The sequence below is a fragment of the Caloenas nicobarica genome, chromosome 2 (assembly GCF_036013445.1).
Source record: "Caloenas nicobarica isolate bCalNic1 chromosome 2, bCalNic1.hap1, whole genome shotgun sequence".
NCBI lineage: Eukaryota > Metazoa > Chordata > Aves > Columbiformes > Columbidae > Caloenas > Caloenas nicobarica.
This window is the reverse complement of record NC_088246.1, coordinates 47,799,925-47,904,806: the sequence shown is the minus strand read 5'-3', so window position 1 is coordinate 47,904,806 and position 104,882 is coordinate 47,799,925. Positions and strand designations below refer to the sequence as shown.

The 104,882-nt window shown below is 44.5% G+C and overlaps 4 protein-coding genes across 9 annotated transcripts; 3 read left to right on the top strand and 1 right to left on the bottom strand.

Moving 5' to 3' along the window:
* The first annotated feature begins 3,258 nt into the window (after nucleotides 1-3,258).
* Nucleotides 3,259-18,570, top strand: TGM4 (transglutaminase 4). Its single transcript, XM_065629497.1, has 14 exons — nucleotides 3,259-3,279; nucleotides 8,238-8,426; nucleotides 8,569-8,675; nucleotides 8,970-9,099; nucleotides 9,734-9,852; nucleotides 11,267-11,374; nucleotides 12,505-12,679; nucleotides 13,188-13,326; nucleotides 13,592-13,695; nucleotides 14,539-14,790; nucleotides 15,425-15,766; nucleotides 17,116-17,285; nucleotides 17,772-17,908; nucleotides 18,429-18,570. The coding sequence occupies exons 1-14, from the start codon at nucleotides 3,264-3,266 to the stop codon at nucleotides 18,568-18,570; spliced, it is 2,130 nt and encodes a 709-aa protein (XP_065485569.1). The 5' UTR covers nucleotides 3,259-3,263.
* A 1,218-nt stretch (nucleotides 18,571-19,788) lies between these two features.
* ZDHHC3 (zinc finger DHHC-type palmitoyltransferase 3) lies at nucleotides 19,789-53,757 on the bottom strand. 5 transcript variants are annotated; one of them, XM_065628586.1, is made up of 7 exons: nucleotides 53,621-53,757; nucleotides 41,713-42,042; nucleotides 38,965-39,089; nucleotides 35,568-35,664; nucleotides 33,734-33,815; nucleotides 31,859-31,989; nucleotides 19,789-23,461 (listed from the first exon to the last, which is right to left on the bottom strand). In XM_065628586.1, the coding sequence occupies exons 2-7, from the start codon at nucleotides 42,016-42,018 to the stop codon at nucleotides 23,219-23,221; spliced, it is 984 nt and encodes a 327-aa protein (XP_065484658.1). In that variant the 5' UTR covers nucleotides 42,019-42,042; nucleotides 53,621-53,757; the 3' UTR covers nucleotides 19,789-23,218. The 5 variants fall into 5 exon arrangements, with proteins under 5 accessions (XP_065484658.1, XP_065484660.1, XP_065484661.1 ...); XM_065628588.1 differs by lacking the exon at nucleotides 53,621-53,757 and adding an exon at nucleotides 53,401-53,448; XM_065628589.1 differs by lacking the exon at nucleotides 53,621-53,757 and adding an exon at nucleotides 52,709-53,061.
* A 258-nt stretch (nucleotides 53,758-54,015) lies between these two features.
* Nucleotides 54,016-77,505, top strand: EXOSC7 (exosome component 7). 2 transcript variants are annotated; one of them, XM_065629535.1, is made up of 9 exons: nucleotides 54,016-54,146; nucleotides 55,566-55,672; nucleotides 57,225-57,326; nucleotides 57,687-57,781; nucleotides 63,507-63,672; nucleotides 67,899-67,969; nucleotides 72,632-72,755; nucleotides 73,660-73,815; nucleotides 76,930-77,505. In XM_065629535.1, the coding sequence occupies exons 2-9, from the start codon at nucleotides 55,640-55,642 to the stop codon at nucleotides 77,032-77,034; spliced, it is 852 nt and encodes a 283-aa protein (XP_065485607.1). In that variant the 5' UTR covers nucleotides 54,016-54,146; nucleotides 55,566-55,639; the 3' UTR covers nucleotides 77,035-77,505. The 2 variants fall into 2 exon arrangements, with proteins under 2 accessions (XP_065485607.1, XP_065485606.1); XM_065629534.1 differs by lacking the exons at nucleotides 54,016-54,146; nucleotides 55,566-55,672 and adding an exon at nucleotides 56,171-56,248 and having other exon boundaries at nucleotides 76,930-77,504.
* Nucleotides 77,506-88,255: 10,750 nt separating this feature from the next.
* CLEC3B (C-type lectin domain family 3 member B) lies at nucleotides 88,256-95,950 on the top strand. Its single transcript, XM_065629011.1, has 3 exons — nucleotides 88,256-88,460; nucleotides 93,174-93,272; nucleotides 94,551-95,950. Exons 1-3 carry the CDS (start codon nucleotides 88,355-88,357, stop codon nucleotides 94,949-94,951), a joined length of 606 nt encoding a protein of 201 aa, XP_065485083.1. The 5' UTR covers nucleotides 88,256-88,354; the 3' UTR covers nucleotides 94,952-95,950.
* The last annotated feature ends 8,932 nt before the right edge of the window (nucleotides 95,951-104,882 follow it).

Here is a 104,882-nt window from a genome sequence, read left to right as displayed (position 1 = left end):
GCACCTCATCACTGTGGTGCCTCTCAGGACCCAGACATGGGCTGTACGTGTGTGTACCTCAGTGGATGCACCGCTCACCCCTTGGCACCTCTGAGCAACATTGCAGGGCAACTGGAAGGAGTAGTTCACATTTCCAGAGCATCAAAAAGGAAACCTGTGGTGCTTTTGATCTGTGTTTTACTTTGGGTGTTACTCCGACTGGAAATACTGAAGAAATAAAAAAAAGTCTAAACGGAAGCAACCTGAAGTCTTAGATGGCCATGAAAAATGTAGGTCACCACATTACTATTATAAAAGGCAACTTTTCCATAACTAGACATGGGGCCACAAGTGAATAAAACTATAAAGCTAAGAACTGGTTTGCACTTCATGTCCCTCCTACTTGACATCAATATCTATGGTCATGCTCTGGAGCTTGACTTGTTCTTGTCATTTTTGATACACAGACTAAACAAAACCTGAGACAGAGGGCAAGCTTGTAAATAGGGGAGCAGCCCGCTGATGAATTCTGATTTTATTTGTGTTTTACTACCTTCTTATGCCAGCTAATAAGGTGACTTACCATGCAGCAGATAGATGCAGATATGGCTGATAGCCTCTGGTGCCTGATTTTGCAAGCTGGGAAGTGAGTTGCTGCAGTTATTGGTAACGGGCTGGAGATATTGCCTGCAAGAAATATTAATATATCATCTGCTGCTTCTGTTAATTAGAAGAGTATACTATTAAGAGGCAGATTGAAGTAATTAACTGTTGTAAATGTTTGGGAAAAAAAATTCAAAAGAGCTGGTAGTTTTCATAGCTTCACCAAGGAAGAAGAAAAAAAGCCACACTGCTGAACCACAGCCAGCCACTCTGGCCACTGTGGCCAGCAAAGACAAAAAGAGATTTGCCTGTAGGACAGACAGAAATCACCTACTGACCACATGAAACAAGCTGAAACCATGTCTTTGAGAAAACGTTCCTGCAGTTTAAGTTGAAATCCCCTTTCTCAGTCCATGCCAACAGCTGTCTCGCAGGGTATTACAGCTCAATGGCCCTTCCTAGAAGAGAAAGCTCGTGCGAGCGAGGGGAGAACGCTCATGCAGGAGCGTTGTACCATATGCCAAGATTGCTGCCCTTGAATTGAGATACTACCAGTGCACAGAGGAAGATAATGGGAGCAGGCAAGACCAGCAGCTGCACAAAGTAAAAGGAGAACTGAAAGCTAGATGCTGTCCACTGGCATAAACCAGAAGTTCCTGTAGACAGTGAAAATGTCAGCCACCTTCAAGACGAAGTAAGTTCATGGCAGGGCAGAACCCACACCCATCTAACTTGCACGCTCTTTCCTAGAACTCTGAGGTTCCAAATGAGGGCCAGGACACATATGCTGTTGAAATCAGCCTTTTGCAAAACCCTATAGAACTGGAAATGTGACCGCCACTGATGAGTACGTGCTCTGCCTCCATCACCGACCCTCTAGCACGGACCTACATAAAATTTTTTCAGAAGCAAAGCGTTATCAACATCAATCTGTTCCCATTTTCAAAAATCTGTAGTTTTTGCTGTAGGACTCCTGTGTCGACACAATTTAGGCTGCCTCCAGCCAAGCATGGAATGATGTGTATATAACAGGGTGAGACTCGATTAGAAAGCTACTCTAAGTGCCATCAGATGAAGTGGGTTGCTCTGTTGTTGCAGTTAAGTGGAAATCAGTAGTATACATTGTAAATGTTCGGATTACATGTATTATCGGTTATTTTATTGTATTGGCATTCCACATATACTTCATCCTATGCTGGTTTTAAGCAACGTCTTTCACCTTCTAGAAGGAAAGAAACGCAGAGTAAAAGCAACACTGGAAGGTGAAATGGGGTTATAGTGTTGTTTTCAGTAGTGAAATATGTACTTGCCAGCACATTGTCTGGTACTGAATGGTGAGTGATACTCCATCTACTAAGAACGTTAGCAGTTCAGATGTTCATACAGATGTCCGGCGAGGTTATAGATGTGTACTGAACCCTCGGTGCCCTGGGATGCAGTAGTCATGCTCTCAACTAAGGACACCCAACATACTCCAGCCAGCAGGCAGTGACATGCCCGAAGGGTGGGATGTGCTAACTCAGCGCCTAGCTTGCACCAGCATTTCCAAATGAAATAGTCCTCCTAAAGTAAATACCTAGCTACCTGAATTGATGGAGAAAAGTCGGTACCTTTGAAGGCTTCCACAGGAAGATCTTGTTCAGAGAAATCCTACGTGTAGATGCACCAGCCTTGCAGATTGAGTCCTGCCTTGCTGGAGCCTGGCCTGCTGCCATGAAGGGAAGCATCGGGGGCTGAGGCTGCTCCTGCGGCTAAGCCGCCTCTTTACTTTTGTGTATTTGGGGACATGTTTGTATCTCTTTCTGACCACCGTGCCCGTGTCACTGTTGACCTGTGCCACCAGCTCTCCCCTCTGTGGGGTAGACTCATGTCTCCATCTTTGGCCACCCTGAGGACCAGGGTGGCAGTGAGATATGTGGGCTCCAGCCACCTCCTGAGCTGAGGCCTTTGGTAAAGCTGTCAGCAAAGAGGAGCCAGTGAACAGCTCCTGATCTTTCTCCTCCTGGGCATGACCTGTTTCTCATCTTTCTCACACGATGCTCCCACTGGGCTATCTCCTTTGGCATCCACCTCACCCCACGGAGAGGGGGTCAGCACCAGGATCCTTGGACTTTCCAACCCATATGTGTAAATGCTGGGGTTTAGCCCACAGCTTCAAGTGTTTCTGTCCCAAACATGATGATAAAAATCTTATTAGCTTCAAAGAAAGTCACACTGGTCCTGATGGGGAACTCTGTTTTTCTAAGAATTAGATGTTTATTGGCTGCCTTGTAAAGTTTGCCCTTCGAGTTGCAATCCCGGTAACCTGGATATTAGGGCATAGGTGCATTCCTGTTACTCATCCAGCCCATGATTTTACTGTTTGTCAGTGAAGGGTCTGTCCACTTGTCATCTGATTGTGCAAATCCACCTGCCATGTGAGTCGGGATTTAAGTTTCGCTGATTTTCAGGGTCTGACTATGTGCAGAGGGAGTTGTAGTCATTTTTTTTTCCCCAGGAACTTCCTTTCTCTAAACACCACCCCCTTGGCAGTGGCCCTGCTGACACCTCAGAGCAAGAGGCTGATAAAAAGGGCAGCCAGCCTTCCTTCTCCACGCTCAGAAGCCAGTGGCAGAGGCTACTCAGGAGCTTGGAAGCTGCTGGCATCGCAGGCGCCTCACGTCGAAACACCGACAAGAACCATGAGCTTTAACATTGGTGAGTTTTTAATGTTTCATATGATAGCTTGTGTTAGATGTGCAGGGAGGGTTTCTCACCCTCTGCCATGGGTGATACTTTGGGAAAAGGTGTTTCAGTGGCTCACGGGAGGTAGATTTGCTCTGACTGCGAAAATGCTGGTTTTGATGGATTGGTAAACCAACTGAAAAATGCAATCCACCTTTCATCAACCTGTAGACATCTGGCTCTATCTGTGATAGTAGGAAAGAAACGCAGCTTTTCTAAACTTGTTCTGTGTCAAGGCAAAAAGAATTTCTTTCAAACTACTTATTAATCCTTTAGATTATTGCTCTTTAGTGATGGCTGATCCCATCTGCCAGAAGTTCCAAAATAGCTGAATAGTTGGGATTTACTGGTACTTGAGCTACATCCCAGGTCAGAAGATCCTGCAGCTACCGGGAAAGGTGCCTGAGTCACTCCTGTGGCAGCTGCTGAACGACCACTGCTGGCTGCACTCCTGGGGCCAGGCTAACCCCAGGATGCCCAAAATCCCTGGGGTTTGGGGTGTACCGGAGCAGCTCTGCACATGGATGGGTTGGTGCCTGCAGCGGAGCTGGGAGAAGGTCTCCACAGCCATCAGGAGGGTAGAGATATCCTGACAGTGTTCTGAGACCCACCATTTCACACCTCCGTACTTTGGGTGTGGATGAGCTGAAATTTTCCAGAAAGTCTCAGACAGCAGAACCTTTGGCATGTGATCTCACATCTCTGGGATATGAGAGAGTATTTGCCGGAGGTTGGACAAGGGTGAGCAATGAATGCATATGTCCAAATTTTGCTCTATCTTGCAAAACTACAACTCCCATCCCACTTACCTTCTGAGCAGTCCTTATTCCCACTGAAGGCAGGCATGCTGGAAACATTCTGCTCTGTATTAATATTTTTTAAAACCCCATCACCTCATCCTTTTGGAAAAAACGCCTCAGATTCTTACCAGTGCAAAGGCCTCATGTCCCCAGTTTTGTTCTGGGTGATCGCTGTGCTCTTGAAGCTCTGGACGTCTTTCCAGGGAGGTCGCATGCGATGGGGCCAGTGCGTTAGTTTAGGAAGAAGCTCTAGAAGGGATAAAGCATGGAACTAGGAAATAAAAAGAAATATACTGTCTTGAAATTTCTTCGGGAAAAAAAAAATAAAAAGAAAGTTATCTGGCAGGATTTGGGTTTGCTCCTGGCCTGCCCCAGGAGCAAGCGCGGCCAGGGCTGCCTCTTGTAGCTCGAGCCTCCGTCCCGTGAGTGGTCGCGTTCTCGGCATGCTCAGCTCTGCTGTAAATCATTAATTCCCGTGCTGGTGAACCGGGGTGCCTGCAGGCAGCCGGGCACAGGGTGTGTGGGTGCCTGGCCCTGTGCCCCAGGCAGGAGGCAGAGCAGGAAGCCAAAATCAGCAGACGGGGCTGCCTGGGCAGGGCAGGCAGTGGCCACATCCCCTTGGACACAGCGATGGGCGCGCCACTGGCTCGCTCCACAACATTTCTTGTTGCGGGACACTGTGCCAGCTGCATCACAGGGTATCACGGGTGTGTTTGCACAGAAATAAGTGCAGCACCATTGATGGGGACAGGTCTTTGGCACCGCGCTCTGCTTTGTCACGGCATATTGCAAGGCAGCTGTTCTCTGCAGTTTTTACTCTCCGCATCCTCAACACTGGTGATTTCCAGAAACAAGGGATAAAAATGCGATCCCTACATTAGGAAATGCTGGAAGAATGGATTCCTCGGGGCCCTTTCCCACAGCCATCCTATGCATCCAGCTCCCACATGCCTCCAAAGCCCTCGCCCATTGCCAGGACTGGTTTCTGGTAGCTCCACAGCCCGGCACCAGGGTTTCTGTAAGGAACAAGGGTCAAGCAGCTTTGGTGGCTGGAGATTTGCTACTGCTGAGGAAGATGCACTTTGCTTTCATGCTTTTCAAGAGAGTTAAGCAATTTCAGCTGAAATTTTTTGACATACACACCCCTGCCCCATTGTGCAAATCAACCTGAAGTTGGCATCTGACGGGCAGCAAGCAAATGAAAAGCGCTCAAAAATTAAATCAGTTAGCAAAAGTTGATGGTCAATTTTAAGTCTATTTGCTGTACTGCTGATAAGTGCTATGTAATTAAGATAAATATGGTTTATATGCTTACTAAGAAGAAATACATGGAGGTAGTAATCTGGTGTGGATCCATGGGCAGTCAGTTCGGTTTACTCAAGGCTGCAGTCGCTACCTGGTGCAGGTCACAGTGCCACCGATATCAGCCTGCCCTGGATCCAGCCCTGCCTTTGGCGTCCTTCATGCCAGAGCAGCTATCAACAGATTTCAGCCTCTTCAGTATAAGGGATGGCTCTTGTTAATACTCAAGATAGCATGGTTGCGTGGTGTCGTGCATGTGAATCTGTCAAGACATTTTGTGAACTAATCCCTTCAACCATTATTCCTTTGACTGGCTAATTTCAAAGTTACCATAAGTGGTTTTAACTTTCCTGACTCTCCCATATCTTCTAAATCAGTCATGAGCCAAGTGCTTTTGAAGTATTGTTACTCCCTACTGTTTACACAGAATTTATGCTTTAAGAATATTTAATGGGCAGGTACGAGACAGGTAAGACACTTCCAAAGATATATAGCTCAGTTCTGGCATGCTCTGGCTTTCCCTGCCACACCTGGTCAGCCTGACAAAACCTGATGCAGTAACCCCCAAATTCCCATCTTTGTTTAAAAGCTGAGTGCTTTCTCTTTGCTCAGGCTTTGCTCTTTGCTTGAGCACAGTGCCAGGTTGCGCCTCGCGGAGCCTCTCTCCTTCACTGCAGCCCTGAGCCCTTTTCCCAGCCCCGGTCCCATATGGAGTCGCAGGAGGGGAGAGCAGCCTGGGAGACGGTGATTTTAAATGCCGGGTGCTATGAAATCAGGTGCTGTGTTGGGAATGAATGGGAACAAAGCACCGGACAGATAATCTCGATGAAGTCCAAAACTGTGCTGAAGTCGAACAGCAAAAGCACCACTTGGCGTGAAGGGGGCAAGAGCACTGTCCCCCATGTTTAGCGTCCCCCCAGACAGGCAGCATTTCTGCAGCACAGCTGGCTCCTGGCCCCAAACCTTTCTTTGTTACTTGGTTAGTAGGAGAAACCAAGTCCTTGGGAAAAACAAAAACCACAAATCTTGCAAAGATTCACATATGCAGATTTCCATAAGAGGTTGATTAATGGCACTTGTGGTATTACTCGGGACTAATTTTTGAGGGGAAAATACAAAGAATCAGCTTCAGAGTCCTGAAGAGTCACATTTTCCAGGCTCATGGCATCCCAAACACATCAAGGATTTCAGCAGTTGGTGGGAGAGAAATTTCAGCACATTCAGTTCACTTCCAGCTTGACTGTGCTATGTTTTGTAAGGAGCAATTAAAGCTGCTGTTAATTATTATTTTATAAAATGAAGGATGTGTTCAACAATAATGTAAGGCTAGTCTTTGAGCAGAGAGTAATATCCTGAGATAAAATCACAATAGTGAGGTTTAATTTTTAAGCTGCCCTGTGCTAGCTGGGGGGCGCCTGGGAGCATCACCTCTGAATGTGCCTTGGCAAGAATCGCTTTCTTCACCTGTCTGTACTACTGCGACTGTAACTACTACTACTATTACTACTACTACTACTACTGTTGTTTAATACTTGCAATAATGAAGAAACATCTGTAATACTCAAGGAGGTGTGCACCATGTCAAGGCACAGGCATGCAGCGAACATGAGTTGCTGTCACAGCCTTGGCTTTGACAAGCTGCCCCAAACAGAGCAGCTGAGCAGATGGGAGCAAGGAAGGTATGGCTCAGAGACATGGCGGGACCATGGGCACTGCCCACAGGGATGCTGCGGTGGTCAGGACCTTTGGTGGGCTCCTGTACAAGACACTCAGGGGAGCAGAGCTGCCCCACAGCAGCTGTGGGGATGGGATGCGGGTGTGCTGTTGCTGCTCCACTTTCAAGGGAGAAGCAAGACTCTCAGAGAAGCAAGGCTTTCAGTATTGCAACAAAACTTGCAGTCGTGCCATCTTCCTGGCCCATGGCAGGCTGTGGAGCTGGCTCACGGCTGCTGGCCCCCCGGCCAACTGGCAGCGTGCAAGGGTGGGCAGTGGGCCAGCAGACGTGGCTTTCCAAACCAGGGAGATCCCGTTCGCAGCCTTTTGGCCATCGAGGAAGCAGCCCCAAGGACGTGCAGTGGGCAGCTGTCCCTGCACAGAGGTGATGGGGTGCTGGCTGGACGCCTGGCTGCCAGCAGGGACAGAAATCCTCAGGCTACGTTTCCTACTGCTGCTGCCTCCCTCAAGCTGCTCATTCCCCACTCAACCAGGGCCGCCTCAAAGGTCAAACATCCCTCAGACTCCTTGGGCAGTGAGGGAGGGAGGCAAAGGCACGTCCCAGCAACCCAGGGCCAAATAGTCAGAGAGTGAGGCAGGTGCTCATCCCTGCTTTGGGTGGATTGCAGCAGCACACACCACCAACAGCCTCCGTAACCCATCCCAGCAATAGGAGTCTCTTGATATCTCTGTATACATATGCTAAGTATTTACATTGTATCTATTCTATTCTATTCTATTCTATTCTATTCTATTCTATTCTATTCTATTCTATTCTATTCTATTCTATTCCTATGCTATGCTATGCTATGCTGTTCTGTGCTGTTGTGTTCATCCTATCCTATCCTATCCTATCCTATCCTATCCTATCCTATCCTATCCTATCCTATCCTATCCTATCCTTATAAGTATATTTTACATTATCAAAATTATTGCACCATGCATTAGCTCTGGCAACCCTTGGTGTGATTTCTTGTGCTAAACCACTGGACAGTTAGATATTTTGATGACCTACAGGGCTCCATTAAGAAGAAAAAAACTATCTTTACTGAGCAATTTACCATCAACACCCCCCACCCCCTTTTTTTTTCTTTTCTTTCTCCCTCTCTGCTAAAGGCTTTCCAGGGACCGATCTGAAAGTCACTGGGATTGACTTTCTCAAGAGCCAGAACTGTCGCCTGCACCACACGGATGCGTACAACATCAAGAACCTGGTGGTGCGGCGTGGGCAGCCCTTTCAGCTCCAGCTCAACTGCAGCAGGGAGCTGAGGCCCACCGACAAGCTGGCTCTGCGTTTTGGCATCGGTAAGTGTGTCTGCCATCCGTGGCCATCGGGCAAAACGGGAGAGCCCCAGCCGCCTCCAGCTGCCTGTCCCTGCACCCGGCATTTCATGGTCATTGCAGACCCATGAGACCCTCCTACATCTCTTGTTGGGTTTGCTTCCAGGTGAAAACCCAATGAAAATCAGGGGAACCCTGATGTCTCTGAACCCGATGCGTCAGCCAGACTTCAGCGGGTGGAAAGTCTCCATCGTCAAGAACAGCGGCCAACAGGTAGAACCCACGGGCCGTGCTCCCACCCGAGGCAATAGTGGAGGGCACCAAGCCCATTGGGAGCAATAGAGCAAATCCTCATACCCCATCCTGCCTTCCCTTAGCCCTGTAATTTTAGGTGGGCAGCAGCTTTGCCCTGTTTAATTCATTGGTCCTCCACTGCACACGCAGGATGCACCCCATCCCTCTTCCACGCATGCATCCACCACCATCAGTGCTCATGCTGTGCTTGTGCCATGTCTGTGGCTGTGGTGGAGGGTCCATCATGCCATTTCTCCTTTGTCACCTTCCCAGTGCCTGCTGTCTGTCATCAGCTCACCCTGGGCTCCAGTGGGAAAATACACCCTGAATGTGAAGACCGGGTCTGACACTTACAAGCCCGAAATGGGTGATATCTACCTTTTGTTCAATCCTTGGTGCGAAGGTAAGGAGGGTGGTCCAGCAACCAGCGGGTTGATAATTACTGCTGCCAGGGATTGTCCCTGAGAGAGCTTTTCCTCACATTTTTCCTCCTCTCTTTCCCACGTACATTGCTTTTTCTCTCTAAAGCACTGGAAGTAGCATCCTCATGGAGCCAGCGGGAAGCTGGGAAATAGCAATGAGCCAGCTCCTCCCTGGGGCATCTCTCTGTCACCTCTGTTTGCACCTCTGTGTCACCCCTTGCTGTTTCCCTGAGCCACTGCAGAGGTTAACTGAGATGACTGGGTTTGCTTAAAATCCAGATTAAAAAAAAACCTGAAAAAAATGTGTGTTGCTGGTTGGCATCTGTCCCACAGTTCTCTCTGCTGTCTACCTAGTCCACTGAAGTATTTGTTCAGAAAGAAGCTTTTCACTAAGATAAAACGATGGTCATATAGCAACAGACCTACAGAAGTAAAATAAAGCTTAGTCTTATAGGAAATTCTTCCACAATAGGAAAAAAAAAAAAGTGAGTGCTATGTGGTCATAATTTGGTGTGGATGTTATAGACCACCAGCTCCCCTAGTTTAGCTTTCCAAGGAAAACTTCATAGAGCCTGTGTGCAAACCACCTGATATCTGAGGGGTTTTTTGTTCCAGATGATGTCGTCTTCATGGCTGATGAGGCACGGAGAAACGAGTACGTGCTCAATGATACAGGTTACATCTATGTTGGGTCTGCATACAACATATACAATAAACCCTGGAATTTTGGGCAGGTAAAATACAGCTGTCTCGCTGGTGTTATTACCTTAATTTGATCTTTCTCCTTTAGGCATTAGTTTCAATGAATCAGACCTAAAAGCAGTTTAAGGCTGTGAGTAACTCAATGTGCTTGAATAATCCTGCCAGCTTCACTGGGAAGGCTCACCCGCTTAGAGTAATCTGCATGTTTAAGTGTTTTCCTCAGACACAGCTTCAGAACGGGATTTAATGACATGTTTATAATCAGATCACAAGACCCCTGGCAGAGGATGGGGAAATGGGGGAACGGAGCATTTCTAGTTAAAAAGATCCCCGTAAGGAGCCCTCCCTGCTCTCAGGCAGCACAGCAGTTGTTGGTAACCAGCTCCTGAGCCACAGAGAGGGCTGATGGGGGAAGAAAAACCCCATCTGATTATTTAGCTGTTGCATCATGATTGGGAAAATACAAGGGAAAAGCACTGGCAGAGGTCGTCATGGTTCAAGTGGTGCCTTCCCCGACTGCGAGGTGAAGTGTTGGCTGCAGGACACAATCAGCCCCCGCTCCCAGGAAGGGTGTTCCTCCGTGCTGCCTCCCAGATAACTCCATCTAGAGATACGAGGTGGATGCCAGAGCAGGTTTATTTGCACCCCACAGAAAGCACACAGACACCCAAACAGAGCATCCTGCACCCTGCCCAGGCAGACTTCCCCGCCAAAAAATGTTGGAATCTGTTTTGGTTTGTTTTCTCTTTTTGTTTTTTTGTTTTATAAGTCTGTGATTTCAAGCTGCAGGATACAGAGACCCCAGCAAAAGTGCTCACGCTGATGCATTTTCCATGAAGGGGCCAAAGGGCATTGTCCATAGGGCTGTTCTTATCCTAATATTTATTCTGCCTGTAAGCAATGAGAATCGATATTGATATTCTTCCAAGCTTTGTTGGATCAGATATTTGACATTTCCGTGAGTTGGACCTCAGGGAGTTTTATCAGCAATTGCTAATTAGGAAACTTTTGCTGTAATAATCTGCATTTATATACCTATTTTTTTTCCCAGAGTTCATTTTGTACCTATGTCAGTAGGCTGAATATCTGTAGTGCTCTTAAATTTTCATTACTCTAGTGAGTAATTTGCAGGGCTGCAGGGAGATGGCGTAGGTGACTTAGGACTACTCACAGGAGTAAATATTGCTGCGTCAGGTTCCAACTGCGTTTGCAAGACACGTGAGACAGGCTTTTGTCTTCCAAGGTGGGGCTCTGTTTAAGCCCTTCTTTAGGGAGAACAGCTTTGGCAAGTCCCATAGGCTTGAAAATTCAGTATCGTAAAGGAAGTTTGAAATTTAAGACTAGTCAGACAGTTTCCTCCAAGCACTTAAATAGACTTCGTAGTGATTGAGCTAATTTTGTTTTAAAGCGGTGTGTAAAAATGTCTCCACTTTCTCTCCAAAACAGTTTGAGGAATACATCTTGGATGCCTGCATGTATTTGATGGACAAAAGTGGACTCAAGCTGAGCAGTAGAAGGGATCCTGTACTTGTGTCCAGAGCCATGTCTGCTTTGGTATGCCTCTCCCAGAGAAGTGCTTTGCCACTTCAGCTTTCCCTCCTCTTGTTACTTGCTCTTCTTCCCCTGGGGCCTTGAACACCAATTCAGGATGCAGCTGAAATGGGTTCCTTTGGGTAACTGCAAGCAAAAAGACAGAGGTATTTTGGGTGGAGGGAAGAGGCGAGCATGGCCTAGTGTGGCCAGCAGGACTAGGGAAGTGATCATCCCCCTGTACTTGGCACTGGTGAGGCTGCACCTCAAATACTGTGTTCAGTTTTGGGCCCCTCACTACAAGAAAGACATTGAGGTTCTGGAAAGAGTTCAGAGAAGGGCAACACAGCTGGTGAAGGGTCTGGAGCACCAGTCTGATGAGGAGCAGCTGAGGGAACTGGGGCTGTTCAGCCTGGAGAAAAGGAGGCTGAGGGGAGACCTGATCGCTGTCTACAGCTACCTGAAAGGAGGTTGTAGCATGGAGGGTGTTGGTCTCTTCTTCCAAGTAGCAAGTGATAGGACAAGAGGAAATGGCCTCAGGTTGTTCCAGGGGAGGTTTAGATTGGATATTAGGAAAAATTTCTTCATGGAAAGGGTTGTGTGGCATTGGAACAGGCTGCCCAGGGAAGTGGTGGAGTCACCATCCCTGGAGGTGTTTAAAAGATGTGCAGATGAGGTTCTTAGGGACATGGTTTAGTGCTAGAGGTAGATTATGGTTGGACTCGATCTTAAGGGTCTCTTCCAACCAAAATGATTCTATGAAATACGGCATCTCCCTGTCTCCAAAGCTTGCAGCTGCCCTGGTGGTTGTCCTTCTCCAGCAGCTGCATTGGCAGAGCCAGCTCAAGGGTTGTGTTTCAGGGGACAGCTGCTCTCTTGCAGTGGGACCCTTCTGGGACCTCTGGGCTTTAGGATACAAGACGTAGAGTGCATTATGTCCACCCCAAGCGGCAGTGCCCCCTCCTTCTAGACATCCAGGTGGCAAGTTTCTAACCAGGGTAGCCCCCAGATGGCACCAGCAGCCTTGCTGGGTGCCATAGAGCTGTGGAGCACCTGGGGAGACACAGGGTGGGCAGAGACCTCAGGGTTTAAGCCTCATTCAGCCTCATCCCTGTATTTTTCTCCTTTGCATGTGTGTGTGTGTGTGGCCACAGGTTAATGCCAATGATGACAACGGTGTCGTGATGGGAAACTGGGCAGGGGATTACAGCAACGGGACCTCCCCTATGGATTGGATCGGGAGTGTTGCAATTTTGCAGCAGTATTACAAAACTCAGAAGCCAGTCTGTTTTGGTCAATGCTGGGTCTTTGCAGGAGTCCTCACTACAGGTAAGCAGTGAACTGTCTCCCTTGTCCGATATCCTAATTACTGTGCTAGTAAGCCAAATTACCATGCCTCTGAGTAGCAGAGATGTCAGGGTCTGTTGTGTAAGGAGAGGCTGAAGGAGCTGGGACTGCTCAGCCTGGAGAAGAGAAGGTTCAGGGGGTCTTCTCCATGTGTATAAATACCTGATAGCCGGGAGTGGGGCAAATAGAGCCAGTGGTGCCCAGTGACAGCACCAGAGGTGATGGACACAAAGTGAAACATGGGAGGTTCTGTCTGAACATGGGAAAAAAGGCTTTTTCACTGTGATGGTGACGAAGCACTGGCACAGGTTGCCTAAAGAGGTTGTGGAGTCTCTGTCCTTGGAGATATTCAAAAGCCATCTGGACATGGTCCTGGGCACCTGCTGTAGAGGACCCTGCGTGGGCAGAGGGGTCAGATGAGACGATCCTCAGACACACCCACCAACCTGAGCGGTTTTGTGACCCTGTGTTTTGTCTGTCTGTGCTGCAGTTATGCGCTGCTTGGGGATCCCATGCCGCTGCGTGAGTAACTTCAACTCGGCACACGATACGGACGAGAACCTGAGAGTTGACATTTACCTGAATGAATATGGAGAAAAACTGACCTCGATGTCCCTCGACTCTGTCTGGTACTGCCAAAGGGGGCTAACGCTTCCTACATCCCCCTGCAACCACCCTGCAGCACTGTGTTTCTCAGCCCCAGTAGCCTTTGCTTTGAGAATTTCCCTCCCACTTCGGGTTTGCTGCCCCAGAGAGAGGGAAAGCCTGGGGTTTCACAGGGTTACATGCAAATCCCCATTAAATCATGCCCTTACTTAAGGATTAAGAAAGGAGATCATGACTCTTCCGGCTGTAACAGCGCACTCCTTTTCTTTCTAAACCAAATGCACGCAGGAACTTCCACGTGTGGAACGATGTCTGGATGAGGCGGCTAGACCTGCCAGCAGGGTTTAGCGGCTGGCAGGCAATTGATGCAACCCCTCAGGAGCAAAGTCAAGGTAGGATTTGCCTAGAAAGGCTCTTCTATAACTCCCAGTGGAGGCAGGGACATTTTGTATGAAAACCGTGGTCTCCAGTCAGCAAAGCACATACTGCCCATGCACATCTTCACACACTTGGGCAGTGACATCCTAAACCAGAGGTCTCAATCCTGTTGTCTCAGCCTGGGATGAGAGGAACAGCGTTTCTCAGCAGGCAGAAAGCCAGCCTTGTGAGATGCTATGGGGACATGTATGTAATTTCAGAGGTTAGAGCTCACACCTGGAAGTCAGAGCTAATTTCTCTTTCCATCATCCTCTGATTTCGTTGGTGAAGCTGAAGACTCAAAGCAGTCTGTAGTAAGAGGTGCCACAGCTTTCCCCAGTAAAGATGCTTTCTGTAGAGCTTTCCTGAGGAAGTCATGATCCCTTCATTGGCAAATGAGAGGACTGACTGCCAAAATTGGTGACTACCCTCCCTGCACAGATGCAGGGAATTTGAGGCAGGAAATAAGACATTAATCCTCAAGGCTGTGCAGAAAGTGGGGTATTGCCAGAAAATCAAACACAGGTGGCTGGACTTGGTTGACTCCATCACCGAGCCATGACTTTCAAACCTTAAAATTACTCAGGTGAGCAGAAACACATAAAAGCTTTTACCAGACCTTGGTCATCTCTAAAAAAGCCCAAATAGCTATGGGATACATGGGAGCTTTTGGAGTTCATCGTTGACTTGGAGGAATATTTTCTAAGAGTCAACTACCATGGCCACAGGTTCCTGCTTGGGTGGGTCTGAGGGTGGAACAAAAATTGGAGGCTCTGCTGATATTTGGAAAAGCAAATGGTGTTGAATGTACTTTCTAGGTATGTTCCAGTGTGGTCCATGCTCGGTGAAGGCCGTCAAAGAGGGGGATGTGTATTTGCCCTTTGACGGCAAGTTTGTGTATGCGGAAGTGAATGCTGACAAAGTCTACTGGCTTGTCAAGAAGGTGAATGGCAAGGATAAGTTCACCAGGATCAGCACGGAGACCGAAGGCATCGGCGTGAAAATAAGCACAAAAGCCGTGGGGGAAGACAGGCGGGAAGACATCACTTCACAGTACAAGTTCCCTGAAGGTGACTGCCCCCATCCTCTAACGTAGTGACAAAGAGACCCCCTGGCCCTGCAGGTCACCCCACAACACATTTTCTCCAGGAGATAGCCACAAGGGCAGCTGCAGTGGCAAACCCTGTGTAAGGCCTGGAGACCTGGGGGAGCAGTGCTGCTCCTGGGCATCTTCATGCCTCCAGTGACACCCATAGGTGATCTTTTGGGATCAGTGAAAGAAATGGGCTGAGTGACCAATGTAGTGATTGGACTTTTACTGTTGCTTCATTTCTTCATTCTTCCTGTCTTTTCATTCCTCAGACCATATTGGAAACAAAAATCCCTGCTTTCCCTCCCCACGGTTCTCAGATCCAGCCGTGTTGTGCTAGACAGTTAAACCTGTCCCAGTGAGGAGCAGGAAAACCTTAGACTGAAAAAATTAAGAGCGTCCATCCTTTAGAAGTGCCTCCTTCAGGAAATTCTTCCAATCCAAAATGCCACAGTTAGTTCTGGTGGTAGCGTAAGCCAAGAGGGTCTCCTGGGCAGAGGCTGGGAGTGCCCTGACATCCTCTTTGCTCAGCAGCAGAAGCATAAATAAAACGAAGATGGTTCTCAGTGAGGAGACCGAGGTACAGCTATCACCCATCTTTTTTCTTCATCCAGGCTCCGAAGAAGAAAGGGAGTCTATGGAGAAAGCTTGCTCCTTCATACGCTCTTCAAGAATGGCAACTCATGCACGCTTCGCTGCAGCTGTGCCCAGGTTGTTGAGCCTTGACATCCACCCACCTGAGCCACTCCCCAAGACTGGGCTCCATCTTGAGATAACCAACAAAGCAGCTTTGCATCCTGGCAATCCCCTCGAACTGGCCATTACAGTGAAGACCTCTACTCCTGGGAAACAGGTCATCAATCTCGTCGGCTCCTGCCAGCTGCAGTCCTATACTGGGAAAGTTGAGGCCAGTCTTGGATATGTCAAGGAGACTGTCGAGCTCAAAGGCGGATCTGGTAGGCACAGAAAGCTCGCTGTGTTCTGTGGGCTATTTACTGTGTCTGTCTGGGGTTTCACTCGAGATGTTTCATAATAGCTCCGCTGTAGGTGAGTGCATGGCTCTGTACAGTAGGAAGAGCAGAAATCACCTGCCTGCTACCTGCCTCTCTTGTTATTGCATTTGGGAGTCTCGGTTATGGACTGGGATCCCAGCGTAGTGGGGGCCAAAACACAAAGGCCCTGTCCCTGCTGCAGCTTCAATGAGATGGTTAGAAATACATCAGTGTGGGCAGACAGACGCTTTTGCTGTGTGAGCATGTGTGCTGGGGCATTTCCCTCCTGTCTTCACTGGGTAAGCATCAAAGATGCCACTGCAGGCTTCAGGTGTGTCCATATGGGTCAGATCCCACAAAGGATTTAGGTGGCTGGAAATTTCAGCCTTTTTTTTTTTTTTCTCTTATGCTTGCTGCTCTAATGTTGAACAGCTGGCGGTGATGCTGCTCAGTGTTATTTTCTGAATTCTCCGCCCAAGCAAATTTCAACCTTATGGCTGCCTGGCTGATCCCAAGAGCTGTTTGCCGTTTGTTGCATATCTTTGAGCAACCTGGTTTGCATTTCTGATCCCCAGCAATGTGACTGAAATTTGCTAAACAAGAGACTAACAAGTGATGAATAATTGACAGCACTTGCTTATTCCAAGCATGAGTCACTCGCACAAAAAAAATCTTCCCTGCTGGTTATTGCTGAGTGTTTTCACGCATATACTGTGGCTGTCAAAATGCAGCAGGGTAGGACACAAGGGTAGCAACATACTTTTAGAGATAAAGACAGGCATATTTTTTTTTTAATTCCCAGAAGCCAGGAAGCTTTGCAGCTAAAGCAACATGCAGGCTCCGGCCCTGCTGACTCTGGGGCTCTTCCGAGTCACTGGAAATTTGTCCAGGCAATTAAAAATAAAATCTGAAGTGAAAGGGAAACAGCTAATTTTATAGCTAGTAGTGCCTCAGAGGAACCCCAGGGGACATGGGCTTAAATGTACCCAACCTCATGCTCCCTTGCCCCCTCCTGAGTGCCAGGGCAGCCACAGACAAGCACTGCTGAGATGCTGGACGTGAGCCCGAGCCGGCACTCAGCTTGGCAGGGAGACGGTGTGTGCTCAGCCACCCTTCCCATGGGCTGTGTGTGCCAGGTACCACTCACCAAGCTGGGGCTTCCCCCCACGGGGCCTCCAGGTCTGGCCAAAAGCAGGATGGTCTCGGCAAATACGCCTCATTCTGCACCCTGAGGCACCAGCCACCAGAGCCAAATTTGCCATCCAGTTTGCGGGTGTGTGATGAAGCCCTGAGCTGTGTTTTTCCTCCTACAGAGACACAGATCCCTCTGATAATCGGAGCTGACACATACATGAAGACACTGGCCTCCGTGGAAGATGAAGTGCTCGTCCACGTCACTGCCATTGCCGAGGTCCAGGGGACGGATGACAAACTCACCAAAGAGATAACAATGCCCTTCGAGTATCCCCCCATCACCGTCCAGGTGCCAGCTCCTTGGGGACAAGGGTTAAAGCCCTGCTCACTGTAACGCCATGGTGGTGTTAGCGTTCCCAGGGGGATCTCCCAAACAGCTGCCTCCTGGGGTGCTCAGTCCTCAGCGTATTTGGCTACTCAACCTTTATTTGAAGGTTGAAAGCACACACGAAGTGCAGATTTTATTGCCCCATCTAAAATGGGCAGGCAGGGGCTGCTGGAGGGAAGGGGATGGAAAAGAACAGTTTGTGTGGGGCACATCTCCAACACTGCAGCTCTAACCCCTGAAGGAAAAACCAGTTGAGAAACCAGAGAGAAGAGCTGGGAAAACAAGTGGTGGGGCAAAGCACACGGTGTCACAGGAGGGCGGAAAAGATAGGGGGATTGTTCCCCACCACACTGGGGGTAAGGAGCAAACTGGCAGCAGCTCCAACATCTTTATTACCTCTCTGATCCTTGGCCTTTGGGTTTGTTTCTCTCTTTCCTCCTCTGCCAGATGCCAGAAACAGCCAAACTGAACGAGGAGTTCACCTGTGCCTTCATCTTCAAGAACAAGCTGAATATGCCCCTGGACAACTGCAAGCTGCTGGTGGAGGGCTTGGGCATATTTAAGATGACAACCTTTGATCAGGGGTAAGGCAATGAGCCCAGTATGAAACGAAGATTCTGCTTTGTTTCTCTTTTTTTTAAATTTGTATTTAACTTCCCTTGAAGAAGCAGTTAGGAGATTTGTAGTAATGCGGCCCTTCGAAAACCACGTTAGAGACCCTGCCGCATTTGGGCTCAATCCCAGCAGCGGAAAGACCCACGCAGAGGTTGGCCTGCTCAGGGCATTTGGGCATGATGGGGACTCTCCCCAGGTTCCTGCTGTGATGCCGGCCACAGCCCAGCCAGCGTGAACACAGCTGCTTCCCTCAGATCCCAATTTAGTGTTTGAGCAGTATGGGACAGTCTGGGAGGGTTCCCAGGGAGCACCGGGGCCACCAGCCAGCACCGCTGTGCCGAGCCCCGCTTACTGCATGTTGGGCATCAGAGAAGGGAAACACTCACCCTAAACACAAGCAGCAGCTATTTCTTTAAGCAAAATTATTCAAATGTGGCAAATAAGAATGATAACTCACGCTGGGGCTATTTGTTTTTTCTTTCTCCTTAGGGACATACAGCCTGGCAGGATCATTAAGTCTGAAGTAATCTGCACTCCGACGAGACTAGGAGAGAAGAAAATGGTGGCCAAGCTGACCTCGGCCCAGCTCAAAGGGATCTCTGCAGAGAAGAAGATCACCATCACCAACTAGGATCGGCGCCTCAGCAGGGTGTAAATGGTGGCCCAGCTAAACACGTCGCACTGTTGCATGCCAAGGGCACTTCTGGCCTCCTTGATTGCTGGATTAGTAATCTCGAAGTAAAGAGCAAAAAAATCTCATTAAACTAAGGGAATTAAACTGACTTAAAGGGCACAGTTGTGTTGATTGCAGTTAATTGTGATTCAATAAAAGCTGTTAAAATCGACTGTGTGGTTGGGGTTGTATGGTATTGCTGAGTTGGGATGGCTCTGAGCCCATGGGGGGACATTCCTACCTCTGGCCAGGGACTGGAGCTCACAAAGGTGTTGATCGGTTGGTGATGGGCGTCAGCCCAGAGGGGTTTTGCAGCTGCTTGGCTGCCCTGGGCCGTGGTCCTACATGGGAGGCTGCCCAGGGACCCCACCGCACCACAGGCTGCCGCACAGATCAAGAAACCTTCTAAGCAAATCCCTCCTGGGTGATTCCCTCTCCCGCCTAGCTCGCCAGCTGGGGAATGTACCGGCACGCGCCTTTTTTTGTCTTTAGACAACAAAAAGAGCAAACCTAGCAGTCTCTCCAAACACCATTTTTCATACATCTTCCTTTCCTCCCACCCAACTTCTTTTGGGGGTTTTCGGGCGTTTTTCACAGAAGTACCATCCCCAGCACCATTACCCGTGCTTCCCAGGAAACATAAAACCTCTGTCCTTCCCCTTCCACCCTGAACTCTGCTGGGTTACATGTGGGACCTTGATGGCGATGTACATCTGGAGTTCTTCCAGCCAAAGTCATGTTGAAGGAGGCAACAGCTGTGCACATCTGGAGCCTGCCCAGCCCTGCCACTGAACCCAAGCCCACCCCAGCACCTCCCAAACCCACCGGTGGCAAGGGACAGCTCTGCTCCACAGCATTGCCACAACGTGGCCAGCGGCAGTCAGGCACTGGGGTTTCCAGCATTTCCATGCGGAAAGAGGAAATGAAGCCACACATTAGCATAGGGATTTTTTTTGTTGTTGTTTTTGTTTATTTAAAAGGCAAATGCTGAAGCATTAGGCCTGCAGAGTGGAAAAAAAAAAACCCAAAACCCAAAAAAACCCAAAAAACCAGCAACTATACCTGGTTACATGCCAGCCCATAAAATGGGAGGGAGAAAAAAAGGGAGAGGGGAAAATGGAAGGGGGGAAAAAAGGGAAGAGGCAAAAAAAGGGAAGGGGGTAAAAAAGGGAGGAGGAAAAAAAGGGAGGAGGAAAAAAAGGGAGGAGGAAAAAAAGGGAGGAGGAAAAAAAGGGAGGAGGAAAAAAAGGGAGGAGGAAAAAAAAAAGGGTTTGACCACTGCTTTGCATTTCAAACATTTGGGGAACCCTTGGAGGAGCACCCAAGGGTGGCGGATGGGCCACAAAATGCGGTCAGACTCCCCGGGCCCCACCACCCCTCTGCCCAGGGTGTCTCGGCGCCCCGTGGTAACGCTGGGTCCCTGCAAGGCCAGCTCGGCGGTGGCAGGGCTGGGAGCAGGGGACCCTCTCCCCAGACAGGGTGGGCACAGGGTCTACACAGCGACCACAGGGAAGGAAGGAGTAGGTGGTCCTTGGTAGATAGAGCATTAATCCTTTAATAGTACAATAGTGACCAGAGGCATAAAAAGGAGTTACAAACAGCAAACAAACAAACAAACAAAAATATATATCTTTTTTTTTGAGAGATGTAAATTCTTGCATAGAAAACCTGCTGTAGAAGACACCAGATAAGAAGTACAAGACCGTTTTCCATGTCTGCCATGACCTTGTCCATCGCGTATCAACACCTTGCACCGAAGCAGCGATGGGACCTCCAGCAGTTTGCAGCACTGCAAATGCTCTCAAGGAACACGTTCCCCAGGTGTCCGGCGAGCCAGCCGGGACCACAGCAACATGGCCCGCAGACGAAGGCACGATTTAACAAGGGGCAAGGAGGGCATGGAGGGAAGGGAAGGAAAACGGTGCATTTGGTTTCAATTTCATGAAAATCACATTTGGTTTCAAGCTACCAGGTAGTCATTAAAGAAGGAGGTTTATGCCACAGCTGTGGATAAAACAGATTTTTCCAACTTGTGAAGATTTTTGCATATTCTGACAGTTGCCACACTATATCAAGATGGAGGAGATACACTGAGGGGTACTGGGACTTTGTGGGGGAGGAAAAAGAGGAGGACAAGGGAGTCTGACAGCCAAGAGACACCAGGAAAACCAATTTGCTGGACATAGGAAGTCACCCTACTAGGTCTTTGGGGGCACCAGAACCAGAGCTGGTGTCCCTTTCCTGTGGGATGCTGACAAAGGAGCACAAGTCTTATGAGGAGCGGTTGAGGGAGCTGGGGCTGTTTAGCCCTGAGAAAAGGAGGCTGAGGGGAGACCTGATCGCTGTCTGCAACTACCTGAAAGGAGGTTGTAGCATGGAGGGGGTTGGTGTCTTCTCCTAAGTAGCAGGTGACAGGACAAGAGGAAATGGCCTCAAGTTGCACCAGGGGAGGTTCAGATTGCATTTTAGGAAAAAATTCTTCACAGGAAGGGTTGTCAGGCATTGGGACAGGCTGCCCAGGGAAGTGGTGGAGTCACCATCCCTGGAGGTGTTTAAAAGGCATTTAGACGAGGTTCTTGGGGGCACGGTTTAGTGTTAGGTTACGGCTGGACTCAATGATCTTGAGGGTCTCTTCCAACTGAGATGATTCTATGATTCTACGAATGCAGGCTGGTGCGGGAGCAGGAGAGCTTAGCTTCTTTCCTCGCTATCACGCTGTTGCACAGAGCAATGATGTTCAAAGAGCTCATGTCTAAATTACATGAGAGTACACCTCAATCGCCCACAAATGCAGGGTGTTTTGCTTCACCAAAAAGGCTTTTATAAATCCATTTTTTTCTAAATCTAATTTCAATTGAAAAAGAGAAGACATCCAGAGGGGATGGGCTGTAGCCAAGCTGTGCTTCTAACAGTCATGGCACTCGGTTTGTTCCCAGTCCCTTTGCCAGAAAAAGGGACTGCTGCGGCAGAGGACAAGAGCAGGAGAGAATCTTATCCCTCCACAGTATCCCTGAATGTCACACCATTAATACATATTAAGATGCCTTTTTGGGAGGGAAAAAAAAAATGTCTTGCACAAATTGCACTTGGTATTGCTTCTATAAATAATAAAAACTTAATCTAGGTCTTGCACAATATTATACCTTCATCCCCAAAACTCCTTTCTCTTAATTTTGGGAGGAAACAGTTATCTTTGGTCCATGTTATAGAGGAGGGGGAGATGAAAGCAAGCATGTCCTGTGGGGGGAAAACCAGGAGCACGTCTCTAATATCCTGCAAAATTTACTGACAATTGAACTAAGGGACCTGAGAAGAAGAAAAACAAACCAACCAACCTGAAAACCAGTCTGAATTGAAACCACACTACCTGACGCCTGGAGCACGCCAAGTGTTTGTAGCGTGTTCGAACGCAGCAGCTAGCGTCACCTCCGCGTGACGTTGCTGCAACTACTGCCACCTGCAGTGACGCCTTCCTTGGGCGATGCGCGCCCCTGCCACGCGCTCACCGATGCTCGCCACGAGCTGGCTGCAAAATTAGCGTAAGGAAACGCTGCACAACAGCAAGTAGTAACAGCACCATGTTAAACCCTAGTATGGTTAAGAAGCAATATTCACCCTCAGCTAACTCTGGCCATCAAGGAAAAACAAACAAAAGACAGACAGACATCTAAATTAGACAAGACAAATGGAGAGAGCCAGTACCTCCATCAGCAGGGTGCTCACGCCCCCCCCTCTTCTTTACGGCAGAAATATCCCTGGTGCCCAACCTAGACCAGCTGCCTGTGTTCTGGGCTGCAGAGCCAGGCAGCTCCCACTCCACACACCCTACGTGCTCTGGAACCGCAGACCCTGGGCGAAAGATCTTCCCCACCAGCAGCTTGAAAACTTGGCCAGTACTTGCCCGCTCTCGGTTGTGCTGGCCGCGGACGAAGGGTCCCGCTGGCCCGGCACCACCACCAGCTCGCTGTCCCCTCAGCCAAAGTCTTGGGCAGCCCCACGAGCACAGAGGGTCAAAATGTACCCCCGGAGATGTTTTGGAGCCCAAAGAAATAACACCCAGGGTGAGCTCACCCATCTGCTGTGCCTGTAGTCTGGTATCCCACCTTTGCCAAGACCTGAGCACCAGCGGTTTTCATAATCCAGAAGCAGCATCCATAGAATGAGCTAAAAAGGACACGTTTTCCAAGAAAACCTTTGGATCTGGGCTAATCTGGCCATTGTGCAAGGTTTATCATTTAGCCCTCCAAAAGGCTGTAAGAACAAAAGATTAACCAGTCTCCTTAGGACCGCACATTTCCGGGAGCTGGGGCCAACCTATCCAACAATTATAAACTTCCCTTAAAGGCCAAGTAAGAAAAGCTCAATGAAGCACTTGTCACAGGTCCAAGAAGGAGCTTATGAATCTTATCGCTTACAAAGCTTTCTCTGGAGATTTGCATTGCTTCTGCTAGTGCTGTATCTGGCTTCCAGATAAATACTTCCGAATTTTTTAATGCACCCAAAGTACGTTAAAAACCAACCCTTTAAATCTCCAGCAAAAGCAGTTATTAAAAACAAACAAAAAAAAACCTGAAAGCTGCTCTTGGCACCTGGGAGAATGCTTTGCTTATTCATGTAACACTGGGACAGCAACATCTCGAGCGAGAAACTGCTCGATTTCTTCTTGGGTCATTATTGCAGACGCAGGAGCTGCTGCCACCACTTCAGCTGGCACTGGGCTCCTGCAGTTCAGGTTCGAAAAGGGATTGAACCAGCCCAAGGAGAAGGCACCACCGAATGCCAGCTTCATTCCTTCCCAGCCGCTGATCTTCTCCCAGGTTGGCTTCTGGTTTTTAAGACGCTCGATACCCTGCAAGAAGAGAAGAGTTGTGGGTCGTCTCGCATTTGCAGCAGGTACAACCGCTGGAGCACGTGCAAAACGGCTCATCTACAGCCAGGTTGCTGCTCAGGTTTTAGTGAACAACGAAGACAGATGTCTCGTGCTACTGAGAGTTTCACAACAAGAGCCTAAAACAAGACAAAATCCACGGATAACATGAATCTCGGTGACATATTTCGGTACAAGTTGCTATTGATTTGTATGGTAGAGATGGCTTTTAAAAAGCCATCCCTTTTGGAAACACGGATCTTTTCTCCTGATGCTTTTTTAATCCCTCCAGGAGTAACAAAATACAATTAAAATTTAAAATTTCACCTTATTTGGCCATTTTACAGTAGTCCAGAGACAAGAAAAATACTACAACTTTTTCCAGCCATATCTAGGATTGTCACTAGAAGCTGACATAAGAACACTAGTGAAGAGCAAATATTTAAGAACAAAATTTCCATTTAACAAATTGCCTAAGACAAATCACACCACAAGCTGGATACTCGCTGGGACATGAGGACATCCATACGGGTGGAAGAGGAGGTCTCAAAGCAGGACACCGGAGCCTTGGTCACTCACTATTCTGATTTCATCCTCCCTCCGACAGCATCACTTTTAGTAAAGCAAACATTTTGATGGCATTTAAATAACACATCCTTCAAATTTAGGCTGTGACATTTTTTTCTGGTAGTCTTTCCAAGTAGAAATAAAGAACTAAGAATAATATTTTTTTTGGAAGGCTACCACTATGTGAAACAGAGCACCTTTTTTATGCCCATCTTCTTTACCATGTAAGAAGATCTACAGCTGCGTATGATATGCTCATGACAATATAAAAGTGGCCACATAGAAATGCTGTTCTTAGAGAAGCAAGAATTCTGGTTCCAAGTTTTTAGACGCTCAAGGAAAGGACGAAATCAGCAAATTCAGTTAAAACCATTTAGAAGAGCAGCTTTAGAGGAGCTGGAATGAAAAATACACTTGTCATGTTCTAATTCTGCAGAATTTCCCTAGTGACCCAGAAAACATCTCAAAGCTTTGCAGCAGGGGGAAATCAATACACGCAAGAGCTCAGTGGCACCACAGCTGGACTTGCAGTAAGCCTTGTAACTAACACAACATTTTAATACAGCAGCAGCTTGGTTTTGCAATAGCATTGAGTCAGCACGAGCAGGTTCGGAAGAAAACACACCATAAACTGAAGAATTACACGCAAAGCTTTTGGGAGCTTCATTTACGCCACATTTCTCATGCTGACTTTGGAGAACTCCAACAGCAAACGTGCAGAAAGAAATGATGCAATACGGAACCTTAAGTCTTCAGGGTTGCAATTTTGGGAAAAATTCAAGCCCTGAGGCACAAACATGCATCTTGCAACGCTAAGCACAGACACTGTGTCCCTTTGCTCTGCTCCCAAGCTTGCAAACGCACAGTTTCGACTGTTCCAGGGAAAATCCCTTGCAGCCTCTGGCCCCTTGGGGCCGCAGCGTTTATTGCGTGAGTATCTGGACAGAAGGAAAACAAGCAGCGCGGGGGAAACCGACACCAAACATTGAAACCTTTCCCAGCAGCACAAACTTTAATCCTGCCTTCAGTCAGGTCCGTAATCTGGTTCATTCCACACTGCCCTCTAGATGGGGAATAAGGATCTTGAGCGCTTTTGGGCAGTGAGCCCTCCCTTTGCTCCCCAAGACGACATCCCTCACCTGCTCCAAACAGAATCTGCTAACCGGGGTGATAAGCAAGGTCAGGCTGAGGTTGCACTAAAACCAGATTAGGGAGCAGTTAATCAGCGCAGGCAGGGGCATACTTTCCCTCACCCAGCCTGACCTCGCTAATCCCTGCAGGGCACGTATTCAAAACGAGCAGAAGTTTTAAAAATCGTATCCTGGTCTGATTTTGGCTGCCTGCCCCACAGTCAGTAGGGCCTGAGGTTTTGCCTTAAAAAAAATTTAAGCAGGAAGGAAGGAAGGCACAACTGTTGAAGATGTTTCACTACTGTTTAATGAAACTTTTTTTTTTTTTAAAATATATCTACCTCAAATCTCTCACCGTTATTATAGAAAGTGAGAATTTTGTATTTCAAATTAAACTATCAGCTGTTTCTCTTTCCCATCACACAACTATTTCACTTAAAAAAAAAAAAGTGCTCAGGAAGCATCACCTGTCGCTCTTTCAAATTACATGATTTTGAACAAAGAGTGAAAAAAGCATACATACACAGAGAAATATTTAAACTCTGGACACTCCCATTTCAGTAAGCAGTGCAGTGTTGCAAATGCAGGGACAGTAAGACGAGGGCGACCTGTTACCACTGCGACGCTGCAGGACAGACCCCATTCGTCCCACTGTTGCCCTCGGTATCTGCTCCTGCACAGCACCAGAGGAGGATGCTGCGCTGCGTGGCCTGAACCAGAAGCGATCTGTAGGACAGCGCTTGCATGTTAGAAGAAATGCACATTAACGTTGTTTTTTTTTTAATACACTTTTAAAATCCAAAGGGAAAGAGAGAACAGAAGGGGCAAGCATTGTAACAATTCAAAGGGGAAGACAGAGGAAGTGTTGCTATCAGAAATCATGATTAAGGCAGCCTTTCCCTACAGCAGTTCTTTGCACTCATTGCTGCTTGGAGCACCTTAGATTTGAAAAAAAAAAAAAAAAAAAAAAAAAAAATCTCCTGCCTCTGATCAAGTTTATCCTTCAGTTTCTCTCAGCCACACTAAAACAGAGTGAGCACCTTCGATCGGGTAGCTCTGAGAAAATACTCTACATGAGCAAACTAGTAAGTCTGCCTTTCTGGTATTAATACTGACCCACATTTAGTATCATTCCAATAGCCCCACCAAGCCGTACAGTTCAAGTAACACCAAGGAGCCCCAGCTACTGAGACACAAACGTAACAGGTACCGATAGGCATTTCTGCAAGCTGGGATGATGTCTCATTTAAAACAAAACCGTTTGACTAAATATACCAATACTACATAATGCTGTTTAACAATTTGCATGTTTGAAACAAACAAAAACACTCAGAGTAATTACACATTTTCTCACAATGGTCAAAATAACCAATCTTCTTCCAAAATGCATAGTGAATAAGGGTAATTAAAAACAAATGAAAACTGGAATGTGCACCAGTGGAATTTATAATCAAAACATTTTTTAAAGCAATGAAGCGTACAAAGAGATGCATTCATTCATTGATTGCCTAGGTGACTAAAGCCTGTCCCTGCAACACATGTTTAAAAGGTGTACAGGCAAGGATCTTAGGGACATGGTTTAGTGCTAGATTTAGGTTATAGTTGGACTCGATGATCTTGATGGTCTCCTCCAACCAGAATGATTCTGTGATTCTATCCTATGATTTTGCATCAAGACAGTTTTAGGGCCAGATTCTCCACCAGATCAAGTTATCACCTGCACATCCCTCGCTGACTGAACTGACCGCGGCCGAAGATCCAGCCCTTAACCATTAAGCTGGGACCATTCTCTGAAAACCAGCATTGCATACCAGAGCTACATGTTTATTTACGGTAGCTTTCCACTATCAGCAGTATCAGCACTATAAAAACCAAAACCTCAGCTTTTCTTCACCATGGAAACGCGTCTGCACAGGCCACGTTTCCTTCAGAGGGCTTTCCCGTCGAGGCACAAGCGCAGCCCGTGGCTCCCTCCGGGCAGTCACGCTGCAGAGATCTCACGCTGATCCACCCCGGAGCCAGGAGGGCTGCAGAAACAGCCTGTTCGCACAGCAGCGCACTCACTGACAGCCTCCTCCGAGCCGGGAAATAAAACCACCGATTAACCCATCAGTGTATACTACTGGTTAACTCATTTTTAAACTTAAAAGTTGTACCATCAATTAATCTTTATGTGCTCCTGCCTGACTGCGTACGGAAGCGAAAGTTCAGAAAACCACTACAGATTTTTCCCAACGTTTGAAGAAAGAAAGTAAGAACAGCAAACAAGTTTTTGGAAAAGTTTTATTGCATTTGTTTTCCATATGGAAGCATTGACAGATTGAAAAGATGCAGCATTCACATTACTTCCAAAACGAGACATCCATTAAATTTCTCCTTCCCTGATTTCCCTCCCTTCCCTCATGGCTTTGAAGCAGTCTAAACAGGTCATTTTCCAAAAAAAAAAAAAAAAAACAAAACATTTTATTTTAAACCAAGGAAAGAAAAGATTCCTTGGAAGTCATAGACACATCTGATTTGTATTTTTCCTTTGTTTGCAATTCATTTGATGAACCCATGGGAGTCACGATCCAAAAATATAATAAAATTCCTGCCTGAACACAAGAATGTCAGCTGTAAATATGAATGGTTTAGCTCTACCCGTTTCTGGAATGCCTTCTGTCCCTCCCACTTCCATCACCACACAGCTCATAACAACATGCATGCGCCTTACCATCAATATTTCCCACTTGCAAACACTTACACATATACGTGTGTATGTTTACACACATACACATGTATGCATAGATATGAGAAAAGATTTACAAAGCTCTAAATCAGGGCAATGCTAAGAATAAGGAATCAATCGCCCTGGTACACCTACACATCCCGTCAACATTAGTCTTTATAGTAGTCTGGGCATTCATGTCAGTTTTTCACATTAACACTGTTTAGCAGGCATTGCTCTAACAACTCATTTACCAAGACAAATATATACAAACAAGATGATTCTGCTATTCTAAACACTTGAAAATTAGATTTGTTTCTTTCCTGCAAATGTAAGGCATTTAATAATCCAACGAGTCTTCTAAAATCTGCCACGGTTATCCTAAGAGGGCAACAATTTCCTGCACACAAGGGAGGGAACAGACAAAATAATGCCAGAAAGATGGAATCAGTTCTGTGGCTGGAAGGAAAAAGGAGGGTGGGGTGGGAATTGCTGTTGGCAACGTTTGTTTTAAGTAGTTTTAACTGTATATAATCACCAGGTCAACTGGCTCTTTGCTGTGTCACGTTCTTGTCTTGCACCTTTTGGCAAGTGAAGTGTCTGCTTCCCAGTTCAAGTTCGCTTATGAAAGAGCAACGTGCCCCTTCGGGAGGTCCAAAGGTGTCTGTGTAGGGCTGTTGGCACTCACATGTCTTCCACAGAGCTCATCACAGTCAGGAGACAGCATGAGAATCTACTCAGAAGAGGTGGATCACAACAGAGAAAGAGGATCCCCTTCACATTAGTTATGCAGAAAGAGTTATGCTTCACAGAAAGCAGAGAGAAACAAAGGCCAGTAAAGTTAACAAGATTAAAAAAAAAAAAAAAAGAAAAAAAAAAGAAAAAAGAAAGAAAAGCAGCAGCGGTTTCAGCCAGAGATATAGAATTATCTGAAATTGTGGAATACAGGGCTTTTTTTTCTCTGCAATTATCAGCCATTGAATAGACATAAAAAAAGTTTGTTTTGCTTTTTGTTTTCAACATTCATGGAAAATTTATAACAGTAGTGCTGTAATATGTTTCTATTTTAGTGGAAATGCTGGTCAAGAGTTCCTCAGACCACATACTGGTATGGGTCTGCTTTTCCTTGATCTGGTGTTGCGAATGGGCTAAGCCATGCTATAGAGAACGGATGGCCAAATACTGCTTTCATGTTCATCCATTTTGTTTTTTTAGCCCATCTTCTCTCTTCCTTTTTCAACTGTTCTATTCCCTGAAAACAGAAATATCACATTTTCAGTCAAACACTCAAATTTTGTAGTTTTGGGTTTGGGGAAAGGTCTATTCTCACTTATCCCTTCTCTAAAGGATGGAGTAATAAAATATAAACATGTCTATACTGCCTTTCCTTTTCATTGTTTTCTACTAAAAAAATACTAAGGATAGAAAATATTCCTTGTAAATAAAATTACTTCCATTTTATTCAGCCCTAGATATTTCATAAACCTTTTAAGACCTGCCCTTCAATTGCCTCTGATGTCAATTAAAAAAAGCCCACCGCCTAAAACCTAACATGAAGTATGTGCTTTAATGGCTGAAAGCATTATGTGCTAACCAGATGGAAAAGTTTTAGAGGAAACCATTATAAGCTTGCAGACGAAAAAAAAAAACAACCCACAAACCCAAAGACAATCTCGATAATGCTCCCAGATTCACCAAGCAAGTTCAGGAAGTGCCCATGGCTCAGTGTAGCTGAGTCTACCTGGTGCCTCTTCATGTTTCATTAGAATCATGCACGGGCTGACAGCACGGAGAAAGGGTTAAATAAGACACCGATTTGAGAGAAATCATTGGCATTGTTTAGTAAAGGTTAGAGGGAGAACAAAAACAAGCCGTCAAGCAATAAGCTAAAACATTCGCTAGTCAATCATTGAAAAAAAAATTTAAAAATAACTGTATCGTGCCTAAAACCCACAAAGTGAATTTGGTCTTTCAGAAGAGCTGTGCCTGGCTGCCACAGAAGCAAAATGAATGGGTGCAGTCACTGGAGAGCATTAGTCTCGGCCAGGCTGCAGCAGCAGACTGATCACTCTGTTCTTTAACTTCGCATCTTTTGCAAGGTAAGCTTCTCCCAACCTACATGTGTCTCCTGTGCTCCAGATTAATGCACTGTAATGCATCTGTGTGTCTCAAATTACCGATTCTGGGAGCTCTGCAGAACACATGGGTCAACTGCGACAGTTGTGCTGATCCCTGGTAAATGTCACCTCTAGAGACAACAGCAAAATACTAGGGCTCTGGGTCCCTTCAGGCAGAAAGCAACCATCCTGGTGGGACAATGTATGCAAGATGTGGAGTTAGGTCTCCCAGCAGCTGGAAGAAGAAAGGGAGAAAGGGCAAGACACAGCCCTGTCTCTAAAATATGAAATAAAACACTGCAAGAGACCGTGCCTGGAAGAATTTCACCTGGAAAATTCCTCTGTTCAAAAAAGATTGCTTGCCAGACACAGTTAGCTCAATGCTAGCAAATCAATAATGAGACGTTCCACAGAGCAAAACCCTTAATGGTACATATTAAAAAGAAAACAACAATGAAAACCCACAACCCAACAGGGGGAGGCCATGTTTCTGTTCTTATTTTAGATTGTGACATTGTTCTTTTAACATCTATGAGTTCCCAGAATTTAAGGGGAAGGGAAAATTGGGGGGCTTATTTGGGTGCCCAGCTGTAGGAAGCAGCTTCTAAAAACTCTTGAAAGGCTTCAAAGATTGAGAAATCCACATGATGATTTCACAGGCAGCATTGCTACTTCACGCATTTATTGGCAAACTCAAGCTCGGCAGGATCTCGTTGTTCTGAATGACACTGTACTTCTTCCCAGGACTCTCCCCAGCAGAAACAACACCTGATGTCTTACTCTGAACACACAAGAGCCACAATGTGAACATCAGCCTCTTGCAGAAGTTGAGCATTAAAAAAACTGCTGCAAAAAAGACTCAGTAGCAATGGGCTCTTACCATCTATAATGCCAGTCATAGCTCTCAAACGGCAGCAAAAATACCTATTCTAGCTTCAACTGGCCATGGGCAAACAAATGAAGTTGAAAGAAAACTAAAGGAGGTAGGGGAAGAAGAAAGAGTTGTTGCTCTTTTAAGACTATCACTTCAACCGCTCCAGTTAATTAAGGTATCTGAGCATGCTTGGTGAAGGCCAGCAGTATTCACAGTGTGGGAACATCCCCAAGAGTCACCAGCTCCATCTTTACAGAAGTGGGCAAACGGGATAGATAACGGACTGCAACACTACTATGTAACCTCTGCTATGCCATCTTTGTTTGGGGACAGCATGGTGGCTTTGCACCAGACAGTACCCAGCAGGTTTCCATGGGCCTACGCCACTCTTTTTCCCCCTCTGGCAAGAGTTTTTGAACTGTTTAACAAGCAGATAAAACTGAAAACCTTATGGACTAGAATACGCTTGTCAAACTCATTTTCACCGGGGGCCACATCAGCCTCACGGTTGCTTTCAAAAAGCCAAATGTCATTTTAGGACTAGAAGAAGTGCATGTGTGTCTGTATGTGTATCTCCCTCCTACACCTGCTCATCCTGGTTTTCCAGCACATAAAGCTGTAGTGACACCAGGGGACACCCCGCTAAATTTCAGACAATATCAATGTAAACCTGCTTCATTAAATGGAAAAGGTTCTTGAATCCACAGGGACAGATGGTCCACAGAGTAATCTCAGTTACCAACGCCCAACTTATCAGAAGTACTGTCAACACAGCATCCCAGCCAATATGTAGGTGTACACTACTCACAGTAACCTTCAGAGAGCACAATCCAGCACTGCGCTAGCTCAGTTTATGACATTGGATCTTTCCTCAAAGGCTACACATACACAAACTCCCTGTGCAACGAGGGAAAACCCTGTAGCTTTATACAGGGTTTATACAAATGGTGAGAGAGAGTAAAGGAGAGTCTGTGAGACACCCACCGTTTCATCAGTGCAGATGGAGTGTACTTGGGTCCCAAACATAACCGAGGTAAAGATGAGAAACAGGAGAGCCTCGAAACACAAGAGGATGAGAAGAATCACTGTAGTTGGTGGAGAGAAGGAACTGCACTCTGTGAAGACAAAACAACGGAGTTGGAAGGGGAGAGATTCAGGTAATGCAGCAGCTGCTCAACACCTGCTAAGCCACGAGTTTTCCATACTCAAACTATCAAAATAAATTACATGATCACCATTCTCAAAAAGGTGCACAGGGAAGTTCTGACATTCCTGAGGGTATTCAACAATGACAATGATCCCGCAAGTTTAAGTAAAAGCAAAACTAAAAAAACCCCACCTTGCAATACTTCAAGAATACAACTTTCTTTTCCACTTAGGTGTTTCCCCAGCACACTGACTAGGACTCCATTTCACCTGTAGCTTCTCTCCTAAACTTTCACATTAACAGATTTTCCAAAATGATCAAGTCCCATTAGAAATCGCAAGCTGGACACAAGGATAATTAGGGTACGCTTCCTTTCATAACTGCTCTAAGTCATAACCTAAAGAAGGGCAGATCAAGCCAAATTCTTATTTTTCCTCATACTCTATAGTGCAAACTCTGGCAAGCACTGAAAAAAATATGAGAAGGTAACTATAAGAGAGGAGCAGAAGAAAGGAAGAGCAGGAAAAATGTTGTAGGGCAAAAAATCATAGTGTTGAGAGTTGTACGTGTCTGAACATCTCCATATTTTTCTGAAATGCAAGAATGAGAATCACCAAAAACCCCTATTTTTCTCATGAGATGTTAAGCTTTAATAGAAACACCATAATCATAGGCTAACACAATTAGCACATATCCAAGGCAGCTGGAACTACAGATCCATCTATCATAACTGCTCTGTTCTGCCACCAAACCTGGGACAGGTGGGAAAGTGCTTCCCTCACAGATACAGGCTCCAAAAAAGTGACCAAAGGAAACTCTGCCTTTTGATGTATCCTTCCCCTTTGGCCCTGGCCACTGTAGTCAAATCCAGATGTTCTCAGTGACAGCTCGTGGCTACTTGAAAAAGTTTTGAACTGCAGAACAACCCTGTCAAATTCAGTTCAAATGTGTAAATGTGTCCACCGTCTGCAGTATTAAAAACTAAAACAGGTCATTATATTGAATGACACAACTGAAACTTCAAGAAAAATGAAGCTAATGCTCTTCCAGAAAAATCCACAAGCAGCAGATATATCTGCACACACGTTCTTTGACAGCTTGCTGTTTGACTCAGCACTACCTAGAGGATTTCCTATATCTATTTGTGTTTTTAAAAACACATCTCAACCGGCTTTGTGAAAATTTACTCACTGGCTGCTCCAGAGTCAGGGCTGGGATTTTTTTGTTTGGTTTGTTGGTTGTTTTTTTTGTGTGGAAAGGAATCGTTTGTTATTGTGAGGGTGGATTTTTGGATTTGAGTTAGTATGTTTTCCTGGCAGTCTTGCAAGAATGATTCACACTACCCTTTTAAAAAATTACACACATTCTTCTTATCTCGTGTTGGCATTCAGGAAATCAGTGCCGAGTTCACATCAGCAGTACATTATTGCACACATACTATCTAGGTGTCTTCACATCTCGGCTTCTCCCTAGGCAGTGTTAGGCTTAAGTTGAAACAGGACTTTTCAGGACAGAGATCCCAGCAAGTCAGAAACAATGAGGAAGTTCCAGGATTAAAAAACCCCAAAAAACAACAGAGGTAGCACAGCAGAGCCCTGATAGCATTCTCTTGAAACCAGCATTAAATGGGTTGCCTTACAAGCATACTACATTATAAGGTCTTATGCGTAGGCTAATCTGGTATTTTAATGAAATATTTTGTTAGTACTCACTTGTCCAGTCTTCTTCAAAGCAATACAAGAAGTGAAATCCCACCATGATTAGAGCATGCAGGGAAATCAGTGCTATATACATCTGAAAAATAAAGGATGTAATATGGATATCAGGTAAGTTTAAAGACCAAAATGCCAAATCTTCCAAACACTTTAAATAACGTCTTAAGACTTCAAAAAAACCCAAACCAAAAACCACTCCAAAAGCCACCAGGCCCTCCCCCATCCCTCCTAAATGAGGACCCTGAAGTTGGCAAATGCCAAGACTACACAGACTCATTCTGGCTTTACTAACAGCTCCGAGTGCACAGGAGGGTGCCTGTTAAATTCAAAGCCAGGAGGACACAAATCCCAGACTTCTGCACCCCAGCACGGCCTTCCACACAGCTCACCGTCCTGATCTCGGCTGAGTACAGCGCAGCTTTCAGAGAACAGCAACACTCTGACATCAAGGTATCATCTTGTCAAAGCTTACGTCCTTGCTCTTCAGAGCACTACAGTTTCCCAGAGAACAGCTAATTTTGTTTTAACCGCAAAATGCACTTTATCCATTTTCCAGCATGAGTTTCAGAAAAATGAATTTTTTTTAAAAAATAAGTATTTTTTCCCTGAGGCAGACACTGCATGGAAAGTTTCTCTCAAGCTTCAATAATTTGTACTTAATCCTTTTTTTTTTAAACTATATGCAATGCTACACACACACACGCGCACACTACAATTTACCAAGACAGTGCTAAAAAGATTACTCTCCTGAACCTACACACTCTGACAGAGGTTGGCAGATACTGGAAGTGAGAGGGGTTATGTTACAAGAAACCCCTGTGTAAAAGGTGACAGGAGAATATTTTGGTTTTCCTTGCAAGTTGAGCGTGCTGTTGTTCTTCCAGCTCCTCAGATCTCAAAAAGAATAACCAAGAACAAAACCAGCAACCCTTTTTGTTTCTCTCTCCACTACATTAAGTGTTTAATACAGCCTGCTTGAAAGTAGATGTCAGTTGTAACAGAAAAAGAAATCTTTTTGACAGGATTAAAACACCTAGCTCACTCCTCATGGTGAAGAAAACTTTGCTCAAGGCAAAGAAATTGGATTCATTTTGTTTTGTAACCCACAGCCTAACAAACCACACCACAGAACAGTAAGCCTTTCCACTTAACTGAAAATCTCTCCCTTTTTATTTGGTAATACGAGAACATTCTTCCTCTAACCTACAGATGTCTCAAAAGATTTATTAATAAAACAGCATCACTGAAACTCAGCCTTGTAATGTTCACGCTACTCCCACAGGATATTTGCAGTTTGCTTTGATGAAGCAGATTTCAACCCTTCCATGAATATGTAGTATTCAAGTTTGCATTCCTGTTTTCTTCCTCATGATGCCACAGATATAGTAGAAGTCAAACACCTCCTTGGTTTTCAAGTACAAAAATAAACCACTTGCAAGTATAAGGTGGATAATCCTTGCCAAAGGGGATGCAGACTTCCCACTCCTCGCTTCAGATGTGGCAACAGCTCTTATTACATGATCCCACTCAGGTACTCGTACAACCATAACATTTAGGAACCTACACATGGCCTGGGATGCTGCCTCAACGCCACAACAAACTGCTCACATTACGAAAACCCTGGCAAATAGTTCCCCTGACACCTTATCCCCTGTTGCTGTGTTGTGTGTGTTTCCTAATTAGCAAAATAAAGTCAGCGACAGTTCCCTGTAAAGTTCTTCTGAAACAAGGGAAAAAAAAAAAAAGGCAGCCAGCCTTTGCATCTGCTTCACACACGGCTTTTCAGCGCTGCCCACTGGACAACCTCAAACAACACTTGCAAAATACTTACTGTAAACAGTACGAAGTACTTCTGGTTATTCTCTCCTACACAGTTATTGACCCACGGGCAGTGATGGTCCATTTTCCGAATACACCTCTTGCAAACACTGAAAGAATACAGGTCTTTAGCACATTTCATTCCAGGAATACAAGATTTCACAGGGGCTTGGGGGACAAAGAAATTAAAGAAAAGAATCGGAGATGAAATTGGAACCTAAATAAATTTACTGGTGACCACATTTGTATTCGTAGTTTGTTCACTTGACTATGTCTGCTCAAAATGAACCATACAATACCAAATCACCATTGTAAAAAAATAATGCCAAGCAAGACGCCTTAGCAAAATATTCACATCAGTGGTTCTGCCATAATATAGTTTGAGCAATACATTCAGGCAGATGGAAAAAACCCTGTGATTTAGTTTAGTTTTAACCTATCTGGTCTGTGAAAATGTCCACAGATGAAAAACAAACAAAAAAAACCAACCCAGGAAGTTATGAAAAGCGGTAATGAATAAAGATATTTTTCAGAGTTGCTAATAACGGACTAAGGTTTATCTACTAACATTAGCTGGTAGCAGGAACTTGCAAAAAAAAAAAAAAAAGCATTAGAACAGGTTCTTAACATCAAGGTAAGCCACATACCAGCACACAACAGCTGTGGCAGTCAGTCAGGAAAACAGTACCACAATACACAATTCAAGGTAAAATTACATGTTAAAACACTTCACAAAACCAGGCTAATAAAATCAAGATGCAAATTCTTGCCAGCTTGCACATTGTGGCTAGAAGTCAAATAATTAAAAGATTATTACTCTGTCTGAACATCATTCTCTTTCTTAGTCAGTAACTGCTCTAACTCACATAATAAAGGAAGTCTTTTTCTCTGCCGCTTTCTCATATGATAGGAGAGGAACGGCAGTCTCCTGATACCACATTGCACAAACAAGCACAGGAATCAAATATGAAAAAAAAAAAAAAAAACACAAAACCCCAAAAGAAACAAACAATAGGAAAAAAGGAAACAGGCATTCCAGAGCAATTCTGGCAGCATCTAAACAGAAAGGACTGAGGGCTCTGCTAATTTTATTTTTCTTCTTATAACAAAAAAAAATATTTTGACCTTAATATAAACAATAAACTTTAACGCCCAAATGCTTAAGGGAAGTTCAAACAAAAACACAAACACGTTCTTATGAGCACGTATGAATAAATAATAGAAAACCTGTCTGTCAGAACAGCCTTGCGCTCACTCTCCATGGCGGGAAGGGGTAATCCCCAGGGATCCACACCTGCCATGCCTGAAAAACAAATGCGTTGCTACATCCCTGATCCTAAATGAAAGGTTGGCCAGGCAGACCCCAGCCTCCCAGCATGGGGCCAGATCAGGAGCCGCTTCTCCTCAGAATCCCTGTTACCTGCTGGCCCCAGGTGCAGTGGACAACAGCCCACAAATCCTTCTTTTGCTAGAACTGACAGCTTGAAATGATTCTTGAGCTACATGGGGACTCAAATCAGCTGGCACAGTAAAAGCAAGTTATCTGCCAGATAATGGTACTTCACATGAAAACTATCAATTACTGTTGTTGAAAAAAAACGCTGCGGGGGGAAGGAGGCAGGGCAGGTGGTGTACAGCAGGAGGATGCTCCCTCTAGTCTCATTTACCTTGTGCAGATGCACATACCTGTTTCAGAGCCCAAGGGAGATGTAAGTACCCAAGCAACCTCTTCAACTGCTCCTAGGTCCTAGTTCCTCAAGAGGGACAACCTGAGGCAGCCAAGCCAAAGACGACCTCCATGAAGGAGGTAGCAAAGGCTGAGAGTTTGTCATCTATGCTAGAGCATCCATTCCATACCAAAAGCAGCTGAATGAGAGGCAGAACATGAAACCAGCTGGTGGAAAAGGAAACTCAGAAACTAAAACTGAAAACTACAGGCAATGGGGATTGCCTATACTCAGACACTCTCCCCTGCTCAATCACCCAGCTTCCAAATGCTGGCAAGAGTAGTTTGCTCAGGGTGAGGACTCACAAAATAGCATATGAATCAAAAAGCATTCTGGTCCCTCAGGCATACAGCTAGCAGTACCTCTTGCTTATTTGCATGTACAACCTCGATGTGTGAAAGTCAAATACATCCCCCTAGTCCACCAAAAAAAAAAAAAGTTTGACCTAAGATTCTCAACAGCATCAGTGCTCAGTGGATCAATTTCTCAAATCTTAATGTCTATGAAGTTATCTTAAAGCATAGAAATCAGGACCATGGAGACGAGGTTTTGTGTTTAGCCAAAGAGTCTTTTTCATTTACCTACACTGTGAGTCATCAGCAAGACAGCATTTTATATGCGAAGTTTCATTCATAATTGAAGAAGTGTCAGAGGGGATTTTACAGTAGCATTAATAAGTGATAGGCACGATCACATTGCTCCTGCTGAATTACCAACTCCTGATTTTGATTAAAATTAAAAAAACACAAACAACAAAAAAAGAAAAACATTTACAAACTAAGGGTCTGAAAATAAATATGAAAAATTCAAACAGCAGAACAAGTTTGTTCAGCTCAGTACTACATATTCTCCTCCTCACAAGATCCCTGCATGAATCAGCAGTAACCACGATACGAGCTCTCTCAGCATGTATAGGGTTTTGAGTAGGTAAGGAAGGGACACCAGTGTAAACTCATTAACTCCTTACTGAAAAGCAGGTTCACTTGTTTTAAAAGCAGAAGAGAATTTTAGGAAGTAGTTATATTTTGCTTACTGCCAGCGGGCAAAAACTAAAAAGCTCAGTAGCAGTTACTCTCTTCAAGGATGTTTATCCCATCAGAAGAAGAAAGGACATGACAGATCAGTAAGTATACTGATCTATGACAAAGTACAAAACAAACTCACAATACTCAATGAAAATGTGGAAGTTGGAACTCTTAAAAAATATATACAGTTACCTGAACTTCAGCTTTAATTTAAATACCACTTCTAAATAGAATCTACAGTTAAGACAAAGGGGTTTGCAAATGAAAACAAGAATAGAAAGGAGACTGACCTTTGGAGAGACATTACATTTAATGAATTTCTATGCATTCTGGTATATAGTGTCTCTTTCTAAGTCACGCCTACATGAAAATATATGGAAAATCAATTAAAGGTCTAGAGCCAAGGCAGCATTCATTTCAAGTGTTTCTCACTTCGCAAGAAGTGGCCCCAGCATGCTATAGATGAAAACTTGTCAGAAAAGGTCTGAGATTTTTTCAGGGAAGCTTGAACATGTCTGGCACTACTGGCAACAGAATTCAGATGCCAGTCTCTCAATTTAACCATTTCAGCCTCAGACTCCAATAACAATTTAGATCAAGGCACACTGGAGAAGTGTTGAGGTCTAGATAAAAGAGCAATCCTCAGAAAAGACTTTACCTGCAGTGATGTGCTCTGTCAGGTTTGATGCTACAACACTTTGGGCACTTGTAAACCACCTGTCCTGGCTTTAGCTGTAAACTCTCGATGAACTCCTTTGTGGCATTACCTTTGGGTACAGCACCCTGACGAAAACAAGCCAAAACAGAACAAACCAGAAGATTAACCTGTGGACATTATGAGTGCTAAGAACAATAGGATGACTTAGAACTATGGGAGGGGAGGGAAGGGAAGATCGACAGAGTTTCAGGAAAAGCAAGAAAACAAATTAAAAGGAGGTCCTAATATATGAAAGCACATCTTGAACATAATTTTGGTGATTTTTGGTTTTTTTCAAACATAAGTAAATCCTCACTTAAGCAATTAGTCTTTTGTAATCCTATAGTAACCTTAAATACCTTAAGAATCCTCACTGCTCTTTTCACATCTATCAACAAATCTATCATGCCAGTGTTTCATATCACAAACTGGAAACTGTAGATATTCTATTCCAGTAGAAGCAGCTACTTCTGACATACCATTGTGGACACTTAAGAGTTGCTGGTAAACACCTCATGTACTTATAGGTATGCTTCCATTGCATATTTGTTATTTAAAACACAGTTTAACATTCAGTGAACACTAATAATCCTCCCACCTGAATAAGACTAAGTAAAACATTCTTAGCTGCACAATTTCCACTAAGATATGTGTCTTTAAACAGGTAACATACTGCTGCTGCAGGAGACCAGGTTCAAGCGTTTCCAGCCTTTCTAGGGCCATAAATTTGCTCAAAAAAAAAAAAAAGTCATGAAACATGCTGTATGAATCCATGCTGGTGTACTGGCACAAATGCACCTCTGTGGATGAAAGGCTTTTATACTGAAATAAAAACAAGGATGTAACATTTTAACAGATTTCTGATGAAACAGTCTCTTTTTAACACATCTATACAGCCTCTCAACAGCAATAAATAGGAATAATACACATCAATGAGAGAACTGCATGTGGAACCAGTGCCATCTTTCTTGAGCAGTCTTTCAGATTTTCCACAGAAACCTCCTGACTAATTTAAAAATTACCAAGGTCAGTTTCCACAAAATGCTACAACTTATGTTCGCACTCTTGTACACTGCGAAGCTCAAAACCTTAAGAATGTTTTTAGCAAGAATCCACAGCAGGCAGTTTCTGAAAAGCACGACGCACTATCAATTCTGAAGAATTCACGTTTTCATTTATTTGTAATAAGAATTCCTATTTGTTTGCATCGGCGGTGCTTTCTGTTTCATTCTGATCCCAGACATGCCTCTGGTTCTCCATGTTCCAGCTGCTTCCTCTATCCCTGACTCAAACTGTCTGCCAGATGTTGCTGCATCCCCTCACTTTATCTTCCCTCCACTGTTTCGTTTATCTGATTACCACAAAAAAAGCTCTACAAAGAATAAAACAAAATCCCACAGGCTCTCGCCGTCTGCACACAAAATCCCACCACAGAGTAGGAATTAACTTATCTTTTCCCAATTACTCTGCATAGAGATTGTATCTGTTTCTCCCACACTGCTCGCCCAGTCTGCTTCAGAAAACAGCTTTTGTTTCAAAAGAGTTCTTGCTAACTCTGCAAAATAGTTCCAGTGACCTGAAGGTCCCTAGGCATTAAAGCCACACAACATACAATAATTAACAACAACAAGAACTCCTAGGATATAAACTACATAACAAATTGCTGCAACCCTGTATTCCCGAGGCCAATGACCAGAAGTTTCAGAGGCTCAGCTACTGCTCATAGTTCTGCCCAGCAGCAGGAGCATGCAATGCATCAGTCTCTACCATAAACTGTGAAATTAACCCAAATCAAGCCATTTCTGCAGTGCTGTGGCTTCTGGGAGAGCTGGAAACTAAGACACAAAGATTACACTCAAGTTTTAATGGCACCTAACAAGGTTTCAAGTAGGCAATGACATTTGGAAGGAATAATCAGAATATCAGAGGCACACTGCCATTTCCAACAGTAACAAGAATACTCAGGAGGAAGGGGCCAAGAGGAGTCTGAGCTTGTATTTCCTTCCACTGACCAGTGGAGATGGGGTTTTGAACTGAATCTACTGTCCAGAGATTATTAAGCAAAATAAACCATCACAGGCCACTCAGAGTAAGCATCACGGTACTAAACTGCATCTTTTCACTGGCTGAAAGACAAGCAGCAAACCAGATCTCTCATAAAGCAATGTCCTACGGAGACATACATACAAGGGGCTCCTACAACTCTGTCGCTTCCCACCTGCCTAAGAACTGCCAGCTCTTAGCATGCTCACATAGTATTTACTTCAGCATGACTCAGTAAACTCAACTCAATCACTAGTACGAGAGATGGTAACATGGCTTTTCAAAACAACGCATGTTCTGCTGCACTCTGCTGAAGCAATACTTGCCAAGGCAGACAACCAAAACCAGCTTTTCCAGCTCTCCTGTTTGTCAAGACACGACAAGCCACAAACACGAGACCTACCACTGGGGAGAAAAGAGCATCAGAGAGAAATGCTCTCCTTCCCAGTGCAAAAAGAGGAGCTGCTCACACAATGGGAATCTAAAACTGGGTCCTTGACTTTGCATCTGACTTGAGTGGGATGAGAAATTAGCATACCACACCAGCAGCCTCACACACAAAAGTTATTTAAATCTGCCACTCAACAACTAAGTTACCCAACACGTAGCACACAAGACAAACACTGACTGTTTCTTTCCAAGACATACAGAGAGAGATATACTTACTGGGTCTGTCAGCATAGCACGAAAATGTGACGCCAAAGCGAGGAAAGCCAAGGTGTTGAACAGCGTGCCATTGATGATGCTATAAACATAATCTCTTGATGGAACTAGCATGACAAGAAGGACTACGAAGTCGGCATAGAACACCAGCATCCAGGTAACGACAGCACATGCAATACCACAGCCATCTCGAATAAACCACATTGTTCCCAGGGAAGCGTGGCTCGGAGGTGGAACACACTTTTCTGGCTGGAGGTATTCAGGTTTCCTTTCAATATCTCTGAAGTGGTGGACTGGAGTAATCATCATAGGCTATTATGTCCATACTTGCATCTGAAAGAGAGACAGAAACAGTGTTCACTGCTTTGCAAGACGCAGAGAGGCCCATTCGCATACTGGCATGGCGATCATGTCAGATATTCCAAATTACAGAAAGTGAGCTAAAAAAGATAAATCAAACACAAAATAAGAGAGTTGGAAAACAGACTCTTGCGCTTATCAAAACACTTCTTACTCAGAAGACTCTTTAAGTGCTTTTAAGACTTGCTTAATTACACATTAAATCCACAGGTGTGCCACCTCCACTGCCTTAGAGGAAAGGCAACAAGTGTCTCAATGAAGAGAACAGCGATCAGGCAGGCACCAACACGAGCAGCCACAGCACTGACTGAAGAACTGGACTCTGTCATCTGGGAAAAAAGACCTGGCACAGCTGGCAGGGTCCCGTTTTGCTGCATCAGACCTGGGGAAGGGAAAGGTCTCTTCTACAGAAACCAGGAAGCTTGCAAGACTAAGAGGCTTCCTTTCTGCTTATCCATGGACTCACAGTTTCAGGCTAAAACTGCAAAAACACACCACCGAGAAGTTACAGTGGTGGGAACTGCTGAAGCAGCAGGCAAAGATCTTGATAGGAATTTCTAGTCTTGCCTGGGGGATGCTCTTCCCGAACAACAGCTGTCTCCCACTCTTACCTCCTCAAGTCTTCTGCTTTGCCATCCTCCTCCCACCACCCTTCCTCCATCCCTTCACCACATTCAATTTACCTTCCCTTTAGCATTCCTAGCCATAATACATCACTTTACCACAATAACGGCACTAGAAAGACACTTGCTGCCATTGCCCTGTCCTTTCCACCTCTGCAGGCACCTTGTCTATCCAGAGGGTGAGGTCCATTTTGGAGCTAGAACCTGTACTACTCCAGGTATGCACAGTACTACTTTCAACGTAACTCTCACTGAACATAAGCATTTGAGAAAACAAAAAAAGGTCCTCATAAGACTTTGGCAGGAGATCAATCAATCCGCGTTGTGAACGTACACCACTCAATGTCAGAGCACACCCAGAATGCTATACTTTGAAATGGCTCTTCACACACCCAGCAACTTCTTCCAAAGACACTTCTTTACAGAGTATTTGCACAATGCTCTAAATGCTCAAAACCACTACAAGCTACACATAAAGACACACCTTCTACAAAAATGGATACAATAATTTTGCTACTAAATACCCTGAATTGCATATACCTAAACAGAAGGGTTCAGCCTTCTCCTATTTCGACATGTAAGGATTATTCTCACTTCTTTGCAGAAATGAGCGCATTTTTTTCCATTTTAATTCAGAGAAAGGGAGAAAATGTTCACCACTAATTATGTTTTCTGCCAAAAAAAGTTCATGCCGGAGCTATTTTTGTGTTTAACTGTTAAAAAAGCAATATTGTTGCCTAGACAAAATGGTAAATTTCATAGAAAACATAATGAGAAGGTCACAAAAGTATCTAGGACCTTAAACCTCTCTCAAAGATTTTATTGCTAAGTTCTGCCAAGTACAAGGGGAAAGCTTTATTTTGCATAATGCTGATCTAAAGGGAGACGCTATTGCTCCTATCTAGACAGGAAAGGAGATGGTAGGTTGCTTTGTAATTGTTATTTTGAGAGGACCAAATCCGTAAGAAGACAATTAGTCACTCACAGCCAAAGGTTAAGGTTATTAACGAGCAGGACGGTTAATTAAATCCAAGCACAGAAGTGACGAGCTTGTGCGTGTTAGTGCGAGTGACGTGGAACTGAGGTGACAGGAACTGCTGCTGCCACATCCAGAGGCAAAAGCCAGAAGCACAGAGCTTTTAGCGCACAGAAGCTGATGAACCAGACCATTCATGGTACCTGTTTTCTAATATAACTGGTACAAATAACCCAGGAGAATTAGGTATTGTCTTAAATTTCTGCTTTTAGCATTCAGTATGCTGCCAACTGAGAGCGTTTAAGATGTTTTATGAATCTGAAGAAAGTTGCATGGATTAATGTTAAAGTATATCAGTCATATTTATATATACGTCAGATAGAACGGACAAATCAAGATAAAACTGCATGTGCAGATCTCATACACTTTGGTGAGAAAAACAAACACGCACTTCTCCTCCTCATTCACAAACTTCTTACACCACATTGTAATTATTTTGTATTTTAACCACAGCTATAATTTAGCCTCATGACTCCTGATAATTAGAGAGACAAGCCATATAATTTTCAGAAACAGTGATTACCCAAACAATCTGGTGGTCTAAGTTCAGATAAATCTATACCTGCTAGTAAATCCATACCTTTTCAGCAGTTCTTCACAATTTATGTAGGGATGCTTATGTATTCATACATTTGCACAGACTTAACAAGTATTTTAAAGACTCAATCCCTCCCCTCTCCAAGGAAACAGGTTAACCTTCATTGCATTATTTAATCATCTTATTAAAATTGTTATGCTGGTTTGCCAGCTCAAAACAAAGCTGACAGAATTAAAGACTCATGCCCAACAACATTTAGATTAGAGTAACATCACATTGCATTAAAAAATAGGAAAGAAAACGGTTAATTTAGGTCTTCAGATTTCAAAACAAAGTTTTAGACTTGACATACTAAGTGCAATAACAAGTTGGGATAGTCCTGAACACAGACTTTCAGGATTTTTTGCCTAAACTCTGAGCCTTCCCGCCCCGCCCCCGCCAAGGTTTTGTTTTCCAAAGCAGAGGAATGAAATGGTCCCGGGAAAAGCAAACTCCTCTGTTTAATAGAGGAATTAGTTTGACAAGTCACCTTGAGGTCAGTAGTTATAGAGACTGACTGAAAGCCAGACAAATACACAGTGATTATAAAACTGTGGGTTTAGTCCCAAACAGCACACTCCAGCAGTCAAATAAATCTCTCTTGCAAATACAGGGAGTGGTTTCACTCCAATAAGAGTTCTACAGCTCTCGCACAAATATTACTGAGCTAAATTGGAAAAGGAAAAAAAAAAAGCTATTGCTGTGGAACTGAATACGTAGAAACTGGAAGTGGCCTTGAGGCACCTCAGTCTGAAAGCCTGGGGACTCATTTTTGCAGTGCAGCAAGGAAGCGGTTAAGAGGGGACAGCCCAGGCCTCCAATCCTGACTTCTGGCTGGAGGACAAATTTGTTATTCAACGCACTTTGTTATTTAACGCTTGCTTTAGAGGCATCATCAGGCGACAAAATGAAAAAGTCAGTAATCAGTACATAAACACCACTCATTATGTGAGAGATACATACATGTTCTAGTGTACATTATCTTAGAGTCAAGTGACAGGAGCTCGCAGTCTGAGCTTCTCTTCTACATGACCAATGGCGTTTTTTGTTTTGTTTTGGTTTGTGGTTTGTGTGTTTGGGTTTTAATTCCTTGTTCTTACATTCACAAACACCTGCTTTTGTTTATGTTGTCCAACCTGGTATTTGCATATAAACAATACCTCCAAACAAAGACTCTAGCAGGGAGGAAGCAGTAACTTGCCCTAACTGGTCTGTCCTTGAATCATGCTGCATATGAACTTAATTTATAACACACAGATGGAATATGTCAGTCCCGCCTACTACAGAGCAAACAATATGTACACAATGAAGGCAAAGGGCTTAAGGACTTAATCACGGTGTCAGGCTACAAGAGAGGCCACTAGGTAAATGTGAGACACAATGACAGCACACACATAAATTTAGCTTAAGGACATGTCAGAGCAAAGACCTTTTCTTCTTTTTTATCTGGAAGGCATTTGGCACTACAGGAATAACCAAAAAGCATGTAATATACATGTTAGAAATGTAAATAAATTAAAATCCGCTTCCTGCTACAATGAACACTTAAAATATGCTACGACGCTGTACCTAAATTAAGTAACTGTCTTTTGACCTGCCATAAGCCATGTCAAAAACCTATTTTTTCAATGGCCTGTGACCACCAAAGAATGCACTACAAATGAACTAATGATGTAGGCCTTCACCCGATGCGTACCTGAAAGCTACCTGAGGTTTTGACGTTATAAAACTTACACCAAGCTTATCGTCACCATCATCACCCCACTGGTTTTCATGTAATCACTCACGCTAGTGAAGCCAAGCATGTGGGTATGACTTGCAAAACTCCAGTATTACTATGTTCATTGCAACCATTTCCTCTATTAGAAGGCCATTAACATTAAACTTTGGAAAGAGGTTACATTTTGTCATATGAACCAACTGAATTTCAAGTTCTGCCAATTCCATTAAAACAATTTGGGGGTGAGGGTGGGGAAACAGACTAGGGGGAGATCACATGCATTTTCTTAGGTTTTCAGTTTGGGTTTTTATGTATTTAAAGAGATACTTTGGAACACCTTTTATGACACACACAGAACCAGAGTTCATTGACAGTATTTTGAAAGCTGATAAACAACAAAGTTAACTTTTTATTGCCATCGAAATGAAGCAAACATACATAACCACTCATCTTACATTCATGACAGCTAAACTAGGCAATCTCGACCCACAGGACAGGATGTCCCTTTAAATAAAACCTACAAACCCCAGATAGACAGATAGATTTAAACTGCAAGAGAGTGCATTTCCAAGTTTATTTCATTTTTCTGTACATAAAACTGCATTGATTAAAACACTGCATATTTAATCTTCCTTTGCAACAGAAATGAAAGTGTGTTTTCTACCTAACAGGATATTTACCTATGTTTCTCCTGCCACATTTTCATACGGCTCAAATCTAAGAACAAGCCTGTTGAAACTTGCCAAAACAAGTTCTACCAGGGATAATAAGGAAATATTAGTATTCATATATTTTCCCTAATGGCTTCTGCAGGGCCTAAAAAGCTTTATCTGACCAACGGGACTGGAACAAAACAGCCCAGCTACACTGAGAATTTTTGGCAGTCTCCTGCAGATTCATCCAGATATCCGTCAGCTTGGCAGTTCCCAACCCCTCGTTTACAAAACCCTGGAGGGTCAACGGGACATTTCTAACAGGTCTGTGAAAGGCTGCTAAAAAAAGCAAGCCTATTATTAGCAGGTTTAAATTTGCCATAGAGAGCCGTATGTCCCTTGGAATTTTTTTTTTTTTTTTAACTACATGTGGAGCCCCGAAAAACAAACCAAAACCCAACTGTGATCCAAAACCCCAAACAGGTCAAAAACTACTCCTCTCAGGTTTAAACGGCAAAAGCAACAGGGAAGGATCAGGCATGGAGGTTAACGCTGTGCTGACCGGACACCAAATGACTCAGATCAAAATGTCAAAGGGCAAAGTCAGTGCTGCCAGCCCTACACCAGCCGCCCCAGGAGCAGGTAACAGGATTATGGCTGGCACAGATAATTTTTCATTTTTCTTCTGGAAACTCAGGCTACATTCACGAGTACAGTTTCAGCCAAAGTACTACATTACCAGCTATGTGTTTGCTTTTAGCAAGATGCTCACAGACATCTCAGATTCCCCTGAGCCCTTTGGCTACTGAAGTCAGGCAATTTCAACGGTTTCAGTTCCCATACTGATGAAAAATGCATTAAGAAATCAGAATGAAAATGATAGTAAATCCCTTAAAAATAATCTTTAAAAACTTACAAGGCTTAAAACAAACTTGTGTTTTCTGAAGCTAAATGCAGATGCTGGATTACCTGCCTTGGAAATGGAGAAAGAGAACACAAAAAACCCCCGATGGTAACCCAGTTATAACATCTTATACATGAAGGCAGTAAGTGGCTATATTACAATGCTGTGGTACAATCACAGTTTAGAAAACTGCTTACATCATTATTTAATTATTTTGACAAATAATATTTCATTATATTTTATTTTTAATGTACTTCTTATTTTGAAGGGGCTACGCATGAACAGGAGCTTAGTAAATATCGATCACATTAAACTCACACTTAAAAGCCTATTTTTATTGGAAGCATCCTATTAGAGAGGAATATTTAATTGAAGTCGTGCATTTCTGAAGAACACATTTGAACGGGAATACGATATGTAGCGGGAACTTCTCCCTGTGGAGAGCTTGGGAAGGCAGAAATTACCTCAAAGACGACTGCCTGTCAGATCTAGAAACTTCATCCTGAGGGCTTGGATCAGGCTGAGACTGGTGGACTCAAGAGACACAGCCACATAAGGCGCAAACCCCACAGTTACCTCATTTACATCAGTGCAAACAAAAAGCAACTTCAACAGTGCCAGAGGAATTCCATCAGGAGAACTGTGAGGAAAATAAGGCCATGTTTTCGCAATTAAAACCATGTTTTTTTCCTATCCTAATGTTTGTGGTACGCAATCTCTCAGGACAGATGGTAACAGCTTCCTGGTTAATATCTGTATCATTTATGTTTAACTAATGGATATATATTGTATAAATAAATTATAATGCAATGAAGACTGACCTAAGAGTCTGAGTTATCTGAGGATTCACCCCCACCTACAAGGCCTGTCAGCTGCTGGCCTGAGCGAAAGAGAGGAGACCAAGACAACATAGTTACTGCCCCAGGTACATCAACACTGGACCACTACGAATGAGTGACAAAATTGGGGTGACATGTAGGAACAGGACACAAGTCACAGGGACAGGAGAGACAAAGGTCAGACCTGGATCTGACTTGGTCTGATCAGAAAGTCAGTGATCTTAATAAGCCATCAGAGCTGCAAGGGCAACAGAGAAGTTGTCACTTCAGTCTCACAGTTTCCTGGCAGGCTAAAGACACACGAGCTACTTAACCTATGTAAAAAGAGAAATATTAATCCAGAACATATAAATACAAACCAGCTTTGTAGCATGGCCACCTATCTGGAAGGAGCATTAGAATGAAAGATCAATCTTGCAGAAGGGACTGCACTGGGAAGCAGAAAACAACAAATGGCAGTGCCACGCTTTCCCACAGCATTGCAGTTATCCTGAATACACAGCTTTATGAGAGACAAAACAGGAGGAGTTGTCTTGGTCTTCTAGGCAGCTTTGCAATTTTGATGCTGACTCAGGACTTAAAAAAGCAAAGCACTGGATTAAGAGAATTTAAATTCTCAATTTGCCCTGTATCAACTTTTTTTTTTTTAAAGATAAGACAAAAATTAAAGGGGGAAGGTTTGTCTATACAACTGGTATTATTTTTAGCATCCATTTTAAAAACTATACTGGTTTCACAGCTTAAGGAATATATTTTCCAGAGAAGCAGAAAAGAACTGCAGCTTTAAAGTTTTAATCATAATAAGAAGCTGGCAGAACCATCCTAGTCTAAAGAAATATTCTGAATAATATCTTTCAAGGCAGAAAGAGCACCTTACCTATCAGACATACCTTTTCACTCAGGTGGTCTAACCCAGGATTTGGCTCTCACCTGCTTCTTCTACAGCCCTCCCTTCACAAACATGAACAAGTCACTCAGTCCCTCTGTATTTTATTCCCCAGCTTGCAGTCCACACTTCTTCCCTATCATATAGCAGTAGGGAAGATACAGGTATGAAGGCTGTAAGGCACTAAGATTTTAAATCTAAATACTACACCCAAGCAGGTATCTAAACTAAATACAGAAAGACACGATGCATAAATTAAAATAGTGCATTAATAAAACAGAGACCAAAAAATTTATCACCTCTACCCTGAAAAGGCCTGAAATGAGTGTGACAATTGCCACAATCCACTTCTGTGGTGTTAAGAGCTAGCCTAGAAGAAAGCTATGCTGCTACTTCAGAGAACTGGAAAACCCTGCAGGTTCAACGTTTCTGAAGCTTTTGAAATGTACTGAAGGACATCTGAGCTGGCAAACTAAGCATTTCTTGTTTTGCTCACGGTTGCATTAGCCAGCACAAGTGATCACTGTCTCCCACAACAAAAAGAAAAAAAAAATTCTGTGTGTAAACATTAATTTTGTTATCCCTCAAAATACTGGGAGATGAAGACCAGACTAACTGTAAGACATAGTATATTGCTTATGTATTCTACGCTATATTGGACATCAGCGATTCAAGTAGTCATTGCAAGGAACAAAGATGTGTATGACATTACTATCTCCCTTTATCTCCTGCTATAGCCCTCTGATTTCTGTATCTATGGTATGGTACAACTGCCTTCCCACTAGGACTGTAAATGTTTCATTGTCTTTTTTTTTTTTTTTAAAATAGTACAGTACATCACACTACCTTTATTCACTCTGTTTCAACTTGAGCCCATCTGTTTTAACTTCTGCATGCTGCACCACATCTAAGATTGGTTGCCCCTGTCAGTTCCACATTATTGCAAAACTCACAGCTGAACTTGACAAACATGCCATCCACCACCCGGCTGGCAGCAAAAACATCAACAAGGGCCTTGCATTTCCTCCCATTCAACATTCCTCCCTTGTCCAATGGTATTAACACTGAGTTTTCTGTGTCCTTTTACTTGCTATAACAGCAGTTCCCCACGTTTTTCTAGCTGAACTCTGCTGCTGCAGCCTTCCTTCTCATTTCCTTACTTTCCTATCCCTGTCCTCTGCCTCTTTTTATTTTTTTTGAACTCCTTGCACTCCAACACCTTCTCCTGTAACAGCACCAGTTCTGTATGGTCACCTTGTAACCTGGTTGTGTGATGAGACATGGGGCTACAAACCTAGATAAATTTCTCTCCAGTCTCCAGAATCACTCCCAAGCACCCCAAACCCTGGCGGCACAGCCAGAAGCAGGCGAAAGGAGTTAACTTGCCAGTGCTCCTCTGGAGGGAGAGCCAACACCCAGCTGCACCTTGCCTGCAACACCTTGCACCTCTCCAGCTGGGAATCACTGCTGTATGAGGAGGCCTTTGGCACCCACAGCCTGCAGAAAAGCTGGCTCGCTCTTTTGGACTCCCTCTGAAAAGGAAAATATGTAAAGTGCTCCTGGCAGAGCTGCTGCACGGCAGTTCCAGTCAAGTTACGGGCTATCTTTTTTTCTTATCGTCTGCACAACCCAGGAAATATGCAGTTCTAATTAGGAAAGCTTTAACTTCTCATTTTCTCTAATGCAACCTTAAGTTTCAGATTAGCGACACACACAAGTCACATATGATGTTCCAGGAACCATTGTTCCTATCTCTTTTGCTTCAACCAGCTAAGCACAGGACAGGGAAAATAAACACTGACAATAAGCTTTTCTATCTCGTCATATTTTAAATCACCTGCTGTCTTCTCTCAGGAAGGTAGAAAAACTGTACTCTAGAATACTGCCCTAAGAGAAAGGTCATGTCTACACCGCAGAGGGACCAGAGAACACCTTAAGCTCAGTCAATCAACATCTGCAGAGACTGGCTGAGCTAGAGTCAAGCCATTTTCAGACTGACACCCCAGTGGGTGTCCATCACCCACCCTGTAGTCTCCACTACAGGAGAGATATCCCATTACAAATGTATGGGAAATGTCTGCACGAGCAAGCTTAATGGCTGCATGAGAAAGTTGCCCTGAAATAATGCAACACATGGGTTTAAACTACACTGACTATATGACACTGCTAGATCCTATTCTGTTCGAGATGCACAGCAACTTGCCTATCAAGAAAACTAAATTCATGTTAGATAAGAAAAAGAGATTTATCAAAGCCGAGTTAGCATTGCCCAGGCTACATGCACACTATCAGGCTATCAGTTGTTCCCCTCTGCTGACACAAAAGAAACTGCCCAGAAAACACACAACTACTTGGGCACAGCAGATCTGCATCTGCTGAGGAATTAAGCATTCATCTTCTTGCAACCAGCTCCAAATAGCTGCATTAAATTACATTTTGACATTTTTGTCTACTACCAAACAAGCAATTTCAAACAGAAACACACATCCTGTCTGTAATTACAATACTTTAAATGAAAACTAGAAAGGAAGCAGAAACATGCAAAAACACCCAGGTGTTAAACTTTGCAACAAGTATTTTAGCTTTTAGGCAGACTTTACCTTTGTCCTTTTATAAACCTTTAACCACACAGAGCTTCTGGTCGCATCTTCTAAACTTCAGTGAGCATTCATTTCTACACAACTTCTTACCACAAACAGGTCCCATTGGTATGACAAACACTATTGCATCAGTGAGACAGCACGAAGAGCTACGCTGACAGAGTCGTAGTGTCTGAAGAACTGGATCTTTATTGCACATGGGGCTGCATTTTTAAAGACATGAATTAACGCTCCCTTTATAATGACTGTTATCACTGAAATGTTTGTAAGACTATAAAAGACTTATCTGTTGCTCTCACTAAGCAAAGGAAAACACGGTACTCACTAAAGCCTTGCTATCTACACCACCAGGCATCGGAGCCTGTCACTCACTGTGCCCTGCCAGCCGCTTCTCTGTGATTCTACTGTACCAGAACGACCATCGGAATTTGGGCTCATTTCCTACAGATCTGACACTGCACACCTTTGCTGTGTCAGGAGTCTGGCACGCAATCTCTCTCCTGCACACCGAAAAATATAGTTTATCTTTTCTGAATCAGGATCAAATGAAAGAAATCTAGACAAGCTCTGGCGTCCACCCGGCATCCCTCACTAGTACACAGGCAGCAGTACAGTGCTTCAGAAACCAGACTGCTGCTGCCTCCTCCCCGTGCCTGTGTTTTCCTGAAGCTTGTTTTCCAATGAGCCATTGTGAGCTCCCGCTTATTCTTAAAGAAATCACTTTTCAGAAGTGCTCCAGTAACACTTGGAAGCTGCTGTTTTAAACCAGTCCAGATTACTTCCTATCAACACGTAACTCACCATCCATTTCAACCAAACCCGCCAGAGTACAGCTCCCCGGCTTCAACACGGATGGCTCCCGATGCCGAAGTCCGCGCTGCCCCGCCGGACAGCCGCAGCCCAGCGCCGGGTGAGAGGACCGCGGCCCCCGCTGCAGCCAGAGGCCCCGCTCCGCTGCTCCGGCCGCTCGCCGAGGGGCCCGTCCCATCACTGCGGCGCGCTAACGGCTTACAGGACGCCGAAGAAATTGCTGGAGGCTCCGAGTTTAAATTTGCTGCCGAGAGGACGTTACGCCGCTCCGGACGGCCCCGCAGCAGAACCTAAACCGCGGATTTAGTCCGGTGTTATTTAACATCCTCAGCCCGGCGGTATTTAGAGCCCAGGGCTGGAAGCCGGCAGCTCAGCGGAGGCGACCGGGAGCCCACCTCCCCTCTTCCGACCGGCGCCACTCCGGGCCGCGACCCGCCGCCGAGGGAAGGGGGTCACCGAGCGGCCCTCGGCCGGCCGCGCCACCCGCCACCGGGCCGCGCGGGGAGCGGCGCCGGGCGCACCGCGGGGACGGGGCTGGGTGCGCGGCGCAGGCAGCGGGCACGGCCCCGGGACAGCCGCGCCGCCCCCTCCGGCGGCCCGCTCCCGCTCCCGCCCCCCTCCGCCAGCGCACACCTGCCCGCTCCCGCTCCCGCCCCCGCGCCGCTGTCAGCCGCGACACCCACCTCACAGGCCGCCGCCGGTCCGGCGCGCGCCCCGCCGCCCCCGCGCCGCGCGCGCGAGCGCACGCCGCCAACGCCGCCACGCAGCGCCGCGCCGCGCCCCGCCGGCCGAGGCTGCCCCGCGCCGCGCCCCATCCGCCCCGCCGCACCGGGGAGCCCGCGCGCGCCACCGGCGCCGCTTCCACCCCCGCGTCCCCTCCCTCCCGCCCCCGCCGTCCCTTACGCTGAGCTCTGCGAGGAGGTGGGGCGGCCGCCGGGAGGAACCAGGAAGTGAGCGGCGGCGGCGGGAGGCAGCACGCACCGCTGCCCTTCCTCTCCCGGCCCGTCCCCGCCCCGCCGCCGGGCGCGGCGCGGGGGGCTCCCCGGCCCACGGGCGGGTAGCGGCGCCGCGCCCGGCGGGACTCGGCCCAGCCGCCGGGGTGCCGCAGGGCCCCGTGTGGCCGGGGCGCGCCTGTGCCCGGTGCGCCGTTACGTCGCGGGCGTGCGGGGGCGGGGAGAATGCGGGTTTCGCGAGGGAAAAATAACCTTTTTTTTTTTTTTTTTTTTGGCATGGGGAACAGCTCGGCCTCGCTGCGCGCCTCCGAGCCCCTGCCAAGTTCGGGTATTTTTGGCTTGCAGGTACCCGAAATCCTGCGGCATCCGTGAGGACGGGGCGTATCGCTGCAGGTGTCTGCACGTCCAGGCACCTGCTCGCTCGCAGCAGTGAAGCTCGCTGGGCTCTCGCCGATCCCAGACACCGCTGCCAGCAGGTACAGCCTCGCCGGGCCTTCATCATGGGGGGCGAGCTTCTGCATTCCCGGCAGCTCCCTCCGGCTGGCTTTATTTCAGCCAACCCTACCATCACGAGGTTGGAGGAAAAGACGCTGCTTTGCCCTTGTTAAAAACCAAAACACACACACTCAAAAACCCCACCACCAAAACACCAACAACTGGCATCCTTTTTGTCCAATAACCTTCACCCTTGCCTTGGAGACAGGAATCTAAATGTGCTAGGAAGCGTGCTTCAGAGCAAGGAGATGCCTTCTGCCATCCCTGAGGAGAAATGAGCCAGACCTGGGCTTCTCCAGCCTTTAGAAAACTGCTTTGTTTGCATATAAACAAGACTTGCTAGCTGACCTCTGGACTACTTAAAAATTTGACTCACATTAAGTAGACTACGGGGGGGGGAATTAAAATATAGTCACTTTTTCATTGCAATTGGAACTGTTTGCTGTGGGCTAAGCTGTGAGACAGGCAGGACTGGGAGCCAGAATATCATTTCCCTGCACTCTCTCAGTGGGAATCATAGGGTGCACCTGCATTAACACTTTATTTCAGATCACTTTTACAAGGAAGTTTCCAATTTTTCCTTACCGTAGGCTGGCTCACACTGTGGAATGAGTGGACGCAAGAATCGCACTATGGAGTCAGACAAAGGGTCCATCCGTGCTGGACAGCAGCATTGGCAGATGCTATTTAGGGAGAATGTACAAGCCAGGCCCCTTTTCTGCAGGGGCATCCCCTTTGCCTGGCACCCCCCTGGCCCAGGAAGGAGGCCCAGCCCCACACACCCCCTCAGGGTCAGCGGGGAGGGTGAGCTACCCAAGCCTCAGCCCCCAGCTTGGTCAGGCTCTGCTGCTGGCTGTCCCAGCCGAGCAGCAGCCAGCGATCCCCATGCAACAATCCTGGCATGCAGAAACTCGACTCCTTTTGGATGCGAGTAAGCCACGGGATGCATCCCAGAAACGTGTCTGCTCTGATGGGTGCACGGCTCTCTAATGGGACCAGAAGTTAAAACCTCCAAAACGTCTTTCGCTCTCTGGGTTTGCTCCCACTGCATTGCATCTGCTCAAGCAGGCACAGCCAGCAACGCTCTGTACATTTGATTGAGCAAGGAGTCTCGGAGAGGAGAGCTAGAAGCACCTAGAGATGCTCCAGCAGCATGGCACATTATCCTTGTACGCCGTGGGTCATTCTCACCAAGTTAGCATCAGCATGAAGCCAGACAGCAACTTTTAAAATAATTTCAAAGTATTACACAAGAGCTGTGCGAAGGAGTGTTGAGCTTCCAACATTAACCGCTCATGGTTGTGAAACTTTTAATTAAGGCTGTCAAAAAACACCCCTCGACTATTGTTTTAATATATAGTACGAGCTTTTGATTACATTTCCCGTGTCTGCTTTCCCAGGGACACTTGGCACAGGACCAACAGCACTCTCCTAAGTGAGGGCACTTTGTTTCTTCCCTGCTCAAACCTGCCCCATGTGCTGCACCTGGCTCGGACCTTTCTCTGAGGTAAAACCTCGGCATTTCCTCATTTTTCTTGCGGGGATCATCACTACGCGAGGCCTTCCCGAGCAGTCGAGCATTTCCACAGCCTCCTTCAGGACCGTTTACCCGGGCACGGGGCGGGGACAGCCCCTTTGGTTTACCAGGAGTTTCGGCTTCTCTGAGGGGGCGTTTTTCGGGACGCCGGGGTGCGCAGCGGGCGCCACGCCCAGAGCGCTGCACCTGCTCCCCTCGACAGCCTTCTGTGGGGAAGCTTAGCGGCCGCACAGCCCCCTGGCCCTGGGGAAGCGAGAGCCCCCGAGGCGAGACCCTCGCTCGGTGGGCGCAACAGCATTTGGGGCGACCCGGTCGCTTTCCCGCCTCAGGCGCGCGGGAGGGGAGCAGTTGCGCAGGCGCAGGGCCCGCCCCCCCCTCGCTGGGCGTAGCGGCGGCCGTTGCCAGTAGCGGCAGCGGCGCCGGAAGCGGGCTCCGGAAGCGGAAGGGCGCCAAGAGCCGGAAGCGGAAGGGCGTGAGCTTGGAGGCGGCATGGCGTCCGTGGTGCTGAGCGAGGCGGAGAAGCTGTACATCGTGCATGGCGTCCAGGTAGCGGCAGTGGAGGATAGTGCGGAAGGCATCGTTCGGGAGGTCCCGCTAGCCCAGGGTAGGCGGCAGCGTGGGCGGCCATGCCTGTGGCCGGTCGTAGCTTTGTCCTGTGAGGTGTGGGGCAGGGCCCTTTCCCGCCTCCCGGGCTTGCTCTCTGTGAGCAGGCGTGGGGCGGGAAGGGGTTACTGGGCGGGAGGAGGGAGGGAGCTGTCCATTAGGTTATGTCTGCAGGGGAAATCTCGGGGTGAGCATCCAAGCACAGTGAGAACAGGACGTGAGTTTGTTTTTTCAATTTCTTGTCCATCTCTTTCCCCTTTTTCCCTTGTTCTTTCTCAAGTTTTTGCCGTTGTATAGAGTTTTAGCCTGTCACTGAGCCAAGGAACAGTGAGTTGACCAAGGAGGAAAAGTGAAGGACATGTGGGGAGAAATGCCAAAGATAAAAGGACTGTACTTTGCAAAGTACAGAAACTGTATTTCACACCAAAGAAAAGTACTTTTATGGGAATGAGCTGCATAGGGCACATAATATCTGGTTCTGAAATATAAACAGATGGAAGCACTTGCAAGGCTGGTGGGCTATTTTTCTCTTCTGGGTCCTAATTGCCTATATAAAAGTACAGAACTTGAGTATCCCAAGAAAGACTAGTGTTGTGTCAGGTAAAGTACCTTTTAAAGCCAAGACCTTTACACTTTTTTGGTCTGAAGCTTTCGGTTGAAGCAGGATGGAAGTACTGCAGGAGTTCAGGTCTGTCTGCAGGAAGTTGTTGCAAGCTGTAGATAAATGAAAGGTGAATGGAAAAGAACAGTTGGTTCTGTTGTACTCTTAAGTGAAAGTTAGTGATGAAACTGGGAGCTGTTGCTTTTATGTTAATTTTACTGCTGTGTTTGGCATAGGAAAAGGAAATTTTAAAGTCAAAGTTTCTTTTTTTACTTTTCCTGATTCCTTTAAGCACAATATCTTGATTGGTGTTCTTAGGAGGACCTTCGTGTAGATGGTCGTGGCTGTGAAGACTACAGATGTGCAGAAGTAGAAACAGATGTTGTATCAAACACAAGTGGATCTGCAAGAGTAAAGCTGGTTGGTAATTTTCTTCGAGGTCATGTACCTTGCTGATGAGATTTCTGGGTTTATGAGCCTAGTTTTATGATAAGCTGAGGTTATTTGTAGATGGGGTTGTGTGTGTAATAAAACGTGTATATATACAGCATTAACTGAAACTATTGGTTAAGGAAATAATGACAGAATATATCATTCATTCAGGCTGGCTTAATCTAATTGAGCTAGATTTACTGTCAAGTACCTGGAAAGCCTTCAGCCTGAACTACTCTACCATTTAATCTTTAAAAAATGAAATTACTCTTGTGCCTAATCACTGGAAAAATAATTCTGTTCCTTTAGAGTAAAGCAAAACTGTGTGATATATTTCTGTTTTAACAGGGACACACTGATATCTTGGTAGGTGTAAAAGCTGAAATGGGGACACCAAAGTTGGAGAAACCAGATGAAGGTTACCTGGAATTCTTTGTTGACTGGTTAGTATAACAGAAGAGAAGGAAATAGATCTAATAGTTGTAATAAACGACTAATCAGATCTTGCCATTCTTCTGAAGTTTATACCTTCGTTCCACTAACCTCCCGTCAGGGTCTGAGTACTAGAAACTAATTATTTTACTGTTTCAATAATGGTGAACGTTCAGAAACTTTCTGCTGGTTCTGCAGACCCAAAATAAGCAAAACAAGAGGAGTTAAAGAATGAAATCAGGTTAAAAAAAATCCCAAATTGCATAGCATCAATGCAGTTGGAAAAGAGTAATGGTTCAGTTACACATGATTTCTTGACTACGATGTCATTTGTCTTTTTTACAATGATAGAATAGAAAAAATCTCTTTCAAAAATGAAGTATTCCAGAAGAAAAGAATTGACCGATACAGATTGTACTTTAACTGTACTTAAAGGATTTTGCTTTCTTTGTCTTTGAAAGCAGTGGAAAAAGTTCAAAGTGTGTTTTGTATAAAACTGTTTAAAAAAAGAAAATTCTCACTGTAAACTTCAGCTGCAGAAGTTAATTAGAAAATGTAGTTATCATATTTATCAGTGAATCAGTATTTCATTTATTAACTATCTGGTATTTATTTTTAATCTTATTCCTGGCTTTGTGCTGCAAATGGATTATTGCTTATCCTTACAGTCTTCATAGTGCTTGAATATTGAAGGAATCAAGAAGAAAACTGAGAGCTCTTGTTTTCATGTTGCTCTGAGGTAGCACAGAGGCATCTCAGTGTTACTCCAGATTCTGCTGTCTGAAACTACAGTACCTGTATCTTGCAAACTTCCTAGAACTGTTCTTTTTGAAATAATGTGCTTTGGGAAACTCTTATAAAAGCCTGTCAAGTTAGCTGGTTTGCATGTGACCCTTATTAAAAACAATAAATGTTGCTTCTCTGATACTAAACCAATATACCATTAGTAAAGCTAAGGTACGAGAGCTACTGTGTATCTGATAATCTGTCTGACTTGACTTGCTATATCTGTCTTAACATTTCTATCTCTCTCATATTATGCAGGCTTTTCTAAGACTGTCTCTATACATCACAATGTACTACTTAACTCAGGAAACTTAGGTTTTGTAGGAGGAAGGACTCACCTATGAATTAATGGTTTGTTTATGATTACTGTTCAAAAAATATCGGACAGGAAGATGATGTTCTCAAATGTGGTCATGCTGTTAGAGGGGATCTGAGCTTGACTGCTTTATAAAACTCATGTATGAAATATCCTAAATAGTACCCGCTTTGTTCTGGTGGTTTTTACATGAAGAAAGTCCACTGGGGGCAGGGACGTTTCCTTGCTAAAACAAATGGTCTGTGGGGATGTTGTGATTCTGTGACACTTCTTTCATACGTAAATAAATTTTAGAAAAACTTCAGCTCATTAGATGAATGTTACGTTGCATTTCCTAACTGTTAATCTCTGCTTCTTTAGAAGTTGGGAGGGAGATGTGCAGCAATATTGTGCAAGATGGATTTTGTCAGTTCTAGAAATAGGTAATATTTATGTGACAACACAGACCAAAAGCCTAAATTTTGGAGAAGGGTAGTCACTTCTCCCATGCTTGTACCATCTAGCCTCCAGAAAGATCCAAAAGACAAAATGCAAAGTGGAGGCAGCTTGTTCTCTGTAGAGGAATATGAAATGCTGTCAGTACTCTGATGCTTTTCCAGGCTGCCACTGGGTGGTAGTAAGGGAGCATAGTTTGATACGCTGCACCTCCTGTATGTTCTGCTTGGCTTTTATATTGTTGAAACTGATGATAGCAAACACTGCAGTCTTGAGTTTTTATCTTAAAATGCTTATTTCCTGAAACTTTCAAGGTTTCTTGTACTGCTGAAAATAACAACTTGCTCAGTCATGTATGTAATTCGCTGCCCCAAGGTTCTATTTCTTTTCATTCTGCTCAGAGTCCTGAACCTAAAATCTGAGAAGCACATTTAGTCCCATTTTGAGACAGACTTTAATGCAAGTCTCTGGAAGAGATTATTTTTGGGGCACTAATTCGTGATACTAGAAATTAGTAAACATAGAACAAGTCCACATCCTAGGTGATGTCATTACTGCCCAGTAGCACGCAGAAGACAGTCATCCTGGCCATTGATGTTGAAAGGCTGCTGTGTCTGCTTTAATCATGTTTGGGTTTTGGGGCTGTTCTAATACTGACTTTTTAGGGATTCTTTTGGCTTTTGACTGAAGCAAAGATTTAGCATTTTCGAAGTGTGAGAAATAACAAGGAAAAAAGAAAAGGCAGACTTCTGAATTCCTTGAATGCATTAGATTTTGTTTGTGGAACTAGGGAGGCAAGGGATATATTCGTCCAAGTCTGGCCATCTGTTTCTCCACTTTGAAGGCCAGACATGCTTTTGTTCCAGCTGAGAGACTGGGCCTATTTGTGATGTCTGCATGCAAGTCTGGATCAGTTAGGATCTTAAATATTATAGACGGAAAGTGGTACTCCAAATCATAAGAGTTGACAGTATTGCAGAACAGCCACACCAGCATGCTCTTAGGTGATCCTCAGTGTGTTTTGTGGGGAAAATGCTAACTTGAATTTCAGTGCAGTCACTGAAGGTATCACTTGAATGGTGGCTGCAAGAAAGGAACCCTTCCTCCTATCCTCCCCTCTCCTCTCTCCTACTGTAAATCCATTATCATGGCACCTGTTCTATGCAGAGGCAAGAGGCAAACTAATGAGTTTTGAAAGAATGAAACGTCTTTACATTTTTAGGGTGCTTCCTCCATTAAAGATGTGTTGTCTCTGCTGGATGGGATTGAGCTCAATTTTGAGAGAAAAACACCATCTGATGCTTGAGTAAAAACTATTTCAAACTCTATAAGCAGATGTTCTTTTCAGATGTGAAGTGCAGTGACAGTCCCTGACCAGGCAAAGATTTGAATTGGTAAATCCATGTTGGCAGAGTTACCAGTTTGACTGGACTAAATCCAAACCCATGTTAGCCCAGTTCTTTGTAGGATCATGAGCTTGAATATCATCATCATCATTGTCATCTTAATAGTTAGACACCATCTGGACCTGAATTCAGGTCTGTCTATTTCTGGGACTGCCTTGGCAGTTCAGATATATCGCAAAAGTGGTATCTTCTGACTGCTATTTGGAATATTAGTGAGGTAGTTAACTTACTGCTGGTTCTAAAACAGTGAATTTGGCTTCTTGTTTTAAATGGTTGTATGCTTCTTTTGGTGTAAGAATAGAAATCTGGTATTGGTTGCTTGAAGTAAATATGACTTCACGTGAAGAGTATCCTCAGTATAATTAAGCTCTGGTAAAGCATGACAATAGTTGTGAGCTTTTGTTTAATTAACTGTTTTATCTCTGTTACAATTACTTACATTGTAGGTTATAATATATTAATGGTCTGAGAAACAGATGGGAAGTACTTAACTACTGTGAGGGAAAGGCTTTGACTGGTAACAGCAAGGGTTTTGAAAGAAGAGATCTGTGACAGAAACATCATTATGCTTTAGGAGTCTTGATTGTTATGCAATGTGACACTGAAATGGTTTTCAAAGTCTTTAGAATTACATTCTGTTCCGGACTAGAAACTGTGCTCTACTTGGCTGCTAAGAAGTCCTTTCTGTGTTCCATAAAACAAGCTTTTTGGCATTTTCTTTTATTAGTGTGCTAGACAATGCTTTTTTAAATTTTAAATTGCTCCAATAATCTGAGCGTTGGATGGCAGTTTTTACCAAATAGTTGTTATAATAGTATCCTGCTAACATTACTTCTTTATTTCACTTTGTTTGCAAGGAATTGAATAACAGTGGAATTAAGATGCAGGGAAACTTGCAATAATACTCTGAGTGTGACATTCTTCTTACTCTCTGTCAAAGAAAGAGGCCATTTATAATTAAAAATTAAAACATTTGATAAAACTTCGTGTTTAGATATAATAATGAGGCATAGACTGAGACTTGTATAATTGTTTTCAACTTATCATAGGAATCATAATGCTTGCATAACCATACTTTAAACAGAATGGTTTAAATTGAATGATCTAGTTGCATAAAGCTGGTTCCATGGATAAGTGCTTGTTTAATATAACCTAAAGGCCTGACTCACCGTATTTCCAGAATTAAGTTATACTTAGATATGGTCCTATCATATAAAATTGGTGTCTAATACTAACGCAACTGCAAATAATATTATGTCACTCTTGCAGGGCTTATTCAAGTGGCAAATGTAGTTTGGAAGCATAGGTCACTGCTTGATTGGCAGTAATTTATTTTTTAAGCATGTATAGTGCTGTCTGGTTATAGAGGCAGCAAATAACTTATGTAAAGTTCAGTGGGTCTTCCTAGCATTCTGAGTTTTCATCAGTTCTGCAAAATAACAAGTTGGGAGAATTACTGTCAGGTAAGGATTTCCCTTATAGGTGTTGCAGCCTTGTTGATACAGCTCACTTGATGATTTAAGTCATACCTAGATAATGTGGATCTTCAGTTGTTGTTTTTTTAAAGGTGAAGGGATTATATTCCAAGACTTTGTTTTCAGCTGTATGTTTGCATTTCTGTGGTGTTCCTGTTGGAAGAGCTAAGGGTTTGCATCATCCTATGAACACAAAATGTACATAAGAAAGTGGCACTGTGAGGTGCCCAGCCAGGAGAATAGGCAGCTTTGCTATTATAATTTTTGAACATATTGAACTGCTTCTGTGGAACCACCTCTTTCCTGCGTTCTGTAATAACGAATTTATTTGGGAGAGGTCTGACTAGTTTATTTAAAAACAAGATCTGCAATGTGTGCCACGGGTCCACTGCTTGAGAATGCTGTTGCCCTCTCTATAAACCAGAGGTTGCATTCAGAATATTTGTTTGTTATTTTTCTGTGTATGCATCTCTGGACATTTCTGCTCTATTTCATTGTGGCTTGGAGATGTTTTTTGGGGGGATGTGGTGTAGTTTTGTGGGTTTTTTTGTGCGTGGTGGGTTATTTTTGGTAGGCGTGTTTTCTTTTCTTGTTAGAATGATCTTAGCTGTGTACAAGTTCCCAGCACTCAAGGACTTGCTTGCTTGACTGGTCATAAACAAAGTTTATTATGTTGGAATCAGGGTAGCGAAGACCACGCACTTTTGTGAGATCCTTTCTGGTAAAAAAATGTTCTTTAGTTGCTGTTCTTCATAAGCTGCAGTTGCTGAAAATAATGAGCTGCTCTCTGTACGTGGCTTGATAGCAGAGAGTACACTCAGTAAAGAAATTACCAATTAAGGTCAGTCAGTCATGTCACTTTAAAAAAAATGCGTATTCTACTTGTCATATTGTCACATCTTTTCTTAGCCACTCTCTTATCTTAGGAATTTAACATTCGACTCTAACAGGCTGTCTTGTTAGCTGTTCTGAACTTAGTACAGATTTCTCTCCCTTTTTTATTTTTGAAAGGGTTGAGATGGTGGAACATGAGACTGCTTAAGAAATAATCCTTGAAAGAATTCACCAACTTTAAGATTGTAACTTGGATACTGAACACAATAGTGGAATTTAATTAGTATCAGAGCTGTTAGTTGCAAAATGTAGACATATTATCTGCATTAAGACATTTTCTTATGCAAAATGCAAATAATTTCTTCACCAGATGGAAAGCTTATTCTCATAAATCCTTAAATATTTCTAATGTTTTATATTTAAGAAATGTCCTTTGGGTATTGGCTGCTGCAGAAGTGAAAGTATTTTTTCTTTCTTTATCTAGTTCTGCAAATGCTACTCCTGAATTTGAAGGCCGTGGAGGAGAAGAGCTTGGCACAGAGATAGCAAACACCCTCTACAGAGTATTTAGCAGCGAGAGCAGTGTAGACTTAAAATCGCTTTGTATTAATCCCAGAGAACACTGCTGGGTTATCTATGTTGATGTATTGGTAAGTAAGGAAATGAAAACTAAGATTCAAGGAGGTTTTTCAAAGCACTGACTTAGCATAACCATGTGTGTTTTCATATAAAAATGTTTCTCATAATGTGATATAATGCTTCACAGCATGGATGGCCATCTTCTTGTGAATCTGCCTATAATAGTTAATCACTACTTCCATCTTGCTCTTTTTCTACCCTTCTTGATGCCACTGCTCTACTGCAGAGCTAAGAAAACACTGAATAGACCAAATCTGCCTTAGATAAAAGTCAGTGACCTTATACTGACAAGGAAATTGCCACTAAAGAAGGCTAAACTTTTCTCCAAGCTAGATGTAACAGGAAATATATCATTCTAATGAATGTAAGTTAGCATGGGTGTATGTTAGCCGTAACGTAGCCGACCACTATTATCGGTACTAATTCAGTAAAGTAAAATAGAAACTTTTCTGGCAAGAGTTACTTTGGGCTTAGGCACTTTTTGATGAAAACCGTATACATGTATTGAATGTAGAAGAGAAACTGAATATTTGTTCCCCTTAAAAAGTGGAAACTGAATTTTATGCATGTAAGTCTTGTGCATGTAGCTGCTCCATTTCCAAACTATGCTGTATTTAAAGCACTCTGTCATGGGAATTTAACAGATGTCTGCAAGTCAGGGTCTCCTGAGCATTATTTCCTGTTCTTATTGGTCCAAAGTTGCATTTCTATTTGTCAAATCGGTTACTAAAAATATGTTGAGGGATCTTACTCACAGGAATCCATTAATGTCTATGAAATGATTAGCAAAATGTTAAGCTGTATTGCAAAAAAAAATAAATACAGGGTTTTGATAAACAAAATGGGAACCTTCAGACTAAGATCTAAATAAATGTGAAAATTAGTCCATTAGGTGTTTAAAAAGCAGTACCATTAGCCTAATTATAGTGGGTATGGAACATACTGTGACTTAGTCCACATACAGAATGATGAAATTTGTACCACTGCTGAGTGCTTTAACAGTCCTATTCACCAGCTTACTGGAGTTTGACATAGTTTAATAGAAATCAAACTGAGGCCTTTAGTTACTAGGTAATTACATGCAGAGGTACAGAATATTAAATGCTGTGCTTATTTAAGCAATGTACTGCTTAGCATTGCATAAACACTGCATAAACAAAGACTTTCATAAAGCTGACTGCTGCATAGCTTTTGTATGAGGTATAAATGGTCATGATTTGATTCTTCCTGGGCAAATTTGTTGATTGTCCATAGCTACAGAGAAAATCAGCCTTGGTATTTTTCTGCTACTAGTTGTATCAGAATTTTGAATAGCAAGATCTACGCTGTGTGACACATTTTACGTTTGAATCTGTTGTAGGTTCATAAGTAGGACTCTAAACTTGATGAGTCCTTTTCATGTCAAATTCTACAGGGATTTTGTGTGTGAGCCATTGAAGAGCTGCTGGTCTGTTTCCCCCTGTTCTTTTTTTTATTTTTTTTTTCCACATCAGGCCTCTGTATTTTCATACTTTCGAGGTATTTGTACTATTTCCTCTTCTAAACAGAACACATATATATCACAAGTGAGTTTGTGCTTGATACCTGCAGGTTTTCCTGAAGCTGCTCTTGCCTAATCATTCCTGTAGAGCTTTATTTTAACAGTACATGGTGGAAGTATGACGCTTGTGCTAATGTAAGGCACTGCAAGTCATTCATCATTTGAGGGATGCAGATTCTGAATACAATAACAATGCTTATTGAGAGTCCTTTGCATTATGTTTTCCTTCAGAATTCCTGGAAATCGTTCACGTTAGTGTTCGTGTTGCCAGTTAAGTTGGAGGGAAAATAAGCCGTATATCTGTCATAAGCCTGAAACTACTGATACCTTGTGGTCAAGTGGGAAGGTGCTTGTTTTCAAGTGCCTCATTCCGAAAGACAAGGTTATGAACCTGGAGGTGCTCCACTGCAATTTATTTTAGCCATGCACACTTTGATCAAAGCATCTATATTCAACTCCTATGTGTAAAAAAAATTTGAGATATGCAACCTCAAAAGAGAAGATAGTATATTTTGCATAGTCATGCAGCTTATCAATTAAAAACTTTCTCTTTTCTAGTGGCTAGTGGACTTGGGAGGTGCTATAATTGTGTACAGTCAGACTAGAAAGAACATAAACTATACATACTAGAAAGATGCAGACAAATGACACATATAGATATGTGTCAAAGGTCAAGAATATATACCTTGACCTTGCAAAATACATGCATTCTTAATAATAGAAGGTGTTCAGCTTCCAAGGAGTACCTCATGAACGTGAAGGTACACGGTATTGCAAAACTATAAGCTTGTTCTCACCATCTTTTTCTCTCCATTTCTTTCCCCTTCTAAGTCATCAATGTAAGAAATAAGCTTTTAACCATTTTCGAAGGTGTTTTTGATACACGTATAGCCTTCTCCATATAATTTGCCCCAGCAGCCTGCAGTGCTGAGCAAGGAGAATCAAAGTGTGCATGAGATTCTGTTGAAATTTTAGGAATTCACTACTGAGCTTCCCTCAGAGGATTTCCTCATCTCTTCTATTCCCCCCAGTTTGGAAGAAAAAAAAACCCAAACCAAACCCAACAACTTAGAAATCTGTCCTTTTGTGGAAAAACGTCTTTGACTAAGGCAAGGTTTACAATATTTTGTCTTTTTTTCCCCACACTTCCAGTAACTTTTTAATTTGTATATCATTAAACTAAAAGTAGTCCTTTCTAAAGACTCCTTGGCTTCCCACAACTCACAGTTGTGCATACTTTCCTAGTCCTTGAAAAAAAAATTGGGGAGAATCTCAGAAGAAGGTGCTTCAGCTGAGAAGAGAGTGTTCATTTCTTTTTGGAGGAATTGTTGTACCATGCTTGATACAGGCTGTGCTCCTAGCCTGTAGGTGCCACTGTAACAGAGAGGAGGCTTTAGAAGAGCAGCCTGAGCATGAGGATTGCAACAGCACAGGCACAGCCTATTATTGCGTTTTAATAACAAAGATGTTGTGGGGCTTATTGTGTTATCCAGTAAAATCCAATAATGACGGAAAGTGGCAAGTTAACCTCTCTGTATCCAGCAGCTGTTTGCAAAGAAATAATTGGATCGCTTTTGTATTTAGTTTTCGATCCCAACTTTTTGCCATTCTTTTTACACAACTCAATCTGTCTTCATAAAAATAAACTGTCTTTCCATAATACGATTTATGATTTCTTCCCAGTGCAGGAGTTTATCTCATTCTTAAATAGATTTCGAAGAACAATCAATGTTGCAAAACTTGTTTTGCTCTCATCATACAGCATGGATTGATGTAATGGAGAGGCACCCGTATGTTCTTGCTGAAGTAGTTTCAAATACTTGCTGGGGATGCGTGTGTTCATCGAATAGTACTGGCAGCTCAGAGTGGAGCTTATCAGAGACGTAACACTGGATTATGGCCAAATACATCTTTGAGTTGTCTGTCAGCCTGTGGAAAGTATTAGTGGTTATGGGAACCCTGCCTTTTTATATAGTATGCAGTGCTGTTCTCCTGATCTTCGTGGGAAAAAAACTAAGCTAGACCCCCCTCCACACACTTTAATTCAAATTATAGTGTTAGCAACAAACAGACTTTGATATCAGGTTTGCCTTAGATCATTTTCAGCAGGCAAGCCTGCTGATGACTTCTTTTCCATAAAGAGTAGAGAATAAATCATGATGTGCCTTAATAACTATCCCTTCTATAACTAGCTTTTCATACCATGTTCTGAGTGACAATTTGCATTGCTTCTTTGAAAACAATTCTGCCAATTGGGTTTGTCTGGCTTATATTTAAAAAATGCTCCTCTTTGAAATAAAGTGTAGAAAAAGGACTGGCTTGATTTAACATTAAAGAATTGATATGCTGAGTTTATAAAAAGTATTCTGGTCATAGTCTAGTTCAGAGCCTTAGCACAAGAAGAGCAAGAGCAGTGGTGGTTTCATTTCCGCTTCTATTATTAAATTTTATCATTCATTTTATTATGAAGTGCATTAACTCTTCTAGTTTGCATGTATCATACAGTTAGCTAAAATCTTAATTTCCTATCTGTTGTTTCTTTTCATAGCTAGGCCTTAAAGACAACTTTGTTTTTTCAAAAACCTGTTCTGGTTCTTAATTTTGTGCCTTTTCAAGTAGGTTTTAAGTAAAATAAAGACTTGGTTTAAAGGCACTAGCCTGATTTTCTTTTAAAGAGATTCTCTTTTTCTTCCCTAGTTATTGGAATGTGGTGGGAACCTCTTTGATGCAATCTCTCTTGCAGTGAAGGCAGCTCTCTTTAACACAAGGTAAAGCACAGATTGCATTTCATGTGAGTGGAAGTGGCATGGGAAGTGGAAGAGAAGTAGTCTCTGTGAGCTAAGCATTTTTAATGCGTAATTATTTAAATATGAAATAACAAAGGCAATTTGCATTCAGATACAAGGCAGTCCTGTTGCATGCAGGCAACACGAACTGAGGACTTTAATTCACTTTCTAGTAATTGTCATATTGCATTGTATGCACAATCAGGCTCACAATATAACTTTTGTTCTGTAGCCAGATCCAGAAAAAATTGTCTTAACCATATGGTTTTGTTGCAAGTAGAGGAGGCCTTAGTGTTGGTGCCTTGTGGGTTTAAAATAAGAAGTATTAACTGATGTGTGATGCTCCTGAATAAGAAGCCCTTTGTCAATGTGACTACTGATTTGTTACTAGTCCTGACTTCCCACTTCTGATGCTCTAGACTGTTAGTCTAGAGTTCTTTTTAAAACTAAGAGGAAAAAATGGTGATGAGAGATTGTGGGGAGGGGGAAATGATGTGTCTTTAAAAGAACTTTGCCCCATGTGTTTTAATTCAAAGAATGGAAGAACAAAATTTAGCAGAATGAGTGACGCAAGTGATCTGTGTGTGTTTGAATGATAACATTCAATAATATTTTTTCTATTGTTTTTATCTATAGATGAAAGAGAATACAGAGTTTTGTAGCACCCTTGAGAAAAGAACTAGTGAATGGCTTTGCTAAAAAACTTACGTAGCAGAAGTAGCTGGAAGAGGTGCAAAAGTTAGACTCTCACAAGCATAATTATTTTGAAAGTAGATTTCAGATTGTTCTTCAGCTGTAAATTAGAGATCTGCTGAAGTCACTGGCATAGTTCTGGCTTATCCGTCAGGGAATCAGAGCACGGTGCTAGAGCTGGAAAAGTACATGCAAGAAAAAGAGGAAAATATGCTTTTGAAGACAGGTAGCACATCAGGATATAAACACTTCAGAAGAGGGTAAGGGGAGAATGCATATAAGACTACAACTTGTATATATTGATGAGAAATTGCCTACGTTAATAAAATTCTCAACAGTAACTTTTAACAGTACCAGTTTTTGTACCATTAAGAAATACTGTCACAAATGTAACAGCTCACAAAAGAGTTGATATGACACTAAAGGGAAGAAATACCGATGTCTCTGTGTGTGAGCTGCCAGGATGCAGAAGTCATATATTATATTTAAAAGAGTTGCTCCCATGTGAGTTGTTTTGCAGATCCAAAGCACGTTCTTTATTTACAAGATAACTAGGTCTTTTTTCTTATTTCAACCAGAACCTTAGTTCTGAATAAAGAGAGAAGATCATAGAAAAAGTAATTATAATAAATAAATAATAACAAAAGAGAATCTGTTTCTTTGGGAACATTTGCAACATGGAGAGTATGTTTTAATGATTCTGCTTTATTTTTATTCTTCTGAAAACTGTATCTTTCATAGAATCTTTAATCTGTTGCCAAGCATCCACAGTCTTGTGGAAGTCAAATATCAAATCAAAATGTGGTACAGTATGACATAATGCAGAGCCCGTTGATTTTTGACCTGCAAAAATCCTGTCTATTGACTTGAGCAGGGAACACTAGTACGTCTAATCTCATACGAGCTCAGAAAGTCAAAAGGTGAAAAAGTGAAAACCTGTTGTCCTTGTCCACTGTTCCTCTCTCTTTCTGTTGGTACCTACTAAGTGTTCTTCGAATTGACACAAAGTTGTTCACAGTAGCTGCCCACTCTCCGAAAATGTTATTGTCTGAGCAAGACAAGATGTCAATTTGAAGATCATTTCAGATTAAGTGTTCTGAACTTCGCTTGACATGTGTGTCCCTCTTTGAGTCTTATTTGCCTTTCATAACCTGTTTACAACCAGGTTTTTGTTATAAGTGTTTTCGGACCTTTGTCAGCCTTGGCTGCAGCCTTGGAACCAAAAGCAGGGAGCTCCAGCTGCTGTTTTTTCTTTGAAGCTACAAATTTTTAAATGTTCAGATGGATATGTGAATACCCCAGCTTCATCCTTAAAATCTTTCTCTAACCATTATGTAATGCTGTGGACAAGTTTTTCTTTAGGACTGAGTAAATGCAAAATCATAACTTAAGGAATTTTGTGCAAGAATTATGGGATTCAAATTCTTTGCATGTCTGACCTGACTCATTGTATCCCCTTCAGGCATGGAACGATGACAATATGACTGTTTTAGGGGGAATATGTACTCCTTGGAAGTTTTGTATTGTTCATCATGTCCTAAAAAATATATCAAGATCATGTGCAAAAGACAGCAGATATCAAATTTTCTTCTTAACTGTGTCTCCAAGGTGCTTAAGGCTGGATTTATCCATGATCAATGTAGATATTGTAAAATGTGCAGGTAGCTAGTATGTCAAAATATAACATTAAATTTGATTCTGTGGAATGTGCCTACTTGCAACTGAGCAACAGAAACTAGGCAAATTACAAAAGCTAGGGAGTTTACATCCACAAATCTATTGTGTTATAATGTTGTGGGTTTTTTTGTAATTTTTGATTTGCTGGGCAGCATGGTAGTGGCAGAATTGATGCCTGCTTGCAAGGGTAGAACTGGTTTTGCAGTTGTCAAATCTGAGTCTGCAGCACAAAGAAAAGAACATTGTTCATTTTGTGACTTAAATCCTGCTGTACAGATTTCTGCCCTGATTAGTTGCAGGAATCAAAACAGAAAAATAAAAGTTGCAAAGTAAACATGTACAGCTAGTTCTTAAGATAAACCTTTACAAGCTGAGAGAGGAAATCTTCAGTTTTCTGGAAATGCTTTGTGCAACACTCTCTTTGCCTAATTTTTGTGTATATACCCCCTTTTTGTGCAACTATGATGCTTGTGTCTGATCAACTGTCTTTTTGCATCCGCAGTGGTTCTAATTTGTACCTTTCATCTGTTCTTGGCCCAAACAGCTCCTTGCAGGCATTTTTCAGGAATGAATTCTGGCAACTTTTTCTTGCAGACCGAACATTGCTCTGGTTTCATAACTGTTTTAGGAGGGAGTTAAAAATTGCTCAATCTCACAGATTTTCTTGAAATCTTCCTTTGTTTTAAACACTGCTCTGGCACATGCACGTCTTGTCTAGGCTGTTGTCCAGTCCTGTCAATTGTCCTGTGTAGCTTGAGTTTAGTTACCTTGTGACTTTATTCCATCAATTTTTAATGGCATATTTTTAACCTCAAAATAGGCTTTGATGCATTTCCAAGGAGTTATGTAACTCCGCAAAACATTTTGAGTTTCATTTCAGGAAAAAGTACACACCGCAGTTGTTCTGCTTACTGAAAGTTTTTGTTTTAGCTTGGCTCATGCTAGTGTTCTTGTAGGAATTTGTCCTCACTGAAGCAGGGTTAGCTGTAGTGTGTAGCTGTGTAGGACTCTTAGCCACAAATAACTAAAATATTCTTCCAGGGAACAACAAAAATCACTTTGCATTGGTGGGGGGAAAGTGCACTAAATCAGTCTCCATCTCTCTTTTAAGAGAGATTTGGTACAGAATACGTAAAAGAATGTAACCTCCAGAGTCTAGTTATAAAACACAATGCTACTGTAAAAGTGCTAATATACAAACAGATTGTGGTTGCATTCCACGTGGTTACTGAAGTTAGCTTTCTATGGACATCTTGAAATATTTTATGTTTTCAACCGCAAATGTGTAAAAGTGAGAGCAGTGTGGTCTGAGGTATGTGTAGGTTTTACTGGCCAATAAAGCAAAATCTCTCAGTCAGTACTCCATCCTAGTGGGCACCTGGGTAAATGAGGGTATATGAGACATTGAAGTTCTTGGCTTCTTGAGATACCATCTTCAGCTAAATTGTTTTAAATTACTTTATAAGTTGTGCTAAGAAAGCTGTATCAAATAATCCTGTAAAACTCCCATTAAGTGGCATAACAAATGCAGTATATGCACCACTGATAAGGAGCCTGTCTAGCTCGCTTGTTAGGGAGTTCATCACTCACAATTGAGAATAAAACATTTCTTGGATTTCTGCCTGGGTTTTTATCCCTGGTAGTTGCTTTTGTATATCTGTCCTTAGAATGGTAGACTCTTCTGGTTTCTTAAAGAATTAGAATATCTTGCCAAACTTCCCATCTCGCTAAAGAGAGAGGATTTTACTAATGTCATATTTTTCCTTTACCCCAAGTCTCCTTAGTGGGTGTCATTCTTTCCTGAACAGCTTTACTACTTGTATTTGCTACTGATGTCACAGCTTTGCCAAGCAATGCAATTGCTGTAATTCTGAGTTTACTCTTGTCTGCAGGATTGAGAACCACAGTACAAAAGGATTCAGCCTTGGCAATTTCTCTCCTGTATGTCTGGGCAGATGCACAAAGAATTGCTCGGAATTGCATTGTGCAAATTCCAAAAGAATCCGTCCACTTACATTAGTGTTAAAAAAAAAAAAGTTCAAATTCTAATGGTTCGAATAATGTAAATATGATGATCTTATCCTAAATATCTTCCAACTTAATGATGTTTTCTTCCTAGTCTCAGTAAAGGAGTTGTTAATACTTGGGTAACATTTTGGATTTTTTTCTAAACATATAGCTTCATTTAGAGGAAAGGGCACTTCCTGGAGTTGATACTGTATGACATCTATATTTGTTGTCCCATTAATGATTTTACATGTTTTGTTTCCACAGAATACCCAAAGTGCATATTCTGCAGGATGAAGAAGGCTCTAAAGAGATTGAGCTGTCTGATGACCCTTATGATTGTATTCGACTTAATGTGGATGATGTGCCCTGCATCGTCACATTAAGCAAAGTAAGCCTGACAAATTTCTGACCTTCTGCCTACAAACTTCAGTTTCTATTAACTTCACCTGACATTAATTTTTTCCATAGAGATAAAACTTGCATTACAGAAATGGTCAGTGTCCACTATGTATATATTTGTTCATTCCTGGCCTCTTAATTAAGATGAACTTTTATCAAAAAGGGTTTTTTTTTTCAACCTTCTGACTTGCAGACTTCTACTTGACGCATTCTTAAAATGCATCTTCTTGCATGCAGAGGACTTATTATTTTTCATTTACTCCTTGCTCAACAGCCAGAGCAGCAAATACTTCAGTATGTTGAAACAAATGGGTATTGTTGTGAGACACAGCAGTTGTGTGATATGCCTGGAGTAATGCAATGAGTATTTTCATGGATGCAATACTGTCCTTTCAAACAGGTTTTTGTTTTCCTTTTCCATATATAGCCTGTGAATAACGCAGTTGATTTGCTGGATGCTGCATTTTCCAGTGCAAGAGTTAGTGATTTGCTTAGTTACCTGGAAGTTTGTCTGACATGTCTTTTAAGCAACTTTTATAAATAGTATAAAGGCTACCACTGAAGTGGGGGCTCATCCAGGTCCCAGGATATGTAGTGGGGAGGGAAGTACGTGCTTGGAGTTGGGGGGAAAGGGGAATCTGGAGTTTCGTTATGAAAGGATAGTCAGAGAGTAAAACAGTATGGAGTAGTGACATGCTTATCTCATCTGTGTTACGTAGGTACTCATAATTTGGGGTCAGAAGCTGCTTTAAGTACTGAGCTGTCAAGTCAGTCACATGATACTGGGATGGGAGGATGTAGATAGCCAGCAGAGCTACAGCTCACAGTTTAACTTCTTAATGAAGAGCTTAGACACCTGCAAACTAATATGTTGTGTTGTCACTAACTTACAGATTGGATATAGGCATGTGGTGGATGCTACCCTTCAGGAAGAAGCCTGTTCTTTGGCCAGCCTGCTTATTTCTGTGACCAGTAAAGGCGCCCTCACTTCTATGAAGAAAATGGGGAAAGGCAGCCTTGATCCTGAGAGTATTTTTGAAATGATGGAGGTAAGGAGTTTTGAGCCATCGATGCTGATGCTGAATTACACTGTGGACGAACTAAAACTTCAGTATATGAAAAGCTGCAGTAAAGACTTTAAGAGCAGAGATCTTGGTGCTTTTATTAGGTGCGCAAGGGGCTTGCTGAAGGTCACAAACAGTTCCTTTGAAACAGAATCTAATATGAATGGAAGTTATCTAAAAACTTTAGAAGCCTGAAATGTATGGTACAGTTGTTTCAGGGAAGTACCTCACAGCTGTAAGATAGTAAATATTAAGTTGATGAACACTGAGAGTATTTTTAGAGAACGTGTTCCCTCTCTCATTGTTTCCCTTAAAGACTGAAAGAGCAAAACTTCTAACATGGTAAAGTCCCTTTAGAAGTAGAGATGGTATTTTGAATTGCTAGTGCAAGGTGTTTTCTTCTAGCACAGCTCATTTGTTTTGTGATAAGCTTACTCGTATCTTCTTACTGTTGTTTTTCTTTGCTCCTTCATTTGGTTTCTGATCTGCCTCTACTCCATGAAAATACTAGTATCTGGATGTTGTTCACATCCACATAAGAATTCCATTTTAAACCTTTCTTCAGGCTCTTCTTAAAGTTGTTTTCCAGTATAAATTCTCATGCCCGGGTTTGGCCTTGAGCATGAGACAGAACTGGGTTTTGAACTTGGAGTCAGAATGAAAATTAAATACTTCGAACTGGCCCTGTTTCCTAGAGATCCAGAACTAATGGCTGTAGTCAGGAATGGCATGGCTGTAGTCAGGAATGCAGAACCTGGAGCCAAGTTTGAAAACAGTTGCTCTCAAGTGGAAATTACATGCTGAGTATATATGGCACTTCACTGTGTCATGATGTTGATCCAGAGTGCTAATCTTGGTGGTACTGGCAGGCTTTTTATTTGCATCCAGAGAGGTCATTTATGCCCCTTATCATCTTTGTATATGTGCAGAGGGGGGTCATCTCTAACTTGGCGTCCTGAAGAAACCAAACTTCCTATGGATGTCTGATGTGTCTTCCTTGGTAAATTTTGAGTCCAGTTCTAACTAAATGTCATAGAAGGCTTGAGGTTTTGGATCTAGGGCTGCTACAAAGAGACGAGTGCTTAAGTTAGATACAGCTTTGTGGTAGAAACTGGCCCACATGCAAATTATCTGCAAAAAGCTTTGATTAGAGCCTCTATTTTGATCACAGATTTTGCTTTACATTGAGCTCTAAATACGAAATGAACTTTTGCGGTTCCATTGTATAGCCTGCCCCCAAAGGCTGTGCTGGGGATTATATAATGCTCATCGTTTAGATGAGCTAATCAGAGATGCACATGGAAAGTAACGATGGGAAATCTGCAAACCATCCTACTCTGCTGAAGGGCTTTACTGAGCTACTTGTCGCTGCAAGGAGTTAAAAGCCTAGGCTGATCACCTGGTGATTTATGCCGTCTCTCACTTGCTTTGCAAAAAGTCTTCCCTTCTGAGTGGTGAGCGGTTTGAAGGAGTGAGGGATAAAGCTGGTGAGAAAAAAACAAGATGTTTTCTGGGAGGTCAGAGATTATCGCTTTGGCCCTGCCTTGAACTCAGCAGCCTGATTAGGATACCAAGAGAAACAAAAAGGCCTGGGAATGTCCAGTGGAGGAGCTGCATAACCCTTGCTTGACACCTCCATTCCCTAACGATTTGGCTGCAGGTCAGTGCATTCAGCTTCCCCTGCCTGGTAGAGAACAGATGTTCCTAGAACATGTCTCTTAGGAAGGCAGCTTCATGGGAAAGTTTTGGGAAGCTGGCAGCATTAGGCTTTTTTTTACTGAATTTGTGATCTGATCCATAAGAGAGACAAGCAGGAATAAGATGGCAACGATGTTGTGTCAATACCAAAGCTCTGCACAGTTCCCATTTGCTTTGACCTGGTGTGAGTGATGTCTTACATTTGAGGAGAAGAATGCGGAAAGTGTATCACCCCTCAGGACCCCAGACTGCTGCTGTGATCTTTGTCCCGGAGCAGAGCTATAACAATTCTTGCGTGTGCCCACCTTTACTTAGCAGGACTCAAACTGTCTAGGATTGACAGCTACCCTGCTGCATCAAAGCTCTTCCCAAATTCCCTTTGGGTACTATGGGCTGTATTCTGTAACCTGATTCTTCTATTAGAAATGTATCTTATTTTAAGGTTTGTGTGCCCGTGGTGTTGGCAGTTGTCATCAACAGGTGAAAGAGCTTTGTGGTCAGCTGTATGGCAGGCATAGGATCATCGTATAGATCAGAAGCTAAGAAACTCAGTTTAATATAAACTGTGTTTAGCACTTTAGAGACAGGTGGGCTCTCTTCATCTTTTTATGGAGTCAGTATTTCAGGTCATTTAAAAAAACCCTAGGAAAGCTCTAATAGGCTCCACTACCTTAAGATCTTTATTTCAGCATTGCCCAATGTTTCCCTGTCCTGCAGTTTCCACAGTACAATTGTGCATGTGGGAAGAGTAGAAGCTGGTATATGGATTTCCACTGCTGGAGTTTATTTTTGTAAAGAAAGTCTTCTGTTAACTCATTTAAGGTCCCTGGACAGTACAGAATTTCACATCATAATGCAGAATCTGCCCACAGCCTGATTTGTTGATGCAGCCACTGTGCATTTTGGGTTTCTCTGGCCACCTGACAGGGTGTTGAGGTGGTCTAAATTCAGTCTGCTAATTCTGAGTGCATTCACAAGAGTTCACTGAACTTCATAGTAGGCTGCTTTGCTGGTCAAGTATCTCTGGTCCTCTGGCAGCTAGCATATTGCTTGATGTTGCATATGCTGGCTAATTTGAATGTGTGCTTGTGCCTGATGTGTATTAATTTGTATTCCTGGGTGATCAAGCAGTGCACAGATCTGGTGTTAATGATCATGGAATGCTTCTCTGATGAATGAGAGCACTGCCTTTATGTGTACATTTTCCCAAAATTTAATCAAATTAAAATGGAACTCCCACCACCATTATTTTTCTTAATTAAAAGCATGTTTTTATTATACCAGCTGGTGTATATTAATCATTAAAGGGAAAATATTTGTCAAAAGGAAGTGGCCCGTGAGGGTTGTCTTCCTATTAATAATCATATGTCTCAGATTTGTTTTGCTTTCTTTGCATTGCAGACGGGACAAAGAGTGGGCAAGTCATTGCACATAGCCCTTCAGAAGATTTTGGATGAAGAAGAGAGTCTGGGGACCTCACGGCAGAAAGTTGGATTTCTAGGATGAGTTTTTATTAAATGTTCAAAACTGGTTTTAATTGATCGTGTGATCTTGTCAGTTTGTATATATAAAAAGAATGCTTTTTGTTCCAGTACCTTTACCCTTCTGGCTAAGAGGCTTTTAAAATGTCACTAAGCTTAAAGAAAGCTACAGTTAAATGCAAATAAGCAAATCTGAAATGCTTTCCATATGGGTGGCTGTCCACACCTAGGAAGCACACCAGCAGCAATTGATGCAATTGCCTGGGAGGTGCTTGAGTCTGTTTTCAAGAGTGACTGGTATAGGTTCCACTTAATTCTGTTTGCATATGTTCCACTTCTGCAGAGCAGCTGCTGTATTCTACAGTATATATGGGAGTGTCCTCAGTACAGCACAAGCCAGGCTTTGGGCCTCTTGAATTTTTTTTTATTCACCAGCCAGATGAGAACAACACTTTCTGGAAGTCTTCCTTCAAATTATCTTACTTTTCTTTGAATAAAATGTGGTTATATTTTACTATAAATACAACCTGGTCCGAAGTTTCTAGTTCATATTTTAAACCAAGATTTCTTTGCTTACTAGGGCTCTGCCTGTGCCTTTTGCCAACAGGTACAATAGTAACCTAGCCAAAACCTCTCACAGTAGCTAAGGAGAAGGGAAAAGAAGTTAATTTTTTAGGAGTTTGGTAATTCAGCTGGAAAAGCGTAATGGCTGTCAGTAATGATCATTTACAGGGAAAGACAGAAGATGGCAGATAAGGTATGCAATCGAGTTGTACCACCAGGTCTTCAGAGCAGTGGATTCCCTCCCTACATCAGCTGGCTGGCCCAGAAAAGAGCTGTTTATTTGGCAGGATAGGAAAATAGAACAGATGGAAGAAGTAAAAGGAAAAAGTTTATTTTCAAGAATATGATACTTCAACTGCAAGTGTTAGAAGGATCATTTTGAACAAACATTATGGAAAAAGTTATTACAATAGTCCAGGAATCATTTAGCTCTTACTTAAAGCAGTGTTTTCTGAATTTTCTGTTTTAATTTCCTAATATCAGATTAAGACCATTTTCTTGTCTGGGATGTGTTTGGGAAGAAGGGAGAGGTTTTTGCTGAAGGAGAGCTGTAGATATAGGACAAAACATATTACATCTCAAATTAATAATCACGATTGCATTGAAATATATCGTGTACCTAAGGTCCTGAAATCTCTTCAGCCCTTTTCCTAGAGCTCACACAATACTATGTATTTCAGGTGTGTAGCCACTATTCTATTCTGTTCTGTTCAGTTCCATTCCATCTTAAGCAGTCAGGTTAAAAAAAAAAAAAAAGTCCCTTAAAATTTGCCCAAGATGTCTATTTTGAAGAGGTGGGATTTTTTCAGAACCTTAAGTAATGCGTTAGGTATGTTATGATAGTGCTACATAGTAATACAGACAAGCGACAATGATTATATATATGATCTTTAATCATTCCAGTAGAGTTATTCTATGTGAAGCAAAGACTAACCTGACCTCACCTTTACAGCAGCTGTGATCCATTCCTTGCTGTGCAAAGCTACTCTTAAGAATGTAGAAAGAAAGAAAACTGAAGGGAGAAAGATCTTTTACAGTACCTTAGACTTACCACAGGCAGTGGTTTTTTTGGTCATGTATTGTTTAATGTTTCAGAAAATGGTTGCTTTAAATGAGGATCGCAAGTCTTAAACCACAGCCATTCCCTGAGTAGTTGTTGCCTGGTTTATTACAGATTTGTGGTTGGATACTAAAAGGCTGCCCAGAGTTACTTCCAGGGTGAATCTTGTAACATGCTAATAACAGTGTATTTCTACATAGCCTTCCAGCTGAAGATTCTCCAAGTGTTTTGCAAGTTACATCACTTAAAATGCTTCTTGTCCCTTCTCCAGATCCTTATAATTTTAAATGGATTGTTATGAGACCTGGGATGGAGGGGGAAGAAACATCACTGAGTTTCAAGCATGTTAACTGACACCTCTGTGGAGGTGAATATATTTACATTCCCTTTCCACTTCTTGCTAAAGATGGTAAATATTTAGCCCATCTGAGATCTACGCTATGTGCTCAAGATACCTAAAAAGCAAACTCTTGCTACCTGAGCATTCATGTCTGCTGCCAGCACAGGGAAACCTGTGGATCAGCTGTGTATACAAAAATAGCTACCCTAGTCAGAAAATACTTGATACTAAGCACTTCCCGAGAGTGTCACTGTAAATTAACATGGTGCAAGTATCTGCAGAGCTTCCTCTAACCGTGCACATCCTCCCCCCAGGGTTTCTGTAGCTATGTAAGCAGGCACAGAACAAATGGGGGGTCTTCAGAAGGTCCTATTCCTTCCACGCTCACTGTTGGCATTGAAAAGCAGTGGGGTAGAGTGTGACCGCAGTTCAGACTGGGGCTGCTTCTACCCACTGAGATATAAATAATGAGCCTGGCCAAAAGTATCACACAGCTGCTAGCTGGGCTCGGCTGCCCCTGGAGGTTTGCTGCCACCAACCCGTATCCCAAATGGATAAACAAAGCTCTGACAGGGGCAAAAGGGCCTACAGCTCTCCCGGTTGATACAACATCTGCCAAGAAATCTTTGAGATTGTGTTTCTCAGGCATGCTAGAGGCTATGCTGCCCATTTCTATTTTCTTGGCTCTCTTTAACCCCTCCCTTCCATCCCAAACAAAAATAGCAGTTAGAGTTTTAATAGAGGCTTCAGCTGAGACTACTCCTGTTCCCATCTGGGCCGGTGGAAAGTTCCATGTGTTACTGTGCAGATATTGCCACGTTTTCATTGACTCAAGTCCAGTAGAACTAAGAGGAAACATCTGTGGAACGGGATAGCTCTGTGTTTGTCCCAGAAATTAATTGCTTCTGCTGGGACTGTCGAGAGGCTGAAAGCTGTGTATTAGAGATGAAGAGTCTAGCAACTCCTCTTAAGCTAGGCTTGCCTAAAAAGCATCCTGCATTTTTTTTTCGCTTCCCCCATGTATCCCAGCCTAAAGGTCTGTTTGACAGGGACAGTCCCCTTGAAGCACAAGAGCACTAGGCTGCAAGTCAGTGGACCTGGCTGGTTTGCTTCTCCTGTTCCTTCAGATCTGTGTTTACGCTCAGGGTGATGCACAGCAGATTTGCCAAGGGCAGGAATCCCATCAGCCAGTGTTTTTGCAACTACAGTAGCTGTTCAGCATTGCAATTGTGTAGTTTGGGAAGGAGAGAACTTGTTCTGCCCTGGGGGTAGTTTAGGCTGTGGGGAGGGGAGGGGCCATGCCACCTGCAGTTGGGCTTTATAGAATAGAATGATAGAACCGTTTAGGTTGGAAGAGACCCTCAGGATCATCAAGTCCAACCATAACCTAACTCTGGCACTAAACCATGTCCCTAAGAACCTCATCTACATGTCTCTTAAACACCTCCAGGGATGGTGACTCCACCACTTCCCTGAGCAGTCTGTTCCAATGCCTGACAACCCTTTCTGTGAAGAATTTTTTCCTAATATCCAATCTAAACCTCCCCTGGCACAACTTGAGGCCATTTCCTCTTCTCCTATCACTTGCTACTTAGGAGAAGAGACCAACACCCTCCATGCTACAACCTCCTTTCAGGTAGTTGTAGGGAGTGATAAGGTCTCCCCTCAGCCTCCTTTTCCCCAGGCTGAACAGCCCCAGTTCCCTCAGCTGCTCCTCACAGGACTTGTGCTCCAGACTATTCACCAGCTTCATTGCCCTTCTCTGAACTCTCTCCAGCACTTCAATATCTTTCCTGTAGTGAGGGGCCCAAAACTGAATACAAAAACTTTCTTCAGCACAGTGAGTTCTAAAGACAAGCTAGCAGGAACTGGAGCTCACTTGTGGCTCCTATAAGACTGGAGTGTATAACTCTCTTTTTGAGGGACTCAGCACCTTGATTTGATGTAGGTAATATCTCGTGGAGTTCCTGCATTTTCTCTGTAAGTAGGAATTGATTAGAATTTACCACCTTCTGGTAGGACTATGACTAGCTTTTCTTTTAAACTTCAGCAGATGCCACTGCCCTCCTCAGCAGCGGGATGTTCTCCAGCCCTGCTGTGGCACTGGTTTACTTTGCATGTAGTAGGCAGCCACTGAGACCCAGAGCAGGGGCAAGAAGTCAGCATGACTTGGTAACACCTTAGAGGAGAGCATTCCAGTCCTTACCCCAGAGCCATGTTCCCTCCTTTCCTTTAACACGCTTAAGCAAAGTGCAAGAGCAGTCCCGCAACTGGGACGGAAGCTGTTCAGCCTCCATGGTGCTGTTCTCCCTGCTCCCAACCCCTCGCCGTCCTGCTACATTCCTGCCTGTTTGCGCTCCCCGCTGCTGTGAGACAGCTGTTCCCTCCGAGGCAATACACAGATGGATGCTCCTGTTAGTTGTGCCTCCCTGCTGTCAGGGGGGCAGCTACCAGGGACTGGTTTCAGGCTGGTACTTTAAATGCCTCATCCTTTGCTCCTTTTCCTTTGATGAAGCCCTGGACTCCCAGTCATAGCGCTCAGCCACAGCCAGGCGCTTTGGTACCCATCTCCTCACAGAGAGATTGCAGTGCCTCAGTTTTTCCTTGGATCAGCTGCATTTCTAGCTATTCGGTAATAAAGACCTTTTTGCTGTTCCAGCAAAAGAAAGTTAAGATCTCAAACGTGCTGCTGTTAATGACTCCCTGGTGATGGTTTTAACCTCAATTTAATCAACTTGGAACACTTTCTGGTAAGGCTGTGGTTATCTTAGGAGCTTCTCTGTTGCTGTCCTGTTCTCAAGATTAGAGTAAGATGAGCAGCACAGGTGCCCCTGACTTTTCATGTCACGGCATTTGTAGATCGCATTTGATCTCCCTGCTTTAGACAGAGAGGATCATAGTTACTCTGGCCCCTAGGCTGACACCTTGAGAGGGGAAAAAGGACATGAAATGTCGTGCACTTTCTGACATATAGAGGCCCTTCTCCACCCAGCTGGCATGGCGGGGACCGCAGCCAAGCCGTTTGTGCATGTGCTTTGGAGGTGCTTGGAGCCACCAGCCTGCAGGCCTTTTCTTCCGGAGGAATGCTCTCACTACGTGTTCTTGCTGTGTTTTTGGCAAATGGTAAGTTTTGGTATTTCCAGGGTTGGAAACCTGTGAGTTGAAAAGTCATGATTTAGATCCTACTTCTTTCCCTACAGAGACCAGCTTCAATCTAATGAGGCTTTTCAAGGGCATGGATTGCTTTCTTCCTGCTGTCTGATCGATCAACCTTTTCTATAAATTGAAAAAAATCAAGAAATTCACAAGGCTGATGCCGAAATTCTCTTACAATCCCTAATCCAGCATCCACAGCCATTTGAAAGCAAACCAGTTACTCAAAGGTGAGAATGACATGCCACAAGATCATAAGCTGGCAGAACTGCTGTTTGCTTGCCAGTCCTAAAATACTGACTTTAATTTCAACAGCACCTTCACTTGAGCTGGTGCTGAGACAAGCAGTTTCATGCAGCCTGCTCAGCGAACCTACACAATTGGGAGTTTCTCTGGACTTTTGATGTTAGATTTAGACACTTGACTACAGATTTCCTTTGGCTGGTCAGGCTTTGGGACATGGAGGACAAGCAAAAAAGCAAAGCAGTGAAGACAGGTTTATCCCAAGCCCACAGGAGCCGCATGCTCCAAACAGAAGCAGGGGTGAGTCCCTTGGGGCAGCTCCTTTTGGAAACAGGAGGATTTTGAGCAGCTGCTAGCCCTTGAACTCAAGTTCTTCACATTTGGGTCTGGTTTAAGGCCCAAGGATCTCTTTTAGCGCAGATTCTTCTGTCCTGTGCTGCTTGGTGAGCGCGGAGTAGGGATTTGAGCCATGCTTGCCATGGGATGTGATGGGAAGGCTCCCTCCTTAGGCTCAGAGCCAATTTCCTAAAGTTGGTGCTGAGGATAACATTTTGGCAAAGTGCTGACTCCTTGGTTTTCCACATCATTGTCCTTATGAAAACCACCCTTTCCTGAACTATTATCGCATTTCTTTTCAATTGGTCTCAAAAACAATGATCCATAGATTCAGCTCTTTCCATTTTAACCTGTTCTGATGTTGTTTATGCTGATGGAAATCAGGAATGATGCCAGCACGAGTTCGTGCAGCGGCGAATTAATACCAGACATTTTCTTCTGTTTGCCCAGCTTCCTCGCAGCATGTATTTTGCTATCCGCTGCTGTTTCTCTCCTCTGCCTGCTTGAGGTTCCTGTGATGCGCTGAGACACAGATCCTCTGTCCTGAAGAGTGGATTTGACCAAGGCAGCAGAGGTATGAAACTCAGTGTGCTGCCCCAGCCTTGGGTCAAGCCACCAAGCTGCGCAGCCCCCCACATGCTTTTGGGTCTCCCCTCTGTTCTGTGGTCAGCGCTGGATCCTTCCCAGAGGAAGGGGGCTGCAGGCAATAAGCAAGCATCATTTGGCATTGCAGTGGGAGCCTTTGGGCTGGTAACTTAGCCTTGAAAAGCCAGGTCTGGTAATTGCTGATCTTGATAATAACCGTGTGAATACTGTTATCTAGTTCACCCTTCCACTTTCCAGCCATTGTGCGGTGGCGCTGCCTCATTTCTTGGCTTGGCGGTACCTGCTTATTTCCTAGGAGCAGAAACAAAATAGCCTCTGATCTTGCTGCCCGTTTCCTTGCCTAGCTGGGCATGAAATCACAGGTCTGCATCATTGCCAGGAGCATCAAGCTTCTTTTCGTGGGCTTATTCCAGCCACTGTTTTGCCTTTCAAATTCAGCATTGCAGCTTACTTACTGGGTTTCCCAAAGCCACATAAACTTCTCTGACTGCTTTCCTGTGGCCGTGGGACGGTTTCCATAAGCATACTTTCTTCTGTCCTCTTTTTTTTCATCTCAAACCAGCTCCCTTCCAGCTAACAGGAGCTACTATCTGTCCAGGCTTAAAACAAGGAAATAAAGTCCTTTTATAGGGAAGTAAAGTTTGCAAGTCCACAGTCTTAAAAAATTGTGGACAAAAACTTAGTTTCTTGGTGTAATTATAGCCTTTCTCCTTCTCATTAACCTTTCCATGAATTACCTGTTGCTCTCTTTCCCTTGGTGCCTGTTCCCTTTCTCTCTGGTGGGCTATATGTACTTAACGAGCGTCCCAGCTGTTGCTCCTCTGCTTCTCTTTCAGGGCTCTTGTGGCCAAAAACCTTGCTGCCGTCTTCCAGTTCTATTCTAATAACAGTTCTTCCAGTTCTTCCATCTAATAACATGGATTACCTCTTCCCACCTCCCACGCCTCCCTTACATAAGAAGTGTGAATCATCAGGATCCCAAAAAGCATGATGTCTGTCCAAAGAGCCAATTTACAAAGGACCATTGATATCCCCGTTATTTATTATAACTGGAACTGCAGCCTTGGGCTTCAGCAGGAGCCCAGGCAGGGAGTGGGCTGGGTACAGGCAAAGGACCTTCCTTACAGCATCCTGGTTCTGGACCCGTTTCAGCAACACCTCAGCTTGGTCCTGGCAGGTGGATTCATGAGCTTTTACAGTGCCAGGGAAGTCCCCTGCAAATAGGTGTTACAGTCAGAAATGGGATTTTTGAGTCTACTTCTTTTCATTTTTCTCTTTTTCAATAAAAATTATGGTGGTATGCAGCACGAACCTGCTGGCTGGCACACGGAGAGGTCCCCTTGGTTGCAGACCTTCAGTGTGGGGACCCCGTGCTCGGAGAGGGGCTGATGGAAATCTGCCCTGCCCTTCTCGTGCCCTTCTCGTTTGAGCTGGGGAATCGGAGAAATGCAATGATCCAGCAGATCCCAGCCACCCAGAAACCTGTGGTTAGGGCTTGCCGTGAGCGTCCACATCAGAGCCAGCTGTTTCATGTGCAGCAAAGAGAGCGTTTTTTTAATTCACTAGCGTGGCAGGACATGAATCAAAGCAAAGGCAGGCGAGCAAATCTGGAGCCAAGGAAAACCAGGAGATGCTGAGTTACCCAAAGTACTTTGGATAGGTAAATGCTACTCAAGTGTCAAGAGAAGGGAACATGTCTGTGTATGTAGGTGTTTGGCATCTCTTGAGCTCCCTTCCATTTTGGGATAGTCCAGGCAGGAGAACAGTAAATCCCCAAAATATATATTCTCTTGCTTAAATTTGAGCGGAGCTGCGTGTGTGTGGTAAAGGGGAGTGGAAATCAAACCAATTCCTCTTTGGCTTCAAAAGCTTGGCCTGCAAGGGAGCTGTATTCAGGTACAATATAAGGGCAGGGTTTTCCTTATTCAGCAAAAGTGCAAGGGAGGGTAACACAGCTGTGGCCAAACTAAATCAAGAGCAGCTCTTTTTCCGGCCACACCCCTGTTTATCTCAGACCTTTTACGCTCCTACAACTCCAGTGGTTCGCATTGTGCTGGGTGGCAACTTAATTTTTCAGAAAAGGTTTAAGGCTAATGGCCGATGTCCAGAGCACTTGGTTCTCCAAAATTCCTGTCGGTCTTCTCTTTCTAGGTGAGTTTCTTCTGCTTGCTCAGGTTGTTCCTGTTCCTCCTGCAGGAAAGACTCGCCCACTCGTGCTGCAGCTGCCGAACAACCACAACACCCAAAAAATGAGGCAGTGGTCTTGGTTTTGGCTGCAGGGCTGCTCTTGGAGCTGTCGGGCTACACTGAAGTCAGGCTGGGACCCTGCAAAGGGGACCCGGGGAAAAGAGCTTGTTTTGGGATGTATTCCTGTCATCCCAAGTCCTGGTCATCCTGGTTGTCTTTTACAGCTATGGAGCATTTAGAAGCTTGAACATTCCCAAAACTGAGTGAAAACCCACATTTCAAAGTAATTTTAGTCACCTAAGCACTCAGGTAGCCCCAGGGAAGAACCCCCACGTACTCAGCCTGACTCCAGAGTGGTGGGTGTGAAACATCAACCAGCTGTTATGAAGTGTCTTGGTGCTTTGACAGACCTGGCCGCAAGATACTTTGGGTTATCAATGACCCTGATGTGTGCCAGGTTTCTTAAGTTGGAAGAGCACCTGTAGATTTTGACTCTCAAAGGTGCCAGAGGAAGAGGGGAAGCGGTCTGGTGCCAGGTAGGTGCAGGACAGCCTTCCTTTTAGCAGGACATCTCCAGTAGCAGGTCGAACATCTTCCCAGTTCTCTTCATCCCTGCTTGTGCCCGGGTCTGCTGAAGTGCAGCTCCCTTGCAGATCACTTTCAGGACAAAGATGCGGGCGTAGAGGCCATGGCCAAGATCTCTTTCCCGCTGCCTGGTGGGGTGACGCAGAGCCAAAATAGCTCCAGCTCCCAGACAGGGTAGTGGAAAGGGCTCAAGAGCAAAACGATGAGCAGCCCTCTGGTTTGGTTAAAAGATCTGGAGGTGGCGTTTGGTTTCCTGTCCTACAGAAACAAAAGCATTTTTGGAAAAATGAAAAGCACGCGAAGCCACTGCACCATCTGGCAGTGGGGACACGTTTGCCACCAAAGGAGTCTCGTTCCCTTGGATGGTGCCAGCCAGGCACCTCCAAGGTCTCAGTGAAACGCTGCTGCTGGGCAGCAGCGGGGGTTTACACTGCCACAAAAAGAATCACCAGGAGCTGCCCAATCTGCCAAAAATTCTCAAATCCCAGACCAAACTCAGAGTTAGGAGAATGACCATGGGCCTAATTTCCTTTTCAGCGATTGCAAATAGATTATGCAGATATGCTGGCTACAAATGGATACAAGCATTTGTTAGTACATCAGGGTTTGTAAAAACCTTCCTAACAAGAAAAGCAGGTACAGGAGTAATAAAAGCCTTACTGAAAGAAATTATGCCCGGTTATGGGGTTCCAGAGTCAATTGAGTCAGACAGGGGTACCCATTTTGCAGCAAATATAATCAGACAGCTATATAAATCACTGGGAATAGAGAGGAATCTGCATAATCCCAATCACCCACGGTCTTCAGGACAGGCAGAAGAATGAACCAGACATTAGAAGAAAAAGTAGCTAGAATGTGCACACACAGTGGATTGAAGTGGACAAAAGCATTGAACTGAGCTCTGTGGGATGCTGAAATGCATCATGGCAACCCGTAGGACTAACCCCAGCAGAAATTGTCTTTGGGAGACATTTGGCTAAACCAGGGATTTATATCCCAGCTAAAACCAGCCTATTAGATGAACGGTTAATCCCGTATGTACTATATAAGCAAGAAGGGTTAAAAAATAACAGAAAATATGCTCAGTGGTATCAGTCAGCACCACCAGAAATACAGGTGTGTGATATACAACTTGGAGATTTATTAGGATATTTTCACAGAAATCCCTGTCCTTGCAAAATTGCCGTAGGGGCAGGGGATTGTATGGCCAAGCTGTCGTCACCGCCAAGGGTGGGAATCGCCGTGAGGTGAGTGATTTACACCAGGACCACCCCAGAACTGGCGATTTGAGCCCAGGGCTGGGAGCCACCCTCCCTCCTCAGCCGCCGGCGTAAGGAGAAGCAGCGGCAAACAGCAGCTCAGCCCCAGGCAGGTCCTGCAGATGGGGTGGGGACTGCCACCAAGCAGCTCCCCGTGCGCACGGCCCAAAGCCTTGTCCTGCAACCTACATGTGGGAGCTGGGTGAGGGCAAAGGCACAGCCCATGCACCGCCCATGCACCACAGGGCTGCTGTGCTCAGCACCCCCAGTTTTGGAGAGGAGGGCCCCAAAAATAGAGGTCCAAACGTGTTGCATTGGAAGCTCCCTTCAACCCATGGCTGTCTAAAAGCATGGAGAAGCAATGATGGCAGGACAACCCCATCAAGGCCACCGTGGAGCCATTTTTTGAAGTGTAAGAGTTGCCCTCCACTCTGAGCAAGGACTACTTGAGAACAAGAAGAGCCCTCTGCCCCTGCTGCAGCTGCACGGGGCTGGGGATGGCAGGAGCCTCTGGCAGGGAGATAAACCAGAAATCTCCTTGCGGGCCTGGCATCACACCATGGGGGGGGACGGGGCACTGGGGGCCCCAATGCTGCGTCTGCAGCTGCTGGCCCCCCTCTTTTCCCTCGGCCGCCCAAACTCAGGCTCGCACCTCACATCATCATAGCTGTTGCCGACACATGAGACCAAACCCACAGCCTGTTGCTAAGATCCATAGGAAATCATTCCACAGCCTTATGTTTAGTTTAGCAGACTTTCAGTAGATTCATTCCCTTCTTTCTCTGTTTTTTTTTTCTTAACAAAAACAAGCAGCATGCTAAGAAATGCAAACCCGCTGGGATGTTTTCAGCCTTGGCCGGAGCTGCCTGAGCCCCCCCGGGGCCGGGAGGCTGCTTCTGGCCGGGGCTCAGCGGGCGGCTTTCTGGGAGAGCCTTTTCTGATCCAAGCCGGTGTTCAGCCATCTGTCTGAGGGCAGACTCCACTCGGCGACGGACGGACGGACAGCAGCGGCATGGCACTCTGGGGAGCCTGCCTGCTCCTCTGCCTCCTCTCCCTCGCCCAGGTCTCTGGCCAGGAAAACAACAAATTCCGGCCAAAACCAGCAGCTTCCAAGAAAGGTAAGGAGCGGTGGCACCGTCCCAGTGAGGAAAACTGGTGGGGCTTGTGGGGGGATGCAATTACCCCACAGTGTTTTAATGAAACACATAAAAAAGCGTCTAAAAGCCTAATGAGGTGTCTATTTTTCCTTTCCTCCCTGTGGGAATGATTGCATAAAATAGCAAGGAAATGGAAATGTTTTTGGCATGTTCCTACCTTGAATAAATTTGATGGGACAGCTCGGTCTGAACTTCAGAGGGTAACATATTTTTCTGTTATCTCCAAGGTTCACCCCAAACTTTTCCTCTACTAAAATCTCCCGTTCTATGACTCCCTACCCCTCCTGGTTCATCTTTCAGAAGCAAATAAGCGGCAGATGACAGGTTGCTGTTGTAGATTTGGAGACAAGAGAGGACAGGTCATATATAATCCACTAAATATCAACATGGATCTTCGTTTTACAACACTCGCCCCGGGTGCATGTCAAGCCCTACACGAGCTCCAACTACTCAGGCTTACCAGAGGGCAATGCGCACGAGAAGATGCCTAAGTTTTCTTTTCCCTAGTGTTGGTTTTTTTTTTTTCCCCCTCTTTCTTCTCTTTTTTTGCTACTGTCCCATTCTTTTTCCCTCTGATCCAATGCACATCAATTATAGGAAAAGGCAGGTAAGGAAGCGACTCTCGTTACACTCAGCAGCGTGTGAGCCTACCTGATGTGACCGATGTCTGATGGTGTTGCGTGGGCTTGGACCATTTCTGGCGGGTGCTTTCCTGCTTGGAACAAAGCTGGGAGCAAGGAAGAAGCATCCCAGGAATTCACTTGGCTGGGCTGCTCTCTACGCTTGCCCAGTGGCTATTTTCATCTGATCCTATCCTTGAGAAAATTTTCCTTTTTCTGCCATTAGATCTTCCTACGAAATCACTGCGTAACTGCTTGTTCCATGTGGCTGTTTTCTAGAGCAAAAATACCTCCTTGGGCTGGCATAGGGCATATACATGCAGTGCACTTAATGGATGTAGCAGGAAAGAGAAACGAGTTTCTCAGAGAAATCATATTTTTCTCTGTGTCACTGGCACTGCTGTTTGTAACCCACTGGTGAAAGCAAGTGAGAGAAGAATCAAGTGGTTGGAGAAAAGTCAGATGGTGGGAGAAAAATCACTTTTGACAGGAAAATTTGTCTCCAATTTAAACACATTTGTCAGAGGGGAGAGAGCAATTTTTTTTTTTTCTGAAAATCAAGCCATCTCAAACAGCTGGTGTCAATTTTTCTTGAGAGCTTCCAGGATTCTTTTCAAAGGAGAGGTCAAGTTTTCTTTGGGGAAAATAAAAAAACCCCAAACGTGGCATTTTTTGGCCAGCTGCATCCAGCCTCGTGGCGGGTCAGCTGCCCTACCTTCACTGGAAACTTCCAGCATTTCTTGGTTAACTTTTTTTCTGATTTTTACCAACATCAGGGGATGGAGTAAGAGGGAGGAAAGCACTAAAAATCTCCCATGAAGTTCCTTTTTGCACCCAGCCCCTTGCCACATCCAAGCCGCAGGGGCCGGGGCTCAGCTGCTCCTGCCCTGAGGGAGGGCAGGATGGCCCCATCCCATTCCCATCCCATCCCCATCCCATCCCGTCCCATCCCATCCCTGGCCCCCAGCACCCCCTGTCCCAGCTCACCTCGTGCCCTTTGCCAGGGAGGGTCAAGCAGGGTGAAGCCACTCGAGCGTTGGAGTGTTTGGCCGGATTTATTTTTTTTCAGTCTGCACAGCCAAACCAAAATGATGATTCAAGCCAAGCTTTTTATCTTTTTATCTTTTTATCTTTTTTTTTTTTTTTGTAATTATTGTTTACATTTGGATCTGCTTCAAAACACAATATAGTGCTGTTTCAATATGAAAAATCCAAACCATAGCATTCACAAGATGCTGAGATAGCACATTTACTTTGCCTTCTGTTGGGTTTTTTCCTGCCTCAAATCGCTCCCCAGTGATTTTTCCAGACACAGCGGTAGAGCAAACTGCCCACAAACTGTGATGTTTGGGGGGCAAATGGGATTTGCCTTCCTCTGGTGGCCACAGGGGTCTCGCCCAAAGGGTTGCCCAGGGGAGGCAGGAGCCGCGTTGGGCGATGGCAGCCCTGCCTGGGGGGCGATGGCACCCCCCAACTCAGGGGTCCACGCTGGGGACCCACGGGCCCTTGGGGGTCTCCCCTTGGTCACAGCTGTGGCAGGGTGCTGGGGCCACAGGAGAACCATTTTGGCATAGCTCTCACATGTACTTTTAAGGTAACTGGAGCTGCTCATTAGAGTCTGGATGCTTAAATTTACAGGTAAATCTTGGAGTCCTGATGCTCTTCACAGAAAATGCCTGTGAACGTTTACACTTATACAAACTCAGGGTGAGTGTGTTCAGTCCCCTCCTCTGATCTGGGGACAGACTGCAACACGGGGTGACTTTTCCAGCTGGGACATACAGGAAAATGCCTGGTGTCAGAAGAAAAACCAGTGGCCAGGGAGGTTTGACGTGAACCAGAGCGATGCACACCCCGCTGAGGGGCAAGAAACCCGTTAGGATGGGAACAAACTGGATGGTACTTGCCCAGGCAGAGCTAAGCAACCCAGATATAGATCCAAATATCACACAGGGATAGTTAAATAATCAGAATGAATTACAGTGGGATTTGGCTGTTATTCATTGTATAATTAGAACAAAGGAAAACATGCAAGAGCTCCACTTGCAGCATTGAATACATTACTGACCAGGCTTTCAGACCAACAGACTATTGTGACCCACATCCTTCTGTGAGTCTTCTTTTCACCTCGCCTCTGCCTGCACTTAATCCCGCAGCTCACGGTTAACCACACAAGGACCCGCTCCAGCTCCCACGGGCAGCGCTGGCAGCCCCCACGCTGGCTTCAGCCCCAGCAAACCCAAGCTGTAATAGCCTTGATAGGGGCTTCAGGAGGCCAGCCCTGAGGAAATGACAGCGCAGAGACAAAAACCTCTGGCAACAAAATAGAAAACTTGAAGTTTTTTGATGCAGCCGCGGTACTTGCTTTGTAGCCGAAGTGCAAATTAACCACTCTTGGTTCTCCCCCACGACGTCCCGGTGAATCAGCTGATGAAGGAACCTCTTGTGGCCCAGGGCTTGGAAACGAGGTGGTGAAAAGGGACAGGACACTTAGGTAGTTGTCACAGAGATGTGTCACCCTGCATAGCAGGGACCCTCTAGATGGGAGCCCACCAGCAAACCTGGCTGGAACAACATAAGGAGCTGCCCCAGCAAGACTCAGTGTCCTGCCGTGGCCCTTGGATGTTACTTAAACTGAAGGGATATTTGTTCTGCTGCAAGACCAGCTTGCATGGAAAAAACCCGGCATTAATTAGCTGTTTCCCACAAAATGTTCTCATCAAAGGCAGCAAAATAGTAACTAGTGCCTCAATGTTAAGTGAACCCATTAAAGTTAATTGAGCAATGTGTAAAGCAGCTTAATGACCTCCTTCTGATGTGTCTGGATTTTCATATTCATGGCACCATCTAATCTTTGGGCTGGTTTTGGTCTGCATCCAAGCTGCTTCCCCAGTTACCTGGCTTGGTGCCTCAGCTCCCCATCTCTTTGACCCTTGAGGAAGCCCATCCTACTGCATTCACGGGAAAATTGTCTCCTGTCCTTTCACCCCTTGAGAACTACCAGATGCTTACACCAGGCCAGGTAAAGCAATAGGAGCAGCAGAGATAGTGTAAGGAATACGAACACCTCAATCTCCCGCTGCCTCCGAGGCATAATGGTCCTTTTGTTCCTAGACAGGAGAAATCCAAGTATGATTAATAGTTGGTTGGAGCTGTTGCAGAAGCAACGCACAGAGCAGGATGTAGGCTTTAGTATCAGACTGCAACCAACTATGCAGCCAAGGAGGCATCTTCTCACAGCAGAACAGCTCTGGCCAGTTTTTGGGTACCTGCACAGGGGATGCTGAAGAGAGAGGCAGCTGTGATGGCCTGAGGGATGGTGTGGCTGGTGGGCTGCGGGATGCAGTGGCTGGCGGTGCAGGGGCAGATCTAGCAGAGGTACCATGGCCCTTCCAGCCCCTTCCCGCTGAGCATCAGCCTGGCAAGCAGGAGCTTTCCTACCAACGCACCCATGAGGGCAGACTAAGGACTGCATAAAGACAAAATTTTGTGTTAGGTTGCTTAAAGCCAGGAGGGTGTGCTGCGAATAGAGGGAGAGAGGGCATGTTTTTGAGGGGTTTTAAAAAAATAAATCGTATTCAGCAGCAGCTTTAAATCCCTCACAAAACACTCGTGTGTGGCAGGACTCCTGCTTAGGAGGGGCAGCATCAGATGGTGCCCTCCTGCATTTTGGGATCTCGACCCCAGTGCAGCACCACTCCAGGCAAGTGCCCTACACAGGGACTCCAGAGAGAAGCCGGCACCTTGCAACACTCATGTGTGCGGCCGCCCCCTTTCCCCAGCACTGCAGCAGCAGCCCAAGGGGAGACCCCCTCCATCACAAAGCCCTGAAACCCCAACTGGGAAAACTGGGCTGCTGGTGGATCCAGGCTAGTGAGCAAACTCTCGTTCTGATGGATATGAAAGGGGACACGGGCATCGACTTTGTGGATCCCTTTTGTTTGTCTTTCTCTAAGGGCAGAGAAACAAGGAGTTTTGATGATAGGAACAGCTTCAGCTGCATCCTCCTGGGACACGGCCAATGTTCATGCTCCTCTCTTGCCTTCTCCAACAGATAGTGTGAGCCTTAAAATGGTTGAAGACCTGAAGGCCATGATTGACAACATCTCTCAAGAGGTTGCTCTACTGAAGGAAAAGCAAGCACTCCAGACAGGTAAAGGACTCGCTGCTTATCAAGCGGCTACAATTGCTCCACATGTTTTGACAAGAGATGCCCAAGCACCCCACGACAAGGAGTCTATCGTGGAGAGAGAGGCTGGAGGATCAAAGCAGAGTGGGGGCAGCTCCTCCAGGCAGATGAAGCTCCTCAGGCAGTTAATGACATGAGTTGTCCAGTGTGTGGCCCCCTTTTTATGTGCTAGAGCTTCCCGTTTGTACAGCTATGCGTATTTCTATGACACTAAGCCAGATGTTCATTTTACTTTATGAATCAGAGGGATGGGTAAAATGGATTGGTCTCTAATCAAATGTAGTTTACTCTTCTGTCTGAACCCCAGTGACATGGTGACCTGGTCTCTTATACATACTATGGTACTGCCCAGGGAACCTCACTGGAGGTCAGTCCCACCGTGCTTCATTGAACACATACAGAGGACAGTACCAAAATGTCCATCTTCCAGCCATGCTCCGTGGTTATTCTGTGTGAACTCCAGCAACGTTGATAGGAGAGGGATTTGCAGAACATGAAACAGAAATGCAATGAAAATGCAAGTTAAGGAGAACGTTCTCCTTCAAAGAAAAGGAACACAAGCAAAATCAAGGCTTTAGAGCCAAACTTCATTCATTGAGATGTAATTGGTATGGATATTAATACATGGCTCTGATTAGTTATTGTTTGGCCAGAGTACCCTGCACTCTCAGGGTTTAGAGCTTAAAGGAAAAATGAAGTAAATGGCTATTCTTAACAATAAAATCAGATGCAAGTAGAAATTTCTTCTGAATACCTCAAGCTAGGCAAGCACAACACTTCTGATCAAAGCCTGTTAAAAAAGACATTTTTTTCTCATGCTTGCATAATTACGATGATTGAATTGGAATTGCAAACTTTTTCCCAAACCACTCCAACACCCAGCAGTGCCCATCTGAAGCCTTTGCTCCAGCCAGTTTGTCAGAGGAAGCATAGCAGCAGCCGGGGAAGAGCAAGACCAAGGGAAGGGGCAGGAGGACCATGGCAGCAGCAGAGCCCAGGAGGGTGACAGGGGCACCCCGAGGTCCATTTTTCCTGATGGTTTGCAGACAGGGAGGGCATGTGTCCTGCACAGGAGGGAGAGACCCCTGCGATTCCCATGCTGCTGAGGATTGCCGTGCAGCCTAAGAAATGAAGTCTGTAGTTTGGCTGCTGCGTTTGCTGCTGCTGCCTCTTCCTGGGCACCCTTTTTTAAAACTAATTCACTTTCTTTCTTTCTGTCCTGTTGTTTTGGTAACCTCTCAGTTTGCCTGAAAGGCACCAAAATTCACCTAAAATGCTTCCTTGCGTTTTCGGAGACCAAGACATACCACGAGGCCAGTGAAAACTGCATCTTGCAGGGGGGCACGCTCAGCACCCCCCAGAATGGGGAGGAGAACGACGCCCTCTACGACTACATGCGCAAGAGCATTGGCTCCGAGGCGGAGATCTGGCTGGGCCTCAACGACATGGCGGCGGAGGGCAAGTGGGTCGACATGACGGGCGGCCCTGTCCGCTACAAGAACTGGGAGACTGAAATCACCACCCAGCCCGACGGCGGCAAGCTGGAAAACTGCGCGGCCTTGTCGGGGGCCGCGGTGGGCAAGTGGTTCGACAAGAGGTGCAAAGAGCGACTGCCCTACATCTGCCAGTTCATGATCGTGTAGTGGCGGGGGCTTCCCCCTGCCCATCCACCCGCCACCCGGGTCTTACCCCTTGGCAGCAGGATTATAAAGCTATAGGTACGTGTACGTGTACATGTATGTATGCACGCACGCGCGCGCACGTTCAACTAGAGTCACTCTTTGCAAAGAAAGTCGTCACAGCTCCATATTGGGTTAGAGAGCGTTAGAGCATTTCATTTGGCCACATCCAGCCCCGTTAGCAGCTGCATCGTTCTTACTAAGGCGCGATTTATAGATATATTTTTTTACACAGGGAATCTTATTAGGACGGCTCGGTTGTTTTGGCAAAGACACAGTGCCTCAGTCCAGCCCGGCGAACAGCCACCTCGGCTGCCCGGGGCTGTCGCTCTGCAATGCCCTTTCCCACCTCGCTGAGCTTCGTTGGGACACCAGCAGCGCTAGTTCCCACTTTCTTCTCCTGTTTTGCTTCCTGGCAGCGAGGCACCCGGGATCAAGATCCTCATCCCTCACACCACCCTGATTCAAGTTCCTGAGGATCGAGGTCCTGTGTCAGAGAGCAGAGAGAGTTTGTAATTTTTTTTCTGAGAAAAGGGTTAAAGAAAAAAAAAATTAAATAAACAGCAATGATGGGAAAGAAATGCAGGTCACCCCAACAGTTTAATGAAGCCCTGATGATGCTAATTTGCTGGCTGTTGGCTTAAAGGTATCAGCAGTTCTTTGCAGCTCAGTGCTTGGTAATAACTCCTCCAGTTTGGGTCATGTCTCCTGCGCTGCCAGGTTGGGAATGTCAAGATGTGACACTCATGGGGAACCCATGGGTGAGGTATTTCAGTGTGCTGCTTTGTTTAAAAAGAGCACGATGATAGATATTCCAAGATGTTGAGTGGAAGAGTCAAACTGGAGGGACTGAAACACACGCAAACAAATGCAGAGTGCACATTCCCGAGGCTGTCACTATTGTCAAACTCTCTGCTGTTCAAATGACTATAAAATAAATATATATATAGCTTGCTGAAGGAAGTGAGTTGTGCCAATGTGATTGGTGTGCTTTCCTCTCCTTGCATTTCTCTTCAGAACAGCTCCAGGGACCTGCAGAGGGTCAGAGATATCAAAGGCAGAGGGGAAAAGCAGCTTCCCACCCTGGGATATGGTTTATAGGATTTCCACCTCCCCTCTTATCATCGCCGTCACAGGCCACACGTGGGATACAGGCAGGGAATCCTTTTACAGGCAAATAAGATTTCCCTTCTCTCCTCCTCTTATTGCTGGGAAATGTCACTCCAAAATATAGGCCAGCCCAGAAGAAAGGTCCTTCCCTCACCCCCGTTTGGCAGTGGTACTGGTGTCAGGGGAGGTGGCACCTCAGGTCCCAGCGTGGAGCTGAGCTGCAGCAGCGCTGAGCGTCCCTCTCCTTGCTCCACTGACGTGGTGATGGCCTCTCCCTCCTCATCCTCCTCCTCAGCATCCTGCCAAGGAGAGAAGACTACATGAAGAAGCCTTTGCAGACTCCAGGCCCTGATCCTGAATGTTTCTGAGGCTCTTTGCTGTAGGTCACGGTTACACTCTACAAGCCAGCTTGCCTCAATCAGTATAAACCCTCTAGTTTCCTTGCCAGGTGATCCCTCCATGTTTTCAGATACACATGAATGCAAAGCAGCCAAGTCAGCAGCATTGCCAGCTTTGGTCCTGATTGGTCATAAACCACAAGGTCTTAAAACACAAACGCATGGTCAGAGAAATAAACTGAGGGATTTCATAGGAGCCCAGGAACTAAAGAGGGGTGCTGCAAAAGCCACACGCCCTGGCGGTGCTGAGATCTGGGGAAGATGCGGGCGGTGTAGCCAGACCATCTCTCTGCATGGAGTGTGAATCTGAAAAACATCTGTGGAGGTGGATGCCAAAGGGTATTCCCAGAGAGGACATTAAGGAGTCAATCTGTCAAAATCTAGAGAATAACAAGTTGCTCTCAGCAGAGTTCTTGGTTGTATCTCTCTTGCTTTCTATTTTCACACAGCTACACTCCTGCCAACCCCATTCTTTGTAGATGTTTTGCTTTTCTAAAGCTGGGAGGAGCACAGGGAAGGGGTGGCTTTGCTCCTGCCCTATTTGTTGGAGCCAGGATGCCAAAACTGACTTTGCAGCTTCAGGGTTGCATTTATGATTTTAATATTTTTCTACATGTTTTTTCCTACTGTATATTATGAACTACAGATTTTCTTCTAAAAGCCAAAGAAAAGGAAATTCTGGAAGAGTCCTCATCCTTGCTTACCACAGCACTCCTTTTTTGTTTGTTTGTGGCCAACCCCGTGTTTTGTGCTCACAATGGATACAGGGGTGGAGGAGTTGAATGGAGGACACTAGTTGCCTCCACTCCAGCACAGCCCAATGGGAATTTCCCAGAGCAGATGGGGTTCATCTGCTGGCGGCTGGGACAAGCATCACTTTTTTCGATCTTCTATTAAATCTTTTTGGCACTCAAGCCAGAGAAGAACATCTGCTGTCCACCAAGTGTGTTCTCAACCAAAGGCATGCAGACTAACGAAAAGAAACCTCAGCTCTTCCCCAAGAAAAAGAAATGTGGAAGTGATCACATCTGAACCAATGTATTGTGATATCTGCAATCTCAAATGAACCTCATGTTATTAAAATAGGAAATGATGTGTAAGAGCTTATGCCACTGGTTGTGCCCCTCAGCTGTTTGTGGCTCTGTAACATGGCTGAAGAAAGATGAAACATGGAATGTGCATATATTTATATGAACAGAAGAAGAAAGGTTACTGGGTGAACTCATGGAAAGCGTTAACCCAGCACTACGCCATCCACAGTTGACTTCAGTAGAACTACGCTCATTTACCCAGCTGATTGCCCTAACCCCAGTTCACCAAGGTCCTGAAGTACAGGCAAAGGACCGAATGGTTAAAAGTAAAATGATTCACCGTGAAACAGTTAATACCTTTCAGAAGTATCCCTCTGAGCAAGGACCAGAACAGCAAACTATTAACACTCGTCAGTGCCCTGGCCAACTTGCTTTTGGCCTTGGTCAGTAAACGGGACAGGTCGGTAAAGGTGGGCAAGAATTTGGGAGTCACAAGCCAAAAGCTTGTTTTGAGCCTTGAACACTTTTATGGGACTTGATCCTTAGCAGTCTCAGGTAAATTCAGATTAAGAGAGTTTGGTGACATGGGGAAAGGACTCCAAGCAGAGAGAGGAAGAAAATTCTTACTCAGAACAAGCAACTGAACCCGACACCTCTACTCCTTGTGCCTGCCTGCTCAGCCTGAGGGTTACTCAGACCCAAGTCTCTCACTCTGTCACATGTAGTCTCTCCCCATCATCTTTTGCAAGGACCAGCTCCCAAACACTTCTGCTCCTGCCTGCCCCAAGGGGAAGGCACTTCCTACATCTAGCTGTGGGACGAGAGCATTAGTATGGATACACATCAAAAGGGAAGGAGCACCTCCTCCCCTGCCCCACTGAGCCTTCTTATTCCTATAGACTTTACTGTTTGATCCCGCTCTTACATAAGCTCTGAACCCCACTTCAGTACCTGACCTCTCAGTCTCTCCTTTTGCAAATAAAATAAAAAGCTAAATTAAAGTTACATTTCTCCAGCTCAGAAGCTGCCATAGGCAGTAAAGAAACACAGATCTCTGAGGCTCAGCAAACAAGGGGAAGCCAAATGACCACTGGGAGCATAAATATAAAACAGTTGGGGGTCACTACACTGATGGAGAGCATAAAAATAATCTCCTTGTAGGTAGAAGATAAAGCAAGGGTTGAGAGAATATCAGACTATGGTGTACAGAATGAAAACATAGTGCTTTATTCCCTAACAACATCCAAAAGCGTCTCCAGTTCAGAAGCACCCAGAGAGAATCCAAAGGTAACAGCTGGGGACTGTTGCAAATACAGCTAAAAATAAAATCGCAAATACAGCTAAAAATAAAATCACAAACACCTTAGCCGTGACTCGCACCCAGCAGCCTCGCCGCTCTGTCCTGCTCTGTGCAAACAGGTCGGTGGCTGCATCACCTCCCTGCGACCTCCTGCACCCACCCTGGGGCCACCGGTGCTGGTGGTGACCACGGGGCACCCAGCGCCTGCAGCCTGGGTGTACACTCAGTGTCCAGCCTCGCCCTAGGAAGGAGACAGAAACCCACAGATGACTGCGCTGCCAAGAGCTGAGGCCAACTGCTAAACACAGAAAATATTTGCTTTCGCTTCAGCCCTGTTAGAAAGCTAACCCTGAGCCTGCCAAGGAGAACGAAACACACAAGCTGCATGCCAACCTTGCAGGCCAGCAATGAAGAACATGTCTCGAGAAGCTATGTGTAGCAAACACTGTTTGGGAAGCACTACAGCTTATGAAAGAAAATGCAAGAGAGGAAATAAAACCTACACCACCTACTGCTTTGCAGAAATACCCGAGGCCAGCTTAGTTTCCCACTGCAGAAACAGGAATGGTTCTTATTTCCGTCACACCCATCAACAGGGATCCCAAAAGCAAGGCTTCTGGTGTTCAATATCGTACCACGTTTCTGTGTTTCTCAGGACTGGTGAAGCCGCGTCTGGAGCACCAGGTCCAGTTCAGGGTCCCCAGTACAGGGGAGGACATAGGCTTACTGGAGCCAGAGCAGTGAAGGGCCACAAAGATGATGAAGGGATTGGGGCAGCTGTTGTTTGAGAGCAGAGACTTCTCAGCCTGGTGAAGAGAAGGTTCAGGGAGGTCCTATCCACATGTTTAAATGCCTGAGGGGAACAGGTAGAGAAGACAGAGCTATGGGCACAAACTGAAATAAAAGAAATCCTGCTTAAACAGAAAACATCTTCTCTGTGAGGGTGGTCAGACCCTGGCCTAGGTTGCCCAGAGGGTCTGTGGAGTCTCCAGTCCTTGGAGATACTTAAATCCTGACTGGACATGGCTCTGGACAACCTCCTCCAGAAGACCTTGCTCTGAGCAGGAGGTGGTCCCTGCCAACCTCAGCTGATCTGTGAAGACACAGAGACCCAGCAAGGGTCCTGTAACCAGGACCACTTCTACAGTCACAGGGGAGAAATGGGCATTTCAGGGGGGGCTGATGACCTCAGGCACCTGATGGATGAGCTATCATGTAAAAGCCTTCCTACATAGAAAGGTTATCATGAAAGCTGATAAAATAATCTCCTGTGGGAGATGATTTCTTCACTCTAGTGTTGCCGGAGCTCCATATACTAGGTCTTGCTCCTCTGCCAAGTGTGATCAGAAGACAAGAGCTTAAACTTCACATTCAACAGAAAGTAAACTGGAAAAACTCCACCAAAGCACCACAAAGCAAATGAAATATATTTTTTTTATATTAAAAGATTAGTCCAAACACACAGTTCATGAGTGGGCAAATGCAGTTGTGAATCAGTGCAACCGCAGTGACAGATTTGCTTTACTGTCAGAGCAGGTTGGTCCATGGGCAGCTTCAATTTCATCCAGATTAATGTGCAACCTGGACACTGCTGCATCACTGGGAAGGCTTGGATCCAAACCCACCCCCCCTCCAAACAATGAGCCACACTGACATGGGGGAATCCAAACCCTGGGAGATGGGAGATGCCACAGGTCCCACCTGCCTGTGCACCACCTCAGAGTTGCTGCAACACAGCACAGGAGGTTGGCTCTTGCACTTTGTTCTATAATATGTCAGAGCAGAAAGCCAAACCCTCGAGTGAGTAGACCTTAAACCAGTCAACCTTTAGGAAACACTCCAGAAATAGCACTGGTTATTAACATGGTCAAACAATTGGCTCCACTGAAGAGCGAGGACTTGGAAGGAGATATGTGGGTGGGGTGCTATGTACCTGTGTATAGCAAATGACTGACAGTTTTCTACACAGCCTAGAAACTGAACTTCCTTTGAAAAATGAAGCAGAATAACAATAAGCACTTTTTATTCCTGAATTAAAATGTATGCATCCAAAATGAATGCAAACACAGTGAGTAATCATAGCGTATCACTGGAGAAAGATAAGCAATCCTGAAAGCACCGTACTGGGGGAAAAAAAACCAACAAACCAATTTACATATAAAATGTAGAAAACCTGAACACAAAACAAAACAAAAAGTCATTACTGAGAATTTTTCCTTCTTTTAAACATTCACAGGAATTGTTACGTCAGCCTATACAAGTAGCTTGTTTCTAAGCCTGCTGGAACTTCAGATGTAAATAGCATCCACAGCCAGATATAAAACCACCTCATGACTTTTATCAAGTGATTAAAAAGAGAGCAGACATCTCTGAAGGCCAAATTGCAGTGACCAGTGTATGTATCCAAAAGCAAAGATTCAGCCTTTGATTCATCTGCTAGTCAGGGGACCTGGATGACCCTGGAGGTCCATAGAAAATCACAATCTTGAGTCTCAGGAACTGGCTGTATCAGGTGTAAGACAGTTTTCTTGCTCTCCTATTTTGGGATCAACAGGAGAGGTGTCCATAAGTTGCCAGGCCCTCCTGAGACACCTACTACTTGGTTTCTTCTTTTACCAGTTCTCACATGATGGAGCAAGCTGACCATTGCCAAAATCCCTGGAGCAGACAGATGGCCCTAAGGCACAGGAAGCCAACCCTCTTCCCTTGGGGGAGAAGAACACAGAGGTGGCAGCTCTCTGGCTCTAGATCATACAAAGGTCTGAGGCAGAACTTGTGGTCCTGAGATATTGCTGTGTGATCACCTGTCTTCTCACGTCCCTCTGTGGAGCACCGGTATCTACCAGACGTGGGGCTGAGGACACCACTCCTTTCCTGCTGTCCTTCCCCTTTCCCAGTTCCCTAAAATCACACTCCTGGGGGATTAAAGTTGATAGTTCCATGCACGGGGACATGAAGTTGCATTAAAATTGTCTATTAAAAACAGCCCCAACACATAATCTGACAGTTTCTTGGTCTCTGTACCAGTTTTCCACCTGCAGGAACTGCAGTATGTCAGAGTTTATCTGCACACGTCGTATTTTGCAGGAATCCAACTACTTCCTCAGTTGCATCCTCACAGCATGAAGCACTCCGGGATGTTTAGTGTAGTGTTGAGGTGCACAAGCGCAGCACTGGGATTTCAGCTAACGGGAGCAACAAGGAATTACACATGCCAGGAACCTTAAGCCGTGTTTGGTCCAGGAACCAAGCTCTCAGTTAAATTCAAGCCTTCCCAGGCAGATAAAACAGGCAGGGACTATGGCAGCCAGATCCTCTCACGCCTGCTCATCTCTAATGCAAGTGCTCATGGACTCATTCCTCAGCTGCTCTGAGTAGAGCTGCAGGGAAAGTCCAGCTTTGTCAAAGGTGAGGGAAAATTTAAAAGACTACCAGATCACACACAGAATCAAACAGGATGGTTGAAGTTGGAAGGGACCTCTGGAGATCATCTAGTCCAACCCACCTGCTAAAGCAGGTTCACCCAGAGCAGATTGCACAGGAATGCATCCAGGTGGGTTTTGAATGTGTCCAGAGAAGGAGACTCCACAGCCTCTCTGGGCAGCCTGTTCCAGGGCTCTGGCACCTTCGAAGTAGTTTTTCCTCGTGTTTAGACGGAACCTCCTGTTTCACTTTGTGCCTGTTGTCCCTCATCCTATCGTTTGGCAACGACTGAAAAGAGTCTGGTCCCATCCTTTTGACACTCACCCTTGAAATATTTATAAGCATAAATAAGATCCCTGACACAAGCATCAATAAGGTCCCTGATCATAACATCTATGTTCCAGCCCTTTGCCATTGTCCCAGAGACACTAACGCTTTTTTATTCATCAGGAAAGGCACCACTGTGGGAAGCTGGTTTAGAGGCATAGGCTGGGACAAGGCAGGGTTCCTGGGTACATGGTACCCAGGCTCCATGTGTGCCCAGAGACATCTGTCTTAGGGCTGTGATCGTGATGCAGGAGGCACTTGAGTATTACAGACATTGCTCTTATGCGACTTCAGGTTTGAATCCTGCACAATGAAAGACAACACACACACAAAGTAAGAGATATTAAGGCATCCAGTCCTTAAAAAATAAAAAAAAATAATTAAAAAAAAATCAAGAATATATGAAAATTAAGGTCACCTGGAAACCTTGATACAAACTACTTCTTCTATTACATCATCACTCATTAGCTGTACCAGTAATTTCATAGCATGGTTAGTACATTTACTGCAAGCATGACAGCAGCAGTAACTGCAGCAAATGCTATTACAGCAGTAGCTTTGTGGAAAAGGATGAAATTTAAGCACCTAGGCAGAAATGCAGCCTCCTCCCTCCTTCACTTTCCCAGGCCATGACCTAGAGGTCACCAGTTTTTTAGCCAAAATCCGAAGGGTGGGCTCCAGCTCTGAGCCCACCCTAGTTAGGGTCTACTATTAATGGTGACAAAGGTGATATCTCATGTTCCTATTGTTGTACAGAGTTACCTAAAGATATCCTGCTGGCAAAGGTTAGTGCAGAACAGTGATTTAACTAAACCATGCCTAGGAGAAGAGACTCAATAGCCAGAGGGGTACTAACTTCAACTAATGCCATCAAAAGCAACTGCTGGCTTGGGAACAGCCAAGGGAGGCACACTTGGTCTGTGTCATCCCCAAAAACCCACCACAGCCTGCCTACCTGCTGCATCTCAGGGATATTGGTAGGAAAGAGTGGTGGTTGTGATTTTCCAGGAACAGAGAAAGCTTCATTAACAGCTCCTGCCACAGCAAATGGGATCCTCCTCTTGCATCTGCATCCTCACAATGATGACATAAGACAAAGCGAAGTTCGGCATACATTATTAATTGTTAACAGTAAGAAATACCAGAAGGAGGTGAAGTTAGTCCAAAAGGAAACATACAGGAAAATACCTACTCTTAGAATAAGTGATAAGTTTCACCTTGATTATTGAAGTTAAAATTGGTATCTGAGCCTTAAAGGGCAAAGGGATGCAGTATTCTCATCATCTTTTTCTACTTTGAGGTAGCAGGAAGGGGAACAGTTCCTCTGTTTTGTTCATCAGCGACAGAAAGCCACAAAGTCATCACCACTGCATGACCTAAAGCAAACCGTGAATTGGTGGAGACATTTTTACTATGGTAAATGTTAGTGAAGCAATTACAGATTTTGTAAAGCTTTTCTTGGAAAGAGGTTACTGGTAGCAACATGGTTCGCTGCACTGTTCGTGGACCTGGCTTATTGTTCTGCACACTTCCATCTAATTTGGTGTCTAACTAGTTATTACTCATACAAGGGGTCATTCATGTCAAGAGAAGCAATACTTTCTGGAACAATTTGAGTTTTCCCTACATGTATTAATGTTTTCCCAAGCACTTCTCCAACTATTTGAGATGTAAACAATTAATTCAAGTAATGCCAGTTCATTCAACCCTGAACCAGCTTTTTGGCAGTAAAATCTGGGGACCTTGCTGTAGCAAATCTCATCCAGCAGCTTTGTCATCATCCAAGCAGGTTCAGGTGTGGCTAGAGTGAAAAATACATTGTAGAGAGAGGTTGAAAGTATTTCACCTCAGCATCAGCTGATGATTGTAAATCTCAGAGAACATTCACCAAAAAAGTAGTTTCTGGAGACTTCTGTTTTGAATTCAGCTGTTTGGATGTGTGGGGAGAAAGGAAGACAACACATGAAAATATAACAATAGGAAAAGAAAGGGGGGTGATGACAAAAATCCACCTTTTAGTTGGTTCTTGGAGCAACTTCGTTGACACATGGTTCAACCTCTCCAGGTTGAGTTGTCTTCTAGCAATGCTGCCTTTCACGCTATAACCTGGGCACAGATTCCTTGAGACTCAGGTCCCATGGGTAGTATGAGGAAGTGTTGTCATAGAAATCCAGCATCTCCTTTCAGCTGAAGCTGAATCTCATCTTTTAACCCAGATGTGTAGTCACAAAAACCTATGGAGAACATGTAGGAGTTTGACCTGCAGAACTGATCAGCCAAAAAAAAAATCAAACGTCAGAACACAC

Coding starts and splice junctions, on each gene's coding strand:
- ZDHHC3 (XM_065628586.1), bottom strand. CDS start 42,018: ATGATGATTACTCCAGTCCACCACTTCAGAGATATTGAAAGGAAACCT. Junction 35,665..38,964: donor GACAGAGCACATCACTGCAG/GTAAAGTCTTTT, acceptor GTATTCTTTCAG/TGTTTGCAAGAGGTGTATTC. Junction 23,462..31,858: donor CCATCTGCACTGATGAAACG/GTGGGTGTCTCA, acceptor CTCTTCTTGCAG/GGTATCGAGCGTCTTAAAAA.
- CLEC3B (XM_065629011.1), top strand. CDS start 88,355: ATGGCACTCTGGGGAGCCTGCCTGCTCCTCTGCCTCCTCTCCCTCGCC. Junction 88,461..93,173: donor ACCAGCAGCTTCCAAGAAAG/GTAAGGAGCGGT, acceptor CTTCTCCAACAG/ATAGTGTGAGCCTTAAAATG. Junction 93,273..94,550: donor AAAGCAAGCACTCCAGACAG/GTAAAGGACTCG, acceptor GTAACCTCTCAG/TTTGCCTGAAAGGCACCAAA.
- EXOSC7 (XM_065629534.1), top strand. CDS start 56,192: ATGGCGTCCGTGGTGCTGAGCGAGGCGGAGAAGCTGTACATCGTGCAT. Junction 57,782..63,506: donor CTGGAATTCTTTGTTGACTG/GTTAGTATAACA, acceptor TTCTTTATCTAG/TTCTGCAAATGCTACTCCTG. Junction 67,970..72,631: donor GCAGCTCTCTTTAACACAAG/GTAAAGCACAGA, acceptor TTGTTTCCACAG/AATACCCAAAGTGCATATTC.
- TGM4 (XM_065629497.1), top strand. Junction 13,327..13,591: donor ATGTCCCTCGACTCTGTCTG/GTACTGCCAAAG, acceptor AAATGCACGCAG/GAACTTCCACGTGTGGAACG. Junction 17,909..18,428: donor ATGACAACCTTTGATCAGGG/GTAAGGCAATGA, acceptor CTTTCTCCTTAG/GGACATACAGCCTGGCAGGA.